Source organism: Lytechinus pictus, chromosome 12, assembly GCF_037042905.1.
Source record: "Lytechinus pictus isolate F3 Inbred chromosome 12, Lp3.0, whole genome shotgun sequence".
NCBI lineage: Eukaryota > Metazoa > Echinodermata > Echinoidea > Temnopleuroida > Toxopneustidae > Lytechinus > Lytechinus pictus.
In genome coordinates, this window is record NC_087256.1 from 26,240,523 (window position 1) to 26,358,352 (window position 117,830).

Sequence of the window (117,830 nt, forward strand, 5' to 3'; positions counted from 1 at the left end):
TGAATTATGCACAGTAAATGATTCCCTTGAGAATCCTATACGGGGGTGTTTCAAGAAACCTTATTTTCAATCGATTACAAATTTCTATCGTAAATGTGCAATTGATGGATGAATTTTCAACTGTAGAAATCAGTTTATACTCGGTTGCATGAGGCAGACTAGTAATCGATTGTAAATTTGCATTTTGCGATTGATTGCAAGACATGAATAATAGAGGACCTATGATTGACTCGCAATCAATCGCAAGTTTCGTGAAAACCACCCCTAAAATGATATGTACTAAATGTATTTGTGTGTGTGTGTATAAATATTTATACATATATCAATGAGAGTTTGCAATTTAATGTACAGAGAAATTATAGATAGAGGTCCGAAGCAAGTGTTCCTATAAACGTTATATTTTGGTTGTGCTTTCATTGTCGCTTTGTCATTTAGACATTTCATTTGAACAGAACATCTCAGAGAAGATACTATAGGTGTTGTTTTTATTTGTACTGCATTGATTCCCCATTTGTATTATCTCAGCTATGTTCAACAATCCAAGTGTGTATTAATGTGGAATAATTCCTGTTTTGATATCATATTTCATCCTTTGTGACTCGTGCCTATGGCTATTGACATATGCACATGTATACTGTACATGATAAACTAAAACCTGCTGCGGTTTTTTTTTAAATTATTTATTTATCTGCGGTTTTACCCCTCAAATCTTGAATTAAATTGATTCCTTTGAATTCTGGGACCAAACTTCTTAAAAAGCTAAGGAGCAGACCAACAAGATGTTCGAATGTGATCGGTTTTATGTGCCAAATGTTTAGATTATGATGATGATGCTTTCGTATCTATGCGCCATCTATCTGTGAAAAAAAAACTTTCAAAGGTGCCGGCTTCCCAATAATTATGTCACACTTTATTGACAAAGTTGGAGGTTAATGACAAAAGTCAAGGGACTCAGGTCCATTGAAACATACACATTTTGATATAGCTGAATCTAAGAAAATTTCATTTGCGCCTCTTTATTTTCAAAATCCAGGATCCAACACTGGTCCCATACATTCATAAACCTGTTGGAGACTGGAGTCTATGGAAGACATGTGTTAAAGCGAAATCATTCAGCCTTAGGGTTAGGTACCCTAAATTGGAAATTTAAGAAATATCTGTTCTGATATGTGTGGGGATATCCAAGATCTAAAATTTAGGATGGTTTTAGCCCCTGATAGATACATGTGTCCCAGAAAATAGCAACATCAGTTTGTATGTTAATTTTGTAATTGTACATTATTATTCATAATACTGATTTATGTGTTTTTTGTGATTTGTAAATGGAATAAGCGATATATTGCATGTTTGGTCACAAATTAATTCCTACGAAAGCCTGAACACTCATATTCTGACAATCAGATTTTGTGCCAGATCCATAATTACATTTTGTGAAAATTAGTGATAGAAAACCAAGGAACGCCACATATTTCATAAGGAAACATCCATTCTGAAGAATTCTTTTATTTATTTTTATTTATTTTTACTCAAAATCAGTTTTAACTTATCAAATAAATACCAATGACATACTTACAAATTATTTTTTATAGATTAGAATAGATACATGTAGACAATTGGTTTTAGTCAATAAATATATTCTAGTGTAGAATGATCTTGTTAACAGTTCATTTTTTGTCATTTGAATAAGTGCAAATGAATTTACCGTGGAAATCATTTCCATTTTAAGCTCATTTTTATCATAGAGATAGTAATTTGTAAATTATGTTCTAGGTATTAAATCGACATATCTATATTTTGTCAAATTGGTGAAAGTATTGTTTCTTCATAGAATGTACATTTTGAATTCTAGATTTCAAAAGATATGTGATGTGTCAAAATTTAATGATATATTTAATCTGTACAGACTGGTATAATGGTTATATTTTCCTGAAACTGTTTGATGGTGTAGAATTTGCAATGTTTTATATGCAAAAAAAAAGAATGTCTGTGTTTTAGGTGTAAATGCGTGTTGGTTTGAAAATGAACATTTCTGACAAAGTCAAACCGCTTTCCTACTCCTTGTGACGGGCAATAATCGTGTGATTTTAGCATGTGCTTGAGAGATTTATCAGCTTTATAATATGCAATCTTTCCCTATTCTTTGCAATCATGTATATCATCACATTAATATTTTTCTCAAGATAGGTACTATGGAGAATCTATTTTAATAAAAATCTTTGTCTGCATCAGACGCTATTTTGCATGAGGTTTTAAAGTTACTCCGGGAAACATGGCAGGTATAATCATGAACCCTTTATGATATCATTCCCATCTTTTTATTAGAAAACAAATTTTGTTTCTGCTTGTTTTTATTTTCTAGTATGGTGTAATTGGAATTTAAGAATTGACAAATAGATGCTGTATTCCCTTCTATGTGTCAACTTTTCTCTCTAATAATTTAATATGTATATAGAGCTATTGTTGGGCAATTAATTTCCATTATTTAACTATTGTGTAAGATGATTTATTGCCAATTTGAGGATTACAAATGCAATGGGTGGAATCGATCATACAAAAAAAAAAGAAATAGCATTCGTCAGGGTGTGTTGTCAATTTTACTCACTCATTTTTCATTAGCTTTATTAGGACTCTATATTTTGATTGAAGACTTTATAGGGCTTTAAATTGTAAGTTTTTAGCCAACCACTCCAAAAATACTTTTTTTTTAAATTGACCTTGTAAAAATGATTAGGTATTAAGTAAGTCAAAGCAATTTTTAAAAGATTTCTGTAGCTTGGCCTGCAATAATTGTCAACAAAGTGAAGATTGAATATTAAAAGACATCATCTGTAAGCTAGGTATTATGGAAGCAAATTCCATCATTACTTATGCAGGGATGCCCTTTTCAGACAGAAAGCATTGAGATGTTTTCGACATATTTTCAGACTTTTGGATCAATTGTAAGTGGGATCCCTGCTGATGTAGATTTCATTGATGAGGAACATGTTATTTCTCAAATATCGATATCATTAAATATGAGGTTTCTTTTGACAAACTGATATGCAATAATGTTTGCAAAACATATTGCAATATTTTTTAATCAACGTTGAAGTAAAGTGCAATGATAAAGATACAGGGTTATGAGATATCTATTGCATATTGATCTAAATTGGAAGAATCTATAGTACTTACATGTATCTATTGACTGGCACATGAACAATTCATTTTACTGTATCAGCCCGAACACTTCCGTGGCGAAGTTCCCCCGGGCTGCAATCAACTATACTTAATTGTTTCTTACATTCCATCTGTAGTAGCCTATATATATGACCATAAAAGTTCATCTCTGTTAGTTTAAGATTATATAAAGTTAAACTATTGATCTCAACACAAGAAAAAAGCTTCTCTCAACAAGGACGGGGAGATACAATTAGCTTCCAAATATCTATGACCCGATCATCGATCATGGATCATGGAGGCGCGATAGCTCAGTCGGTAGAGCGGGGGTTTCGGATTCCGGTGACCCGGGTTCGATTCCCACGTGGTGCGCTAGTGCCCTTTGGTAAGGCATTTATCCTCATTACCAGGTCCCTCGGAGAGGACCTTAAGCCGTCGGTCCTCTGGTTGCTTGCTCACAGGCATTCGTGCTTTCTTAGCAGTCAGGTAAAAAAAAACCTCGGTATTCCATCACCTAGGTCAAATTGGGTCACATCGCTGAGGAAGGCTGCATTCAGGAGTTGAACATTTCGAGGTAATTCTCTGAGATTTTTTCTTGTGTTGAGATCAAAAGTTTAGATATTAGCCTGTAAATGATGAATTTTATGCATCCATTTTCCAATGTTTCCTCTTCCTTTCTTCCTCCCCTTTCCCCTTCCTGTCATGCCCCCACCCTCTCTTCCTACCTATGGGCTAAATACCCCCTCCCCCACCCCACCCCCAAAAAATGTATACACACACTTTATAATACAGGCCTTTTTGTCAACTCTCATGTGATCACAATGAGTGAACAAAAATAGACAATTCTCCTTTATATGAGCAATCCTTTAATATGAATTGTGACTTTTATGTACTTTTATTTAATTTTAGTTATATTTGTAAATACTCGTTTCATTTCTTTCAACAAAAAATCTCGACAGAGGCCATGAGTGAGTACTCGTTTTAGACTGAATTATGTGCTTTGTTGGGTGTATATTAGGTTTTATTTGATATGTCATGAAGCTTCTCCCCAGTCGTGTGAATAAGTTGATTTTTATGTGATACTGTGCACAATAACAAGAACAGAAGTCTATATGTCACTGTTGACAGAAATGAATAAATGTTATCCATTCCCATAATGAACAATGAGTATGTTTCGTTCATTTTTATTTTATTGTTTAAGGGGTGCACTGACAGGTTTATTTCCAATTCGTCCAATTGCCAACTCGTCTTCTATTATTTGGTCTACCATCAGTTCGTCCACTATTCACATGGTCTAATTGCCATTTCGTCCAATCATCTTTTCGTCTAATAACCAGTTGGTCCAATAGCCATGTAGTCCATATACCATTTGGTCTAATTGAACTAAGTGTTAATCGTGCAAAATGAATGAAAATGAAATGGATACTATTAGACCAACTGGTTATGAGACGAAATGGTCATAGACGAAATGATGATTAGACGAAGTGATGATTGGACCAAATGGTTATTGGACCAAATGGTTGTTAGACGAAATTTTGATGGACGGAATGGCATTAGACTAATAAATGAAAGTAGACGAATTGGCAATTTACCCACTGACCAACACCAGGGATGGATCCAGGGACACCCCAGCAAAAAGTGTTATAAAGGTAAATGTAAAAGACAGTAGTTGAAGCATTCTCTAATGGCTCAATGGTTGAAGCAAACACTTATTTCATGAGAAAGTCTTTTAAATCAAGGTTAATTCATGAAATCCTAGCTCAGAATCGATAATTCTGATGATCCCCGGCCGCGGCATCTATGCCCGTGAGCGAGGCATTTAATGTACAATGCTCTTTTATCCTGCTTTCAAATAAATGGAAATGCTGTATGTGTTATTTGTAACTTCGTGTGCACTTGTTAAAAAAAAAACTTTCTTTCCATATTTCAGCTGGCTAAAAAATCAGCCATGTGATCTATATCAGGATGCAGTCACAATACGTCCCTGAGGGTGAATAGCCCCCCCCAAAAAAAAAATAATAATAATAAATAAATAAATAATAATAATTAATTAATAAATTAATCAATAAAATCAACCAAATTTGATTCAAAATTTACATACAAAAATACATATTTGTTTGTTTCAAGTAGTTTTATTTCTTTTTAAAATGAATTGACAAAATGTCTTACATGTTACAAATTTGATATTACATGTATGTTTTTAACTTGTTCAGACACTTTGGCAACTCACGAAAAATGAATAAAACTTAGTATTAATCATTTTGTTTTTACCTTTTTACAGTAAATAGATCGCAATTAGTCTTGCAATTGAATAAAAATTAGTATTTTTTGTACATTTTAACGGTAAATAAATCACATTATCCTGCCATTGTTCATAGATTCCAAAAACAATCTTTTCAAATTTAAATAGATACCTATAATATCATTTGATATTTATATTTAAAATAAAGATAGATTCTTGTCAAAATGAATAGATTTGTTTTCATTCAGATTACAAGAACTTGTTGATTTAACAAGAAATATTCCATTTCCAATAGAGATTCTATTGATAAGAGCTCTATTTAAATTTCAGTCATTTCAATTTTCAAATGTAAGTTTTTGATTGATTTCTGGTCAGGCTCTTTGCTTCAAGAAAGCATCACTTTCCTGAGGATTTACAGAGTATTTAGCGAGTTTTCACTCTGCGATGCAGATGAAAATGCCCGTCAAATCACAACGAACAAGAGGGAGGTCTTTGTCGAAAATTGGTGACTAGAACAGCGGTTTCTAGTTTCAGCGCCGACAAAAATTGCAAATATGCCGTTTGTCCAGAGTCCAGGACAAAACTTTTGTTTTGATTCAAAAATCTTTGTCAGAGACTTCCCGGTTGCTCTTTGTCATAAAGGACAATTGACAATATGTTTTCTATGTTCTATAAAGCGTCCAAGGCTCCGTAACACAAAGGTTTGCGATGAATTGCAAATATGAAAGAGCCGCACTGATTGGCTTCCGGTCAGTATTTTAAAGAGAGTGTGCATGCAATGATGATCTTGATTGGTCATTGGTATTTAGCGATTGATTGCAAACCTTTGTGTTACGGAGCCCAGGTTCGAAAATCTCCAGAGTAATAATTTCAGAATGGTTCTCACCCCTTCTCTTTCCCTCTCCCCCACCCTCTCTCTCTCCCTCTCTCAGTGACCCCCCCCCCTCCCCCATACAGGCTCTTCTCCCATGTTTCACCCCGGGGGGGGGGGGGGGCACTCGACCAAAAAAGTAGTAGGTGTGTGCCGCGGGCGAGACCGCAAAAAACGGGGGCCTTGGAGCGGGCTTACTGTAAAAAGGAGGGTCCTCGGAACGGGCTTCGGAACTACAAATGTTTGTGAAAACGGGGGTCCTTGGAACGGGTCGCCTGCGTGCGAGTGCGTATGCAAGTCCCTATGGAACGTGCATGCAGCTAGCCCGGCGGCACGACTGCCCGGCGCGCTAGCGCAGAGGCGATGGTCGGACAGGGAGCTGCGGCCGCTTTTCACCGAAATTGCGACCGGAACGGCGTAATGGAAAATATGCGAAACTTTGGAGCGGAATTCTTTCTTCTTTTTTTCTCGATAAGAAGAAAATGCTATGCTTTGGAGTGGCTTTTTTTGTTCTTTATCTCAAAAAGACAAAAATTATATGCCTTGGATCGGAAATTTGAGTGTAAAAATGGGGGTCCCCTCCGCGGCACATACCCACTATGCATTATATACTGAGTGCCCCCCCCCCCCCGGGGTTTCACCACTTTCCTCTTTCTCTGCATGTCCACACTAGTCTCATCCACTTCCTTTTATTTCCGTGGTCTCAACCCATTATCAACAGCATTTGATGTAGGGCGCCATCTCAGCTTAAATGACAACGACTACTAGTACCACTGACTTCGTTCAGTGAGTGATTTGACCAAATTGAGAAAAAAATTACATCAAAATCAGATATGTAATAAGAAGTTCGATTCATTTTTCACAAAGCAGTTATGCACATCGTGCATGGTCAGTATCTTTATTATAAAAAACAGTTTCACTCGAATCATCATTGCTCATATTTTATTATGAGGCCTAGCTAGGGGGCCTATCTTATAGTGGAGATATGTGAAGAAATAATCTCCCCAAAAGCGTACACGCAGCTGTCCTGGAGAACTATCACGTGAGCAGCTTTAAAAAAATAAACAATTTAGTAGCAACGATAAACATTTACAATGAACAACGTTAAGCTACATTCCATACTTTTCACTTTATATAAATGCACAAAAAGGTAACTTAATTCTCTCTATTTTTAAAGCAATTTCCGCGTTCTTTTTCAATATTTTTTTTCTTTGGATCTATTTTAAAATAATCTGTTTTCATTGGCACACGCCAAAATCCAACTTGAAGTTTCACTTTCTTTCAATAGGCCTACATTACAAAAGTAATGCTAGGATTCCACTCGGCCGGCGCCAGTTGGTGCCATTTCGCGCCAATGCAAAGCGGCTGTGGAGCCAAGTGATAGTGTCGCCAAAAATGGCTTCATCAAACTCCGATTTCCTTTAGGTTGTACTCCTTTTTTTTCTTTCTTATTCCATATACTCCAACCAGTGAGTAAAATTTTTAAAAAGATTGACACCTCACAAACCATGTCATGAACAATGGCCTGAAAGAGCGTGTCTTCTCCCAAATAATCTGATTCCATATCATGATATGAGTTAACGCTTGGATAATCAGGAGGTTTTTGGACTGTGATGTAAAGTTCGATTGCGCCAAAGTAGGGTCTATACTATAATAAAGGCATGGCTTAAATGAATCCCGAGATGCCAACGATCTAGCATGATTTTAGTGAACATATTCGCAAACCACTTTCAACGAAATTAAAGGGGAAACCAACCCAAATAAAGACTTGTTTTTATAAGGAAAAGAAAAATGAGACAAGTTGATAGGTGAATGTTTGAACAATATTGGACAAACAACAAGAAAGTTATGAATTTTTTAAAGTTGTAAATATTTGTAATCACTATACCCATGGAGACTTCAAATTGGCCGCATATGAGATGTCATAGTGATGTAAGGCAAGGACTACTCTTCCGTACTCCAATACATATTATGGCTAAAATGTCATTTTTCCCAAAAGTTTTATTTCAAATTATATTTTTCTTTCATGAGGACATAAAACAATATACTACCTGGGGTATATTTAGATTACTGCCCCAGGGGAATGGGTACTTAGGAGAAAACCACAAATCACTTGTAATAAAGTACATGGCCTATGGGAAAGTTGTCCTTGCCCCTTGTCATAATTTACTTACCCAGTTGCCAATTTGAAATCTACATAGTATTAGTGATCTCAATTTTAAAGCAGCTATAACTTTCTTATTGCTTGTTCGATTTCTTTCAAATTTTCACCATTCTGTTTAATTTATTCCCCTTCCCAACACGACATTTTATGGCAAAGGCTGGATTCCCCTTTAACTTGGCAATTTATACTTAAAAGTGTCTATTAAACAATTCTAATGTAAATTATTGAAATTGTTATGAATGTTAATGCAACCTATATTATGACATCATTATGTTATCTGGATTCATTAAGTGCATAGGCCTATCTTTAACTCGCAAAACAAGAAGGGTATATGCCGGGAGGAAGATATTTCTCCCCGTGCAGAGCAATGAAACTCTGAAATTTCAAAGGGCGGACGTTTCATCAATTGCAGATATCTCTACCCCATCGGCTCTAATTCAATTGATTTTCTAAGATTATTGAACTTCATTACAAGGAAAATAGTGCGCAAAAAGTTGAAACTTCTGTGATTTATTGAAATTATATAAAAAAGGATGATGTAGTCTTTGATTTATCCTGAAGCAATTAATTTTGAATGATAAAGAAACTTAAGTGTCATTCAAAATTTCAAACTGAGGGCGCAAAAATATTGTACTTTTTTAAATTTAATACAACACGAATTTGAAACCCAGTCCTCTTTTGAAATTAGGAACCTGTTTGCCCCCAAATTATGGTTGTTTAGTAATAAGCTGAAAAGCGGGAGAAGTTGCCTATGATGCAGGTGACGGCAGAAATTGATATAAGGATTTTACCCACCCGGAGTCGACCCGACCAGAAGCCTGCCGGCGATCAATTTGAAAAAAAAAGATAACTTTATATACTTCGGCCTAACCTTACTCTTATTCCATGCCCTAATGTATACATTTTAACTTTAACTGGCAAGAAACACATATAGCTGAGGTCGAAAAACAGGGTAAGAGAAAGGGTTAGGGAAACAATGGAGAACTGCTATATTGTCATTTAACCGCGCACAGCGCGGAAGCAAACTTCATATATATAAATTAAGAGCAAGAGTGAATGAGTTTCTCTTTTGAGAAAAAAGAAAAACCCACAAAGCTACATTTCCTCCCTTCGCTTTTCCTTTTCTCCGCTCTTTTTTCTCTTCTTTTTTGTTTTCCTTTTTGGGGACGTCACTTTTGCCCCCCCCCCCCTGGCTACGCGCCTGGCAAGCACAAACTATAGTATCCAAAGTTCAAACTTTTCAAATAGTTTATATAAAAGTCAAATCTATATTGTGAAATTTAGGGCCTACACATCACTTCTTGACTTCTTGGAAGAGGTTATAAAGTGTAAGCTCAAATTTTAATGGATCGCCTGAAATTTGGGTTTGCTTGTGAAAGGTTGGGGTGGTGTTATCAGAATATCTTGCCGTGATTACTTAACTAGTTCGAACTGAATTTCATTTTTTTAATGTCATGATCGATATAATTATTTACAGTATTTTATTATCATATTTCAGTAGCTAAGTTATCTCATTTCTTCAATCTCTTAACATAATTATTTACAGTATTTTTTTGATCATATTTTAGTAGCTAAGTTAAAGAGGGTGGATAGTTTTGGTAATTCCTCGAAATTGGCCTGTCACCATTCTAATTAATTTGTATATTATATGAATGTGTATGTCCTAAAACAGTCGTGATGTGGATGATATGAAATGAAAAGGTGTTTTTCATGATAAATTATGCTCTTATATGTGTGAATTTTACCTTCTCGGATATCCCGACAAAGTAATTTCAAAACTGTAACATACCCCCTCTATCACCCAAATCCAGTTATCCACCCCTCTGCAGACACACCACCACCGCTGCCGTGAGTGTGCTACGCAAGAACGATAATGTAGTCCGCTACATTGCCTTGTCACTCGGTGAACGGCAGAGCAGAAAAAGCCTTGATCGCGTATCGACATTAGGATCATCGATCAGTACGTTCCTCACATGCACAACACACAACACCATTCTGTTTTCCTACCTTCCTTGCTCTTGCCTTGGCTGGCGGGGGCTGGGGCTTGCGAGTACATCCCCTATTGTCTAAGTCTAACTTCCAATATAACACGGGAACAATTTAGAAAAGTGATTTCAGAATGAACACTTCGTACAGCACAGAGTTGGGAAAAAAACATTCTTTTTCGGTCATATTCTCCGACTTCCCGCGTTTTAGTCTCGGCTCATATGTTGTTTCAGATTGATGAAAAAAGTTTTATTATGATTCTGATGAATCAATAGAAAAAAAGGGCAGTGAAACCAACAGAAAGAAACCCTTACATACAAAGGAAATTCCAAGATTATACATCTTGTTTATGTTTTGGAAATGCACTGTACTCTCACTAAAATGTTATGTAAACCGTCTTTGGGTAAATTGTGTCTGAATTCATAGACTAGTACAGTACATTATCCACGTTGGTTGCACTGTCCTTTCTATGTATGCAGTAGGCCTGGCGGAATTGTATTTACTTGTGTGTGTGTGTGAGGCCGGAGTGTGTGTAGGCATAGAGCTATATGGTGTAAGGTCAACAGCATTGTATGACACCATGAACTGTATAGGCCTACTATATCGATATACTCGTGTGTGTAGCCAGTGTAGGCATACTAGTAAAAGGCCATGAAGAGTTCAGTCCACTGGTCATGTACAGGGAGATGTAATTACAACCCATTGCTCCTGACCAGTGGTTCATAATACATTGGTCACATTTGTCATACGGCGGCCGTACGGCGAGTCGATCGAAAACAGTCGTTTTATTCATTTTTATTCAAACCATCTATATACATGTATATGTAGCTGGTACAAAAAAATGTTAAAACTCGCCGTACGGCCGCCGTGGAACAAATGTGACCAAGGTATAAATGAGTACGTGTCCTGAGATAATTCAATCGAGCTCTAACTAAACCATGCATGGACCTATAACTAGCATGTCAGTGTCAAGTTGCGGAAAACTGGCAATCCTATGGAATTAGTAATGAACTTCATTTTTTTGTAATTAATTATTGGATAAAGTTCTGTACATAATTCAGTTCGATCGTATACTTTTCGATAATTGGATGAAGACCATTTCGGGGTAATAACCACTATATCACTAATAAATAGACCTACCAAAAAATAACAATGTGCAATATATAGAAGTCATGTCGGATGTAACGTCGATACTAAGGCCGCGATCATCATTTTCGCCCATATTTCAAATACCTTTCTCTTTCGAAAACTGGCAATGGGGAAACACTGACGCCATAATTTGTTTTGTGGGACGCCAAATGTTACTGTCATGCAGAGCTGTCTCACTTAGTCTCAGGTCTCTATTATTTAGTGATCGATGTGCAGGATTTTTCCTTCTCTATTTTAGACTGAAATAAATTTATGATTTTTATAAGGTTTTTTTTTTTTTTTTTTTTTCGGGGGGGGGGAGGGGGGCAGGGGAGCAGGGGGTCATTTTCACGTGAAAAATATGGCGAAAGCTGAGTCATTTGATCTGCTACTATATAACTTCTAGTTTTGTATCTAAATGAAACATGAATTAGGAAGCACAGCGATGGAACGATCAGTCCATATCCCAACAAAAAGTTTATTTGATTAAAAAGGAAAATCCAACAAGCACTGGAAATTTCATCAAAATCGGATGTAAAAAAAGAAAGTTGGACATTTTTTATGATCAAATTTCACAGACCAGTTATATGCACATCCTGGTCTGTATGACTGCATGATGACGTCACACACTTAATTGTATTCTTTGTCAAATATAAATAAATATTCTAATTTTCTCCTAATTGTATGTGACATTTTCATTAATATATTGTCGCTGTGGATTATATTTCTATGGTTCAGTCAAGTAATTGGTCCTTATTATTTTGAAATCTCTAAAAATTGAAATATAATTCAAACAATAAAAAAAATAAAAGAAAAAGTGATCGATCGGACATCATCAACTCTCATTTTCATATGATTGAGTTGTGCATAACTATTCTGTGAAAAATGTGCGCTATGCGAAATTTTGAAATGTCATAATTTTCTCATATTTTACATCCGATTTTGTTGAAATCTTCAAAATTATGCTTGTTGGATATTTCTATTGATTCAAATTAACATTCTTTTCTGGGGTGGACTTGACCTTTAAACATTGAACTATGGTCGAGGTGCAGCGGCGTACCCAGGATTTTCCAAAAGAGGAGCAAATTTTTTGGAGGATATTTCGTGCGCGAAAAGAATTGACAAGCAAAAAAAGGAAAGGTCTTCAACCACAAATAAAGGATTTCGTACCACAAAAAATTGACAAGCCAAAAAAAAAGAAAAATAAGGTCTTTAAGTTCAAAAGAGGGTCCACACGTCTGTTTTCATTGCATTTTTACATTCCAAATTATTAATTTTGCTTCTCAAAAGGGGGGCATGTCCCCTGGATCAGTTATGACTCGTCAGGGGGGGGGCACCTGTCCCCTGGATCAGTTGTGACTCGTCAGGGGGGGGGGGGCATATCCCCTGGATCAGTTGTGACTCGTCAGGGGGACAGGGGCATGTCCCCTGGATCAGTTGTGACTCATCAGGGGACAGTCTGCCCCCTTAGGTATACGCTAGTGGCGAGGTGCAAAAAAAAAACAGGGACAATGATTTACAAGTCATTATATAAGCACTGATTTTCAAGTCATAAGCACAAGGAGGTGAAATTGAGAACGGTGCGAAGAGAAAAAATGCAATGAAAGAAAGAAATTAGTATAAAGAAAGAAAAAAATGGAGAAGGGATGGGGGCTGCATGGGATTGCGTCGTTGGGAATTTCTTTAGTCTGACAAACTTTATTGCATTTTTTTTTTCGTTTCTAACTTGACAAACAAGCCATGTACACGCCCCTCATTATAAAAGGGAGAAATATCCGGATATTGTCAATCGGACTGTTATGAGAGAAAAGCAAAAAAAAAAAATGTTGTGATATCGGCATCATAATTGATAGTGCATTGAAATAATGTTATTTCTTCATTAAAAAAATAACACACTTTCTTGTGAATAGGAACATGGCTTACCGCTCCCCCAACCTCACCTTCGCAGAGGGTGGACAAAATTATACTGAGCAAGTAGTTGACCTTCCTGTAAAATATCCTATATCCTATATTAAACGTGTAATTTTTGTTTGTCAACGAAACATAGCACGAATCTCTTGTAATGAAAAAATCTCTGAGCTGACTTTATAATTTTATAAATTACAACATATTTTATTAATTGAGAAAGAGCAGAGGTCAAAAATACAGTATATAATTGAGGGATCCAGGCTGGGGGCACCCCAGGAATATTTTGAAATATTCGAAAACAGTCGTTTTATTCATTTTTATTCAAACCATCTATATACATGTATATGTAGCTGGTACAAAAAAATGTTAAAACTCGCCGTACGGCCGCCGTGGAACAAATGTGACCAAGGTATAAATGAGTACGTGTCCTGAGATAATTCAATCGAGCTCTAACTAAACCATGCATGGACCTATAACTAGCATGTCAGTGTCAAGTTGCGGAAAACTGGCAATCCTATGGAATTAGTAATGAACTTCATTTTTTTGTAATTAATTATTGGATAAAGTTCTGTACATAATTCAGTTCGATCGTATACTTTTCGATAATTGGATGAAGACCATTTCGGGGTAATAACCACTATATCACTAATAAATAGACCTACCAAAAAATAACAATGTGCAATATATAGAAGTCATGTCGGATGTAACGTCGATACTAAGGCCGCGATCATCATTTTCGCCCATATTTCAAATACCTTTCTCTTTCGAAAACTGGCAATGGGGAAACACTGACGCCATAATTTATTTTGTGGGACGCCAAGTGTTACTGTCATGCAGAGCTGTCTCACTAAGTCTCAGGTCTCTATTATTTAGTGATCGATGTGCAGGATTTTTCCTTCTCTATTTTAGACTGAAATAAATTTATGATTTTTATAAAGTTTTTTTTTTTTTTTTTTTCGGGGGGGGAGGGGGGCAGGGGAGCAGGGGGTCATTTTCACGTGAAAAATATGGCGAAAGCGGAGTCATTTGATCTGCTACTATATAACTTCTAGTTTTGTATCTAAATGAAACATGAATTAGGAAGCACAGCGATGGAACGATCAGTCCATATCCCAACAAAAAGTTTATTTGATTAAAAAGGAAAATCCAACAAGCACTGGAAATTTCATCAAAATCGGATGTAAAAAAAGAAAGTTGGACATTTTTTATGATCAAATTTCACAGACCAGTTATATGCACATCCTGGTCTGTATGACTGCATGATGACGTCACACACTTAATTGTATTCTTTGTCAAATATAAATAAATATTCTAATTTTCTCCTAATTGTATGTGACATTTTCATTAATATATTGTCGCTGTGGATTATATTTCTATGGTTCAGTCAAGTAATTGGTCCTTATTATTTTGAAATCTCTAAAAATTGAAATATAATTCAAACAATAAAAAAAATAAAAGAAAAAGTGATCGATCGGACATCATCAACTCTCATTTTCATATGATTGAGTTGTGCATAACTATTCTGTGAAAAATGTGCGCTATGCGAAATTTTGAAATGTCATAATTTTCTCATATTTTACATCCGATTTTGTTGAAATCTTCAAAATTATGCTTGTTGGATATTTCTATTGAGTCAAATTAACATTCTTTTCTGGGGTGGACTTGACCTTTAAACATTGAACTATGGTCGAGGTGCAGCGGCGTACCCAGGATTTTCCAAAAGAGGAGCAAATTTTTTGGAGGATATTTCGTGCGCGAAAAGAATTGACAAGCAAAAAAAGGAAAGGTCTTCAACCACAAATAAAGGATTTCGTACCACAAAAAATTAACAAGCCAAAAAAAAAGAAAAATAAGGTCTTTAAGTTCAAAAGAGGGTCCACACGTCTGTTTTCATTGCATTTTTTACATTCCAAATTATTAATTTTGCTTCTCAAAAGGGGGGCATGTCCCCTGGATCAGTTATGACTCGTAAGGGGGGGGCACCTGTCCCCTGGATCAGTTGTGACTCGTCAGGGGGGGGGGCATATCCCCTGGATCAGTTGTGACTCGTCAGGGGGACAGGGGCATGTCCCCTGGATCAGTTGTGACTCATCAGGGGGCAGTCTGCCCCCTTAGGTATACGCTAGTGGCGAGGTGCAAAAAAAAAACAGGGACAATGATTTACAAGTCATTATATAAGCACTGATTTTCAAGTCATAAGCACAAGGAGGTGAAATTGAGAACGGTGCGAAGAGAAAAAATGCAATGAAAGAAAGAAATTAGTATAAAGAAAGAAAAAAAATGGAGAAGGGATGGGGGCTGCATGGGATTGCGTCGTTGGGAATTTCTTTAGTCTGACAAACTTTATTGCATTTTTTTTTCGTTTCTAACTTGACAAACAAGCCATGTACACGCCCCTCATTATAAAAGGGAGAAATATCCGGATATTGTCAATCGGACTGTTATGAGAGAAAAGCAAAAAAAAAAAAATGTTGTGATATCGGCATCATAATTGATAGTGCATTGAAATAATGTTATTTCTTCATTAAAAAAATAACACACTTTCTTGTGAATAGGAACATGGCTTACCGCTCCCCCAACCTCACCTTCGCAGAGGGTGGACAAAATTATACTGAGCAAGTAGTTGACCTTCCTGTAAAATATCCTATATCCTATATTAAACGTGTAATTTTTGTTTGTCAACGAAACATAGCACGAATCTCTTGTAATGAAAAAATCTCTGAGCTGACTTTATAATTTTATAAATTACAACATATTTTATTAATTGAGAAAGAGCAGAGGTCAAAAATACAGTATATAATTGAGGGATCCAGGCTGGGGGCACCCCAGGAATATTTTGAAATTTGCTCATGGACTTACATTTTTTATTTATTTACTTTAATGCATTTTTTAATCTATTAATTAATTAATTCATTTATCATGTATTCTGTTTCATTTACCCAAGGTAAGAGAGTCTTGCACAAGAGAGCTAAATGTTCGAAAATGGCCATTATGGGCCCGTCTGTTTGCTATTTCCCCCACTTATTATTTCTTTCTTCACAACGTTAATTTTGTATAAGAATCTTCTACTATAATTGGCGTGCTTGCCTGACACACTTTCATTCCAATTTGATATTGACCGAACATTGCCATAAACATTACCGATAAATCGTTCTTGTACCATGATTGTTAAGAAAAAAAAGAAGATGTTCACCTATACCCTGGCAAAATGGCATTTAATGCATGCTTAGTTTCAAGTTTCCAATTTGCACCTTTCTAATGAGTCTAAGTAGAAACACAAGTAAAGAACTATATAGCTCTTGAGGCCTGTTCAGAAATAATATGTTGGATACAGGGGCAGCCTTCGCTGATGGGGGGGGGGGGCGAATTTTGTCAGCCCAAAATTTTCCTTGATCGGCCTCTCGAAGTTGATTTGTTTATGTTTATTTGAAGGGGTAGTCCTAACAGTGCATCTCTTAGCTTTATTTTAATAAATCATCATAAACATAATCTCATAAGCCTTAGTTCGTGCGCAAAGTGCGAACTAATTTTTTTTTTTAATGTATTTTGTCCCAAAACTTGAACATTCTGGGCAATGTTTGTGAGCCTGAACGTCATGTAACTGATTAATATTACTGCGTATAGCGTGAACAGAAATTATAATACGTTTTGATCTGATCGAAAAGGGACCACCTGTCAAAAACTATACTTGCAGTTGGCCATGAATGCGTTGCATATTTCAACAATCAAATAGTGCATGCAAGCGCGAGCTGATTTTTTTTACATTTCTACCTAAAGAAGGGAAAATCTAAGCTCTTTTTGTCAATTTGTGAACATGATAGGTATATCACTGAACAATTGATGCGTGAGAAAAGCGTGAGCGTAAAAAATCGAGATTTAGCCTAAAACGGGACACATTTTTCATGTTTTGTAAATCATGAAAAGGATGAATAATTGGGAATCTTTCTACATGAATAATGCGAGCGCGCCAAACGCGAGCAGAAAACTTTTGGAAATCTGAAATGAAAATAAGGGTCCATCTAAGCTCTGTGTTTCAAGTACTTTGGTGGAAAATTGCTAGGTGGATATTGATCGCACTTAATAAAAAGCTGATATTTTGTTTTATTTTCAAAGTCGTCCACTCATCTTATTTTATTCTTTCGCCTCCTTTTATTTCTTTTTCTTCTCTCTTTTCCCCCTTATTTTTCAACTTTCTTTCTTTCAACCTTTTTCTTCAGTTTTTTTTTGCTCCGCCAAGGGGGGCAAGCACCTCGCCCCCCTTCCTGGATCCGCCTATGTAAATATTCAAAGTAAAAATGTTCTGTAATGAAGACAGGATCATTCAGAATTGTGCTAAAAGATGTACATGCATAGGCAAGGCATGCAGATCCATGGGGTCGAAGCGGCCGCGGGCAACCCCCTACCTCTGTTGGCGGCGGAAAAGGAGGTAAAAGAGAAAAGAACGAGGAATGAAAAAAGGAGTAAGGGAAGAAAATGATAAAAGAGGGAAGAAAATGTAATAAAACTGGGGAGGGGATGATAAGAAAATAAAGAAGGAAATCAGGCCATAATGTAAAAAAAAAAAACGTTTAAAGACGTTGCTTACACTTCGCGCTCGCATTGACTTGAGCGGGATAATAATATGTTCAACATGTTTAAGAGGATATCAACTGCCCTAAAATATTAATTTTCAAGTCTAGTCAATATGCACAAATTATTCTCGCCACTCGAATATTAATTATCTTCTTTTTATTCAGCGATACACATTCTCTTCATGATTACAAGAAAAGTTCTAAATTCATATTGCAAAAATATTAGCTCGCGCTTTGCGTTCACAAATTTAGTAAGTAAGTGCGATCAATATCCGCTTCACATTATTTTTCTAAAGTGGTTGAAGGTAGCTGAAGGTTGAAAGGTAATCTGAAAAATAAAAATATTGCACTAACTTTTTTTGTGAGAATGAAATTAAGCAAGCGAAGCGAGAATGCCGATGGTACTGAATAAAAATATAGCACCGCAGAATAGAAAAAAGGAGCTCGAGTTAGAATCTGTTATAACAATGGCAATATATACAAAACATACACAACATAATATATTTAAATTTCATTTTTCATAATAACATATTTTATGAATTTCCATATACATCTGTTCACACTAAAATTACACTACTGTACGAAAAAAACAACACCTAGAACAAACTATGAATAACCCATTTTCCCCCCTTTCAAATAAATTGAGATCCATTTACGCACATGCACACGCCTTACTCCCCCTTTCCCCCATTTTCTTTCTCCTGCTCCTTCAATACCCTCCAGGAATTGCTCAGGGTTCGGGGAGGGGGGGGGGGGTGTCGATCTCCCTTTGATCATCATACTTTTTAATGAATCATAATGGCAATCTAATGGTAGCATCTAAACTCGCTCGTCGCGCTTGCATAAACTTATGCAGTCCTTGTGAGCATAGCTCACCCCCCCCCCCTCCTGGTGACTTGGAACCCCCTCCCCATTGAAGAGAAAAGAATGATAAAGAGATATGTATCACGTCAAAATCTATCACAAAGTTAGATTTTTGTATTGAAGGGTGATAAAAAAATTGCTCGCCTGCAGCTTTTCTAGTAATAATTTTATCCTTTATGCAATTCTGTCCCCCCTTGAAATTTTAGACTGGTAGTGCTACTGACCACCCCCTCAAAAAAAGTAATGATAATAATAATAATAAATTACAAGTAAAAATAGGCCTAAATGTAACAAAAAAAACTTTCAGGGACCAAACTTAATTGTGTCAGTTATCCAATCTCCTCCAACCCCGTAAAGACCGACCCTGGACACCCATGTTATTTTACATATATACACCGCGATGAAAGCGAAAATTGGGGGGGGGGGGGCGTGCCCCCAAATTCTTTGGCTAGGATTTAACATTATCTAGGATATGTTAATGCTTGTATGGTATCTCCGCGAAACCTCTTCGAAATTCAGCAGGGTTTTACGATCGTTATTACATTAAAAATTAGCAAGCTGATTTAGACTTCGTGGCACATACAAGTCATGTACGGCATCACATTTTTTCCTCCCGTTCGTTTTTTTTTGTAATCCTCGATCGTCAACCTGGGCGTGTTCTTATATGCCTAATTCCACTTTTCCTTAATCCCTTCTCTTCCTTTTTTAAAATTCAGCTTTATCGCTATCTCATAGGCGGATCCAGGGGGCGAAGTTCCCGGGTCCCCGTAGTGGCGGAGCAAAAAAAAAAAGGAAAGTAAAAAAAAAAAGGAAAAGGGAAAAGAGAGGAGAAAATGGGGAAGAAGACAAGTGAATAAAACAAGGCGAGCTGTCATTATTGTTTGATTTATAAATTGATTTTTATTATGTGCAGCCATAGTCCGTTTTATGGTCCAAGTATCAATGCAGCTCCCGCTACGCGCTCGCATTATTTGTCAAGTACCCTAGTCTTCGTATATTCAATGAATTCTCAAAAATATTCATATTCAGGTCTGATTGTCAAAACCTATCACATGATTGTCAAAAGACAATTAAAATAAAATCGGTTCGTGATTTGCTCTCGCATTAATTGTTAAAGATTATATCAACCAATGTCTTCTATTCATAAATACAATGCTTACAATATCCAGTTGTCAGAACTTGATATTAACAAATTTCTCGCTTTCATCGGGCTTATTAGTTATTAGAGTAACAAATAAGGTAAGAACATTTTCATGAATTGCTAATTACTATATTGTATTTTTTCAGAATAGAATGTCGACAAGTTTCATCTCGCGCTTTAATAGGTAGATAATTACCATTTTCATTATGATGACAAAATGTCCTTAGAATATCCCCGTGCTAGGTCAAAATAATTTTACAAAAATATCAGCTCGCGCTCACAGGCTCGAATCATTTTATTAAATGCAATCCACATCCAATTTTCATTTTTAGTGATTGAAATAGTGCTTATATTAATTGAGATTATAATATAAACAATATTCTGCTCGCACTTCACGCACGAATTACAAAACATGAATAGTGTCCAGTCCCGTTTTTAGCTCTAAATCTCAAAATTTTCCCCATCTCGCTTCGCGCTCGTATTTTTTTAGTGTTTAGTAGTTCAGGATTACAAAAATTGCTTAGAATATCAATTTTCTTGGTTGGAATTTCAAAAGCTCAGCTCGCACTTCGTGCTCACATTATTCGATTGTTGAAATAGGCCAACAAGAATGTATCGTCTTCATGAAAACTACAAGCAGGTCCCTTGTTTATCAGGCCAGGGGCCCGTTGCAGAAAGAGATGCAATCAATCGCAACTCTAAAAATCATGCGCAAGTCCCAAATGCGCGTTGTTGATTGGTCGAAAATCAAATTGCGCGTGATTTTTGTTGAGTTGCGATTGATTGCAACTCTTTCTGTAACGGGCCCCAGAACAGTGGCTTACCTAGGATTTTCCCAGGGGGGGGGGGGCAAATTCGTCCGCCCAAAAATTTGACGAGCAAAAAAAAGGACTTCAAACACAAATAAAGGAATTTGTACCAGAAAAAAAAATTGACAAGCATAAAAGAAAGAAGAAAAAAAAGGTCTTCAAGTTCACAGGAACAGGCCACTTGCGGGGGGGGGGGGGGGGGGATACGTTCCTTGCATGGGTTGTGACTCGTCAGGGGGGGGGGCAGTCTGCCCCCCTCTTGGCCTCTGCCCCGGCCCCCCGTAGGTATACGCTAATGGGCCAAACATATATTTAAAAAATTCTACTCGTGCTTCGCATTTGCAGTAGCAATTAGATATACGAATCTTGCCCATGATCAAAACATTACTCTTTTTCGTTATCTTTCCCTCTCTTTCTTTTCTCCCTTTTCCCCATTTCCAAATTTCCCTTCCCCAATGCATGCGCTGAAATATGACGTGAAAGACATGAACACAATCGTTGTACACGCAAAAAATGTGTATGATGGGAATGTCAGGAGGCCGAGCTGAGCGAGCGTGGCCACTGTCCATCGCATCGCGCAGTGCATGCACCATGAATACCGTAATTTCAATCAATCCTCTCCATAGTTCAGCCAATGAACTAATCTTGTCGCACGTGGAAATTTGTAGCCAAAATTTTGACAGAAACATCTCCAGTACGTTTTCGTGAACCTAAAAAAAAACTAGAGTAACATGTGAACTACAGGTTAGAGGGACAGCATAAGGGTAAGTCAGTCCCCATGTTTTTTTTTTAACTCTCTAACCAATCTAACGCAACGTTATGGTCGCCTGCGCTCCTCGCAGAACTCGCCGCCGGGGGAGAAACTCGACGGAAGTCATGCTATAACAATAACCGACGAGCATATACGGAATTAGCAGACTACGCTCGCAGGGATATTTCGGTTTGCTAAAAGTGGAACGGAATAGCGATCGACGAACAGGGGGAAAAAATCAGTCGTGGACGAAAGTGGGCGCTATATCGGTGCGCATAAATTCAGCTAATTGTCAGTGAATTCAGCCGAGGAAATTGATTTTATTTCTCAGAGTTTATTTAAAATTTTGATATTTCCAAGATGAAATTTTGTCACTTTCACATTGATTTATTATCAGCAATTGTTATTCAACAAAAAAGATTCATTCAACTGGAATTTTTGTATCCTTTACCAACACTATCCACGAGCTTTAATCTCCAAGTGGAAAGATCCCAGATCTGTCAAAGTGTCACAAGCCCACTTGCATGCTTTGGCCCAAGGCCAAGAAATAAAGTCAAATTTATTTTTTTGGTCCACTCATAATTCTTGAAATTAACTTACATTTTATGCTGCTTTTTGAAACAGAGAGTTCAAATTCATTTTCCATACTTCTAATTGATGTGTTAATTTGCAACAGAAATTTGCAATTATTTCGGGAATTATTTACTTCTTCTTCTTCTTCCATTCTTCTTCTTCTTCCATTCCTCCTCCTTCTTCTCCTCCTTCTTCTTCTTTTCCTCCTTCTTCTTCTTCTCCTCCTTCTTCTTCTCCTCCTTCTTCTTCTTCTCCTTCATCTTTTTCTCCTTCATCTTCTTCTTCTTCTTCCCCTTGTCTGTCTATCCTCTTCTTGATTAAAGAATCCCAGATCTGTCGAAATGTCACAAGCCCGCTTGCATGGCCCAATGCCAAGAAATAAAGTCATAGTTAGTTTTTGGTCAACAAATCATAATTCTTGAAATAAATTAAAAATGTGCACTAATAAATCGATGCTACGTTTTAAAACAAAACGTTCAAATTCATTTTCCAAACTTAAAATTAATCTACCATGTGTAAATTTGCAACCGAAATTTTCAATTGGTTGCAATAATATTCAAGTATTTACGGTGTCGACGTACGTCGAGTCCGGTACGGTCGATCGATTCAATCAATTCAGATACAAGAGCCATACGAGAGTGTCATGAGTGTCGTAGAAATCGGTGAGGATCTTTGAGTTTTATTTTGGTATTTTCATTGTTGCACAACTGTTTCATATTTGCTGATTTTAAATATTCGTCCCTCTTTTTATTTATTGAATGAACTTCTTGTTATTATGACTTCTTGCTCGTATTCTTTAGTAAAAGGACTCCTTTTAAAGGAGTTTATTGATGTGATTATGAGTGATCGAGAGTGACAAGGTACGCATAGGCGTCACACAGCCTAGGCAACCACATCGGTGCGGTAGCGGTACCGGAATTGGTTCCGCCTTGTGGGCAGCGAGGCCTGAGCGGTCGTTCCGTGGGAATCAGATATCAGAGTCGTGCACCACGTACCACACAATTTTCACTGGCACTTTCATTAACTTTGTCTTGTCTTACCTTGACCATACTTCTATTAATTTTTACTCAAACAAATATGAGTCTGACAGTGCAGTGAATGATCAAATAACTTTATAATATAAACTTAGTTACTTTTAGATATAGGCCTAACATTGATTTAGATCTAAATAATAAATTCAAAGACAGTCATAAACGTTCTCTAAGTCTAATTAAGTCAGAATTCCAACGTTAAAGACTTGACTTGAGTTCACCAAGTGACCAACCCATGGCCATGCCAAATCATGGTAAAATGCTGTTTTACATGATGTAACTTAGATCTAGCCATGGTTGGCACGTTTTAAACAGTGTGTTTTAAAACATGTTTTAAAACGTGTTTTAAAACACCCGTTTTTTTAACAAAAATAACGTGTTTTAAAACGCCTCATAGACTTGTGTGTTATAAATATGCATGGTCATGGATGTGAGTTTAGATGAATATTTTTTTTAATTCTTTTATTTCTTAAGTGGTATATTATTTTCTTCTAACTAAATCTCTTTTTCAACACCACTCTCTCCTTCTTAATCCCCCTTTCTCCATCACTTTGTCATGTTCCTTGAAATCCTCTTGTTCAATTGTGCACATCAATCTATAGAATATTCTCATTATAACAAACATCTGAGTGTTGTGCTCACTTTTTAGACAGGGAAAGAAACACTATTTAAAATAAGCTCAAATGTGTAATAGTAGTACTTGAATGAATGGAGGAGTTGCAAAAGCATAAAATACTTTACAAATAGACTGAAAAAATTGACATTGTATTCTTGAGGTACATACAAAAACAGGTGAAACTTTGCGCTTCGTAAAGATGAAGAAAAGTAGTTTAATTCAGTATAAGATTGTCAGCTAGCAAACCTTAAAGGACAAGTCCACCCCAAGAAAAATACATGTATATGCTGAAAATTTATTTAAAATCGGATGTAAAATGATAAACTTATGACATTTTAAAGTTTTGCTTAATTATGCAAAACAATTAGATATCTTGGTCGGTATGCAAATGAGGGGACTAATGACATCACTCACTCACTATTTATTTTGTATTTCGTTATTTTCTCATTGTCATGTGAAATAAAGTTTTATTCCTCCCTGAACATGTGGAACTACCATTGTTTTTAACATTTTTTGGGTCAGTCAAGTAGGTCATTATTATCAAATCTGTAAAAATTGAAATTGTATTGTTCAAACAATAAAAAACAAAATAGTGAGGAACATCATCGACTCTTTCATTTGCATATCACTGAGATGGTTGGTATTACTGTTTTGTGAAAAATAAGCGAAACTTTAAAGTGTCATACATGTAACTTATTTCACATTTGATTTTGATGAAATTTTCAGCATTATGCTTGTTTGAATTTTCTCTACTGATTGAAATCAACATTTTTCTGGGGTGGACTTGACCTTTAACCCTAACAATCCCAGGGGACCGTAATGGCCCCCTAAAAATTTTCTATGATGAATCCATGAGCATGACAGGGCCACGCCATATTGTTCAAGACTATTTTTGGGATGCATGCATGGGTATGTGATTATGATATTACACAAGTGCATGTCAGACCCTGAATTGCTCAATAACGTGATTTCATGTATAAAGCCAATGTGAATTTTTTGCCAACATTCGTACCTGTACCAATATTTGTACATGATTGGAAAATTAGCGTCAATAATTTCCATTAAAAAAAAAACCTAACCAAAAAAACTGTTCATAAGAAATATAAAAAAAAAAGTTAAAACAAACACTAAAAAACATTTTGACTAGAAATCTTCAATTAAAGAAATAAGGGCTTTATTTATAGATTTAAACCCAAACTTGTATTTCATTCACTAAAATTGGTTTAATTTATTAAAATGAAATGAAGAATATTGATTAAATGAAATCAAGCTTTGAAAGCCCATAGTCTTTAGATTATGTCATTTTCTTACATTGTGCAAATTCTTCTCACCCCCTAGATTGACAAGACTCAAATGTATGTACATGTATGAGGAATAAACTTATAAAATGTCAATGTACTTTTTTGCATTCAATTTCAATGATTTATTAATTTTTGGGAAAATATGAACTTTTCTTTTGGAAATTCAGTGAGAAAAATTGTAGTTATCTCTTACTTACTCCAAAAATGTATTTAAAACATCAAGAGCTTAAATAATACAGTATTAAATGTATAGTTCAATTGATTTACAGAAAATTCCATCGTTCGTTGGGGGAAAAAAACGTTTTAAAACGATTTAAAACGTTTTAAAACAATAAAAAACGTTTTATTTGTTTTTTTAAATAAACGTTTTTTATTACAACCCTGGATCTAGCCATTTATCAGTTTTCTCCATTGATCTGGATATCAGTTTTCTCCATTGATCTGGATATAGATCTAGACTATTATTAATCAATAGATCAACTGTGTCATGATCTACTAGTACTACATAGTCACTAGTGACTGTTATATTTTATTTTTCTATGGCTTTCAAGAGCCTTAATACTAGTGAACGTGAATAGAATGAAAGATTGAAACCTAGGCTAACCAGTAACTTCGGCCTGATGAGTCGCACAGATCTATTTTTTATCATATGGATCTGGAAGAATCTTTATTCCCAGTCAAAAACACACAAAAGAAATGATTCTTTATAATTTAAATAAAAATTATAAGTAAAGGTTTAATTTAATATGTCTTGAGTCATATATATCACATTATCCTTATTTTCATAAGCTACACATGTATGATGTAGATCTTTCTCGTCGAATTTACCAAGTTGAATAGTTATAGCCAATATTGACGATTTTGATAGAGTGGAAGGGGGGGGGGTGGTACGAAATTCAAACTAGTCTATTCATTCATTGTTTATAAAGTTGATTATTCATTAAATTTCATAAGTGTAACATTTTCTCCGCTTATAGTGAGTAGAGTCTATACTAACAGTAACAATAGCAGCAGTATGCATATACATTGTCATCATTTTGATTATTGATTTAGTGTGAAATATTAATTTACATGAAAACTTGATATTTGCTCTAATAATTGCTTAATTTCTAATGCCATTTTTTGTTTACAAGAACATACCATTAATTCCTATTAGTGTTCATGGCTAACTCAAATACATGATTTGCAATCATAGCATGTTGCAAATTACGCATGTTTACAATAGACAAATGACTCACTCAAATACATATTTGCATATTGTCCTTTGCTTTGTCATAATGATGACATCACTGATACAATTTTCACATTTCTAGTGTAAAATTGAACCAGGAAACAATTCAACTGAAAAGGAAAATGACAAAAGGAACTATGGAACTATCGACCAGGCATCCTTGGGGACTGTATTTGTTTTGCGGACTACTGAATTCCTGTCAAATACCTTATTCATTAAATCTCAATGCACCCTTTTTGTACTATTCAATTGCAGGTCAGATAAAATTTGTGGCACAAGAAGAGAGAGATCATAACAGACTGTGACAGGAAGAAGACAGAGACCCTGCCCGCTGCCTGGACAGGCTGAACATTTACATTGGTGTACCTGTAGCTTCCAGAAGCCAGATTGATAGTTTAAACAAACACACAAAAAAAAAATGGAGAAACCGAACAGAACTTATCTGCATGTAATGTGCTTGGGAACGTTAATTGCGTGCTTTGCCATTCACGGGACGACGGCGGCTGGTAACGTTTCGGTGAATATCAATGGGAATATCACATACGCGGATCTCCCAGAAGGACGGCCATACTCTTCGCCCGCAGAGTTTGACGAGGGTAGCTTCCCATTGCCAACAACATGGGATTTTATTGGGAACTTTCTATCATCAGTTTCCCCGGGAGAACCCCCATATGGTAAGTAAAAGAAATGAAATATTTTGTAAAAGTAAGGGGATGAGGAAATTTTTTTATGATCTTTGTTTTTTCATGAAATCTTACTTACAATTACAATTGCAATTTGAAATGATATTAACATACAGTATATTGCAAACGATAAAAGGATGGGGGCCAAGAAATCTGTTTCTGTTGAGGAACTCAGCAAAGCAATTTTCTGCTGTGCACATCAATGCAAAGCTGGTATAATGGTAAGATTTAAATAGGAAACATAGTGGCTGATCTTTTAAATAACAGAAATTACTCTCCAGCCTTTTTTTAGTATAATGACTGAGCAGGGATTTGAACTCACAACCTCACAATCATGAGTCTGATGCTCTAACCACAAGACAACATGACCCTCAAAGATGGACAACCATAAAAAAAAAACTATCTGTAATAAAAATTCATCTATATGTTTTTACTTAGTCACAATGAGGAGGATTAAACTTGTTTGAATGTAACAGGTACTTGATTTTAAAAGAGAAGAAAATAGGTCAAGAGAACTGAAAATATGTTTTCTCTTTTATGGGTCTGCACTTTGCAATTCTGAAGAAAAAAAATTAAGAAAGAAAACTCTTAATAATCAGAATATAAGTACGTAAAGTACAATATCATTAATAGGTGTCAATTAAAGATATAGGCCTACATGTAATTAGTTTTATTCTTAATTTGAAAAAAACAACAGCATGTACATGTAGTTTTGAAATGTTTGTGGAGATGAGCTTCAACCATCTGCCCATCTACAAACAGATAGATTGAAACTGAATAGGAACTATAATTTGCTGATGGAATGGTTGATTCTCTTGGGAAAGTTTGAATAAAAACAAAATTGCAAGACCATCTGATGCCGCTTACTATGATTATTTGTTTTATTTTGTTTTGCATCATGTTTATAGAGGTCTGCTGTTTGCGTAGAAAATATTTGCTTTGAAAAGGAGATAATGTACTGCAGATCTGTGCAGGAAGCAAATGATATCTCATTCTCTTTGTAAATTACCAAATGATGAGCAAAGGAGTGTTAATTGATCAAAATTCTCATTTTTAATACTGTACCATGAAAAAAGGAATTTCTATAAAATGACAACACTGTACATGTAGCTGTGGTAATTGAAATACAATATAACTTGTACACAAACTCAACAGAAAATGGGGAAAAAAGTAGCCACACCCATCAATCTTTGAATAACAACTTTATCCTAATATTGTGACTTGTCTGACTTGTCAAACAATGTGACACTTTATACACTACATTATTTTACATATACAGTGGTGCTAAAAAGTTAGCGAAACCCACCAGAAAATGAATATATTTAAAGTGTTGAAGTACTGCCATATTTTGAAGTCAGGTGATGAAATATTACATTCAATAAAGTTTGTTTCTCTGGGCTCGCTCAAACATTGTCGTGTTGTTGTCAATATAGTATGTACATTCAACACTCAGCACTGGCGTAACTAGGATTTTCCAGAAGGGGGGCAAATTTTTTGGAGGATATTTTGTCCGCAAAAAAAATTGACAAGCAAAAAAAAAAAAAAAAGGTCTTCAACCACAAATAAAGGATTTCTTACCAGAAAAAAATTTGACAACCCCAAAAAAAAAAAAGGTCTTCAGGTTCAAAAGAGGGGGTGCACGTCTGTTTTTGTTTTTATTGCATTTTTACATTACAAATTATTAATTTGGCTTCTCAGAAGGGGGGGGGGCACGTCCCCTGTATCAGTTGTGACTCGTTAGGGGGGGCAGTCGGCCTCCCCTGCCCCCCCTTAGGTACGCTAGTGACACTCAGTACATTTTGTAGTGAAGTTTACTAACTATTGAGCACAACTATATTGAACTTCATATTGTTCCTTTTTAATGACAAACAAGCAAGCAGGCCTCTTTCACCATTCATCATTATGTGCAGTCAACGTACTACTACTGTATCTTGCTTTTCTGTAAAATTGGTAGGGAATTGTGCAGGATTATTGATACATGCTGGTTTAATATGGGCATGGAAATACAGAGTAGGGCCTACTGCCAACCTGAACAGAAGATTACAGAATTCACATGCATAACATATGTCTTGGTGATGTCCCTGTGACCTGTTCCTAATCCGTATGAGGCAGCCTGTGAACCTTGGCTCAGATCTTTCTGAGTCACAGTGCGCTAGCTTCTGAGTCAGCTACCCGATCTTGGCTTTCCGACTCTCAATTCAGCTCAGCCTTTCTATAAAAAAAGGTTGTTTCTATAAACATTAGCATGGTGCATTGATTTAAATCCAGCATGGACTTTCCAGATGTGTACTCTGCTACAGTTGCGGCCAGAAGTTTACATACACCCAGGAAATTGAAAGCAAAGTTGACACTTGCCAAACATCATAAAATCACCACATTTGTATATCTTGTGAAATATTTGTGCTATCTTGACAAATTTGATATCAAACAAATGAGTATGTCATTCCCCTTCATCACATTGCTGTTTCATCAGGAGCTGAAAAATGTTTAGTTGTCATTTTCCCCAAAAAATCTTCATAGTTTAGACTAAATTAAAAACAAAAACTTGACAAAAACATTTCATATATATAATGGTTACTTCTCAACACAAACATTTCATATTACACTTTTTTGTTCAGTGGTGTCACATCATAAAGAAGCCGGGGTAATAATAATAACGCACCTCGGAATAGAATATTTCTAGATAGATGGCGCTATGTAAATGCCTATTATTATTGTTATAGAAAATGTAATATAAATCATAGATTTGACATTACATTTCTACAAAACGATGTTTGGAAATATAATAATAGAATACATTTGCATGAATATTACTTTTTTCTTCTTCAAAGAAATTTCCACCTGAAATATACTGTACTTAAATTGTAAATCCCAACGGCATCCTAATTTTGTGAAAGTGCTTAATACGCTCTTTCATTTGATACCAAATTCGTCATGGTAGTATTTGCATTTCTGAGTAAATTTTACAATGTTTGGCAGGTGAACAGATTCCATGGGTGTATGTAAACTTTGGGTTTGGGCCTCAACTGTATGTACAGGATGGTGAAGTCTGTCAATATTCTTTCCAAGCTCATTAAAAGGGAAGTTCACCCAGAAGAAAAGTGTTTTGAAAACATTGGAATACATAATTAAACATTTTGGTGAAGGTTTGAGGGAAATCCTAAAAATTAAGAAATATATTTGAATTTTAAAGTTTTTGATTTGTGATGTCATGCGAACGAGCACCTGCCTCATATTTCATTAGATGTAAATACATGTAATACATTTTTTTTTTTTTTTCATGATTACAAAGATTTCTTTCTTTCAGGTGTGGGTGTAAAAATGATTTATCTGTTGATATGTACTGAACTGAGAAGGAACATGTACTTCTAAAAACTATTTTCAATCTTTTGAGAAAATGACAGAATTTACCAGCTGCTGGCATATTATGTCATAAATCAAAGAATCAACATTCTAATAACTTTTTAATGTACAGGTATGATGGATTTTCCTCAGACCTTCCCCAATATTTGGTATTATTTTTTCGCTATTTTTACAATAAACTTTTTGTCGGGGTGAACTTCCCCATGAAAGCCCATGTTACTTTGGTACAGTATAGCTTTTAATACTCGTTTGGAATTTAAAAAATAATTGAAATGATGAAGGGCTGATGTGCCCCGAAAATAAACGAGCCCCGTAATCTGTCCCAAATATAAAAATACACTGTAGCCTTTGAAGAGCCTCTGCCTCTTTCTTTTGAATTCAATATAATACATGTATACTATTTGGGATGAACATTTTTTATTGTCTCACCTGCATAGCAGAGTGAGACTATAGGCGCCGCTTTTCCGACGGCGACGGCGGCGGCGGCGTCAACACCAAATCTTAACCTGAGGTTAAGTTTTTGAAATGACAGCATAACTTAGAAAGTATATGGACCTAGTTCATGAAACTTGGCCATAAGGTTAATCAAGTATTACTGAACATCCTGCCTGAGTTTCATGTCACATGACCAAGGTCAAAGGTCATTTAGGGTCAATGAACTTAGACCATGTTGGGGGAATCAACATCAAAATCTTAACCTAAGGTTAAGTTTTTGAAATGTCATCATAACTTAGAAAATATATGGACCTAGTTCATGAAACTTATACATAAGGTTAATCAAGTATCACTGAACATCCTGCATGAGTTTCACATCACATGACCAAGGTCAAAGGTCATTTAGGGTCAATGAACTTTGGCCGAATTGGGGGTATCTGTTGAATTACCATCATAACTTTGAAAGTTTATGGATCTGATTCATGAAACTTGGACATAATAGTAATAAAGTATTACTGAACATCCTGTGCAAGTTTCAGGTCACATGATCAAGGTCAAAGGTCATTTAGGGTCAATGAACTTTGGCCAAATTGGGGTATTTGTTGAATTACAGCCATAAATTTGAAAGTGTGTTGGTCTAGTTCATAAAACTTGGACATAATAGTAATCAAGTATCACTGAACATCCTGTGCGAGTTTCAGGTCACATGATCAAGGTCAAAGGTCATGTAAGGTCAAAGAACTTTGGCCACGTTGGGGGTATTTGTTGAATTGCCATCATATCTCTATAAGTGTATTGGTCTAGTTCATAAAACGTGGAAATAAGAGTAACCAAGTATCACTGAACATCTTGTGCGAGTTATAGTAGTTTTCAAAATCAGCACTGCTGCTATATTGAATCGCGTGATGCAGGTGAGACGGCCAGAGGCATTCCACTTGTTATGGAAAATATATCCCTCATTTCTTCAATATGAGTTAATTTCAAATCAGTGACCTTATTTTGTTTACCTCTTTTTTAAATAGAGACTTCATGTTGTTTCAATTTCATTTCAATATGATTATGAATCCATACTCGCAATTGTGATGAGATGTGACAAAAAGAATGGTGAGGGAAATGAACGTAGTACTAGAGTAATTTTGTCTTTTAGCACAGACCATAATTGGCATTTTGACCAATAAGTGGTTCTGGAGCCCTTTTCACAATTGGTGGTGCGATTGCTTACAACCGTCGCGATTGTGTGCAACATATATTGTGACCAAGTGATCGCAAACGATTGCAAGAGAAATTGTGAAAGCCCCTTATGGAGCTTTAGTTCCAAATCACATGCATAGCTGTTTGGAAGGGATGGGGGGGGGGGAGCTACTTTTTTTTTTAGCTCATATCTGTCAATGTTTGCCCATTTTTGCATTTTACACAGGACCTTTAATATGGGAATTTTAGGATCATTTTATTTTTTAAATGGTTCGCCAATGCTCTTTGGAGCATTTTAGGGGCGAACTTGCCCCCAGCTCCCATTTGATCATTTTCCTGCTGTTTGGAAAAAAAACTTCCGTACATAATCTAGATAGGGCCGTCTGCACCAGCCCGAGTTTTCAAATTAGCGCGCTATTTCTGATCCGGCAAATTATCCCGATCTGAACAATCTCAAGATTATTTGTAATGGAGACGCAATTATTGCGCTAGTTCGTAGGATTAATCTCGAGATTGTAATCCCAGGTCAACTTGGGATTATTTGCAAAATTGCGTGTTATTTTACGAATTACCCCGCTAATTCGCAGGTGCAGACGCACTCTGGATTATGTTTTCACGGTGTCAGACCATAATGCATCGATGCCTTGCTTGAACACGAATTGCTCTTCTTGCGATGGTGGAGATGGGGTTTCTTGAATCTCGAAATTAATCGCGAAGAGGGCCGATCGGGCTAAAAACTAAAAGCTGGTGCAGCACCACCTAATGTGAATTCAGCCCCAATAGTTAGAAGAAGATATTCAGTGTTGTTTTTTTCTTTCAGACCACTGTAGTACATAGTTTGGCACACCGTGGATTCGTGCCTGCTTTTACAAAGATGAAAACGGATTTCATTTATCATTCATGAAATGAAAGTGGTTTTCAAATGTCACCCGACGATGATCAGGAATGGTGTGGCAATCAAAGCACTGTGCAGCTCCATGCACATATTGTAGTGAGAGATTCATTTTGCTTCACTGATAACCATTGTTGCTGGGCGACAAGAAGATCTGAATGTAATCAGAGAGCGAAGTAAGCTGGGGCTCGGGGAGATTTCACCCCCAAATGCTCAAAAGAGACCTGGAAACCATAAAAAAAGGATCTTACGAAGAGTTACGATTGATTCAATCAATCAATCGTAACTCTATGGAAATCCATCAGTCTCACAATTTTTTCTCAGGAAATTTGCAAAATGTGATTTGTAAACAAAGGAGAACACACGAAATTGTCAAGAAATCAATGAATTTATGGATATACATTCATATCTATAATTTTTTTTTTAGCAAACATGCATTTTATATGTTGACTTTGCTTGCTTTCCATAGTTGCGATTGATCGGATCAATCGCAACTCTTTGTATAAAGACGGGGCCCAGTGGAAAGCCCCCATTCATTGCAAAGGTTATCCAATGTTGCAGATTTAGGCAGACAGTTGTGAAAAGGCCTCTAAAAATAAAAAATATATATATATTTTTGGCCTGGAGCGAAGAAATCACATTGTGGGAGAGTGTTACTGTTGAGATGTTGTCTCATTGTGTTTCTTTTTTAATTCAGAGATGGGATATGATCAAGACTCATTAAAAAAGAGAAAAGATTTCCCCCAAAATATCAGAAGAAGAACATGTCATGTGTCACATACTGGAAAAGACAGAGAGAGAGAGAGGTACAACAGAAGTTGGTTTGGAATATTAAAAAGTGAAGTGAAGCAAAATCCTGTAAAAGAAGAAAAAAAGTTATTGCTAGAATATGAAGGCTGGCATAGCAACCAAAACAAAATACATGTGACAATGTCCTGATTGTTAGGCACAGGAATAGAAGGAATGACTGGCAATTCACTGAAATTATTCTTTTTAATTGCATTGATTCAGGCTACATGTATGGACACCTTTAATTAGAAACACATATTTCAAAAATTCTTTTTATAGTTCAAATGATGGTTTTCATTCATTTATTTTCCATTTACTGTTTGAAATATAAATCAAGTTGTTTACATTTTAGGATGGAATAAATTACCATTCTGATACCTGAAAATGGTGAGAACATATGAAATTGATGCATGAAACTTGAAAGTTTCATACTGTAATATGATACAAATCTGAGCCATTATTTGAAAATGATATAGTTTCTTAACTTCTGACTTTTGTAATGTTTATTGCAATTTCCTTGTTAGTTTTTGGAGAGAAGGGGACCGATGATCATGAAACCCTGTAAATATTTGATTTCCATATCACAGCAGTTTTATTATTAAAGGTCAAGTCCACACCAGAAAAAACTTGATTTGTATAAACAGAGAAAAATCAAACTACATGTAGCATAACGCTGAAAATTTCATCAAAATCGGATGTAAAATAAGAAAGTTATGGCATTTTAAATTTCGCTTATTTTTCACAAAACAGTGATGGTATGCAGAACTCAGTGACATGCAAATGAGTCAGTCGATGATGTCCATGACAGTCCATCACTCACTATTTCTTTTGTTTTTTATTGTTTGAGTTATGCACTATTTCATTTTTTACAGATTTGACAATATGGACCAACTTGACTAAACCATATAGTATCAAACAATGCTAATTCCACATGTTCAGGGAGGAATTAATTATTTCACTTGACAATGAGGAGAAAATAAGAATATTTCATATTTCATAAAATAAAATACAAAAGAAATAGTGAGTGGATGATGTCATCAGTCTCCTCATTTGCATACCAACCAGGATGTGCAGGTACATGTAACTGTTTTTGTGAAATTAAGCAAAACTTTAAAATGTCATAACTTTCTTATTTTGCATCCAAATTTGATGAAATTTTCAGTGTTTTGCTTGTTGGATTTTTCTCTTTTTATTCAAATCAACCTTTTGTTGGGGTGGACTTGTCCTTAAAAAAGTCTTAAATTTTAATATCCATGGTTTTGTACTTTGAAGTAGCTGTAAAATATGAGACATCTACTGTGGATAATACTGCTGTGTTTAATTTTCTCTCATTGTGAGAACAGGGAATAGTTACAACATTCCTCTTTTATTTTAAACCTTTCGAATCTGTTTTTATTAATTTTTTATTTTTTATTTGTTCCATTGGTTTATTGAAAGATATCAGAGTTAAAACCCTTGTCAAAGTAATACACTGTATTGCTTCCCTCCCATAATAATTGCTTGAGAGTTGGATTTATGATACTTTTTACATCCATCTGATAGTGAATTCAAAGTAACTTTGGAAATTTAATCATCTTTATTTGTGTACGGTATGTATTTTATTTTGTAGCAGGCTTGTAATAACAAAAATATTTCAGCATTTTGATTTGAAAAAATGCAAGGTCGCTTGGCATTGATGCTGTCTACAGTATTAAAAGAGCTCAGACTTTATATTTTGAGAGCACTTTCCCAATTGATAAAAAACCCACATATTTTATCCAAGATGTAACTCTTGAAAAATTCATCCTTTGATATTACTCTTTCCATTCTTTTCACGTCAAATGAAACCACTGCTGCACAGATCCACTAAATGAATGACCAACATGCTGTCCATTATTTATCCAAAAATTAAGCAGCGATGTTGAAAAGGATAATTAAAAGGGTAGGGCTGAGCGAATACACATCACTCCAATGAAAGGCTACAGGTCTGGTATAAGTGCGTTGATGCATTCTTTATGATAGATACGGTCTGTGTCGTCACAACACAGCCAATTGTGGGATATCGGCTTCAGGGTGTTTGCATTGTAAAGGTGCTCGATATTGATCGATTTTCGGATGTCTACACTGTCTTGACCACCATGATGTTGACTGCATGTTTGTATGTAGTAAAATGTATATAGTGTATTTACATACATGTACCTATAGTTTCAGTTGAACAACATATTAATGGATGAGCAAACAAATTCAGTGGAGTCTCTCTATCTCTCTTTTCCATATTACAAAGCCCAACCTTTTATCTTTTCCATAAAAAAAACCTGACTTGTTTAATATTGTGAGCATTCTGTTAGATAAAATTATTCAAATACATGTACATGTAGTTCTGTAATTTAAGGCCTACATGTACATACATACATACATGTACAGATGGGGGAGGGGGTGGTGGATTTTTAGATGACACAAGTTCACAAACTTTTTAACAAGGGACATGCATGTACATTACAGCCTGGATGCATTTGTCTTCAAAATTAATTGGTTTATTCCATGCAAAGTGCATTGTTTTTTAAAGACAGTATCCTGACACATTGATTGGTAATGAGGAAAGGGATGTTATGCAATGGATAAAGGAAAAGGTAATGAACCAAAGGGCCAGTGGGTGCAAAGCATTCAGCTGTGTTGAAAGGGGAAGTTCACACAAACAAAACGTTTATTTGAATATTAAGGAGAAGAATTAAACAAGCCTAATGCTGAAAATTTCATCAAAATCGGATGTACAGGTACACATGTAAGATATGAAAGCAGTGACACATTCAAAGTTTTACTTTCTCAAAACAGTTTCATAGGCCCGTATTCTGAAGTCGGGTTTAACTTAAACGCAGGTTTAAAGTTGTGGTTTAAGTATGGACTGCCAATTGTTACATAAATCACTCACAGTAGAGATATCATATTTCAGCTCATTTTGCTCTCAAATCATTCATAATTGTGTAGGAAGTATAAATAGATGATTGTCTTCACCATCGATGAATCAGGAAAGAGCACAGTAAACATAAGAAACATACAACTTAATAAAATTTTGATACTTTTGGCTTCCCATACTTAAACCACAACTTTAAACCTGAGTTTAAGTTAAACCCGACTTCAGAATATGGGCCATAGTGTATAGTACACAGTAAAAACGCTGTTTAAGTTTTTATACAACGCTGTTTACTATATGAACCTCACAGTATTTGTTTAACCGTTTAAACAATCATGTTTAATTTATTGAAAATTAGATACTGAAAATTAAACTTTGTTGCTTAAGATTTAAACACCTGTTTAAACTGTTTAAACAATTACTGTAAGGTTCATATAGTAAACAGCGTTGTATAATTCTTTTTTTACTGTGTATGCACATCCTGATCAGTATGCAAATGAGGGAACCGATGATGTCCATCATTTACTATTTCTTCCTATTTGATTATCATGAAGTATATAGTTTTTGTAATATGAATCAAACTTCAAAGTTCTATCCTTCCCTAAATATATATTGCCACTGTTCATACTAATATGGTAATATTATGTTTCCTTGAAAAACTTCCTTAAAGTTAAATCTACAAAAAATGAAATATTTTTTATTCATACAATAAAAAACCCAACAAATAGTGGGTGTGTCTGGGTTTTTTTGTAAACAAAATTAAAGATGAAATAGAAAAAGAGACACTACTTTTCTTGTTTCACTCCTGATTTTGATTTAATTATTTTTTTTAGAATCAGCTCTTTGTTGGGATGAAATTACCCTGGGATTTTTGTCCATGCACTAGTCTCAAAGTATATGTACGCCTATTTTCCTCTTTGTTTGTTATCTAAAAATGTACACACTTTCTATTAGGATTTTGAAGAAAAAAAAATTTGTCTAATAAAAGTCAATGGGGGAGATTGACATTTCTGCCCAAATGACAGCGAAATGCAACTTCGGCAGTTCGGCTACATGGAATTATGCCAATCCTGCCTGTGTAATTTTAATGTTCAAATTTTATTGTTCATTTCCACATTTCCGGCCCCCAAATAATTAAATTGCAAGATTTAATATACATATGAAATTGAAGCAAATTCAATAGAAAATATAGCTGAAGTGAGTGTAAATACACAATGAAATATTTTAACTCATAAAGAAAAACAAACAAATAAAACAAGCACAGAACAGACAAAAACAGTATGGTGGGGAAAAAAAGGAGTTACATGTAATCAAAAATTTAAATAAAAGATTGGCCCCAATCTTGCAAAGTACTTGACATGTAGGCCTACAAATAGAGAGCAGTGAAAGATATAATGATATTACCATTAAAAAAAAAAAAATTCATCACTAGTACTCTTTCATTCATGAAAAAGATGTTGAATTGTTTGTTTTGCATAAAATATGTATAAAAAAGAATGCCTGTAAAAGAAAAAGAATTATGTACAATAATTTGATTTGTTATTATTTTGGTTCATATTGGTATTAAATAAAGGTTCCTTTTATTCTCTGGAATAAAAAGGATAGGAAAGGAGAAAAAAATAAAGGTAGAGTTCATAGTTTTAGGATCTAACACCAGATGTAATCATTGTCGTTCTAGCTGACACCTGAATTATCCAGACAACTCTCCTACTACATTGACCAACTTGTTATAAATATAAATTCATATTTGTATCTTATTTCATTTCAGAATTGATCAACACCATCATAGGAGACCCTTCAAGTATAGATCTTTCCTTGCTCACGGATAATATCACAAGGGTAAGGTTAATATGCTTTTTATAGACTTCATGTTGCCAAATAATTCACCAACAAGTACATTTTTTATTCTTTATCATTATTATTTGGTTGTTGTTGTTATTATTATTATAATCATCACCATCATCATCATCATTCTTATTATTATCATCCTTATCATCTTCATCATCATTGTCATCATTATCATCGTCATCATCATCATCATTATTATTTAATTATTATTATTATTATTATTATTATTGTTATTATTATAATTATCATTTTCATCATCATCATCATCATCATAATAATAATAATAATAATAATGATAATGATGATGATGATAATTTATCATCATCATAATGGTCATCATCATCGATATTATTATTATTTATCGAGTTCATGTTGACAAAAATAATTCAAAAATTAAATTTTTTATCCTTCAGTGAAACTATTTGTTCACAGTCACCCTTCAAAATGATGTTTTCAATCTTTTGTTAAAATTTAATTTCACATTTTTGTGTGAGGTGTATTATATTCTGCATGGTTCCCTCTCACTCTGTCTCTTTAGAGTATAACTTGTTTAGTGTTAATATATTCATGTATGTACTGCCAGTGGAGGGCAAAGTTTCATGCTTTTAATATAAAGATCAATAAAAATAAATCTGAATGAATCTGCCAGCTCTTGCATTCAACTCAATTTCAATTCAATTTCAAAGACTATGATACAGACATAGATATTTCCTCAGGACACTGGCTTTCACATATTAGAAATTATTTACACACATGGACATGACTATACATGTACAGTACAGTGTATATTAATGATGATATTGCATTATGAATTTAACACCAAATATTGGTACAACTGCATGTACTCTGAATGTATATCCCATTCTTCAACTTCCCTTTATGACTTCCAAATATAATCCCCTTTCAATTTTCAGGCACTCTGATCAGTTTAATATTGATTATATTCTTGTATTTTGTTCATACCAGTATGGAATGTATCATCCACCATTCTACATGTATTTATCTGTAAACACAATTTTTTAAAATTTAATTTTCACCTCCAGTACCAGCAAAATCTGATGGGCTTTGCGATCTGCTTTGTCCTGGGATTGCTCTTCGTTCTCATCTTTCCCATCGTGGCCCTTTGTTTCTGCTGTTGCCGGTGTTGCTGCAAGAATTGTGGTGGCAAGATGCACATGGATCAGAAGGACAACTCCTGTTGCCGAGTGATGATCTATTCCATCTGCCTCCTAGCTTCACTCGTCTTTGTCTTGTGAGTATTTACTATTAAAATATCTCATAACGAGAATAGAAATAATAGTAATCTTGTTGTTAATTATTTTTTAATGGCACTCACATTCAAGAGTAATGATAATATATGATGGTTTTATAGTAATTAAAAAAAGTAATAAAAAATATAAGGAATGATAATATGTGATGGTTTTATAGTAATTAATAAAAATGTAATAAAAAATAAAAGGAATGATAATATGTGATGGTTTTAAAGTAGTCTTCAGGCATAGACCCCCAATTGAAACTTTGATCAAGAAGTGGGTCTTCACACAAGACTAGCACGTACTAAACTTGCTGTTTCAATTTCTGAGCGAGAGGGCCTTCAGTACACAAGCCATAGTACATGTAGGATGCGCACTCAGACCCCTTAACTTGAGTGAAGGGTTCGCACAGCAGACTAGGTTTATAGCACCATTTCTTTTTCTTTGATAAAGTGAAGAGGAGGAAGAGAAGAGGAAGAGAAGAAGGGGGAAGGAGGAGTGGAAAGAAGGAGGAGAAGGAAAATTTATTGAAAGAGGATTTATAAGAAGGCATAACATTTTGTGTGCATTGAAGAGTACATGTCAGTAACTGTTGAGCAAGCACAAGCACAGACAAAGAAAATGAGAGAGAAAATGAGTTTCTAATGGTATAATGCAGACAGAATGCTGACAATTTTAAGCCATGAAAAACATATTTCATCAAGTTTTGGGCTAAAGTCAATGTTGCATTTGTATTTTCGTCTGCATATAAAACAAACCTTGTATTTTCACATTTTACATTCGGTTGGGTGAAGGCAAAATATTAATCCGGGGGAAGGGGATGGGGGGCAGGGGCTTTAATAGCAGAATTTGACATTAATGTATACAGTTGGTTTAACTATCAAACTCTGTACCATCAGGGCAAATTATTATTTTCTTTATTGATAAAATTGATTCTACTCCTTTGTAAAATCTTGTGTTCGCGAACACAGAAAGCTTTATGAATAATAATGATATTGTGAATTTATAAAGCGTAAACAACACCGTTCGATGACGCTCATGGTACAGCCCCTCTATCTCCCAGGAGGTCTGGCCAGGCAAGGAGGTAGAAAAGAGACGGTCTGACTGAATAAAAAAATGTACGGTTGATTCAGGAGAACTTTATCGATAGAGCCATTCACAAACGCCATTGGCCCTTGATTTTGTATTTGTTGTTAGCAACCACGATTGTGCTGTGGAAGCAATTCAGGCATGGGATTTCTGTTCAAGAATCCCTTATGGAGAATTTTTTATCAATAGCATTTTATTGATAGAAATTACAATTAAGTTGGGTAATTTTGATCATTTTCATTTTTAATTATAGAGCACATTTCTTTTGCCTTTTGAAATGTGGTACATCACACCCATGCCTATTATCTTTGTATCCTGTTTAACACTGAACCCCAGGGGGGCCACTTTAATTGATGGATACCAGGCGCGACCATGGGGATTCAAAAAGCACCCTAGGGCATTTTCACCACAGATGGACACAGAGGCAAACAAATCAAGTTGATATTCATGTCAAATGCTTTATGTTTTTTAATAATACAAGACCCGAAGTTTCTGGGACAAAATTTTTTTCTGACTCTGGCAGCCATTTTTTATTTTAAAATGGCTGCCGAAGTATGGATACAAATTAGTGTTGAAAATGGTATATTGATACATATTTTGTTTTGACAGATTTTTAAAGAACAGGTATGATCATGATGTTTTCGCCTGTGATTTAGCTTGCTATCATAACACTTTATAAAATCCCATAGAAAGAAACACCAGTAATTAATTTATCTGATAAAAAAATATTGGTTAAGTATGTACATGTAATGTCAGTTTAATACCAAAAACATGAACTTTTTTTCTCATTTCCTGGAAAAGAGGATATATTATATGAAACTTGGTAGATTTCCTCTCTAGGTAACACCCCTCCCTTCTCCACCAAAATTAAAGATTACCAATTAACAATCAAGCCATAGGGGGCCATTAAATATGTGTAATGTCAGTTACCAAGTGGAAAATGTAATGTCAGTTACCGAGATTTAATGTCAGTTACCATGATAAAACGTTGGTTAGCAATAGTGAAATGCAAATGTGTGGTCAATTTCATGGTGAAGAAATATTGTATACTTGTTATTTAAGTCTTTCACTTTAATAGTTTACTTGGAAAAGTCACATCAGAAGGAGCTTGCTATTGACTTTTAAAAGGTATAGTTCACAAGGAATACTATATAAAATTATGAAGGAAGTTGCATTCCCATCGTGCAAAAAAAATACTATGAAATTGTTTTGCACATGCACTTACCAAGTACCTAATTGTTTGTATCAGACAATTTTTTTTTGGGGGGAGGGGTACTTTTCCCAACCTATTGCCTAAATCTTCAACATTTGATAAGCTTAACATTGCGATGAAGGGGGGTTTCCAGGGCCCCTTTTTTTAGTTTCTAGGATTCTTTTGAGCATTGCCGGGCTAAAAGTAAATTCCTTGTTTTTATACCTGTTAGTAGTGTAGATGTGTGATACAATTTTTGTTTTTGGTTTACAAGTATAGATGAAAAGTGAAATTTGACAGTTCTGATCAATGTTGCATGGATCTACTAAAACTGTTTTTTTCTAATTTACAAATAGTTCAGTTTCAGTTTAGAAGCTGGGGTTTATTTTTTGTTGACAGCTTAAAAAAGAAATTAGCAAAGAGAATGATTAAACAAATTATGAAGAGAATTGAAATCCGACAGATATGAACAAGCATTGCTTGCACTGACCAGAATAGAAATCAATAAAACTGCATGGCTGCATGAGATTCGGGGAGGGGTACGTGTAGCCTAGGGGAGGAGACCCTTATTCATTTTGCCTTTCTTGAGGGGAGGGGGAGGTTGGAGAAGGAAAAGGTTTAAAAAGTCAATATAAAACTGATGAATATAAATGGGGGGAGGTTGGAGAAGGAAAAGGTTTAAAAAGTCAATATAAAACTGATGAATATAAATGGGTGTATAGTCAGAAAAATCCATGTGTACAGTCAATGCAATATCAAATTACTATAGGAATACATGTAGCTGCTATGACCCCCACCCCCCCCCCCCACCCGAGTAAGTAAAACATACATTTCTTATCTTTTAATAATTAAAAATGTGAAGTATTATGAAACTTTTATGATTTATAAAAAGCTTTACATATAAAGTACCAATAAAATTATGCCTTTGAAAATCATATAGCACATGTGTAGTGTCAGTTACCGACAAGTAATAAAAAAATGTTCAAATCAAAGAAAATGAATTAAGAAAAGAAAATTGTTTTTCATTGAAATGTTCCTAGAAACTCAGGTATAGTTCCACGTTCAGCTCACTTTCATGTGAAGCCCTGCACAGAAGATACAATGCAATGATTCCACACATTTGACTTCCATGTGTTATCTCTATGGCAAATTAAGTGTAATGTCAGTTACCAGCATGGTCGTGGAAAAATTATCATAGCCCCCAAAAGACAAAAACAAATTATTTAATATTTTGACACATCTTAACCTAGTAATGAAGGTATATTCACATAATAAAATTATTACTCTATCTACTCAGGGACATGAGATATTTCAATTTTACTGAACACCCTGAAATTGCATGTCCTTTTTGTGTAATGTCAATTACCGACACATTTTTGCTTGCTGATGCGTAACGATTGTGGTTACATTGAAAAACTTAGTATCAGAGTATACAGCAAGGTTTACTTTAAACTCTATCAAAAGCAAACTCCCATCATTTGTTGTTTTAGAGATACACACAATGAAAGGTGTGTAAAATTGAGCCGTGTAACGTCAGTTACCGTGAAAATGCCCCCTAAGGAAACAAGTATTTTCCATATTCTGATAATGCCTGATTTTGCATAAATTTGTTGTTAGCAACCACGGTCGTGATGTGGAAGCAATTCAGGCATGGGATTTCTGTTTACCCTACCCTTAACAAATATTGGAAACAAAACGGTACCCTAATTGACCGTATTCCCTAAATTGACCCCCTAAGCAAGTACAGCGATATTTTAATTGTTATGTCACGGACGTAGGCTTTACCTTTTACATTGGGTCTACCTCCTACACCTCGCTCAAATCGGATCCTGAACACCTTTGTTTGTGGAAAAAAGTACATGCTTTATCACTACCTCGCAATAGGACCATAACACAGTTTTCCTAGCGAAATATGTACCCGTTTTTTCAATATTTTAGTGCTTTTGACACCCTTATTACGTTACATACGTTGCATGCCCAATCTTGAAAAGAGATCCTTTTTACGTGTTTCTTTGGTCGCGGATGGTATCCACACGTCAATGAAAGTGCCCCCCCCCCCCCCTGCGCGCAGTGAACATCCAAGGAGGTTTCATTTGGAAAAACAGGCAACCTCCAAGGAGATGATTTATTCATTCTTATTTTATACTCTTCTCTTCCTCAATGCCTTTTTATAGCATTGAATGCTTTTCTATTCAGAAACCTGTAGTGCAGTCTAAAATCAATATTCCATTGAATCTTGTGAAAGCACCAGCTGCTTCTTTGTATTAAAGGGAAAAGTAGTGCTGAATGTGAAACAGAATTTTTTTCTTCAGAAATTATGTGAATCATGTACAATAATAGTGTGCATGTGATGTAGGCAATAATTGATACAAAAAAGACTAATCTTGATTTAAAGATAAATTCCAGTTGTGGTAACGATCTCAAAATGACTTTTTACAGAATCCAATATTATGACCACCGAGGTGTCTGTTTGTATGAATAAAAAATATGTGCCAAAGGATTCTGGAAGAAATTGTGTAATTGCTGAGGAATAAGCAAAATAAGCGCGGATTCGGGCACTTCCGTCGGGTCTTTATTCCAGCAATAATAATATACTGTCCCACGTGTGCCTATTTGTGTTGGCGATCTTCAGTGTGATCGTTTTTCAGCTTAGATTTTATGATTTCACAAAGTTCAGTTTATGTAACTGTACCAGATCTAGACCCACGATGATATAGTAATACTTAACCCTGGTTTTACAGACTTTCTCACGAAATCAGTGTTTACTGCAACTACTGTCATTTAGCTTTAATGTGCGGTATAAAGACGCCCCAGGGAGAGAGGGCTGAAGGAGAGGGTGGGCACTGCTAATACATGGTCATTGTGGACATCATTCTCATACCAAAAAAAAAAACCCACTAAAAATTGTTATTTCTTATGGATATGTCATTGATATACTGTAATTCCTACATGTATGTGCATACATGTACAGTGAAAAGGGTATCAAAATTGAGAAAATAAATGGATAATGGGGTATTATTAAAAACAAATGTTTTTCATGGAAGAATGATAGGACAGTATTTCTTTAGTTATATACAGTATGTAGGTGATACTGAAAAGGCTATTAAAATAGTATCTTACATCCAGATCTGGTACATTAACTCTTTGTGCGCTGGGCCATGAACCCCTCTGTGCTGAATTCTTTTCAGGGAGGGAAACAATGCATTGTTTGCTTGAGCCTGAAATGCGAAAGGGTTAATTGTAACTTATCTTTATAAAATCAAGAAATCTTTATTGCTTAAAATCAATAATTTTGATGATTTCTAACACAGAAAAGCATATGTGGGACAGTGTATTATATTGCTTCAAAAAATACCTGACATTTGATGGAGATCCCTGCTTATTTTGCTCATTTTCTTTCTCTGCAATTACACATTTTCTTCCAGAACTATTTGGACATATTGTTTATTCATACATACAGTATAAACACTTGGGTGATAATTTCATTTGATTCTGTTAGAACTCAATTTAAGATTGTTTGTACCACAACTGGTATTTATCTTTAACGGTCAAGTCCACCCCAGAAAAATGCTGATTTGAATAAACAGAGAAAATTCAAACTAGCATAACGCTGAAAATTTCATCAAAATTGGATGTAAAATAAGAAAGCTATGACATTTCATAGTTTCGCTTATTTCTCACAAAACAGTGATATGCACAATTCAGTAACATGCAAATTAGACAGTCGATGATGTCCTTCACTCACTAATTATTTTGTTTTGTATTGTTTGAATTAAGTATACAATATTTCATTTTTTTCATATTTGACAATAAGGACCAACTTGACTGAACCATATAGTATTAAACAATGCTAATTCCACATGTTCAGGGAGGAATTAATTGTTGTTTCACTTGACAATGAGGAGACAATTAGAATATTTCATATTTTATATAATAAAATACAAAAGAAATAGTGAGTGGATGACATCATCAGTCTCCTCATTTGTTTTGTGAAATCAAGCAAAACTTGAAAATGTCATAACTTTCTTATTTTACATCTGATTTTGATGAAATTTTCAGTGTTATGCTCGGTGGATTTTTCACTTTTTATTCAAATCAACTTTTTGTTGGGGTGGACTTGTCCTTTAACTTGTACCTTTCACACCTGTCCTTCGAATACAGTTCCGGTGCTGTGACAGCCCTGTGCATCAGTGGGTATACAGGTAGCCAGGCGACGACACTCCCAACCAGGGTCAGCGATAATATTCTAGATTTCGTGAGATACCTGAACAACACACTTGAGGTGGGTTATAACCTTCCATATAATATATGATATATGATTTTAAGAACACATAATGTCATTAATCTGATGTCTGCCAATTAATATTAGTATTTACATTTGAGCTGTATGGGGTGGTGGGTGGGTCACTTTTAAGGAGCGCTAAAGCATTCAAGGAATTTCTTACTACCGGGTCCCCATTTACAAATGTACTACACCCAGTGGGTGTTTCATAAAGCTGTTCGTATTAAGTTAAGAGCGACTTTAAGAACGACTGGTGATCCTTTATTGTGGTAAATGGTATATTCATTGGCGATGGTTTGGCGCGTAAGAAAGGTTCACCAGTCGTTCTTAAAGTCGCTCTTATCTTACGAACAGGTTTATGAAACGGCCCCCTGGGATGAGAGTGGCAAATGTAGATAAATGCCTTGCCATAGGACATGAGTGCTGCAGTTTGATTCAAACCCTTGATCTTGCAGTTCAAAGTCTGGAGACTCATCCACTGAACCACAACACCTCTTCATTTAGGTTTCTTCATATGTAGTGTTTAATAAAGTACATCAACAACAACATAATGGCAAGTTTTGTCAATTTTGCATGGCTTTGCTCACTGCACAACAAATAGCAGTCTAATGAGTCCACCAAATTATCAAATAAGATGAGTGTACATGTATATTTGGTCAACATAGCGAGTTTGAAATTTATATTTTATTTAATTTGCATCTCACAATGAAATCAGGGGTGTGAGAGTTCAGATTTTTAGCTGATATTTCAGATTTTTTTGTTTTGATTTTCAGCTTAATGTCAGCTTATTTCTGGTTTTCCTCTGTACAAAAAGTATGGGAGCTCTTTCTATTTCAGACTTTTTCAACACTCTTCAGCTTTTTTCAGATCTTTTTATAATTTGTGACCACTCACACCCCTGTGAAATGTTATCCTGCTTTTTTCTTAATGTAGGAAATTGATTTTGTAATGACTGATCAACTATCATTTACACTGGACCAAGTCAGGACCGATTTGAATGGTAAGTGTGGTATGATGACATTTATCAATAGTAAATAGTTATGATTGATGCGATCGATCTCAAGTATATGGAAATCCATCAATGTCATAATTTTTTCTTTTGGAAATTTGCTCATTGTCCTTTGAATACAAAGAGAAGCATACTGATCTTTGAATCTCTGTATTGAGAAGAGAAAAAAGAATCAGTCTATCTTGTCGAAGGTAAATTACAAGTACATAAATCCACTTTGTTGCTTTTTCTGTGACACCTGGTACATTTGATTGCAATTAAATATGATTGACTTAGTACACAAGTTTGTATTTCAAGTGTAAGCGTGGGTTGGCTCTTTTGTCAAAATTTCAAAAAGTTAAGTACAGCAAAAACAAAAGATATGTTTTAGAGTTACAATATGTGAATAGTGGCTACCCAATATATTGTCTGAAAACAGCATCTAGGCAAAATATTGTTCCACTTTATCATGAATTACAATATTGCTTTTTAACTTGTTTGAATACAAAGTACATGTATATGAAAACTATAAAACAATAATACTTTCAAATGATTATGTACTTAATCATATATATGTGTAATTGCCACAGTGTTAATTAAAAGTACCCTTTTTAAACATTATGGACCAAAAAAAAAGGAAGATACTTAATTCAATTGGGTACTTGAAATGATTAATATCTGATAGAAACCAGATCTTTAGAACTTGTTTACCGGTATTTTATTGCACTCTTCATGATTTATGATAAATGACATACTTGGTATTGTACTTTATGGAAATTATTCAATTGTTTATGGAAATTAGTCAATTAAAGTCTTGTTTCTATAGTCAGAAATTTAGAAAATGTTGGTTTTTATCTCTGACAAAGTGCACTCCAAAAAAAAGAGAAACAAATTAATAATCAGTTTCGAACCACTATGTCTATTACCCATTTGTTCTCATTGCAGATGGTTGCATCTCATTTTGTCTACAACCAGTTCGTCTAATAACCTTTTGGTCTAATTCCCAAATAGGCTTTACCCATTTCATCTAATATTGACTTGGTCTAAACGCACTAAGGGCCTTTTCACACGTGAATCTTGAATCATCATTGTGATAATGATTTCGATTGTAATCTTGGCTGTGATAGTTTGGTTTCACACATATTAAAGTCTTTGTCATTAGCCTTATTTTTCACTGGAATCATCATTCAAATTACAATTTTTTTTTACCGTGTGAAAGGGCGGTATTAAAGTTAGGTTGTTTTTATGAACCAAACTTAACAATCAATTCTGGGACCTAGCATTGACAAGAGCAATGGGCAATTATTCATCCCCGGTGTATATATTTGGGAGGGTTATAAAAGGAATGATCCGTCTTTAAGTTTAAATAAAGATGCCAAAGTTTCTCTATTGTAAGTAAACTCGGATATTGGTACTTTGGTTGTGCTCTATCTTCAAAGATATCAATTGGTACGTGTGTGTGCTCTATCTATAGAAATAATATACATTGTACTTTTTTTTCATTTTACTTAGATATTGGTACTATAGTTGGTGTTCCTGTTCGCGAGAGTCTCCGAACAAACGTAGGCCCAGCTATCGATGCAGTCATCGACATGGAGGAGAGTAAGTACATATGATAACCATCTTGATTTTAATAGTATAAAGGAGAGCAGTCGAATCACGGTCATTTTTTCTGAGCCAGTGTACAAATAGTGAATAGGCATGAGCGCGATGGTGCGAGATTTCACATTAATATAAGGTGAAAGAAAGATGCTCTATTCTAGTACGTGGCATTGCAGAGTTGAAAAGAGTGTCTCTTTCTTTCACTGAAAGCGAAAAGTCGTACCATTGCACGAATAAGAATAATCGCTATTTGTGTTGTACGTTGCCACAGAAGTTGGCAAAAATACGAGGAGTAATTGATTTTTCCTACGTTAATCTATGAAAGTAAAGAAAATCTTGAAAGCGAAAGGAAAATCCCTCAAACTTGCATCTGATCTGCAGCAGCAATGTCCATTCACCCAGTAAGCCCTACGCGTATTGCACCTGCATTTTATTCTAAGCACATGCAATGCTTTGAATCATATTTTTATAGTGACGTCACCTTTTCCTGACCCATGCAATGGTATATTTTGGACAGTACTGTGCAACGGTACGAATGTTTGACATTCAGCCTCCCATTTGCTCGCATACAACAAGCTAAGTAGACGTTGTGCAATACCCAACAAACTGATTCAGTGAAGCTGCTCTGAAGATAGCTTTAGTTAGCGTTCTTAGACACATCCTTGGTGAATGGTATTGATCAAGTGTGGAAACGCTCTCGGCTCAGGTAGTTGGGTCAAACTTTATTTGGTCCTAATTTGCCAAGGCAGCCCTATATAAATTTGCCAAGGCAAGCTGTACAATCCCCGCAAAATTCATTAAAGTGGTACATTTTAGTTTAGGGTGAATATTGCTTCCAGGAACGATACTGTTCAGAATCTCGTCTGAAGTGGTTCACAATGCAAAGGAACCCAGAAAACCCACATGATAAGGTGGTCTTGTAAACTGGTTCAGAAGATTGTTAAAGGACAATGAAACCCTTGAAACAAGATTCATATAAAAGAGACAAATCAAAGAAATGGATCAACAAATTTTTGAGAAAGATTGAATGAATGAATAATAAGAAAGTTATGAGCATTTGAATGTTGAGATCACTCATGCTATGTCCTTGTAGATGCTCGTAAAGAGATTCATCCGATTGGTAGAACTCAAATCAAACAAATTTTCATCTTTTCACAATCAATTCGGCTTCTGCCTTGTGAGCATAAATAGCCCCTTTGAAGTTGATGTATTATTGGCCTGGTTCCTTACCTTCAGAACCAGGCCAATAATACACTGACTTCAATGGGGCAAATTATGTATTCATGAGGCCGTATCTAAGGCCCCCATGGACCGATTCCCACCAAATTTTGGTAGTGGGGTTTTTTTCATCATGCTCTACAAGAATACGTTATCAAAAACGGTGAAATGCTACAAAAGTTCTTTGTGACGTCATCACTTCGGTAGTCGTATTACTTTATAATTTACTTAAATTTTCTCTTTTAATCTACATGTAAGTCTATCACAAGATCAGGAATTGTAATATGAGAGGACATGTAATGCAGGTTTCACATCATTATATCATGCATGCATTGTTTTTTCTATCATTAGAATGAGGGAGAAAAGAGATTTTTGGGGGTGTTATATGCAAATGTGACATCACAGATCTTGTTTGTACTGCCATTGTGAGGATCTCCAGCAGTCGTGTTCTTGACTTTCAAATGCTCATTAAACTGTCTAATATGGTTTGTCAAATTTTACCCCAAATTTCGTTGATTTTATTCTAATTTTTTTTGTTTTGCTTTCACTCAAACTCTTTATTGTTCCATGGGTTTTATTTTCCTTTATAAAAGATCCTTTACTAGATCACCCAGAGCATTCTATGTCACGTTGGTTGAACCGATTTCCACCTAATTGACGCACCGTTTCAGGAAATTGTCTGTGAATAGGATATCCTTGTGATGTAATCTGATTGACAACAAGGACATGAGTTATGATGTATTGTTTGTTTAAAGAGACGGGGATGAACATTGGAACAAACATTTGGTGCCAGCCTGCTTTCATGTCAAAGAAGTACATACAGTGTATTGGTGATTTTAATTGGATTTTTAACAGTCAAGTGATTGGTTTCAGTGTACGCAAAATCAGGGCCTGTAATATATTATAAAGGTTAGCAAGAACTCGTAGAGCTAATTTCTGTTATTGATCACAGTCGATAATCAATGCAGTCATTTGCATACATGAGCCTCATATTGGGACAGGAAGTCATTTTATTAAACCTCCTGATGTTATTTGACAATGACCAGTACAGATAAAGTATTGCAGATAACCACAGTTTTTAGATGATCAGGGGCCTGTTTCATAAAACTTGGTATAATAACAAATTTACAATAACAGTTAAAAGCTACTGAAATCTGTCAATCTGATTGGCTAATAGTAAATAATATAGAAACTGTTCATTTGTTATTTTAACAAGTCTTTATGTAATATGACCCTGAAGGCAGTTTGTCAAACAACAAGGATCACCATCATTATGTTATAAAACAAATGATGCACACTGGCATTTTGTTTGGGCACGTAGGTACCCATACTACGTACCGTTAAATAGTCTGTTAGAGCTGTTCCTATCATACCTTGTGACAGCTATTTGTACTGATGTCCTCACTCCTCATATATTGCATCTACATATAGATACACATGTACTCGTATAAAGCAACAAAGTGTATCTGTTTCTGTTTGGGTAACTCCCGTAGGAACTCTGCAAAGCAGCTTTCTGCTGCATCAACGCCAAGCTGGCATGTAACCAATTACATAATCATGAAACATTTCATGTCTAGGTTAATCAGTAATAGTGGCTGACTGTTATAGACGACAGAAATTACTCTTGGGCCTCTTTGGCTAAAGTGTAGATAATGGCAGAGGTGGGATTTGAACTCACAACCTTTCAGTCACGAGTACAATGCTCTAACCACTAGACCACACAACCCTGGTTTGATTTGAAGATGTCTTCAAAAAGACTTTTCAAAGGGAAAGTTCACCTTGACAAAAAAATTATTGTAAAAATAACAGAAAAATTGATTTAAAAAATATTGTTGAAGGTTTGAGGATAATCCGCTGAAGATTAAAAATATTATTTGAAGTTTTTTTTGTTTGTTATTTGTGACGTGATATGAAATGAGCAGATTTCCAGGTATCGTGAATTTAAAAAAATCAATAAAATGTAATTTTCTCAAAAAATTGAAAGTTTTAAAAATATCAACAGAAAAATCATTTCACACCTGCTCCTGAAAAAATAAATATTTTATTCGATTAGAAAAATAGAAAATGGAAATTCATGCATTTTTATTTCAATTCAATTCAAATTCAGTTCAATCATGGTTTATTTCGTATGAAAACAATACATGTTACACAGCCAAAAGGCTGAAATTAGCATGTTTTATGTTCACAAGTCATACATGGGTCAGCAACAATTACAATTCAAACAGGTACATGTAAGGATTTGTGATGTGCATAGATAAGATGTAATTTTGAAAGAGCAAGTGTACGTAAAAATTCCTTAAATATAGTAAAACAGCATGGAAAAAAAATGTTAAAAAGTAATGAATATTAGACAATAAAACATTCAAATAGTAATTGGATTGAAATGGAGACTAAAACAATGGCAAAAATTTGAGTTGATTTCCAGGCTGTGAAAGTAAAATTATTCAGAATTTAGTATAAAATCAATGAGTTTATATTAACTCTTTGTGCGTTGACTCGCAAACCCTCCTTATGTTGCATTATAGTGCTCAGTGAACACTCCTACGCGGTATAATACTCTCTGTTATTTGGACAGCTACAACTTTTATCTGAATATTTGGAAAGGAAATTTTGTGAAGTAAATTTGTACTGTTTGATGGGCTTTCCTGTCATGTATGAATTTCTTGCATTGTACTAATGTGATAAAGCATTGCAAATCATTTTAAAACTTTTTCTTCTTGCATTTCCAACAAAACTGTAACCCTTTATTTTTGGTCAGTGGCATTATTCCTTTTTGGATTCACCTGGGCAGTTCATCACACAAATAGTTATAATACAGACACGCCAACCTTCTACAACAAAACAAAAGTATTCTTAGAAGGAAAAAAAGTATTTTTCGACAAAAACGCGAATTTAAAAAAAATTGTCTCAACGTTACAATCGCCAGCCTGTTGTAGTGAGATTGGGGAAAAAACATGTGAAATGACTCTCCTTGAAAACTTGATAATTCACCATTTTAAACATGTGCTCGTAGGTAAGAATTTTATTTGTTCTTTTCATGCAACAAGTTACTGGCCTGAAATTGATTTTACCGGTCTACCGGCGCTAGTGTTGCAATGTGTATAATACATACTCCAGATCAGAAATTTAAAGAAAAAATAACAAATTATCCAAAAAGTATTGGTGTATTCATAGCAAAAAAGAGGAACAAATACTCTAAAAAGCGAAAGGTTGGCATGTCTGAAATAACAAAGGAAAAAAGCACCTCTTTGATATACAAAAGTCATGTAGGTATCATCTCATGAGTCCTAAACAATGAACCTGACTGTGGTATTGTTTGTGAGGAGGATTTTATTGATTCTTTTCTCTCCTTTTTTCAATGAACTTCCTGGGTCTGTTGTGGAGGATGTATTGATTTTTTTTACAGGTAAAGAAGGTAGATAATCTATCTCCCAGTAAAGTGTTTTGAAAGCAAATGTATATTAAGGAAGAAAAAAAACTCACAAAACTACAAACTGCCGGCATCAATAGGGAAATGCGTGGTTGTGCAGAATTGATGAATTTTTCTTAAACTGTTCCAATAATTTTCATTATTTTTCTGTTTTTTTTTTTACAATTAAGTTTTCGTCAGGGTAAACTTCCCCTTAACCCCCCACCCCACCCCTAGGAGATTGAACCAATTTGTAATTGATGTAGTTCTTCTTGTGTAGAGAGCTCTATGGCATACCCGGTATGGATTTAGTCGAACTCGACTTCAAGACTTCAAAAACACTGCCCACCCCCCACCCCCATAAAACAAGTGAATTTCCCTTCTATTTTCCCCAAAGAACATTCTCTTGATCATATAGAGCACAATATTAAGCATAATGGCCCAAATTCACAAAGGTGATTTTGAATTTAATTTGGTTGAACCCATGGTTTATGCAGATTCCATGTATGATTGATGCCTGTTGCCATGGTTAAAGGACAAGTCCACCCCAACAAAAAGTTGATTTGAATAAAAAGAGAAAAATCCAACAATCATAACACTGAAAATTTCATCAAAATCGGATGTAAAATAAGAAAGTTATGACATTTTAAAGTTTCGCTTAATTTCACAAAACAGTTATATGCACATCCTGGCTGGTATGCAAATGAGGAGACTATGACGTCATCCACTCGCTATTTATTTTGTATTTTATTATATGAAATATGAAATAATCTATTTTTCTCCTCATTGTCAAATGAAATAACGATTAATTCCACCGTGAACATGTGGAACAAGTATTGTTTAATACTATATGATTCAGTCAAGTTGGTCCTTATTGTCAAATCTGTAAGAAAATTAAATATTGTATAATTCAAACAATAAAAAACAAAAGAAATAGTGAGTGATGAACATCATCGACTGACTCACCTGGTTGTGCATATCACTGTTTTGTGAAAAATAAGCGAAACTTTAAAATTTTGATGATACTTTCAGCACTGTGCTAGTTTGATTTTTCTCTATTTATTCAAGTCAGCATTTTCCTGGGGTGGACTTGACCTTTAAGTATGCTATTTTATTTATCAGTCCACTGTTTTGATTTAATGAGTCCACTCTTCAAAACGGTGGACTCATGAATAAAATAGTATACTCAACCATGGCAATAGGCGTCATTTTGGCGCACTGTGACAAAAGTGTGCATCAGCATTGGACATTTTTCTAATATATGTGGTAAACAAGCATAATTTATACAGGAAATCTGCATAAACCATGGGTTCAACCATGGATCCTACTAAAACGGATCCATGGTTCAACCAATGGTTTTCAAAACCATCTTTGAGAATTAGGGCCAATATTCTTGAACATACATTGCAGAGTATACAGCACTGCATTTGTTACACAATTGGTCATTCAACTGAACAATTAAAAGGGTTAATTGTTATACTTTATGATATAAAAAGAATGTTTAAAAAGATAACATTTTACTAGCTGAAACATTCCTTGATCTGATCTTAGTAATGAAAAAAAAAAATCTTCTTTGGAAAAAGTCACGGAGAAGCAAATAATAATTGGAATTGGAATTTCCACAAAAAATCAAATTCCATAAGATGTATTGAATTCTTTAGATTTAAAAGAAATCTAATTTCACTAATTCTGATCTTAGTCAATGAAAAAATAATCTTCTTTGGAAAAAGTCATGGAGATACAGATAATTGGAATTGAAATTGCCACAGAAAATTAAATTTCATAAGATGTAATGAATTCTTTAGATTTAAAAGAAATTTAATTCCACGCTTGATATATTTCAATGAGTTTTCCTTATGCATGTCCCTGTACTTGACTCCTGTGTTCCACAGTATCAAAGGTCAAGTCCAACCCAGAAAAACGATGAAAATTTCATCAAAATCGGATGTAAAATAAAAAAGTTACAAAACAGTGCTATGCACAACTCAGTGACATGCAAATGAGACAGTCAATGATGTCCCTCACTCACTATTTCTTTTGTTTTTTAATGTTTAAATTATACAATATTCCAATTTTTTTTACAGATTTTACAATAAGGACCAACTTAACTGAAACATATAGTATAAAATAAAACAATGCTAATTCCACACGTTCAGGGAGGAATTAATTGTTGTGTCACCTGACAATGAGGAGAAAATTAGAATATTTCACATTTTATATTATAATATACAAAAGAAATAGTGAGTGGATGACGTCATCAGTCTCCTCATTTGCATACCGACCATAACTGTTTTGTGGAATTAAGTGAAATTTTAAAATGTCGTAACTTTTTTTATTTTACATCCAATTTTGATGAGATTTTCAGTGTTATGCTTGTTGGACTTTTCTCTTTTTATTCAAATCAACTTTTTATTGGGGTGAACTTGTCCTTTAAATATTCATTTTCGATTACTGGTATTCCATTCCATGAATGGATGGGCATACAATTATCCATGTTTGCATTGAGCACCTGCAAGCCACAGTAGGTTTAGAACAAGGTACCACTTGGTAATAAATCATACATAATTTATTCTGAATAGCCGGGCCTATAGTTATCTATCGTACTGGCTTGCGCTGGGATGGTTGCTGGGATACAGCCAGCAAAATATTGACAATTAGAGAGAGCCCTGAGCACTCTGCCGAGTGGATTCTATAATTAGCTTTATTATGAATTTGTTATATTATGATTATAGTTTATAATTGCATTAATTCAGATTATCACTAGTAATAGTGTATAGCCATACAATATACAATGTAGATGTGCCTTTGAATATCATAGTTTTATAGCACCCATACATGTATTATTATTTAATTATTACTTTTCAATTGAAGATTTAGATCTCTCTAACATCAAGTTTGCTTTTTTTTTCAAGTTTGAAAATGAGACAAAAATTCAGTTTTTGGCAAATCTTTTTGTCCAAGAATAACAGGGGTATTGTATTTTAAAGGTTTGATTTTGTGACGTTACAGTGAGCAGCCCTATATGTCATGTGATACTTATCCCATAAAATGCCATTTTATCATATAAACTGAAAAGTATTTACCTAATGTGCATCCAGTCATCAGACCCAACCTAAAGGACAAAGTCCACCACCCCAACCAAAAGTTGATTTGAATAAAAAGAGAAAAATCCAATTATGATATTCTGAAGTTTTGCTTTAAATCTATCAAAAACAGTTATATGCACATCCTGTTCTTTATGCCAATGAGGTGACTGATGACATCACCCACTCACTATTTATTTTGTATTTTATCATATGAAATATGAAATATTCAAATTTTCTCCTCATTGTCAAGTGAAACAATGTTTTGTTCTTCCCTGAACACGTACCATTGTTTTAAAATTGTATGGTTCAGTCAAGTTGGTACTTATTACAATTCAAACAATAAAAACAAAAGAAAAAGAGAGTGTGGAACATCACAACTCTTTCAGCATATCGCTGAGTTGTGCATATAACTGTCTTGTGAAAAATAAGCAAAACACTATAATGTCATAACTTTCTGATTTTACATCCAATCTTTTAATTAAAATTTTCAGTGTTGCATTTGTTTAATTTTTCTCTCTTTATTCAAATTTTCTGGGGTGGACTTGACCTATAATGCATGCATCTGTGACCAAAATATTTCCAATCATTGGAATACATTCAGAAGATGGTATTAATGGAGTTTATATTTCAATGGCATCACATAAACCTGTATGAGGAAAACGCTCTCATGTGATGCAATGAATCAAAAATTGAGTGTTATTCTTTTATGGATTTTTTTCAAACATTTGTTTCTCACATATTTCTACCTTTGAAAAATTAATTTGGATCCTATTCTCGTCTTGTTTCTTGAACTGGTTTCTCTGAACCCAGTTTTGGAAACCAGTTTCAAAGACTGCATCGCTAGCGTTCCCGTCACCATCTCCTGAACTGGTTACCAGAACCACTTCACGTAAAGTGGTCTTGTTGCTGTGGGAACGCTCTCACTAGGATTACAATTTTGAAATTTGAAAACGCAGCATAGGCATTCTACAATCCGTGTGTACCAAAATAGCCCCCCCCCCCACACCCGCAACTCTCGTACTTCCGTGCGAAGATCACTTCACGAAGTACGGTTGTGTCCTCGCCTACGCTTGATTAACGAGTGAAACAAGGCAAAGCTGTCTTGGAATCCACATAGTGGGGTGGTTTTCCAAACTGGTTTCGAATACCAAAATCGCCTTCAAGACTGCTTTTAGCATTTCCATTACACATTAAACTTATTTCTACTTTTTTCTTTACACTGATCCAGTTTTAAGAAAACAGATAACAACGGGGTTTAAATGCGGAGGGTAGACATTACCTTTGATAACCCTTTCCCCATTAAAATTGATACCGATCAAAATGTAATATCCTGTGTCATAAATTGGGTGTGTCCCCTTTACAGCGCCATACAATACTCTACCATAAATCATCATTATTACCCAGTCGTTTTATTGCTATCCATAAACACTTGCCCACTTTAAAATGATTCATGTTCAATATTTGTTGTTTGAGAAAACAACTGCAACAGAGAGTTGATGAATTCCCCCTTTTCGAAGAAATGTGTTCTTTGTAAACAGACATCCTGAGTTCCAGTCTAATAGCAAACAATTGATGCATATCACTGTCCACAAAATGCATTTTTGGTATTATAACAATAGATAAAATACAAGAAAATGGATCACTGCTTTGTTCAGTACTCTGTGATCATTGCTACAAGTTGTGAAATGCAAATATGTAGGTATTTATTGTATTCATTCTTAACTCTTGTGATGCTGCTGCCATATATACATGTACACATACATCAGGGTTGGATCAAGGATTCTAGCATTGGATTGGATAGAGGGTACATATATAATTTTTGGTTAATATTATTACAAGCAAAATAAAAAAAAAGGTAATCTCTTCAAGGCTACATTTTATGATTTTCTGGAGCAGAAGATTCACAAGCATGTATCATGAATAAAAAAAAACTACAACATAAAATTAAAACATGGTAACTGAGGAAGAGCATTTATTCATTCTTTCCCCTCTTTTTAAGACCACCCACCACGCATCACAATTTGACCCAGGAAGTAAAGGTCATTTCACACATGGACTGTATGCGATACATATGTCCGAACCGAAAGAAGGCTCATCAAGAACCATGATGGATATTGTTGCACAAAAATCATAAAATCATGTTCCAGAATTTTAAGAAAAATGTTGAATTAATAATGCAAGTCTGTTTATAAGCATTTTGAATCAATCATTGACCCCGTTCTCATTACCTTCCTAAAACGTGTCTATAGTGGAAACTAGATTAATGTGTAATGAGAACGGTCGAAGCGGTCTTGGAAGCAATCTTCCAAACCGGTTCAGAAAACCACCTCGTGATGTAGTTTTCAAGATTGCTTTGCCTTGTTAAACTGGTTTTAGCGTAAGTGAGGACACGACCGTTCTTCGGGAAGCAATCTTCACATATATATGTTGTGTGGAGAATGCCTATGCTGCGGTTTCAAATTTCGTGCAAAACTGAGAGCGTACCCATAGCAACATGATCGCTTTCCGTGAAGTGGTTTTGAAAACCACTTTCAGGTGATCAAATGGGAACGCTAGTGAAGTGATCTTCCAAACCGGTTTCCAGCAAACTAGTTTTTAGGTTTGTAATGAGAACGGTGTCATTGTTTCACTAACAATGGTGCTCCATGTCTGTGTAAAGAGCAGGTGGGTGTTTCATAAAGCTGTTCGTAAGAAACGAATGACTTCACGCGCGACTGGTAACCCTTTCTCATGCCAAGTAATATATCCCTACGCAATTGAGTTAGGACCCAAGATCATGTTCCAGTCATGCGTAAAGTTGTGCGTAACAAACACCCACCTGGGCTGGATGGATTCAGTCTTCCTTTCCCTCCCAGGGTGTGTTTCAGGAGCACCTTGTGAGTGATTTTCTAAAATACTGACAAATTCGCTCTCATCCAATCAGGTGGGAGGATTTCAGTAGCTTGTAACAGTTGTCTGTGAAATTTACAGGCAATTTTGTCCTTGTAATGCTCCCCACCCCCTCCCTGTCTTCCAAGGGAGTGCTTCGTGAAAGGACTTGTGGGGGGACAGACACCTATGCTTCTCAGACGATCAAACTCCAACGTTTGACAACTTTTGATAAATGTTGATGGAATGCTCCCCCCCCCTCCCCGAAGTCTCTGGAAATGTTCCTTTTTAATAGCTGAATGTTTAATTTATGGACATTTCTTTAAAATGTATTGATGCTTCATAAAGTGCTGTGCTATTTGTACACTTGAGTGAGTGCGATCTACAATAGATATATTTTGTGTAAAACATTCAATATAATAAATATGTATTCCGTTTCCACATTTGTTTGCCCAAAGTAACAACTTATATTTTCTCCCAATGGGAGCCTAATTTTCTACAAGCTCTGTTTTTTATTTAGGCTCCTCACTTTTTTTTACATTTTTTAGTGTACCTTATGTTTAAATACTTATGTTAGATATTTAATTTGATCTTTGATACACTATGTTTGCGAATACATTTGTTATGTATATTATGTTATTTGTTTTAAAAGTGGAATCAATAAATGAATGAATAAAAAAAATGAATAGTGGTTCATGAAACATAGACATAAGGGTAATCAAGTATGAATGATTGTTTTGCGCACGTCTTGGGTCACATGATCAGGTGAAAGTTCATGATGGGTCAATGGACATAGTACTTTAATATCATGAGTGTTTTCTTTTGTGAATAATGAGTCAATGGCTGTTTTCAAAGTCAACACTGCTGCTATACTGAATCGGTAATGCGGGCGAGACAGCCAGAGGCGTTCCACTTGTTAAAGGCCAAGTCCACCACAGAAAAATGTTGATTTGAATAAATAGAGAAATATCAAACAAGCATAATGCTGAAAATTTCATCAAAATCAGATGTAAAATAAGAAAGTTATGATGACAATTTAAAGTTTCTCTTATTTTTAACAAAATTGTTATATATGCACAACTCAGTGACATGCAAATGAGAGAGTCGATGATGTCCATCACTCACTATTTCTTTTGCTTTTTATTGTTTGACATCAAGGTCCAACTTAACTGTAACATAAAATATTATAACAATGGTAATGCCACATGTTCAGGGAGGAATAAAACTTTGCTTCACATGACAATGAGAAAATTAGAATATTTCATATATCATGTAATAAAATACAAAAGAAATAGTGAGTGATGTCATCAGTCCCCTCATTTGCATACCGATCAGGATGTGCATATAACTGTTTTCTAAAATTAAGCGAAACTTAAGAAAATGATAACTTTCTTATTTTACATCTGATTCTGACAAAATTTTCAGTGTAATGCTTTTGGATTTTTCTCTTTTTATTCAAATCAACTTTGCGTTGGGGTGGACTTGTCCTTTAATATAAGGAACAGATATAAAAGTTTAGAGAATAAATGTGGTCTTCAAACTCGTAATTTATTCATTTTATGCTAAATTGGATTTTGTAGGATTTTGTAAGAAAAGTGAGGATTTAAAAAAAAAAAGGATCCATTCATTCTTCCAGAAAATTGTGGTAATCACATGAGAAGCATAAATTTTACTTTAAAATAAGGTTAGCTCAGTTCTGTTTCACTATAGTTTTTCATATGTGAAATTTCATAAAGTTAATGGCAGATGAGCATGAATATGAATGAAAATGGTAATCTGTATACTTTTTGTCACTAACTGGTAAGAATGGCATGTGATTGAAAAGTACATGTTTCAAAATTGGGGAGAGTGATAAAATCTTTAAAACCATTTGGCACTGGACAGCCAATCGTTATAATGCAAAGGAAATGCTTTCACTTTGTTTTGAAAATATAAACTCCAAACAAAATGATGACTTCATAAAATAAGGAAGGTCATTTAAAAAAACATTAGAAAATAATATTATGGCATCATTGCCAAAACATATACATGAACATGTATTGGTAAAGAGCATTGAAAAAATAAACACATTTCAATGTCTGGTAGAACGATGAAATCTTTTTTTAAAGGTAAAACCTCTTGGCACTGTAAAACCAATTACCATTAATGTACAAGGAAACACTTTCATGAATAGCTAGCCTGGATTGAACTCCTTACAAAACGACTTTTTATTATTCAAGATAGCTCATTGGAAATAATGAAAAAGGTGTGTCAAAATAAGATAAAGAAGATGTGTCAAAGTTAAATATTCTCATCATTGCCAATGCCAATTCATGTTATCTTGATGTATTTCTTTCGCTTCCTCATACATTTTTGCAGTATCATGTTACATGTATTCGTGAAACCACTGTCATTATTCTACCTGGATTTATAATGATTTAATATTATATTCCAGGCAATTATATCCAAGTTAAATGCTGGTAGTGGTAGGGTTTATTGTTTCACAGAACCTTATCTATCAATCATTATATTTGGCAAAAAAAAGCTGCCGAAAACTGCTTATCTAATAAAAGAGAGCCAATGGAGTAAATTAGAGAGTCAAAAGGGGCCTAAGCTTTCGATCCTAGCAGAATCCTCGTCGGAGGCAAAATAACCAAAATGGGTCATTTTGCCTTGACGAAGATTCTGCTAGGATCGAAAGCTTAGGCCCCTTTTGACTCTCTAATCATATTTATCCGCTATCCTCTTTCTCCATTCATGAATTCACAAATTTGTTCAGTAATTATTTGAAATCCATATTTTGATGATTATAGAACTTTATGTCATTTAAAAAAATCTTTTTTCTTTAACATGTATCCCCAGCCTTCATGTTTTTGATCATTTATGGATTTTGTGCTTTAGCTTTTCAGCATCCTCCCATCATTTATTATGAATCAGTAATTGTATTTATTCATTGTGTTTTTAACTGATATTGTTTGTTTCACACACACACACACACACCTTAAATAGTGATTTTCGCAAAAATGTCTCCAAAGGCAATGATAAAATAGGTGGAAAGTAAAAAGGAATTTCAGTTGAAGCCATGGATAGCCTCCTAGCAAAACAGAGAAATCACAGCTCTTCTATGTAATAATGTAAAACAGGAGGAAGAAAAGAAAAATGAAAATTATTTCACTTTAGTACTTGAATTGCAGTTATTACAGATCTATTGACCGTGTTTACTACTGACTTTAAAATAAGGAATGAATTTGGTTTGTAACTTTTTTCTGTAAAATCGAACCCATGAACCGAAATTGCATCCTGTTTTTTATTGTTTACTTCATGGAATCCTGAGTCAATGTCATCATCTGAAATGGGATTGTTTTTATAGTTTGCTACTCAGATCAAATGACTTTGTAATTATGTAGTGATTCAGCATATATAAAATAGCCAACAATTAACCCATTGATTACATGTATTTTCTTTGATGATACAGCTAAAATATCATCATAAAATTTGGATGTGCATTTAATACTACAAGGATGTAGATTAATTCATGATCATGAAATATTGCATTTAGGTCATTAAACTCATTACAAACTTTATGAGTAACCTTTGAGTTAAAATTGAAGTAGTAAATACGGACCTACATGTACACATACATGTTGGGTTTTAGCCTTTTAATCAAGCATGTACAGTATAGTATTTACTCAATGTGCTCTGTTCGTGAGTGCTGTTATAATGATGTTATAATGATGGAAATTGATTACAAGGCATACAAGAGTTCACTTATTTTTAAAGAAAAATGTTTTGTATTATCCCAGAATCTTTGGATACCAATCAATAGTTACCTATATAATGGCTCTTTTGTGTTTAAAAAACTATAAATGTCACTCTTTGAGTGTAAATATTTATTCTTATCAACAAACTTGGTTTGTTAGGGTAGACCATATATGATGATTATCTTTTCTTTTTGAAATGGGAAAACAAAACTATTGGATGCAGCTCATTTGGCATGAAACATTGCTCATTGCTTGAGTGATCAGACGTGAAATTTCATGATTTTAAGAGACACGTACCGAGCGATTTATCAATGTGAAATATCTAGAAATTGTAGCACTGAATTTTAATTGTTTTTGACATCAATTTGTGCCAAGCCTATGCAGACAGAATAAATAAATAGTGAGAAAGAAATTATTATTTCTGTCTGGGATTTGAAGTGTTTTCTCCCTTAATAATAAGAAGCATTAGTATAGTAATTATAAAGCAATCAGAGGACTGATGGCTTTAATAGAGTGCCGAATGCCAATAGGTGGGGCTTTATAAATGTCTATTATTATTATTTTTTTTAATTATCTTTATTACTAATGTTTTTATAATAATTGTCATGCCCCCACCAAATGAAGTTTGAAGGGGCTGTATAGGAATTAGTGTACAGTCGGGCGGTCGGTCGGTCCGTTGCAAATCTTGCGCATCGAACTACTTTCTCAATTTTTAACCAATTCTCTTGAAATTTGGTCCACACATTGCTTTTGAGGTAAAGATGTGCAAGACACATATTTTGTATGTGTCGGAAATCGTGTTGCCATGGTAACAACATAATATATACCCCAAATTGGGTAAAAATCTGTTGGTTAAAACTACTTGATCACTTTTCAACCCATTCTCATGAACTTTGACTCGTACATTGGTCTTGAGGTAAAGATGTTCAGGACATATTTTTGCATGTGTCGAAATCATGTTGCCATGGTAACAATATATTATACGTCAAAAACTAGGCAAAGTCTTGTAGTTCAAACTACTTCATCAGTTTTTAACCAATTCTCATGATATTTTGCTTACACATAGGTCTTTGGGTAAAGATGGGCAAGACATATTTTTTTCCATGTGTTGCAAACTGTTGCCATGTTAACGGCGTAGGATGGGGGTATTAATCACCTTCAGTGATAGTTCTAGTTATTATTATTATCATAATTGTTATTATTATCATTATTGTTTTTGTTGTTGATGTATTATTCTTATTATTATTATGAATAAGGACTCTGCAGCCAATCACAATAAAGCTTTCCATGGCAGTCGTCATTGTGGCAAAGTTAACATATAAGTAGTACCTGGTGTAAATGCAATGGGACTGGGATTACTCAATTTGAGCCACAAAAATTATTTTCAGCAGATTGAGAATTTTAAAGGTAACTGAGATTTTGTAGAATATAAGTAAGAGGCTGTTCTCATTATGCCTTCTAAAACTACTTTACTGGAAACAGATTCAGGAAACCAGTTTGGAAGATCGCTTTGCTAGCGTTCCCACTTGATCACACGAAAGTGGTTTTCAAAATCACTTCACATAAAGCGATCTTGTTGCTATGAAAATGCTCTCAGTGAGGTGACACGTTTTGCGCGAAATTTCGAAACTGCAGTGTAGGCATTCTACACCTGTTGTATGAAGTAGTGCGCTCAAAATGTGCGAAGATCGCTTCCCAAAGAACGGTTGTGTCCTTATTTACGGTAAAACCAGTTTAACGAGGCAAAGCGATCTTGAAAACTACATCTCAAGGTGGTTTTCTGACCGGTTTGGAAGATCGCTTCGACCGTTATCACTTCACATTAAACTAGTTTCCAGTAAACTAGTTTTAGGAAGGTAGTGAGAACAGTGTCTATGTAAATGACTATCCTCTTTTGTCTCCTCACTACAGACATCAATGGAACGCTGTTCTACATGGAAGCGATCGATACCCGCCAGGCTCGGATGGAGATCGATTATGAGATCCTTAGCACCAACCTGACCAATATCTTGAGCGCCCTGACTACCCTATGTGGTTCTTGTAGCTGCTGCACTGCCGCAACAACCGAGCTGAGGAATGTTCAGATAGATGCAGACTATAGGGATATCAACGTAACTGAGGTAAGGAGACTTGATGGGACAAATTTAATCAATTCACAGAGACTTAAGGGGCCATTTCTTAAAGCTGGTATACTGTTAAACGCAGAACTACACGTACAGTTGAGGCTAGAAGTTTACATACACCCAGGAAATTAAAAGAAAAGTTGACACTTGCCAAACATTGTAAAATTTACTGTATCTTATAAAATATTTGTGCTATCATGACAAATTTGATATCAAACAAATGCCCCTTCATCAGATTGCTTTGTCACCAGGAGCTGAAAAATGTTCAGGTGTCATTTTTTCCCCAAAAAATCTTCATATTTTAGACAAATTAAAAATACAAACTTGACAAGAACATTTCATATTTGTGCTACATGTAGTTACTTCTCAATACAAGCATTTCATATTACACTTTTTTGTTCAGTGGTGACATATCATGGTAGAAAATTGGCACAAATATTACCTTTTTTCTTCAAAGAAAATTCCACCTAAAGTATACTTAAATCCCAGGGGCATCCCACTCATTTGAATGAGCTTAATACGCTCTTCCATTTGATACCAAATTTGTCATGGTAGTAGTTATATTTCTGAAGATATAGTAAATTTTATGATGTTTGGCAAGCAAACAACTTTCATGGGTGTATGTAAACTTTTGGCCTCGGCTGTATGTGCATAGCTTTGCGCATGACTTGTGACCAGCTCTTTTTTTTCTTCTAGACACCACAAATTTTGCCTAATTTAACCCATCGGAGACTGAACTGAACTATATGCGAGCTGGAGTCTACGGAAAACGTGTGTCAAAGCAAAGTCATTCAGTCTCCAGTTGACAGGTTAACATAATGGGAGTAAATTTCCTACTTGAAAATAAGAATTTTGATATTCCCTTGTAATCGTATTTCAAGTTAGGCTGATGAAAATCAAGACAATGAATGTGATTTTACACCCAAGGTCTGATCAGACATCTTGCATAAATTGTTTGAAACACCTCCTAGGATATAAATTGTATTGATGTTGATGTTAATGAAAATAATTTTGATAATAATGATTATTACGCTGATGATTTTGATGGCAATGATGATTATGATGATGATGAGGATGATTATTTTAATAATCATAAAATGATGGTGATGATGACGATAATAATGGTAACAATGACTATGATAATTCAACTCTATATATGAACTTAACAGTAATTGTTTAACATTTTCAACAACTATGCTTAATTTCTTGTGAACTTTTTTATTAAAAATTAAACTTTGTTTGAGATTTTAAACACTTTAACTGTTTAAACAACTACTGTAATTTACATATAGTAAATAACATTGTATAAAAAAAATAATAAGCAGCGTTTTTGCTGTGTATTATGAAAGAAAATTACATCATGACTTTTTAGAAGACATGATGTATTTAAGATGTTGGACTCTGTCTGAATTCATCAGAGAAATACCTGTTATAGCTGTATTCCATTTCTGATATTCAAATTCAAATTTATTTATTTCACTTCCATCAAACAAAAACAAATTGTATACCATATATAAACATAAATATTTGTATCCGTTGCAAAAAAAATAAAAATCTGTGATATCATTATAGCACAGGGTAGAAACAATAAAATGCCCCTCCCACATTAAAAAGTTAGAATTTGATTTGATGAATAATATGTATAATGTAAATATTAGGAATCCTCAAACCATAATTATGTTCCTTGATAAAATAAATCCTGTAAACTTCATGAGGACTGACAAACTCTTGGCAACAGGGTGTTATACTGTATTCACCTTTTGCATCATTGATGCTATTACACTGTATGTCGTTACCATGATAATTCCATTCATAGTGTTACTGTTCATCTAATTAGTCGATATTGTAATAAGTAGCAAGAGAGCAAGCAGCAGGCATGGAAATAATTAGAAAATTATCCCTTCATTGTTTGGTATGTATGGTAGTCAAGTGTAAGGGTGTCATCAAAAATTCAGACTCATGATTAGCAGTGGGTAATTAGTTGGTGCCCTACGATAGCAGAGAGTTCATTTTGAAAAGCTTGTTTTAATAACTAAAGCTTGTCTTCATCAGCCATGTTTTCAAATTACCAAGCTTATTTTGTTCTCAAGGAGATTATTCAGATTGCAAAACTTCCTCAAGATTTTTGTCAAAGGAGATAAAGCTCTTAATAATTAAGCTTGTCTTCATCAGCCCAAGTTTTTAATTTAAATTACCAAGCTCATTATGTTCTACAGGAGATTATTCCGATTGGAACACTTTCTCAAGATTTTTGTCGAAGGAGATAAAGATAGTAGAGAAGATTCACAAAGAAAAGGCCTTTAAAGTGACAATTTAGGGTTGTCTAAAGTAAAAACAACTTTATCTTAAGTACATTTTGTAGGTCTATTTTTTCCTGGTTTGTCATCAACAGTATTTTTTTGTACACAATGGATTGAAAATGGTGACAAATAATCAAAGTTCATCTACACAGGGACACACAATGCTTCCTGTAAAAAATTGATAATTGTTTGGTGGTTCCCAAATCATATTCGACTGCCTTTATTAAAGATGATTGGATAATTTTAGAATGAAACAGAGGCTTATCCTGAAAATGATGAAAAATTAGTTCTACAGTGTAGGCCTACTTTAGAAAGTGAACAGTCTCAAATTGTCATATATTATAATGTCCATGAGAAGTATATCATATGTTTGAATGTTTATGTAGTTCCCACTTGCAGCGTAAGAAATGCACAAAGGCGACGGGCGATTTTGCCCTCATGACAGCCCAAATCGCCCCCAAAATCCCCCCCCCCCCATGTATGCTTTGGGGTGACCATTCTTTCAAGAGTCATTCCAGGATTTGTTCCTAACAATATTCAAGATTATTTAGGATTCAATAATTCAAAATGTGGCTGAAGAATAATATTTGCTTTTACTGCACAATTACTTTTCACCCCTAAAAAGTAGCCCTTCAAAATGAAAGAAATAGCCCCCCAAATTCTGCAATCGCTCCAATGTGGAGAGGAAAAATAGCCCCTAAAAAATGAAGATTATTTCCTTCCTTGCCCACTTGCTAATTTCACTTTTATTTGCGATCTTGATGGTCTTTATTAAGCAACACTGTGTCAAAACTCTTTGTAAACACCCTCACGTAGAACCAGTGTAGAAAAACAAAATGGCTGCCTTTACATTGATTTGAAGTTAAGAAGATTGTCCAGACATGATTTGCATGAAATTATGAAGAAGGAGGAGACTAATGATTTTTGTGTGTATAACATGCATCTCTTCATGTATATTTTGTTTACCTAATGGATAAAAATATGCAATACTTATATAGTGCTTTTAATAATAATACAATGTTTCTATTAAAGTACTGTATACTATTACCCAGGCTTTAGCATGGGTACCCAGACCGGGGACTTGAGGATTGAACGAATGTCTTCCTACTGGGTCCCCATCTGGGTGGAGAGTAGCAAATGGAATACCTTGCCAAAGGACGCCGGTGCCCCAAGTGGGATAGGAACCCTGCACTTTGGGGCTCGAGGTCCGGAGACTTAACCACTTAACCACAATACCTTTCATGATGATTTTCCCTCTCATTCTACTCAGAGTATCGGAAGCTTCCCACAAGTCTTGGTGAGCCAATCTATCGTGGAGCTTACTGATGTAGCCAATCGGAATATCAGTGACCAAGCTCAAGAGGTAATTGAACTACATGTATAGGATACATATTACACATCTTTTAAAAGCATATTATTTGTGGAAGGTTAGCTGATTTTATAGGTTTGTGATATTTTGGCAGTTGAACCTGAAAAAAAGAGATAAATTTTAATAAAGAAAGCAAGCACCAATGAAATTTGAGCTTTCATGGCAATGGATAAAATACATAAGAAGGTTTTGCATGGATTGTTTAGATTATGCAAATTTATAAAGGATTAATAGGGGATTTTTAAAATTAATTCCTAAAAATTAGGGTCTGTAAATAAATACATTATAAGTTTTTGTTCATTGAATGATTGTGATGCAGTGCATATTGATTTAACTTTGAATATTGCATTTTGCTGCTTTTCTCCCTCTTGCATCAACCTTCTTTCCCATTCCCCTTCCCCCTCCTCCTCCTCTCCTCTCTTCCACACTCCCCTACCCTCTCCCCCTTCCCCTCCCCACTCCCATTGCCCTCTTCCCCTCCCCCTTCCCATTCCCCTGACCCTCTTCGCCTCCCCTTTCCCTCTCCCTCCCTCTCTTTCCCTCTCCCTCTTTCCTTCTTCCCTCTTCCCCTTTCCTTCTTCCCTCTTCCCCTTTCCCTCTCCAACCTCCAACCCCCCTCTTTCCCTCTCCTGCTCCCTGCTTCCACTGCTCTCTCCCTCTTTGCTCTCCCTCTCGCTTTCCCCCTCCCAATCCCATTATCCTCCCCTTCCCCTTTCCACCTTCCCCTCTCCCACTGACTCCCCTCTCTCTTCCCCCTCTCCCTTCCCATTCCCCCCTCCTCTTCATGAAATGAACCAACAAATGAGCTCAATAACTTGGTCACCTTTTTATGTTTTTTCTTTTATTTACAGGGATATCAAACATTTGAGGACATTCCTGACACATTGACTAATACAACTTCCTCTGAAGTAGGAGGTAAGAAACAATAAACTGTCCTTTTTATTCGTCAAAATGAATTATATGATACCAATGTATATCAGCCAGGGAAATGTTACAAGGGGGGCTTTGGGCAATTTGCCCCCTATATTCTCAAGAAAATGAAAGAGCCCCCTCCCCCACCAAAAAAACCCCTCCCCATTCACTGCAATGTTAAAGCCTACTAATGTTTTGCAGATATTCAGTTGTGAAAAGTATCTTCCGAAAATTTATTTTTGCCTGATATCAAGACTTATGGTTGGATGGTTAAATTGGATGGATGGTTGGATGGATGAATGGATGTTTGATAGATGGATGGATGGTTGGATGGATGGATGGATGGTTGGATGGATGGATGGATATTTGATGATGGTTGGATGGATAGATGGATGGATGGTTGGATGGATGAATGTATGTTTGTTAGATGGATGGACGGACGGACGGATGGTTGGATGGATGGATGGACGGACGGTTGGATGGATGGACGGATGGTTGGTTGGGTGGACAGGTGGATTGGTGGATGGATGGATAAAAGGACAATGATTAGATAAATGAAAAGTAAAGTTTAAATGCATGAATTTATAGAAACCATGTAAATCTAATGTATTTATAATTAATATATTTAAATATCCACGCTTTGTCATATTTTTTGGTCATCCTTATTTGTAGATATCATTACTACCATTGATGGACTGGAAGATACCTTGAACCAATTCATCAACGAAACCACTTTCACGCTCCAAAGCGTAAGTAAATGCCTCTGTGTGAATACTTGACCCTGTCTTCTACTGAGAGATAGTTCATGATTATCTTGCCTGTCATATTCTTCTTTTCAGAACATCTTAAATGCAATGGTTGGTATCACGGGTGTAGACAAATGACCCCTTCTATTCAGAGCAAGGGGTGACATATTGGACCCCCCCCCCACCTTCCGTACAATAGGTTTGCAGCTCGAAACTATACCAATGGTGATTGGAATAGTTTAACTAAGGTTTAGGTCACCCGTGCTGTAATAGAGAGCCTCCACTATTCCTAACTCATTCTCCAAAATGGAAAATATTATGAATTTATTTATCTAAATAATGATTATGTAAGTTCATTGTTGGTTTACTTTTTTATATTTTTGTAAATTGTTTTTTATGTGATCATTAATATCCTGACTTGCTTTCTTATTTATTTATTTCTTAATATTAATATATTCATGTATTCATTTCTTTATTCATCTTATTACTTGAGTCATTCACTCAAAACATCATACTAGTTTAGATATACCTTGGAAGCTCCATTTTATGAGTAAAAATAAGTAGCATCCTTTTCAGCTTTGCTTTGGTAATTTAACGAAAAGAAGTAATTCCCTAATTATCATTTCCATAATCATAATTCTGAACGAATTTCTCTGCTTTTTCAACAGACATCTGGAAGCATCGAACCTTTTGAGGAACAAGCAAATAACATTCTGAGTACTTACGCAAATGACTATGATCAATACAGGTAAGAAGATGATCCATTGATTGATTGAATAGATATAATTTGATTTGATTTTGAGATGATTTGTTTGTCTTATTTCATGCAGGTACAGATTTCTGATAATGTATAATTGAGGTAAAGATGGGCGATACCACATGTAACCATCATTTTTTTAGGATTTGTGGACAGATCTACATGTACCTTTTTAGAAACTTTAAAAACTTGTAAATCTTATATCAAGTTTTGATGACCCCCCCCCCCTCAAAATGTATGTAACCATGCAAATTCACTACTCATGTATATGCTATAATGATTAAAAATGCAGTTATGATGCGGAGGATAGGAAATAAAATTTCCGTATATTATGTATTATATATAGTTATCTCAAATGGTACATGTATATTTAAAGACTTAACAATTCATAACACATTAATAATCAAACTACCAATATGCTTTTATAGCGCATATCACTGCCAATGCGTCCCTATGTGCTCAATTTGATATTATTACCCTGGCTTTAGCCCCGCAGCCTTCAAGGAATAAATTCCTACCAGGTTCCCATTTACATGTACCTCACCTAGGTTGAGTGCAGCACAATGTGGATAAATTTTTTGCTGAAGGAACTTACGCCTTGGCTGGGATTGGCAGTTTGTTCCCCCTTTATTGTGTGTCTCTCTGACACTGCTCTCATTACCGTCCTATAACTAGATTACTGGAAACTAGTTTAGTGGAAACTATTTTAATGTGTAATGAGTCGAAGCGGTCTTGGAAGTTGGAAGCGATCTTCCAAACCATTTCAGAAAACATCCTCACGATGTAGTTTTGAAGATCGCTTTGCCTCATTAAACTGGTTTTAGCGTAAGTGAGGCCACAACTGTTGGAAGCGATCTTCGCACATTTCAAGTGCACTACTCAACACACTGTGTGGAATGCCGACACTGCAGTTTCCCATTTTGCGCAAAACATGTCACCCCACTGAGAGTTTTCCCGTAGCAACAAGACTGCTCTACGTGAAGTGATTTTGAAAACCACTTTCGGGTGATCAAATGTGAATGCTAGCAAGACGATCTTCAAAACTGGTTTCCTGAACCGGTTTGAGTAAACCAGTTTTAGAAAGTATAATGAGAATGGTGTCTTACTCTATCTCTCTCTCTCTATCTCTGTCTCTCTCTCTGCTCAGAGCCATTGTGATGTACGTCTTCTATGGATTCATCCTCTTCATCGTCGTCCTGTTCCTTCTCGGTTTGCTCATCGGCATTTTCTCGTATGACCGTAATGCCTCACCCACCGACCGTGGTTCTTGCTCAAACTGCGGTGGACTCTTCCTGATGGCGTGAGTACTGCTACCCATTGATGTACAGTCCAACTTCTCTTATCCGGACACAATGGGACTAGCACCAATCCGGATTTATCCGGATCTGGGAGACCCAATATTAAATACACACAGCTGCCTTCCCAACGGCAGTAGCTATACACGTAATCTATTGTAGTGGGCCTACACAGACAGTATTCACTGCAGTGTCAGTTCAAATTATAGGCGTTTTTTTATGGAATAAAACTGATTGGTTACCAAAACTCTTGGATAATTTACCTGCTTAAAAAATGATTGAGGTATACATCGAGCATACCTCGAAAGAAAGAGAATGACTTGATGAAACTAAGTTTTAAATTGGACCATCGTGGCGAACATCGCAGCTTCGCAAAGTCAGCCATTGTTATGACTGTAGGCTCAAACATGATAGATGGCGCTGTCCGTATCGAGGTCCATAGCGCTAGCTAGTGAGACGTGTGTTGTTTTTTCCGGAAAAAAAGAGGATGTGGTAAAATGGTTGCGCCGCGCCCTGATTTACTGGATAATTATCCTTTCTAAGTTCTTTCGGTGATTTGGGTAAGATATTTTCGGAAAAATTAATGTGGTTATAGGTAGATTATATTGGAAAATGTATGTAATCAAAGTGAGTTTGCGTAGGAACTGGGTTTAGATTGAAATCTCATTTTCCACTTTCGACTGGATTATAAAAAAAAATCTTGGCAAGTGTGCGTCCGGATAAGAGAGGTCGGACTGTAGTTGTCAAATGTTACGATTATTGCTGTTTTATCGCTTGTTAGAAGCACTGTATGCACATACATTATGAAATCTGAGCTATTAAGCCTTTCATCCATGAAAATAAAGCAAATTCTATGGTTTTTAAACGAAAAATTCTGTCTAGCCACATATCATTCATCTTGATCTTTCTTCATTATATAAACCCCTCTTTTATTGTTTTTGATGAATTTTAATTAAATTGTATATAATGATCTATGTAGCTGTGCTGAATGCACGCATAGTAGCATGTTCACTCATGCATACTTACAGTAGTACCCCTGCAAAATATGTTACTGGCACAATAAGGGTTTTAAAGGAAAGGTGACCACAACAAAAATTGTTTTGAATTAAAAGATAAAAATCAAACAAACTTAACATTAAACATTTCATCAAAATTGTGAAATAAGAAAGTTATGAATCTTAAAGTTTCATTAAATTTTGGGCTTGATTTTGTCTAAGATGTAGGGTTAGGGTTGCAATAGGGATGCTGGGTTTTAGGTTAGGATATTAAATCTAGGGTTGAAGTTGGTCAATCTAAAAGTGTTATTAAAATTCATAGTGGAGCAACTGTTTCCAGAGCCAATGTCGTGGGATTGTTGTTATCACCTGGGTTTCTGACATTCTTGACTTTGTCTTATTTTCTATGTCACCCCCCTTCTATGATATTAGTGGAGCTGGCTTTGTGTTTATCTTTGGAACCTTGATGATGCTTATCACTGCACTGACGTTCATCATCGGGGGACCGATTGACCGTCTCATGTGCGACCCGCTGGTTTCAGGACAGCTCTTTGCCCAGGTTAGTCTGTCCCCCCCCCTTTCTGTCTCTTCCTCCCAATGATTCCACCTTTTAGACTACAGTCTGAATTCAGACTATTTCATCATTTATTACCAGAGAATTACACTTTTCCTATATGAAATAGGTGCTTTCTATGGAAAAAAATATGATAGAGAGCACCTATCATAGAAAGCACCTATTTCGTGTAGGAAAAGTGTTATTCTAGACAAATTTCAGGCTCTTCATTCAAACCTAAATTGATAATCTGGACCCGTCTTACAAAGAGTTACAATTGATCCAATCAACCACAACTATGGAAAGCCATCAACATCTAAAATGCATGTTGTTTCAAAATATTTTCTAGATACGATGTAAGTCATACATTCATTGTTTTCTTGAAAAATTCAGTGTGCTTTTCTCTGATTACCAAGGTCATTGTGCAAATTCGCTGGATAAAAAATAATGACATTGTTGGATTTCCATATAGTTTAGGTTGATCGGATCAATCGTAACTCTTTGTAAGACGGGGTCCTGATCTCCACAGCTCGGCATTCTTTTAGTCTGTGATGAATCGCCGATTGGTCTACTATCTGTCTGGTCTCATCTCATACTGTCTCACACCATTTTGTCTCCAACCAGTCCTGGCTGCACATAAATGTTGTTAGTACTAATAATGCACGAACAGTACTGCCAAACTTTGGCAAAAGGAAACAAGTGACACAGTCAAATTTGAGTTATTGTTGTTTCTGAAAGACACCCCATGTATGTTGCACGTTCAGGCAAAATTTGGGAAAGAAATGATCGTTCTATGGAAAGATATCGAAGAAAATATTACATTGATGCCTATGTAAATGACAAACACACATTGCTCATTTACAATAAATGATACTTTTGTAACTTGCTTCCTTTTGCCAAAGTACGGTAGTTGTAGTCCTAGTCACATCTGCAGGATTGTGATGTTGATTCAAAATGTAAATAACACGTTATTGTCACATTACGCATCGCAGCGACATTACCAGTTGTAACAGGGCCTCTGTTCGCGTTTTGTTAGTGCTAACAACGTTTCTGTGCAACCAGTCCAGTTTGTCTAATAGCCATTTGGTCTAATTGCCACGTAAAGGGGTACTCCAGGCTGAAAATTATATGATTTGAACAGATTAAGAAAGATGAAACAGACACATTAAGCACTTAAGAACTTCATCAAAATCGGACAAGAAATAACAAAGTTATGACATTTTAAAGATATGCATTATTTCGGTGAAACAGTCCTACATGTATGTATGCCTTCATGAATAAAGATAAGATAAATGGAGAGTATTAAAGCAGAACTTAGATAAATTTTGATGTCATATGAAGACATGTACATTTAATCTATTATTTTTTTGTATTGATTGCTCTTATATTGAACAGACTGTTGATTTAGAAGATGGAATCTTGGACGATGGATACTACCTTGGAAATTTGATCTTTAGTGACCCCTCAGTTCCTTTCCAGATCAGTGGATTCCTTGAGTAAGTAATTGATTGATTGCTTGATTGATTGAGTGAGTGAGTGAGTGATTGATTGATTGGTTGACGCATGCATTCATTCATAATAATAGAGCATGATATTTAACTTTGCATTATAATGAGATGAAAGATGACATAGTTACATATTCATGTATAGCATATTGAGTTGTTTCATTGCATCGTGACACAGTGTTCTGCATATATCACTTGTGCAAAATAAGTGTGCTGATGATGTCATAAACTCACTGTTTTATATCCATGTTATTATATCCAATGTACAACATTATCATATCATGGGCATTGTGCAAGTAAGGTAGCTGATGATGTAAAAAAATCTTTCATTTGTAGTTATTTTTTTCAAAGGTTATACATTGTTGACTCCCCACATAATAAACTATGAGTTATTAAGAATTATTGTGATACTCTTAGTATTCATATCTGATAAAGATCATAATCATCAATAATCATTTATTATTTTGTCAGTGCTTGTGAGCAGAATGAGGCTGTGTATACTGCATTCCTACTGGAGAATCTTTTCAACGTCACAGAGTTTACTGACATCTCTTCGGTGAGTAACCCGGGCTAAAGATCTGGGGGGGGGGGTGGAAGGGGTCTCATTTATCATTTTGTCAGCAGTTTGTAGGGGGGGTTGCCTCTATTTTGACATTGACGACGTGTACGCTTTAGCCCTTTGTAATGCAATGTCCCATTATCAGTCACAATTCTAATATTCATGAATTAGACCTCTCCAATCTACATTCTCACCGCCCATTATGGCTCCTGGCGTGTAGGGTAGCAACAAAGGATTCTGGCCCTCCTTCTGGACACTCCCCAAGGTCATGTTCATTGACTTCACCTCCTCAAAAGATCCCTCAAAAGGAGAGTCCAATATTTGCTGAGGAGGCCCTACCCAACCCATACGTGGAAAACTAATGATAATAGTATGACGGGTAAATTTCCCAAAGCTGATTCTTTCGTGGCCATGTAAATATGTTTGACTTGACTTGGGCGAATATTTGACTTATGGATGGTTGACTTTGAGAAACAAGTTCAAATGTATTTCTATCATGCCATGCCTGTGAAAATGACCCCTGACTACCTTTAGAATGAGAGAGTGAGAGTAAATGAATTGTAAAGAATGCTGCAATAATGTTAATTTGACTAGCAGTGATGTATACCTTAGATAAATATTATTGGCCCGAATTGACAAAGGTGATTTTATGCAGATATCCTGTATAAATTACGCCTTTTTACCGCGTACATTAAAAAAATGTCCTATTTTGATGTGCGCTTTTGTCACAGTGTGCCAATTGACGCCTGTTGCTGTGGTTATCCATGCTATTTTATTTGTTTGTCCACTGTTTTGAATTAATGAGTCCACTCTTCAACCAGTGGACTCATGAATAAAAAAGCATACTTGACCTTGGCAATTTCTTGCACTGTGAAAAAAAGTCCGCCTGAGCATTATGCATCATTTTCCAGAACAACTTACAACCTTTTAATCTTGTATCTGTGCCCTGTCTATACAACAGCAAATTCCGGATGTTGATGATCAGTTTTCCAATATTACTGGAGACTTCAGCTCTGTTGAGATCTTGACCTCTGACACCAAAGATACCTTGATTGACTTCAGGGATTCTCCGGCTGATACCATTGACTGGACCATTTTCACTAACGAGGTAAGGTAGCCTTAAAACACGAATGCCAGTTGTGGTAATGATCTAAAAATAAGTTTGTAAAGAATCCAATGAAACGATCTCAAGTGTGTTGGTCTGTATGAATAAAAAATGTGTTAATTGATTTTGGTATAAAATATGTAATTGCGAGGAAATAGACAAAAGACAAAACACACATGGCATTCTAGCCCGAGGTCAGACATTTTCCAAGCAACAGTAGTAAACTGTCCCACATGTGCTTGTCAGTGTCGGTGATCTTGAATGTGGTCATTTTAGCTTAGCTTTCATGATTTCACACAGTTTGATAATTATATAAACCACATCTAGCTTAACCATAAGGTGACATTTGACCTTGATTTTAAAGGCTTTCTTATTGGTGCAAACACTATTCAACATCACCATTATCATATTCACCACCACTACCACCACCACTGCCACCATCACTACCGCATCATCGCCATCACCATGATCACCACGATTACCATAGTTGTCATCGTCATCATCATCAATGTGGACATCAACATCACCATTATCACCTTGATTACCATCATCATGAACACCATTCTCATCGTAGTCATCATGATCAACATCACCATTATCATATTCACCACCACTACCACCATTGCCACCATCACTACCGTCATCATCGCCATCACCATTATCACCACGATTACCATAGTTGTCATCGTCATCAATGTGGACATCAACATCACCATTATCACCTTGATTACCATCATCATGAACACCATTTTCATCATAGTCATCATCATCAACATCACTATTATCATATTCACCACCATCATCATCGCTATCATCATTATCACAACCATTACCATAGTCATCATCTTCATATCATCGTCGTCGTCGTCATAAACTTGACATCAACATCACCTTTATTACCATAGTCATCATCGTCATTATCATCATAGTTAACATCACCATCATCCTTATCACCACCTGCCACCACCACCACCATCATCATCACCACCACCATCACCACCACCATTATCACCACCACCATCATCACCACCACCATCATCACCACCACCATCATCATCACCACCATCATCATCATCACCACCATCATCACCAAAATCATCACCACCACCATCATCACCACCACCATCATCACCACCACCATCATCATCACCACCATCATCACCACCACCATCATCACCACCACCATCATCACCATCATCATCATCACCACCATCACACCATTTTCATCCGAACCCCAGTAATCACCGCCATGTCCTTTTATATCCTTCTGCAGCTGGACACAAGCCTGCTCTACGATGGTGACGGCAATAACGATACTCTGGTGGAACTCATCAGCGCTCTTGGTACTGATGCTGGTGCAGCTTCGGTAATCATTTTCTCTTTTGATAGATTCGATAGATACTGTCCCACGTATATCGAGATAATAATCTGGGTGTTTATGATGTGATTAAGACATACATTGTACATTTCAAGGTGCACTCAAGAAAAGGAGATGCATACTTTGTTTGTAATGTCCCTCATTAGTATTAATCATGGACTAGTGTAGTTCTTTTTTAGACTGAAGGTGTGACTTTCTGCCATAGTAATTGACTTCTCTTATAGTGGAATAGTTATGTATTCTGCTTTCATAAAAGCAGTTCAATCAGAGTTGATATTAAACTTGAGATTGGAAGATGTGAACTCGTTATCTGAGGGAACTTCTCCATTCCTCAAAAACGGCTATTTTCATTACCTTTTTCACAACAATTGCGTGATTTCAATGCACCCCCCCCCCCCCCATTCACACAGCACTAATTTTTTGTTTCACCTGTATCTTTGTATGGTATAGGGTTCAAATGCCAATAATCTGAATGCAATCAAAGATGATCTCCAGACTCTTCAAGATGAAATCGTCGATGTCCTCCTCAGTGATGCGGTAAGATACATATAACATAACCTGAGAATATTATTAACCATAGTTAGGCGATTCCATATGTGTCGTATGGGATATTTCAACAACAATTGCTAGTCTATTAGCTGAATGCTCGAGCAATAAAATTGTCTTTTTTGTCAATGATAAAGTTCTAGTGGGTAGTCATGTTAAAAACTTATAACCAACAAAAAATATTGATTACGGGTGGATTAAAGGTGAGAATGTTGCGTGTCCTACAGGATGCAGAGATGTCCTATACGACATGAAACATTTTCACATCTAATTCGCCCATGGATAACATAAATTTGTTGGTTATCATTTTTTTATATGACTACCCAGTAGCACTTTATTATTACCACAAAAACAAATTGAAGTTCCTCATTTGTTTGGACAGCAGGTTGAAAAATGGGGTGAAAATGGCTGATTTTTCTAGAATGGTATCGCCCAGTTAGTATTCGTCCCATCATCAAGAAAAACCAATAGATCGGCTTGAGATTTGTATGCATATCTATTTTCTGAGCACCTAGTGAAGAGATGTTTCATGAATCCACTCTTTCATATATGTGAATCTTAATGCTTAGAAACTAGTTTGTGTGCAATTTTTGTTGCTATGTGTCGCAAGCAACAGACAAGGTTTTAAGCTGTCGATAACAACCTTTGATTGAAATTTTTGCAAAATTTGAATACATAACGAAAATGGTCTATCAAATCTGGATGATCCGTCTCATAAACTCATACGTAGTTGACAGGAAGATATAATTAATTTGAATCAGTTGCAAGTTGTTTAAGGTGAACCCAGTTTTATATCAGTCTGCAATGACAAATATTTTTCCTCAAATTTTGTCTGTAATAACGGATATTTTGGAATTTCCCATGCATCTATGAAAAACAATGTTACTTTTTCTTGTAATCAGGTTTTGATAGCTGGAGAGATTGACTCATTAACCGCATACACAGATGATATTGATGTAAGTATATATAGTACTCTTTGATTCCGTCTTGGGTTGTGTGAGTAAACAATGTATGATTGTTTTAGATTCCATACTCATATATTATGTAAAGACGATACAAACATGCAAATAGCAGGAAATCTGAGGCTATGTATGAAAGTGTATGTTCATGTTATAAAATATTTGTATAATTTTAAGCATCATGATTGGTCAAAATGTATCACATGGCATGTAACCTTTTTCGTGCTTAAGACTTCAGTGCTAAGAGGTGTGCAACAAAATTTGACATTACTTGCTACGGCAATCCAGCACTAACATGACAGTGAGAGAGAGAGACCCAAAAATGTAAAAGACGATGATGATGGTGGTGGTGGTGATATTGATGATGATGAGGAGGAGGATGGTGGTGGTGGTGGTGAGGAGGAAGGTGGTGGTGATGTTGATAATGATGATGAAGAGGAGGAGGGTGATGGTGGTGTGGTGGTGAGAAGGAGGGTGGTGATGGTGTGATGTTGATTATGATGATGTGGAGGAGGGTTGGTGGTGGTGGTGGTGGTGGTGGTGATGAGGAGGGTGGTGGTGGTGGTGGTGATGTTGATTATGAGGAGGAGGGTGGTGGTGGTGGTGGTGATAAGGAGGGTGGTGGTGGTGGTGATGAGGAGGAGGGTGGTGGTGGTGGTGGTGGTAGTGAGGAGGAGGGTGGTGGTGATGGTGTGATGTTGATTATGAGGAGGAGGAGGAGGGTGGTGGTGGTGATAATGAAGGTAGTGGTGAGGAGGAGGAGGGTGGTGGTGGTGAGGAGGAGGATGGTGGTGATGAAGGTAGTGGTGAGGAGGAGGAGGGTGGTGGTGGTGAGGAGGATGGTGGTGATGAAGGTAGTGGTGAGGAGGAGGAGGGTGGTGGTGGTGATGGTGGTGAGGAGGATGATGGTGGTGGTGGTGGTAAAGAGGGTGGTGGTGGTAAGGAGGGTGGTGGTGGTGAGGATGATGGTGATGAGGATGATGGTGATGAAGGTAGTGGTGAGGAGGAGGATGGTGGTGAGGAGGAGGATGGTGGTGGTGATGAGGAGGAGGAGGAGGAGGATGGTGGTGGTGGTGATGAGGAGGAGGAGGAGGAGGAGGATGGTGGTGGTGGTGATGAGGAGGAGGAGGATGGTGGTGGTGGTGGTGATGAGGAGGAGGAGGATGGTGGTGGTGGTGATGAGGAGGAGGATGGTGGTGGTGGTAGTGATGAGGAGGAGGATGGTGGTGGTGGTAGTGATGAGGAGGAGGATGGTGGTGGTGGTGGTAGTGATGAGGAGGAGGAGGATGGTGGTGGTGGTGGTGGTGGTGATGAGGAGGAGGAGGAGGATGGTGGTGGTGGTGGTGAGGAGGAGGAGGATGGTGGTGGTGGTAGTGATGAGGAGGAGGATGGTGGTGGTGGTAGTGATGAGGAGGAGGATGGTGGTGGTGGTAGTGGTGATGAGGAGGATGGTGGTGGTGGTGGTGGTGGTGATGAGGAGGAGGAGGAGGATGGTGGTGGTGGTGGTGAGGAGGAGGAGGAGGAGGAGGAGGATGGTGGTGGTGGTGGTGAGGAGGAGGAGGATGGTGGTGGTGGTGGTGGTGAGGAGGAGGAGGAGGATGGTGGTGGTGGTGGTGGTGAGGAGGAGGAGGATGGTGGTGGTGGTGGTGGTGAGGAGGAGGAGGAGGAGAATGGTGGTTGTGGTGAGGAGGAAGAGATATAAGATGTATAACAAAATGTGTAAACTTGTAAATCATAATGAATGTATAATTTTGCTAAATTCTTTTATGTCAGAGTAACTATTATTTTGAAACTAGTAATTGCAATTATTTTCCATCTGTGGGATAATAAATCAAAATCCAATTTCCCTTCTTGATATGAAAAAAAAAATGTTTTTATCTTTCTTTCTGACAGACTGTAGTGAATGCCACCATTGCAAATGCAGAATCTGCCCAAGATTTCATTGATAACAACGTGGAGAGTGAAGTCCAATCGGTAAGAAAGGGATGGTTCTTACAAGAAATGCTATCACTAGAGGATGTGTAATTGATTTACTAGCTAATAGTGGCCACCTTGGTGGCACGACATTTGCTCCTGCGACATTTTCTCCGGTCTTCTTATCTCAGAGGGCATGAGTTTAGAGTTAGGATTGTAATAGAGTTTTTGGTTCAGAATAACGTGAAGATAGAGATTAGGGTTTTATATAGTTTTGGAGGTTAGATTTTATGTTTAGCTTAACGTGCAGATTTTCCATCGGAGCAATTGTTGTCGGAGCAAATGTCGTGGAACCAGCCACTTGTTCCTTTTCATGTCATGGGTGATGCTTTACTACACAATTAGCCAGTTAAAAAAAAGGAGGAAAACCAATGCAAATTAGGGTCGGTCTGCACATTTTTTTTTTTTTTGGGGGGGGGGGTCAAATTTAAATAAAGAAAAATGAAGACTGCAGGTTTGACAAATGTCTGTGAGGTTAGAGCAAACAAACTTTTTTTTTGGAGGGGGGGGGGGCATAGTCACTTGCTCCCTTCAACCCTTGGAAGTCCAGGGTAGCTTTCCAGTGAAGGTGTTTGTAAGTTATGCTAAGCTTTAGGCATGCCTGGAGTATGTTCTTGGGGGCCAAGTCAGCTACAAAGAGACACATCATCTAGCATGAGAAAAGGTCACCAGTCATACGTACAGTCGTGCAAGAAGTTTGTAAACAAATTTTCGGCATTACTCCTATGTGTTTAATGTGTTTTTTACTCCTACGTGCAAGAAGTTGTAACAATATTATGAAACGGCCCCTTGCACAGATACGCAGACTTCCCACCCATTCTGAATTAGGAGGAAAGAATATGAATTCTTGACCATTCTGAGTTCTGGTCCGAAGTAATTTTCCTCTATTCCTGATGGCTTACTGCACAATCCTTGGGGAAAATACTGCTTTTTCCCCCTTTTTTAAAAGACAAATCATCCTTATTTCCCAGTTACATGAGTTGGGAGGTCTGTGTTTAAACACTTGAATCTGATTATTAAGTCTATAGTAGAGTGAAGTTATAATTTCTTTATTTTCATATTTTTTTTTTCAGTCTATAGTCTCATACAGTAACAGAGTACTTGGTTATCCAGAGCAATTTGTGACATATGTTACTTACCAGGTTTGTACATGTATGTTTATAGTAATTGTAAGATGTAAGTGTGTCTCATTATTAAAAAAACCCAAGAATTATTGATTATTTATCATAACTTTGTTTGTCATGAATACAACAGACAAATCATTGTGAAGCTCAGTATTTCCTCATTCACTGGGTATTACTCATATTCCTCATTCATGCATCAGAGAGAGAGAGAGAGAGAAAAAAAACTATTTGAGGAAAGGATACCATAAAGTCACTCGGTGGTTGTATCTGTGTTTCCAAATGTAAAGCACATTTTAAAAAAGTATAATTTCTGCTCTTTAATATGATACCCCAATCACAGAAAATGATCAACGAAAAAAGTTCTGTTAATTTGAAATAATGCTTGAATTCAATTTTTTTTATTTAAATGGAGAAGTTATACATGTACAGTCTAGCTGTTAGACTGTGAAACACATTTTGTTTTAACTCTTTGTGTGTTTTCTTTGCATCAGTGCACACCCGTAGAAATGTTTTGTTCATATTTTTGCACAACTTCATACTTACCTATTGATGCCCCTTTGTCCCATAGCTTTGTAGATTTTATAGTTATGTTTAGAATACATTCACTTTCAGAACCACAGAACAATAAAAAAAAATCAATACATCCTCCAGCAGACGGAGGAAGTTCATTGCATAAAGAAATGAGAAAATCAAATAAAACCCTCTTCAAAAACAATACAACAGTCCTGTTCATTGTCAGAAGTTACGACGCATGCTACCTATTAGAAAGGGGTGCTTTTGTCAGAGACACTTTGACCAGGCAGAGATTTACTCTCTTTTCCTTTTCACACTATATAGTATGGGCAATTTATGTCAAGATTATGATGATTTTGGTATGAATACAAACAAATCATGCCACTGACACAAACCAAAAGAAAGAGGGCCACATTTTGTCATTTTGGGGTGGCTGGTAGTGATTAAAGGTATTGTTTAACTTTGTGAGCAGCCGATTAAAAAAATTCTCAAACCAAGATGAAACATGTGTACAAGTGCATGTATTAGAACTAATAAACCCTGAAAACAACCATTATTAAGAATGAAAAGCTAAAACTACAAGGCAAACCCCGATTTTGTAAATAGGCGTCTTATAGACGCCTAAATAGTACACGTAAGTGTATGGGATGAAATTAAGATGGTGTTTTCGGTCACTTTATATTTCAATTTTTGAAGCACTAAATAATTGTTTTCGAACGCAATTTTTTCTGGGCTTCATTTTTGTAACATATCACAGACACAGGTGACAAGTGTGACCTTCTAGCTCAGATTTTTAAAAAGTCAAACCAATGTTAACCAATCACTTTAAGATCGAATTAGCTGCAGAATCTCTGATTTTGATTTTCAATCCTGGACAATGATGCCAACTGACTTCAACTCACAACTTATTCGTATGCATTTTTCTTTTATAGCTGGAGAACACAATTGGAGGCTGTCGTCCAGTTTATAACCTGTGGAATCAAGCAGTGAATACACTCTGCATCGGAATACTTCGATCATTTGTAAGTATACATTTGTTGGCCAATTCAAAATTAAAGTGATTGATAAGTTTCAATATTGGCAGCAGTAAGTTGATTACCCATTCTGTCCCATGCACTTGTTTCAGACTTCTAGCTGATTTTCAATAATTGTTATCTTTTCAAATTTTTTCTAGATTACTTATTTGAAAGTACTCTTGTGCTCAAGAATTTGTGTTTTTTTTTGGTATTTTTATTGATCCAGAGAAGTTTCAAATCAATGAATAAAAATATAAATGCTGCAAGTAAAGGTGAAATAAAATATGTTCCATCAACCTCCACTGTCCAGTATCAAATTGCGAATCAAACCGCTAGTTACTAAAATGTTGCCTGAATTTCCCCTCCCTTTTTGCCACTGTGTATTCCATCTCTTTCATGATGTTCAGATATGTCCTGACACCTAAAAAATCTGGAAAAAAGTCTTCCTGAAATTAAAAAAATTAAAAAACAGGTAACCCTCTATCAATGATATGATTTGGATTATAATTTTAAGCTATGGAAGTCAATCTAGATTGGGCTTCAAACACCAAACTTCGAATCACCAAATGATAGTTTTGAGCTAGGTGTTGAGCTCTCAATAATATGATTTGAATTATTTTTGGAAACTCATAGTAAGACTGGAGAATAGAGAACACCATGTAAGTTTTGCTTCTGACACCAAAACAGACCTGCCAACCAGTACGTTTTAGCCGTATTTACTACGTTTTTTGCAACCAAAATACGGCAGTACGTTTTTTCTTTGAAAAATACGTTTTTTGTAAAAAAAGAAAAAAAAAAAAAAATATATATATATATATTTTTTTTTTTTTAACTAAATCGTAATTTATTGAGAAAAATAATCTCTTTATGTCTCTACTTCATAAAATGTGCACAAATATGGTTATTAGATCAATGTAATTTCAGGTTACTTGTTTTTTTTCCCAATCATTTTGTTCAAACCAGGGTGAAGATATACACATGTTTTAATGTTTTTTTTTTCATCTGCAAGAGCAGTGCGCATTTTAGCTTGCATACAGCTTGAGCGCCGCGATGAGCGAGTGCGCCAAGCATTTTATTATGAAATACACTTTTTTGGGGAAAAATACATTTTTTTTTATCACAGAATACAGTTTTCAATTCCCAGAGGTTGGCAGGTCTGCCAAAATCACCATTAAACTGAAATCATAAATGGATGGCTTCGAGCTGGGTGTTGAGCTGTCAATATGTTTAGAATCACTTGTAACCTCACAGTAGGTGCTTGAGCTCGGGGAAGGCACTCTTGACTGTGCTTCCCAACACCAACACCAAACTTCAAATCACCAACTGATGGTTTCAGGCTGGGTGTTGAGCTATTAACACCAAACATATAATCACCAATTGATGGTGTCAAACTGGGTGTTGAGAACTCACAGTATGTGGGTGCTCGAGCTAGAGAAGGCACTCTTGATTGTGCTTCCCGACACCAACACCAAACTTCAAATCACCAACTGATGGTTTCAGGCTGGGTGTTGAGCTATTAACACCAAACATATAATCACCAATTGATGGTGTCAAACTGGGTGTTGAGAACTCACAGTATGTAGGTGCTCGAGCTAGAGAAGGCACTCTTGATTGTGCTTCCCAACACCAACACCAAACTTCAAATCACCAACTGATGGTTTCAGGCTGGGTGTTGAGCTATTAACACCAAACATATAATCACCAATTGATGGTGTCAAACTGGGTGTTGAGAACTCACAGTATGTGGGTGCTCGAGCTAGAGAAGGCACTCTTGATTGTGCTTCCCGACACCAACACCAAACTTCAAATCACCAACTGATGGTTTCAGGCTGGGTGTTGAGCTATTAACATCAAACATATAATCACCAATTGATGGTGTCAAACTGGGTGTTGAGAACTCACAGTATGCAGGTGCTCGAGCTAGAGAAGGCACTCTATATTGTGCTTCCCAACACCAACACCAAACTTCAAATCACCAACTGATGGTTTCAGGCTGGGTGTTGAGCTATTAACACCAAACATATAATAACAAATTGATGGTGTCAAACTGGGTGTTGAGAACTCACAGTATGTAGGTGCTCGAGCTAGAGAAGGCACTCTTAATTTTATTTATTTATCTACTACAGGGTAGCATTGTCAGTTTCAGAGCAGCTTTCCACAACGGCCTTGTCAACATAACATTTAATTTAGTATGATTAAAATAATATTATCGGTAATATTTACATAATCAGTAGCACAATTACATTTTCACGTATACTATATAAACATCTATATGAATATGGAACAAAAAAAATTAAATAAAAACAAACAAACAAAACATTTATCTTGAAATCTTAACAATGAATCAGTTGGTTTCAAAGTAAACAAACCCCCAAAACAACCCACCCCCCCCCCAAAAAAAAAATAATAATAATGATTTTGAAAAAAAAAAATTCATATGAAGTTCTCCTAATCCAAAAATGAAAACAGAATCAATATCAAACTATCTCACATTTTTGTTATACCAGGCATTAAAATGACTATTTCCCTTCATATATCTTCATTGTTTCATATATTATATTATGAAATTCATAATATCCTTTAATTTTCATTATTAATTGTGCTTCCCAACACCCAACTTGAAATCACCCTGTATTGTAATTATTTTATTCACTTCTCAGAATGGCCTGTGGTTCACTCTTGGTTGGTGCATTGTCTTCTTCATGCCTGCGCTCATCTTTGGCGTCAAGCTGGCCAAGTACTTCAGGACCATGGACACCACCGATGGCTATGCAGAGTAAGTAATGCGAGTCAGAAGTGATGATATCGTATCAATTAGTTTTATTATTATTTACCCAGGGTAGCCACTTCAAACCCTTATGAACCGTTCTCCCAGCAGGCCCTGCCAGTGCTCGTCAAGAATGGTAATGGTGGTGATTTCTTACCTGATTGCTAAGAAAGCATGAATGCCTGTAAGCAAGCAACCAGAGGACCAATGGCTTAAGGTCCTCTCCAAGGGACCTGGTATTGGGGATTAATGCCTTACCAAAGGGCACAGCACACCAAGTGGGAATTAAACCCGGGTCACCGGAATCTAAAATTCAAGCTCTACCGACTAAGCTATCGTGCCTCCTATGAAGGCAGGAGGTCCCGTTTTGCATGTCTTTGGTATGACTTGTCCGGGGATCAAACCCATGACCTTCAGTTCATGAGACTGCGCTCTACCACTGAGCCACCATATCCGGTTCACAAAGGGAAATTCCATGAAATATAATCAATCTTCTTGTTTGCTGACTGACTATTTGTAGCTAGGATATTGCTAAAACATTAGGCAAATTAGTGAACATAGTATACAAAAAAATATTTGCTGTTTCAATTGAGTTCAGTATAGGTTTATTTCATATTACTCATAAATTCATAGCATGCATACAAATATAACATACTCGTAATAAAATGTGACTGAAAGAATTTAAAGAAATGTATCATTAAACATATAGGAAGACAATAATCAAAACTTTAACAATATAAGAGAAAAGGTGTAAACATTAACAATTTTGTGAATATTTTAAAATTTGTTTCTGATTAATAATTATTTTTTTCCCATTTGTTTTTTTTTTCAGTAATGACTTTGAAATGCAAGGGTAAGTGTTCCTTTATTTTTTTTTTAATTTCATGTTTTCCTTGAATTAGTTATCATTCCTCCATTCAAAATGATTATAATAATGAGTTCATGTCAGGACTAATAAGTTTATATGAGAGATGAGTATAAGCTACAAATATAAAATCATTAGTTTTACTAAGTGTATATTTTTCATAAACACCAAGTATATTTGTACAATGATAGAATTCTTAATTTTTCTATTCTGTACACATGTATGTACAATATGTATATGTTCAATATTATGTATTTATTTCAATGTGCATGCAAATGAAGTTATCATTCACGCTTCCAAAATTATTCAAAAGAGACCCTACCATGTATTGCATGCATTATTATGTTATTTTGAGTGGATTCAACAATGCATTCTAAAAAGTATTTCTCTTGTATATCGTTTCTTTTATTGAATTTACAGACAGCAGCATTATGGGTAAGTTTGTAACTGATTGTCGAATTTCATTTAGATTTATGCAGAAATTAAGTGTTTCTTCCATTTGTAATAATCACACACAACCATGTATTATACATTTTATGGGGCTTGATAGAAAAATTACTTAAAGCCTTTCTAAAGCTTTGGTAGAAACAATCTACAGCTTTGGTAGAAACAATCTACAATATTGTTGACCATTGAATTTTTTTTATCCGTTGATTCTTTCTAAAAATTTTGAGGATATTTGGTGTCCTTTCTTTGTTACATTTTATTTTTATTTTTTTTTGTAAATAAGGGCCATTTGAACACCTAGCTTCATTACATGTATGAATTTAGTGATCACATATCAGATGAATTACAAATTAGGGTGCTTAAATGTCAATGCACACATGTTAACTCTTTGCGTTGATTTTTTTCCCTTAAGAATATTGAAGAAATCATATTGCAGAAATGATAAAGATTATTGTGTTATTTTGCTGCTTTTTTTTTTACCTTGTATTTGGAATAGAAATAGTAGGAATTGGGTCATATTGCCAATTTCTTGTATTTGAATCGTACATTTTTTTAACTTCTCTCTAACACTACAGCAACAAAGTGGCCCCTTCCTCGGGGTATCCAGCGTAAGTAAATACAGGTTGTTTGTCGTTGCGCACTTTTGTCCAACCTATGAATAGCTATAAAACCCATGGCTTTTCCAGTTTACAGCCCATTGACTACCATATTCGATAATTCCCGTAGGCTTTGTGTAGGGGCCATTCGATCCCAGTAGGCAATGGGTTAACTGGAAAGTGCACCACCGGCCTTGTGTATCTGCTGCATCTTCGTATTTTGTGTTATTCTAACAAACTTCATTTTCATTTACTGTTTTATGTTGTTGTGCACGTGTTTGTTGACCAGCTTGGCTTTGCAAGGCAAATGCACGCATTTGTTATGCACGTTTTGGTCATTTCCCCTTATACAGTGTATATGATGATCTGGGCCGCGTCTTACAAAGGGTTACGATTGATCCAATCAATCGCAGCTCTATGGAAATCCATCAGTGTCATAATCTTATTCTACGAAAAACTTGCACAACGTCCTCTGTATGCAAAGAGAAGCGCAGTGAATTTTCAAGAAAACAATGAATGCATGAATATACATCATGTAGCTAGAAATTATTTTGAACAAACATGCAGAATAGATGTTGACGTTGCTGGCCGTCCATAGTTGTGATTGATCAAATCAATTGTAACTCTTTGTAAGACAGGGCCCTGATATATTTGCACAATTTGTAAGGTATATTGAGAGGAAATCAGGGGATGTAATGGATTAAGGCAATTTAAACTGTGGATCTGGTTTTTGTGACATTAACATTAGTACAGACCATATGCCCCATTGGAGAAAAAAGTTGCTATTATAGTAACTTGCCATCCAATGGTACATGTACATGTAATTTCCATTCTTGATTTCCAATTTGCAATTGAGCATTGTTACCATGGTAGCTACCATTGGATTGCAAAATTACCAAATGCTCTTCATTTTTAAGTGATGAACTTTTTGAGAGGGGGGGGGGGTGGAGGAGGGGAGGGGGGCTTGTCAAATATTTGGGACAAATAGCACCCTCTTCCAAAATATCCTGGATCTGCGCCTGGACCTATGAAATGGCATTTGCTGTGTTCTAAAAAATGTCGACCATTATTAAGCATTTGAATAATATCTCTAGTAATGAGAATGGGTATTCAGTATACAGGTTTTTCCGTGTATGTCAATTTTCTGGTGACGACAGAAGTCCGTTCAACTTCGGCACTATCCGAATAGAAGACGGTTTTAACATGTTTTTGCTTATTTAGACAATTGTTTGACTTACATTAGATTGACTTATGCAGAGTCTTCCGTACATGCTTCAAAGTGGTCTTTTTTTGTAAAATGTTTAATGTATATTACTTAGTACTTGCAAAAGATGATACAAAATTATAACAAGGATTTGAAAAATCAAGGCAATTTATTTTAAATAGTAATTCATAAAGTTTGTTTGTATAAATTTCATTCAGGCATTATAGGCACCCCCCCCCCTTCGTTGTAGTTTAGTGATTTTTTTCTATCTTTGTTATTGAAGTCTTTGTATAATTATTATGTTATAGGGTCAGCTAATCACAAGGCTTGTTCCTTTCTTGCTGTCCCTCTCATAGTCAATCCAATGTTTATTTCTATTTGTTGTTGTTGTTTTTTCTATTTTGTGAATATGATACTTTGTATATGTATGTTTTTGTATGGATTTTTATGAGCAAATAAATTGAAATTGAATTGAAAAAATTGGAAAACAAGCATGGCTCTGAAAAGTAAATGAATCATTAATGTTTCATTCATGGAGCAAATATTAATACAAAAAAGCTCAAAATTAGTAGAAAAAAGGTGAAATGCTAAAGGTTTAAAATAAATCAGTATTTGGTATGGCTCACTGTCAGGTTTTCAAAATAAGATAAAACAAACAAGCATGGCTTTGAAAAGTAACTATTGATGTTTCATTAATGTAGCACATGGCTAAATAAAAATAAGTTCAAAATGTGAAAAAAATGCTAAAGGCTTAAAATAACTCAGTATTTGGTATGGTTTACTGTCAAGATCTTTCCAAAAAAATAATGAACTGTTGCAGCTGCTTTTTATATGTTCTTGATATAAAGCTCAAGGCTAAAGCTGCCATGTCTTTCTCTCTTCTCCCTTAGCAAATTGTATCCTTCATATGTCTTTTAGATTGGTGTATGGGCAGTTGTTTTAAGAATTGCAAATAAAGCTAGGCAAAATATTAAAACGTACAGTGTATTGTGTCTTGGTGTAGCGGTTCTGACTCTCGCCTTCCAATCAGAGGGTCGTGTGTTCCTTTGGCAAGACGTTGATCTGCATTTGCCACTCTCCACCCAGGGGCTAATAGGGTCCCCAGTAGGATGCGAAAGTTACTGTATGTTTGAAATTGCCAGCGCCTTTTGAGGCTGCAAGGAATGCTCCCCAGGGAGTGGAAATTGTGCACTTTCGTGCGGGATTGAAATGAATCCAATGACCGGCGTGATAATATGCTGGAAAGCGCTTTGAGCCATATATGGGAAAAGCACTATATAAAAATTGGCTATTGTTATTGTTGGTGATTAATTAAGCTGTATCATTTGTGATTGTAGTTTTGGGGTTTAAATGTTTCTTTATTCTGAAAGAGAGAGAAAATATACATGTTTTCATTCATCCTTCATGCATGTATATGTACCTTTGTTTTGAAATCAATTTATCAATTAATGTATGCACTTGTGGAGCATTGTGGCCCAGTGGATTTTTGGTCACAAATTCAGTAATTGTTTCCATTTTGAAGGTTAAGTAGAAGAAGCTTGCTAACGTTTCAACAAATGGTGTACATTTTGCTCTTTTTGCGGCTCAAAAAAATCATCATAAACCCCCAAACTGCTGAATCTTAATGGAGGATGTCTTGATCTGTTTGGTTATTGGTGTATTTTTTGTGGTCTCTATTGATTTTAGGTTTATGCTTTGGGGGGGGGGGGAGAGGGGGTGCAAATATTGATTACATATGTTCATATGTCTGACTATATTTCCCAAATCACATATTCTATTGGTTGGAATCATGTACTTACACAAAGTCAGTCATTGTTTCCATTTTGGTGATTGAGTTTGTTAACATTTCTAAAATTGGTAAACATTTTTATGTCCTTGCATCTAAAAAATATTACATACAGAAAAAGAATGAATAGGGCCACTGCACACCTTGCGATTAGCTTACAACCCGAATGATAAAAATCATGGCAATTGATGAGAAGATTAAATCATGGAACAAAGTAGAATCCAAATTTTTGATTCGTCAAGTGAATACTCAAATGAAAGTTATTTAGGCTCTTTCATTCCTCTTTATAGTTATAGTAATCTATAAAAGGGAATTGTATTGACAGCCCAACAATCATATGATGAGCTATGATTGTTAGCCTATTTGGTGATGCTGCTAATTATAGCTTGCAATTTTGAACATTTTGATAGAAGCATTCTGAACCTGAAATAAGGTTATTTGTTATATTCATGTTATTGCAAAATATTTAAAAAGCTGTTTCTTCCAATATCGGGTCGTAGACCGATTGTAATAAGGTGTGCGGTAGCCTAAAATAATGCTGGAGGGGTGTACTCCATCGGTATATTGTTGGTGTATTTACTTGATACATACAGTATTATGCAGTGGTGTAGGAAACTTTTACCTGTGAACTTAAAGGGATGGTCCGGGCTGAAAGTATGTATAGCTTAATAAATAGAGTAGAATTCACTGAGCAAAATGCCGAAAATTTCATCAAAATCGGATAACAAATAACAAAGTTATAGAATTATAAAGTTTAGCAATATTTTGTGAAAACAGTCGTCATGAATATTCATTAGGTGAGCTGATGATGTCACATCTCCACTTGTTCTTTTGTATTTTATTATAGTAGACCGGCCAAAACGATTTTTTATACTTTGAACGGCAAAATTTGTTAATGCTTGCTGATGCTTGGCATCCCAGCTAATAGTCTTGCAAAAATACCTAGGAATAGCGTACGGCCGGATGCCATGCGCAATTTTGCGTGAAAGTGTCATTTTTAGCGTAAAATCTGAAAGAATGTCGAAAATCACGCATTTTGATATTTTGACGGATTATCATCATATTTTTGATTATCTTTGATATGAAATTATTTTCATTCAGAGTTTCAAATTATAAGTCTCATAAATATGCATTTTAAATTTGAATATTACACACAAACATATAGCGCAGTGAAACATAAAACCGCGATTTTCTCAAAATAAAAGTTTGTGAAAACTATCAATAGTTTGAAGTTTTTTACGCAACTTAAATTCTTTGATTTCAATTCGTTTATCCATCGAATGTATAGCAAATGCCCTAATGCCACAAATATTAAAAGAATTTTCAAGTAAGATGGAAAATATCAAATTTTATGTAATCCGAAAGGAGACAATGTGCATTTTACCAGGTGCGCATTTTGAAAATAAAAATTGAAAATACCGTACATTATGTACATAATTACATGTATAAAGTGCATACTAAAGCGAGTTTTTAATTAACATGTATAAATACATACTAAAGCAAGTTTTTAATTCAATAGCACAAAATGTCAATTCTTTGCATCCCAGCTAAAAGTCTTGCGGAAATACTGAGGAATAACGTACGGGCGGATGCCAAGTGCACTTTTGCGTGAAAGTATCATTTTTAGCGTAAAATCTGAAAGGCTGTCGAAAATCACGCATTTTGACCTTTTGACGGGATTTGTAAGAAATGTTGATTCCCTTTGATATGCGATCATTTATATTTGGAGTTTCAAATTATAAGTCTACTAAATATGCATTTCAATTTGGAATATTACACACACATATATGGCAATATGACATAAAAATCTTGATTTACTAAAAATAAAAGTTTGAACACTATCAATAGTTCTAAGTTTTTTACAACTTAAATTCTTCGATTTAAATTGGTTCATCTATTGAATATCGATCGTTTCTAATGTCACAAGTATTAAAATAATTTTCACGTAAGATGGAAGATATATTTTCCGAAAGGGGACATGCAAAATTTATCAGGGAGGGGGGGGGGGGCATTTTGAATGTAAAATTAAAGATACCTTACATTATAAACATAATTACATGAATAAGTACATACTTAAAATGAGTTACAACATTTCTTGCCGCAACTGCCTCTGCCCCCCCCCCCCCCTCCTCACACGGCCTAAGGTCATGTGTAGTGTCCGAAAGGATTACATGGAGCTGAAAGTATCCCGTTTTCAAGATAATATACCCACATGATTCTGCTCGCGATTCGAGTGTATACTTTATTTTGGTTTAGCGAGATAGGCACCCTACACGGGATTACAAAAAGATGCCAAATAAATTTTCAACTCGAGCTTCGCGCTGGCATTAATAAATTCTAAGCAAGCAACCAGAGGACCGATGGCTTAAGGTACTCTCCGAGGGACCTATAATGAGGATTCAAATGCCTTACTACCATTTATAGTAAGGCATTTAAATGCCTTACTTGGCACTAGCGCACCAAGTGGGAATCGAACCCAGGCCACCGGAATCCGAAACCCCCTCACTACCGATTGAGCTATCGCGCATTAGAATGTTTCGTTTCTAATAAAAAAAAAAGCCAGCTCGGCTTGTACTGGCTTTTTTTTAAACAGATACATAACATTCTTTACTTCAAAACGTCATCAAAATGTCCAGTTTACGGATTAGAATATAAAAATCAGATTGCGTTTCGCGCTCGCATCAATAGCCTATATATTATTTTTTTAAATATGTATTAAATGCCCCGTTTTCATGTCAGAATATTAAAAATTTCTTAAATTTTTACATTACAATTAGATACGAATCATGTTCATGATTACACTTACGATTTGTGTAACTTTCTAACTTTCAGCTCTAAATTTCATGGCACATACAAAAACTGCTTGCGCTTCGCGCTCGCATTATTCAAATAGGTCTTGTCAGATACTTAATCGTGCTTGTGAGAATAAAGCTAATATGTACTTAATAATAAATACTTGATAAATGAATCTATTTTGGTAGCCCCTGCAAAATACCAAGCACCGCCCCCCGTGCTCCTCTGCAGACAAAAGCCTAGCTACGCTGCTGGTGAGCGAGCTGACTGACCAAGTCTTTTGAACAAAAGCCTTAATTTAGCTTAGGGAAGAATTTGTGTTTATTAAGAAAAAATGTTTTGAATTACAATATTTACATTCAATTGAGGTCATAATGACTAAATAAATATATATATATAAATATATAAATAAATAAAAGAATAAATAAATAAATAAATGACCCCCTCCCCAACAAGCTTTCCATTATTTTGCTTCTGTTGTTTTATGCTTTTTCTTGATTTTTTGGGGGGCAAGTTTCCCCCTCCCCCTCACTTCCATGCATCTTCCAACAAAAGGCTTACGTCCGTAGCTCATTTTCTCAATTCTAGAATGTAGCAGGCATTGTTTCATGCAACTACGGTCTCTTTATCAGTTAATTGAACAGTTCATTAGACCAGAAATTCAAATAGATCGGTCAATAACCATTTGCATGAGCTAAGAGTTTTCATCTGTGGAGAATGATGTTTGAAATACCAAAAGAGTATAGGTTCTTAAAGTTCACATTTTAATTCTTAAAGCTCATTTCATCACATGTATTGCCATGTTGGGAAATGCAGTCGTACGACCATTATTACAAACAAATCTAAAGGCTAATGACCAGCGTCCAGCGCAGATAATGTAATATATAGATGGTCGTACAACTGCATTTCCAAAAATGGCATTGGCAATACATACATGTATGTCTAGGGCTACCCAGGGTCGGGTTGTCCGGCCCCCGTCTTAGACTACGATATATAACAGCATGGACATATGATAATAGGTATGGCCAAAGTTCAGTGACTCTAAATGACCTTTGACCTTAATCATGTGATCTAAAACTTGTGCAAGACGATCAGTAATACCTGAATACTCTTATAAGTGTCATTAATTTTTGTTTATACATTCAAACTTATAATGAAATTTCAAAAAACGTAACCTTGGTTAAGATTTCAAGGTTGATATGAGGCTGTTACATCGAAACTGCCGTCGCCTCCACCAGAAAAGTGGTCCCTTTTGACCTGCTCTGCTATGCAGGCGAGACAAAAATTAGGTATTGCCTTGGCAACGGCCATATTTTTTTAAGACTGATAATCCAATAACTTCTGTAAAATCTAGATTGAAAGAGTATAAAATGGTAATTCAATTGTTTTACTCATATATGTATATTTTCTATGTTTTGGGATATAGATAATCCTATAAAATTACTGTTACCATGGTAACGGCAAATTGAATATCAGACCTATTTATGAATACCGCCACAGGTAGATTTACGTTCAGCACCAATTCATTCGCGTAAATAGCGAAAAGATCGAATTCTACAAAAGTAAACATAATCCTATATATAATCATGACGAGTATCGCACTGATTAATAGTATATAATTTATGTGCAATATAAATATAATATTTTGCGTTGTTTTTTTAATCAGAAATGCGCATCCGATAAATGTACATTGTTATCTTTCGCATATATAACATAAAATGATATATCTTGCATCTTATTTCATTTTTTCACTATATATGACATGACAAACAATTATTATGTATTAATATTCGGTTAGCGCTAAAATGGACGAAATTGAGATGCGGAACACAAACATTATACTATTGATAGTTTTCACAAACTATAATTTTTAGTAAATCACGATTTTATATTTCATAGTGCCATATATGTGTGTGTAATATTCCAATTTGAAATGCATATTTAGTAGACTTATAATTTGAAACTCCAAATATAAATGATCGCATATCAAAGGGAATCAAAATTTCTTACAAATCCCGTCAAAAGGTCAAAATGCGTGATTTTCGACAGTCTTTCAGATTTTACGCTAAAAATGATACTTTCACGCAAAAGTGCACTTGGCATCCGCCCGTACGTTATTCCGCAGTATTTCCGCAAGACTTTTAGCTGGGATGCAAAGAATTTACAAATTGTGCTATCCAATTAAAAACTTGCTTTAGTATGTATTTATACATGTGATTAAATACTCGCTTCAGTATGTACTTATACATGTAATTATGTACATAATGTACGGTATTTTTAATTTTTCTCTCAAAATGTGCACCTGGTAAAATGCACATTGTCTTCTTTCGGATAACATAAAATGAGATATCTTCTATCTTAATTGAAATTCCTTTTGATATTTGTGGCATTAGGACAATACATTCGATGGATAAACGCATTTAAATAGAAGAATTTAAGTTGCGTAAAAAAACTTCAAACTATTGATAGTTTTCACGAACTTTTATTTTGAGGAAATCGCGGTTTTATGTTTCACTGCGCTATATGTTTGTGTGTAATATTCAAATTTAAAATGCATATTTATGAGACTTATAATCTTTAACTCTGAATTAAAATAATTTCATATAAAAGATAATCAAAGATATGATGATAATCCGTCAAAATATAAAAATGCGTGATTTTCGACATTTTTTCAAATTTTACGCTAAAAATGACACTTTCACGCAAAATTGCGCTTGGCATCCTGCCGTACGCTATTCCTGGGTATTTTTGCAAGAATTTTAGGTGGGATGCCAGGCATTAACAAATTTTGCCGTCGAATCCTTATCTAGAGCACTTTTTGACGTTTGGCCGGTCTACTATTATATGAAAATAGGTTTATTCAAATTTTTTCCTCCAAGAACTAGAAAAATTGGATTGACAACTGAATTAGTGCATTAGATATTTATTGCTGCAACTTATTTCATTATAAGGGAGACATATTATTCACACAAGTATGAAATAATGAAAAAAATATGATTTTATGTAATAACATAAGAAAATGGAAAGTGGAGATGTGACATCATCAGCCCACCTAATGAATATTCATGACGACTGTTTTCACAAAATATTGCTAAACTTTAAACTCCAATAACTTTATTATTTGTTATCCGATTTTGATGAAATTTTTGGCATTTTGGTCAGTGAATTCTACTCTACGTATTAAGATATAAATATTTGCAGCTCGGACCATCCCTTTAATTCTGTCATTCCCATAAACTTTGTACGGGGACTATCTGGTTCCAATAGGCACCAGCGGGGGTAAATTTGGGCTCAAATATGGTTCAAATAATTCATTATGCTGAATGGGTTGACAGGAGTGAAGTACTAGTAGTTAGATGTGTCTAGAGTGAAATATAACATTGTTTTGAATGCTGTGTTTCTTCCTCTTTTGAATTACCGAACCTTCCCAATCTTAATTCTGAACTATCTATCACCCTTTGTTGCACACTGAAATCCCTTTTCCTTTCTGGATGCACGCCTGGCGCACCACATGCACCCACCTCACCCCCTTTCCTGATGTCTGGCTCCTGATTGGTTAACTGGTTTGAATACTGTCGACCGATTGGTTAACGGGTTTGAATGCCGTTCTATGATTGGTTAACATCTTTGTGCAGTGGAGAGAAGAGTAACTACCACCGATGAGAAATGCAGTGTACCTGTAAGCCTATGTGTAATTCTAGCTATATATTTCTTGTAAAGTTCTTCTTTTTTCCCCCCTTTAAACTCTAAAATTTGTTTTTGACATTGAATATAGGACAGAGCTAAGAATTGTAAAATAGATTTTAAAATCATCCAGAGTTGAAGTGAAAATTTGTGTTGAAATACCATCTGACTTCGTCGACCATTTAATTTTTTTTTTACTGATCACTTATGCATAATTATTTTCTTTCGTGAGTAGAAAGAAATCATTAGTATTCTGTCTCCCATCCAGCATCTGTTGATTGATGATAATCCTTGTATATAAAATTCTGTATTTAAAAAAAAACGGGCCCCCTTCCACAAAGAGTATCGATCGATTCAACTTTTTGGTGGCTTTGGGATGGTTGGTCACAGATGTCAAAATGGGTCTATGAAGAGGGGTAACCGTCACAAAAGATTCATTTATTTTAAAGGGGAAGAGCCGTGGTGTAGTGGTTCTGACTCTCGCCTTGTAAACAGAGGGTCGTGTGTTCGAATCCCACCGTGGTCTAGCGCCCTTTGGCAAGGCGTTAATCCACACTTTGCCACTCTCGACCCAGGTGCTAAATGGGTACCCGGTAGGATGCGAAAGATATTGTATGTTTGATTTTGCCAGCGCCATAATGAGGCTGCGATGAATGCAAGGAATGCTCCCCAGGGAGTGGAAATTGTGCACTTTTCGTGCGGGATTGAAATGAATCCAATGACCGGGGTAATAATATGCTGTAACGCGCTTTGGGCCATTCTGGGAAAAGCGCTTTATGAAAATTGGCTATTATTATTATTAAGGGGATAGTCAAATTTTAATGAAATCTAGTAAAGTGGATCAGAACATTTTCACCTCTGTGTCTGCACATATATTTCAGATTTAAGTATTAGTATTAGTATGCAGTAAAATACTGGAATGAGACCCTGTGAGTTCAGAAGAAATTTTGCCTCAATTTTTTATTCTTTTGGGAACCATTGATTTGAGGTGTCAGAAAGGTTGCTAATTCCCCCTGTAATAGGCTATATCACCCCATGGACCATTTAATTTCACACAAATATATTTTATTTTGCACTCATGGAGTTGTATCTTACTCTATTTATATATTAATGGTGGTATTATTCAAAACAATGGTAACAATCTAATCTTCATACTTTTGCATGGCAGTGGGTGTTGACTTGATTGCTTTGATCTTGAAATTGTTTTGTTTTCAATGTATTAGCTACATGAATGTTTTTGATGTTTTTTTTTTGCCTTTGTTTTTTTTGCTTGCATTATTTTGTGAATGCAGCATTTAATAAAGAGCATGGGATATAACTTTAAAACAAAATGAGACATTTCAGACTATCTTTATGTAAATTAGAGACTTCTCAAACTTGAAACCCGTAATCCAAATATTTAATCACATCATAAATCCGTTATAATTCACATTTGCGTGTTGCTCCAATGCAATTCATTTGCATCACATTCTCTAGTGTATATTTTGTTTTAATTTTGTCAATATCTCTGATTAATTTTTCAGGTAAATGATGATAAGGACTGTACCAGCTTGGACCAATTCCATCGATCATTCTCACACAAAAACCTCGCAAAAGTTGACGACCATTTGTTTTTATCCTAACACATTCCTCAGATGATGAAATACCAGAACCCTGTATCACAAAACTTGGTCATTGATCCATACATTTGATATATGATTGATTGCACATACAAATTAATACAATCAATTGCTATGAAGTATTGTGGTACAGGATCCCCATGTATTCATTTGAGAAATTTATCAAAAGCTTTGATATACTTAGGAAATGGATAATTGTTTTAAATTTTATTTTAAATGGTATTTATTTTTAACTTTTTGTTGTTGTAATCTCTGTATCAGGTACTCAGTAAGTTAATGCATGACAATAAATCAAGTTTATGGGCATGACTCACTCAGTGGTATGATAATTTGAGTTATTTCAAGGCTTTGAAATTTTTAACTGGACTATTTTCCATATTTTAAAAATAAACCGTCTGAAAAAGTGGAAATATAATTTGGGTTTCCATATATACTTGTACAAAAATTCCACCATATTTGGCATTTTTCTCTTCAATTCTCGTGCTACTCAAATAGAGGTATTAGGTGTGTTATCTAATCACTGAGAATTCAGTTTCTAAAAGTACATTCCCGTCCAGAAATACGTTATATTTTTGCTATCCGCTGCAAATGTTTCTTTAAACTGGAATATTTATAAATGTCATTGTGAAATCCATGTTGTAAATGTGCATGTATATGTTATGATGTAATTTTTCATCTTCTTATATCACATTCAGGAAATGAAAATGAGATGGGCCTTATAATAACATGGAATCTTTCATAGTCCAACATGATCGTCACTTTAATAAATGTAGTGTAGCAGTCGGTCTAGCTGTATCAAAGTCTTTCTAAAATAATAGGGCTTTCATATTGTCTCTCTATCTGTTCTTCCAAGTTATAGTGGGTGACCCCATGGAAATCAATATTACCATGCTTTATTTTCCACTTTCGGTCATTTTACATATGCATTAATGATTGCATGCTTCAAAAATATAAAAATAATCCAAATTTTATACTAGCCTTAATGTGGATTATGAAATTGGACTGGAATAAAGAATACCTCTTTATGTATAAAACTGAGCGCTTAGAAACATCTGTATTAAGTGCCCTACAAATGTTATGATGATTATTATTATGATGATGTACATACTATCTATTGAGGTTGTTTGTTTTTCTGTTTAAATTTGTATCTGGATATTTTATTTTATGATGAGCAGGATTTTTGTTTTTATATATTCAATTTTAGAATGGCATGCAATAATCAAATTTTCATTAAAAGTGACTCTACTTCAAAGTGTGAAACTCATTTACAACATTCATCCACCATTCGAATTGAACATATATTTGCTTTTATACTGTTCTTTGATGCAATATCCTGCAATTAAATATCTGGCTGACAGACCCTTTATTTCAAACTTTTATTTTCATATTCAGAGCTGAGCTTTATTTGAGATTTTCATTTTTCAAAGTACGTATTTTTCATTAAGAGGTTTGCAATGATATTTTTTGAGAGGCTGAGGAAATAAAAATATTTTGGCTGCAAATCCTGAACAACTGTGTTCCTTAAAAAAAATCAAAGAATGAAAATGAAATATTGTAAACATTGAGAAAGATTTCTTTTAACTTTAAAGACAAATAAAAAACAAACAATGAAATGCGAAATTAATTCCAACTTCTGAATTTGATAATATTCAAGTATGTTTGTTCAAGTAATTTATTTGTAATTCATTTCATGATTAGATTTTATTTTTTGCATATTAATTACAATGAAGTGAATAAACTTGTACTCCTAGTAAATTTGGCGATACCTGAAATGCTTGTCATGAATTAGCTGGGAAATATGACAACATGATATGTTCTTAATTATATTTTCCCTCTTGTACATTTTTTATTTCTCCATGGTAATTGCATTCTAATTTTGTTGAATGTTCAGAAATGTGAAATTTGTGCAGGATTTGTTTTGAAGAATTTCATGATTTTCAATGTAAATTATTCAAGAAGCATTGATTTCAAAATTATTAAGGTTAAGATTTTGCAGTCATATGAGACAATGTAATTTTTACATGTATTTTTCTTACCTGCTTGCCTCTAACTTTTATATGTGATTTCATTTGAAATTATATATGTTCTCATGTTTTCAGAAATGCCTTTTCTTTAATTTGAAATTGTTTTGAAACCCACCATTCTTACTTTATGAAATGTATGTGTATTTTTACTCTATTGCTGTAATTTACTGTTGATGGAATTTGTGCTTTAATAAGATTTGTATGTAGTTATAGTTTCAGTTGTAAACATGTGCAGGCATACATAATATATTGAAAATTTGACATTATACCATTAGTTTTAGACATTTAAGATTACAAGAAAGATGTATATATTTTTTGCTCTTGTACCATCTTGGCTTAATATTGACATAAAGGAAATAATACTTTGACGCGTGTTTTGATTTTTTTTAATTCACAAACAATATTTGATAGATTATATGAAAAATGGTATGCATTATGATATTGCTTGAAATGTCTGGCCAGCTGAGATCGCGCAAAGAAGCATTTTCTGGCACTGAAAAATGATGTCCTAGAAATAAATAGCCTTTTGACACTATGATTGATTATAAGCAGTTAATACAGCTCGTCAGATTTGCTTTGTAGCCCTTGTGTCATGAAAGACACCATAACTGAGAAATATTTTTTATGGATGGAGATTCACCAGTATATTCTTGGATTCCCCATCCGACGGACAAAGTGACCTGACATTCCATCAACCATTAAATAAGTCTGCAAATATCTAGATGCCTTTGTTATGTGCAACAGACTCTTAGGTCCGCAAAACTCATTTCTTTGGGGAAAGCGAGTGAACATAAAAGTTGAATAAATTGCATATGATGTGGACCAACAAAAGACTGGCCTTTCTTGCTAACTAGTGCCTCTATAGATTTTATATGGTAGCTGGAAAAATTTGGATACAAAATATCAACTTCTGATAAGATTTTGAGCGATAATTGTATTGTAAATATTGGTCTGCTGTGTGATGTGCATGTATTTTATGTGCATACATTCACCAATACAATTGTGTTTCATTTATCAAGACTAAGCTCAAATGTAAACTAAATGTATTGTTTATAATGAATACAACTTCAGATTCATTATAGTTTGAAGTGATTTAAAAAGATAAATTATTGTAGTGAGTTTCAAGAAATATGATATTATACCCAGAAAACCAGGGATGTGTAAATTAATGAAGGATAATGATATTTAACTTACATTCGGCTGATATTTTAAGAGTCTGCTTTTGTTTTTTGCAATAGATAGAGTAGGATGCAGTGAATTGATAGTTTAACGTCTCAGATTGACCTTGACATTTGCAAGTAAATTATTTGTATATATGGGATCTTCAAAGAAAAATATTCCTAGTGTACAGAAAATATATTTGTGTACTGGTTGTCAAATTTTCAGATATTCTGTTTTATGTTGGAAAAAATTATTTAAGTAAGTTGATAGTAAAATAAATAATTCGCATGGAATGAGGAATGTGCCTATATTGGGTATCAAGTAACATTGATATGCTAATACTGGATTCACATGATATTCTTTTTAATGAGAACTTGACTTCTTTAATAATACTCCAGTAGAATTCATGAAGGAGATGAGGAGAGGGTGTAAAACTTAAAATGATTAGTGGTTCAGAGTAAATATATTTTAGCAATGTCACTGATTCAGATTGTGTGATGTCGAATATATTTCACTGTAAATAAAATGATCACGTACATGTATTATAAGCACTTGCACTCCTTAACATCCCATGTTGTAGTCGCTATGGTTACATGTATGAGAGGCAATTAGTTTTGCTAAGCATCTTACCAAAAGGTCAGAGCCGCCTCAACTTTTCATCCAGATCTCTACAATTTCACCCAAATCTCCGTATTTTATCATAGATCATGACAATGGGGCAGCGTAAAAGCTTCATAGTGCCTTTGCAGAAAGGTCTTTGCCGCATCTTTCCCGCAGCCCCATTGTTCTGTGATTAAATTTGAGGATAAGATTGAGATGAGGAGATGCTTGCGGGATTCCTTGGGGAAAGATGCAGCTTTGGTTTTTGGTAAGGTTCTTGTTTGGGGTAGGTATACATACATGGACATGTACGTACTCTGTAATGGTCTCTCCACATGTCAAGGCGCTGAAATGTAATTGCGATGAATTCAGTAGATCCAAGATTAAATACTTGTATTTCTTTTATTCTTGAAATGCATCAGGTGTGGATTGTGTTTTTATTGCATTGAAGGCAAGGAGGGTGTGTTATTCAGAGTGATCCTGATTGATGCATAAGGTGTGATTTGTGTACAGTGTGTGAAATGCCACTTGTTCTACGCCCCCTTTGCCGATTTTCCATTCTGTCTCATACCACATGGTCTATTCCTACTTCTTATACGACATGGCCGTACTTGCGCGGGCAATTTTAAATGATTTATGGTGAAATTGAACTATTTGGTACACAATTTTGGTGAATTTTGTGATTTAAAAAAAAAATCAAAATTGCCCCCCCCCCCCCCCCCCTGCGTACGGCCATGCTTATGCATTCAGTTTGTCTACTAACCATTTGGTATAATTGCCATTTGGCCCACTTACTACTTTGTGTAATTTTGAGTCAGGCTCTCCCTATTACTGCTTATGCACTGAGTTTTCTTGAGAGAAAGTGGGAAATGATAAATAGATGAGGTGGCATTAATTTGGACAGGAGGCCTAATGACAGATAGGCTGAGTATTTGACCAAGTTTTGTGATAAGAGCAAACTTATATCAGACAAAAAAATGTTTTTTGAGTCCATGCGGTATTAGACTATACGATGAGTAAACCAACAGATAGTAGACCAAGTGGATATTAACCATTTTATATGTTAATCTTTGCTAAACTCAATGGCCTGTATTCTGAAGTCAGGTTTAATTCAAACTCTGGTTGAAAGTTGTGGTTTAACTATGGGAAGCCAGTTGTGGCATAATTCTGTAACAGTAGAGGTCGAATGTATCAGCTAATTTTAGTCTCAATTAATTCTTTATCATCTGGAAGGATGAATAAGATAGCTATCTTCACCATATAAAAATTAGGAAAGAGCACAATGAACATTAGAAGCATTCAATGAAAACATAACTTTGACATATTTGGCTTTCCATAATTTTAGCACAGAGTTGGACCATGGTCTAATTAAGTTCAACCTAACTTCAGAATACGGGCCAAAGGATTTATTTATCAGAAACAAGACAAATTTTACTCTTAATTATCGTACGTAGTAGCTTCTTTTTCCGTAATTGCAAGAAAAATCCACAAGAGTAATATAGAGAAATGAAGGGGGAAAAGGGAATTGAGAGCAACCGTAAAATTTACATTCGAACGGCTGTACAAAGGATGATCACTCTTTTCTCCAAACTATTAACCTTTGCCATCGGTCAATTCGGATCTGCCAACTTTCCTTGATTATGATTGGCTAGCTGAGAAGAAGAGGTGATTACTTATGGCGCCACAATGGGGGGGGGGGGGCAACTAGCTGCCCCATGTGATATTTTAAGTAGATAAACAAGAATAATGGGTAATGATTGTGCCGATTTTTATGCCAAAGCAGCTCTCCATAAATCCATAGAAATAACAAATTACTTATGTACGTCCGAAGTAAATAACATTTTAAAGATAATTTCTTTTAATCAATGGCAGTCCAGATGGCAAAACTCCCCTAACACCCACTATAAAGTAATCCAAAAGTCGGTCTTACACCGACTTGCTCATTAGAACGAGCAAGAGAAAAGATATTCCGTCGACTCCGATTAAGTCATATAGGACTAAATGAAGATCTCTGGCGAATGAAAATACACCCAACGGGACAGTGCAATTCATGTCGGAGAAAGAAACAATTGAACACTACATTGTTGCCCTAAGTATATGTAATTGAAAGGTCAATGCTTCTTGTCGAGGCAGACATCGCCGATCCCGAGGAAATCCTTAGGCTCCTGAATTCTTGGGACCACTGTTTCGTTTCGTTCAAAGAACGAAACGCTTCCAAAAGAATAATTCGATAGCAGGAAAGATTTTTTTTATCCGTGAAGGAAAGAGAGAAATATACCTATTTGATTAGTATCTAATTACTTATTTGTTCATATAGATACATATGTGTGTATTTGTGTATATGTATATGTCATTTATATGAGTATGATGACCACATAAGACGATGGTCATTGTTGTGTTTGTCTTAGAATAAGATATATCTCTCTTCTCTCTAGGTTATATTCCTTGTATTCAGTAGAGCTTATTATCCATTTTGAAAAAAAAAAGAAACTGGAGAAAAAGAAAGTGAGAAGAGAAGAGAAAAAAAAGAAAGACAAAAAAAGAGAAAATAAAAGGGAAAAGAAAGGAAAAGGAAAGGAAGGAGGAAAAAAGAAAAGAAAAAAAGAAGAATGGAAGGAAGAGGAGAAGAAATGAAAGGAAAAAGAAAAAAAAGAATAAAGATGAAGAAATGGAAGAAAGGGAGAAAAAATGTATATACATGTATATATATATATCTTGTTTACTATCTCCATTTCCATGTCAATCTAACTTACAACCTTGATTTAACAATGCACCATTTCATTTATTAAAGCCCTCATTTTGGATGCCCCCATAAACTCGAATCATCCGAACCTCCCCATTTCAAATTTTATCTTTTTTCTTTACAAAACAAAACAGACATACATGTATTTGATTGGTATATATGCGAGATCATTTCACGGGAAAAGACTCTTTAATAACAGTTTATTTTTCTATTTCTTTTCCGAGTTTCAAGACTATAGAGTATCCCAAAAGCCCCCTGTCTATATACACCGGGGAGACAGGACGATGTCTGGACGGTGTCGTTAGAAGGGACGGGATCATGCGGTAACCTGTAAGATACGATAGTCTATATAATAATAATAATAATAATAACAAAATAAAAAAAAGAAGGAGAGGAACGATTTTAAAGGACACGTCGAAGAAAAGAAAGAAAATAATAGTTGGCCTAACGAGATGGCGGTAATAGTCAAATATGACTGGTCGCCATTAATTTCCAACAAACAACAACAACGAAAAGGAAGACGAAAGGAGAATATAGACAAATGGAAGTCTTGGTCTTTTAACTCAATGCCCTTGAAATCGCCCGCGCCATATCATGGGGCCCGGCTCCTGTATCTGACTTAACAATATTATAATTATTAGGAAAAACAGACTCTTTCCTTTTTCAATTTAAACAAATTGACAAAACTTTTCATGAATCGCATCCCAGATAATAGTGCCCCATATAAGTCATCAGAACGATTGGGTCAGTTCTTATGAGAGAACAAGTGCCTTGCAATTTCCTTGCATTATGTAAAAAATGAATAAAGATAAATATACTCTCTAGCTATACTGAAGAATGCATCAACGTCATTCACGAAGGGCGTTCATATTATAAACATGGTGTATGTCTGCATATTGTAAACATCACATTTACCGATATTCCTTTCCACATATCGTATTGAAATCGAATCAATAAATGTGCCCCAAAATCGCCAAGAAACAAGCCTGCATGGCTTGAGGTATTTACCGCCTGACCTCGCTTAAAATGATTCACGCAAGAAACAATGCACGGTATATTTGACTTGAACTTTAAAAAATATAACATAGAGCATTGTATCAACAACAAATGATAACAATACGAAGAAAAGCTTGTGACGTCGACTGCTGTTGATTTTCAATTTTGTACCACCAAACGATCGCACCGGCTACTGTATTTCATACAAGCATACAGTATTTTGTATGGGTGAAACTCGCGCATTGATAATGTGAATTATCTATACCAAACACTCCGCGTACGTCAGGGTAATTCATTTTAGAGGCTGAAACCACTGAATTTATTGATAAACATTCGGATGAATGAACATAATGCTAGTGTGTACACCTGATCGGTTCGGCTGATCGAAAGCGCAAGATATATCGGGTTTATAATCGAATTCCAATGCATTCTACCTCATCAGAGATCTGCCACTGAGAAGCTGGGACCAGCACATCCAATATTGTCATTGTGTGAAAAGGTTGAGGCATAAAAATAGATACTATCATTGGACATTCCATTGGCATATATTGTCTAGAAGCTGCATAACATCCCTTTTCAATTAAGGTAAGTGCATAATTATATCTATAAACTACACGTTACTCGAGCTGCTTTCATTCAAAGGCGCACCATATCATTTCTTCAGGCCTTCAGAACTCAAAATGGGAACCAGAAAATTCAGATTGTGATAACATGAGATCGAGTCTGTATGGGTACCGTTTCATTAAGACACGTTAAAATACAGTTTCTATATCTGACAGTTTACTCTTAGCCAATCAAATAGAGTGATTTCAGTAGCTTTAAACTGCATGTCATTGGAAAATTGTTATTACAACTTGCTTTGAAACGTACAGGGGAGTGTTTCATCAACATTTTCATCCGACAAGTTGTCAGACCTGACATCTTTCTCTGATGTTGATTGGCTGAGAGGTACTGTTACTATGGTAACTGTCGGATAAAATGGGACTTGTCGGATAAAACGTCCGACAGGTCCTTTAATGAAACGCCCCCGGGCCCCTGGATCAGTATGAAGGGATCGAAGAGGGGAAAGGAAAGTCAGGCGCCGAGCACGTGGTTCGCGGCTTTGCAGTGGGATCGGATAAAACTTTCACTGCCGACTGTTAATATTGCAGACGTCCCGACAGACGTACAGCTGTATTGTCTACATTAAAAAAGAAGGGGGGGGGGAAGAAGATAATTCTATGATTGCGTAATTCACAGAGATGGAGGCATATAAGTTAAGTCAAAATCAGACATTTCCGTTCACAGCTCACAACGAATTTTATTGTTATTTTCAATATATTTGGTATAGGGTATTAAACAAAGAATAGGCCTGATTTCAGCGTATACAATATACAAAGGCTGGTGTATCGAGGGAACGAGAAAATATCTGAAAAACCCCTCCACACTGTAAAGACGCTATTAAAAATGTTAAACAACGATGTTTAAGGCCGCCACGCTTACAGTAATTAAAAAAAAATAAGCTAAAATTGTTAGAGTGACGGGCTTAATTAAACAGCGTTGCTTAACATTTTTTTTAACAGCGTTTTTACAGTAAATGTCAACTTATAGCGGCTCAGTGTATATAGTAGGCACCTACAATGTAAATTTACCAGAACATGAATTATTCAGGCTTTCCTGGATAAGCATGCACGTTACCATGGTTACTATGACATGCATCACTCATCAATGAAACAACTAATTCACAGACAATATTTAGAGGTTTTCTCTTTCATATAGAGACTATGTTTTTGGAAATATAAACTGCGATATGATGTATGTCATTGATATAGTATTTGCTCTCTATCATTTTGGATCACCTTTTTTTATATACACATTGGACTATATTGCTCCGTTTTTTCTTTGTAACTATGTGATGTATAATATATGTTTTAAAATATCAAACATACAGTTTTTATTGATTATGTTTTGTTGTGAGAACATATTTCTGTTTTTTTTTACAGTTGTTGCCGTCGTTGTTTTACACAATTATAGGACCTACCTAAATGAAAATGAATTCCATATTTTATTGTTCGAAATAGACATGAAATGAAATACTTTGAAAAAATGCTATGCCCAGTTGATCGTGGGCCCGGCAGCCGCTGTGCAGCGCCAGATCGACGGGGCTCTATCCCTTGAATCGTTGAACCCCAAACAGGGTAGCAGCAACTCCCATCTTTTAAAGTCTTTTGGTCTGACGCGGCCGGGGTTTGAACCCCCCGACCTCCCGGTTGTGAGATGGAGATACTCTACCAACCGAGCCAATTGCGGAGATAAACCACACTTTACTGAACAAAATAGGCCTATTCGTAACTTTGTTATGTTTTCAAAATACAAAGAAGGGTCTCTTTAAATTTAACTCGTAATTATAATTCACACGCTTCTCACAGGAAATAATCAACCGACGCTGAACCAATAATTTTCCGTAGCCATGGCAACGAAACTCATCTCATCTACTCTCGTCCTTCTCTGCTTCGCTGCCACGTTACATCACGCTACAGGATGCTCGTGTGTCAAAAATCCAGAATTCTGCGAGTCAGACTTTGGTAATTATAATTGATTCTGGGGCATATCACGATAATTTTGATACCCATCCCCCCAAAAAAATTTTTATAATAAATAATAATAAATAGATAATAATAATAATAATGAGATCAGTTTTGCTTATAAATCATCTAAACTATCTACAGTCAATTTTAAAAGTAACACCAACATCACTGCATTTCACTAATTTTCATTTCTGAAAACATATTCAAAATCAATATCACCCTCTAACTAGCACGATACTTGCATAAAAAAACTATAATTTATACAGGACCTAAATACTGGAATGGTATCCACCATATAAAATCAACGTGCACGAGTTTTAAAAAACATCTAAATGCATAGGTTTGTTATGTTTATTATCTGAAAATGAAAATAAAAATTTGAATTGAATCGAATTGAATTGAATTTTTCAGGGGGGGGGGGGTACTGGATTAGTGAGCGATATTGGTGATTTGCCCCCGTTTTTTCATCGAATTTTTTTCTTCAAAAATCCATCCGCGGTGTGCATCAGATAGTTCAAGTTTTATTTTTTTAAATTAAAAAAGGGCTATCGGTAGATTCGATTTGCCCCTTGATTTATAATTTTAAGATATACAAACGGCTATGATATATAGTGTTTTTTATTGTGGTGTTGTTCTTTAATATTAATCTTTTTCGTTCATATCTTTGATTTGACACGACTGAGCTGCAAAAATGAGGGAGCTCCGATTTGCTGCGAGGTATATACGTAGTACTCGTTAACCACAATTCAGTCGACGTCTCACGGCCATGATGATGACGTATGTTATATAGGGCATGCCTAATTTACCTCGCATATCCCTCCTGTTCTGTTTGATATCAAATACATACAAAAATATGAAATTAATGTAGTTAATAGCCTGAAATCTAATTTTTCATCCTTGCCACAGCTATCAGAGGAACCATTTTGGATGTCCAGGGCAACTACACCGCCCAAGAGGATCTGATTTACAGCGTCATGGTCGACGAAGTCTACAGGAACTCTTCAGAGGGCATCTTGGTCACCGAGTCTCTGGAGATCGAGACTGGCGGTCACACATGTGGGGTTGGTCTCCTGGATATAGGCACCATCTACCTGATTTCAGGATGTAAGTATCCGACATAGCACCAAGTAATATCCATTGCTTACTGAGTGAGTGTGTAAAATAATAATAATGTGACTTATAAAGCACCAAATCCATTTTTCAATATACATAGCAAGGTTAAGGTGATAATTTTGAAAGTTTCGACAGAGGTACATTTATTATGTCTTCAGGGAGGCTATTCAACAAAGTGGGGCATGCAAAAGCAAATGATCTTTCCCCCAAAGTTTTTGAAAGTTTTGGAATAACAAGGAAGCCAGAAGTGGATGAGCGCAAAAAATCCCATATACTATACACCTCCAAAAAATCACCAAGTTATGGTCATGAATACAACAATCTTAAATTATTGCTTCAAGAGTATTTTATTTTCTTCCACATAATTTAATATAATTCTTATGTGGCTTTATATTGATTATGCTTTGATAATAATTCTTTGCATTTTTTAGATTAAAATGAAAATGAGATGATTATAATTCCTTTATCAAATTTGAAACAGATTTCTGTTATGAATTAATTTATACACTCAATCCCTATAGAGATATTTCGTGACAGAACTTGTCAGATGCTTTATCCGAAAAGTCCCGTTTATCCGACCGTTACCATAGTAACAGTGCTTCTCAGCCGATCAATTTTTTTTTTAATTGTCAGATCTGACAACTTGTCGGACGAAAATATCAGCGATGAAACGCTTCCCTGGTGCCCGTTTCATAAAGAGCTGCAACAGTTGTAACTTTGCCATTATGGCAACTACCATGGTAACCTTGCTTTTGATTGGCTGCTGAGCCCTGTTGCCATGGTAGTTGCCATAATGGCAAAGTTACACGGGGCCCCCAGATCTATCCTCCAGCCCTCCCACGCATCGATCACCTATGTGACGTCACTATTATTTTTGTTGCTGTGATTTCTTGCTTTCTCATCCTTGCACTTGGCCGTTCGTAAGTCGTTGACCATTTTTACCACTCGCTCAGTTCCATTAAATACTGCCGTTGTTACCTCCATATCCTTTTTTTATTTAAATAGTATATAACGACAATTCCGATAAGTACTCGATGGACAGCTGTAATTCTGTCATCATTGTTTACAACGATGCGGACGACGTCAGTGACTTGGATCTCCCGTGTTCGGCATCATTGACCACCAGCATGACATCGTACATCCTCGTCATCGGTGCCTTTCTCCACTTCATCCTTCAGTGATTGGTGATCGGAAGGGATGGGGAAAACAGCGGTGTGTGACTTTTATCTTAAAAATTATAATGCAACTTGGTTGTTGGATATAGCCTACACAGAGGAGGTGTTGGACAGGGATTATGATAATGTCAGAAAAATGAAAAGAGTAAACAGGGGAAGTGGAAAGCAGAAAAGGACAAGGACAAAGGACAAAGAGTATCAAAGAGAGAGAGAGGGAAATGGAAGAGAGATAGAGAGGGAGTGATAAAGAGAGAGAAAGAGAGGGAGGGGGTGTTATGGGACTACATATCCCTATCATTTATTGAGAGAGATAATGTAAACTTGGTCATCATGCCCATCCCAAGAAAAAAGCGACGGCCCTTCCTCTGACTAAAAATCCGATTTTAGGGGGTAATGATAGGCTATTATCAATATTAGCTTGGCTTTCCAAACTCGTATGTTCTCCCTCCTCTCCCAACCCCCCCCCCCCCCCTCTCCCCCACCCTTTCCTCGATAATGTTAATTATTGTTGAGAGCTATTACTGTTAGTCCTTGGCGCTCAAAATATGTACGTATAAACTATTGTGGCCGTCGGTCTTTTGGGCCTTTCTTTGTCTAGCACAATATTGTATGTTTCTGTTTGTGTGTGTGTATGGGTGTGTGCATGTACTGTTCTTATTTTTTTTTACAGTACACATGTACATGGATATCCGAAATGCCTGAGCAAGTAGCCACTTTTCTTGGACATGATGTTCAGACTGCGCAGATTGCATCTGCTCGCACAAACTCTGTACAGCTCAATTGTTATCATATATGGCAGCCCGCTTTTATTTTATATAGTTATTTTCATCAAACAGTACTATGATTTTATACGTCATCTATGATTGTCAAAATATGATAATTATCGTATTGATTTACTAGCTGAAATAATATTTAAAGAAGCTATTTGTGTTTTTAATGATATGACACGCTGCGCACCTTTTGTACCACTGCCTTTTTTTAAATACTAAGAAATCGTTTAATGTGTTTAGGATATTATCGGTACGATATTGTTGTCATGTTTAAAGTCGTCAGTGATATAGTTAGTATTTTATAATGATAAGTGATGAAGTAGGTCTATACGTAGGGTGTAAAATGAGATGTTGATTAGTGCCATCGTCGCACATCCCTTTCATTCATTTCCAGTCTCCTTGTGTATAAAAGAAGCTTAAGTCTTATTCTTCTTAAAAGTTCTTATTGAATCTTATTGATGTTTGCGAATTAAGCTGTTAATATTTTCTTTAAAACATTTGTATATATTTTTTTAGAAATATAACTGCAGTTGGTCTATCCTGTTCATATGCTGTATGAAGCCATTTCGGGGATGTTTGCAAATGGGATTGGATTCACCCTTGTAGAATATTACATGAAATGTATTTGATCGGCATATCGTCTTTTAGGTCAAGGATCCAGTAGTGATATCTGTCTTTCTGCTGTGTTGATTGTTAAACGCTACAATGATTTCTATTTTGTTTTGTAGTATCGTTCAGATTTGTTGTATTTTTATGCAAGCCTATAAGCCTATAATGTTTGTCTATTCAGTGTTTTTATTATTGGGACATGGAATAATGTTGCCATTTAAATTAGTTGTTTTCATTAAAAATGAACACTTTTCAAAAAAGAGAGAAATTAGTCATTGTAGCAATTACTTTAGGGTGGAATTCGGTGACTGAAGACAAATAGTGTTATCGTGAGGGCAATGTTGTACTTTTGTGTGTGTGTGTGTGGGGGGGGGGGGCGTCACATTAAAATGTGCCATCTTTACTTTGCCTTAATATATTTATGACTGTGTAATTATCCATTGGCAAAAGTGACATTACGTTTTGACTGTTAACGTGGCAGACGTTTGGGTGTCAATTGGCTACTAGCGGCATGTTGAGGGTTAATGGGGAGAGTGGGTGCTGAGGCTCAGATGGGGAGAAGGGGGTTGGAAGAGAGGGGAGGGGGAGAAACGAGGGAGAGAGAGGGTCAGTGAGGGGAATACTTAAAAGGAGAGTCGAATATACACTTATTATTGTGAAAATCCAATTTTCAAACCTAAAAATGTATAGCTCATCAACCCCTTTCATCCCTGTTATCACCCCTGCTCACCCCCCAATCTCCTTAAGAATGTATAATAGGCCTCTGTCCTATTCAATGTCATGTTATTGTTGTATAGGGTGGAGTGTTCCAAATTATGTACGTTCCACCCATTTTATATGCATGTACAGTGCGTCCCAGAAAAAACGAAACCGAGATTAAGCGATGATTTATCATAACTTAATCACAAATACAATAGACAAATGACCTACCAATGTAAAGCTTAGAATCTCCTCTTTCATCTTATATTACTTAGATTATTCCCCATTCACGCATGAGTGAGCAAAAACAATTTGAAGAAAGGATACCAAAAACTCATTTGGCGGGGGGTATCTGAATTTCAAAAAGAAAATCACATGCCTAAAAGTTCAATATCTGCTCTTTTATTTGATACCTTAATCACACAAAAATGGTCAAGAAGTAAAAAAGTTATGTTCCCTTGAAACAATGCTTGTATTTCCATAATTTCATTGAATAAACGTGTTTTCACCGGTTTCCCACAGAAGCTATCGCACGGTTAACAAAAGACTTAATGCATGGCTGATCGTCAACAAAACGGTGTGTCGAGTGAGTCTGGACGCTAGCCTGTAAAACCTCTTCATTTTATGAAATTTTTGAAATTCAAGCCTTATTTCAAATAACCAGAACTTTGTTATTTCTTGACCATTTTCTGTAATTGAGGTATCAAATTAAAGAGCAGATATTGAACTTTTTAAAAATGTGGTTTTCGTTTCGAAACCCAGATACAGCCCGCCAAGTGACTTTTTGGTATCCCCTTTTGAAATTGTTTTTGCTCATTCATGCGTGAATGAAAAATAATGTAAGTAATTTCAGATGAAAGAGTAGATTCTAAGCTTTACAATGGTAGGTCACTTATTTATTGTATTTGTGATTAAGTTATGATAAATCATCGATAAATCTCGGTTTCGTTTTTTCTGGGACGCACTGTATAGCTGCTCCGACAGGTGAGGCATTGGTGATTTGATACGATCCATTTCCTGACATAGCAGTTTAAATACACACGCGTCATACAGGCAGAACCCTTGGTTTAATTGCGCGGGAGGAACAAATTGCTATAGTAAACAAGTCATATTCCAGGTATAATTTAATCCCAAACCATTGCATTTTAAGTCCATGGAAACGATGGAGTATATCATATCACCAGGATCGATCAACAATGGGAATTAATATGGTGGCCTTGCTGAATGAGGATTTCCTGAATTTAAGCAGTCTGAGTCAAACTGTAAGTTGAGATTTATTTTGATATGATTGTAAGGCGATCTCCTTGGTATGATTTTGTAGAATGGATTGCGTGTACTCGCTATCAATCGAGTCATGCAAAGGCAAATGGCATGTAATCAATAGAATAGGGAGTTTTAGCACAGCGACGTAAGGAGTCGAGAACACAGAAAATAATCTGTCAAGTACCCTTTAATGACAAAGACCAAGAAATCTGTCGAAAAGTGGTGAATCAAAAAGCAGTTTAGTCCATGACTGTGGACAAAATGACGTCATCTCCGAACTATTGTCAGATGAAACCGCATGCTGTTCCGGTTCACCATGCAATTTTCGACAAAGCCCTCCCAGCTTTTCTTTGTCATTTGATTGGAATTATGTTCTTAAATCCTCTGAAAGTAGTAGACCAAAAATTCCTATCCGAGATGAAGGATTGAATCAGTTGATATGCAGGCCAAGTTGACGTACGCGAAAAAAAAGATCAAATGGTTCGTTTCTTATTTGATCAAAGGATGCGAAAAATATATAATGCTTAATATTTCCTCAATGGTTCAAATGTGTGGGATTTTTTTAATTTAGCAACATTGATTAAATTACTTCAGAATCAAGTACTACGCAAATAATCCATGTTTCTTAAGTCCTTACATAAACCGAAGGCACCAGGGTTTTTAAAGGGCAGGGGTTTGCATGTTATTAATATATTAACCTGGAAAGGGACATGTTGAGGACTGTCTGCAGTGACTCATGAAGAGGATACATATCTCACCAAATAAATATACGAGCGCGAAGCGCGAGCTTATTTATTTATTTATTGTCTTTCGAGTTGATAACTGGAAGTTCTGAACACTTTTTGTAACCATGAACAGGATGGATGTCTAACTATACAATTCATGGGAGCGCAAAGCTTAATTTACTTTTACGTATTTTTCCTCCTTTGACTCTCGTAATTCCCTACATTTTATGCAGTGGCGTATATAATGACTAATATGAAGGAAGAATTTTGAGGAAACGAGTTAATAGATATGGTAAAGAATGTTTGAAAATGGGTTGAAAATACAAGTAAAGAGCGAGGAGAATAACCCTCCAAATTAATAATCTTTATGCTGATTATTAAAGGGGTATTTTCCGCTGAATTTAATATGATTTAAACAGATAAAGTAAAATAAGACAAACAAAACACTGATATTTTTTTCAAAATCGGACAAGGAATAACAAAGTTATGGAATGGTAAAACTTTGCATGATTTTGATAAATCAGTTCTATGCACATCCTCATGAATAGAAAATGAACAAGCTGCTGATGTTTTAACCCCACTTATCATTCTTTACTTTATTATATTTATTCAAATTTTCAAGAAAAATGGTGATTTGAATACATAGAGATAAATCAAACTAGAATAACGCTGACAATTTCATCAAAATCGGATGTAAAATAAGAAAGTTATGACATTTTAAAGTTTCGCTTATT

The 117,830-nt window shown here is 35.5% G+C and overlaps 2 protein-coding genes across 2 annotated transcripts; both read left to right on the top strand.

Annotated features, from left to right (window-relative positions):
- Positions 1-36,289: 36,289 nt before the first annotated feature.
- On the top strand, positions 36,290-104,851 carry LOC129272633 (prominin-1-like). The gene is made up of 28 exons (XM_064107204.1): positions 36,290-36,305; positions 38,355-38,425; positions 39,478-39,686; positions 46,130-46,250; positions 47,184-47,250; positions 48,751-48,840; positions 65,073-65,281; positions 68,855-68,947; positions 69,805-69,868; positions 70,538-70,614; positions 71,280-71,359; positions 72,516-72,668; positions 74,091-74,217; positions 75,607-75,707; positions 76,188-76,272; positions 77,237-77,383; positions 78,654-78,746; positions 79,209-79,295; positions 80,207-80,260; positions 82,157-82,237; positions 83,311-83,379; positions 84,807-84,896; positions 87,551-87,666; positions 88,490-88,510; positions 88,943-88,957; positions 89,545-89,577; positions 98,984-99,027; positions 100,556-104,851. The coding sequence occupies exons 1-27, from the start codon at positions 36,290-36,292 to the stop codon at positions 99,009-99,011; spliced, it is 2,397 nt and encodes a 798-aa protein (XP_063963274.1). The 3' UTR covers positions 99,012-99,027; positions 100,556-104,851.
- A 3,287-nt stretch (positions 104,852-108,138) lies between these two features.
- LOC129273076 (uncharacterized) lies at positions 108,139-113,180 on the top strand. Its single transcript, XM_064107917.1, has 4 exons — positions 108,139-108,760; positions 110,584-110,739; positions 111,649-111,846; positions 112,861-113,180. Exons 2-4 carry the CDS (start codon positions 110,625-110,627, stop codon positions 113,034-113,036), a joined length of 489 nt encoding a protein of 162 aa, XP_063963987.1. The 5' UTR covers positions 108,139-108,760; positions 110,584-110,624; the 3' UTR covers positions 113,037-113,180.
- The last annotated feature ends 4,650 nt before the right edge of the window (positions 113,181-117,830 follow it).

Bases quoted from the DNA above. Each gene is read 5' to 3' on its own strand.
- LOC129272633 (XM_064107204.1), top strand. The intron at 72,669-74,090 runs GTGAGTACTGCT...CTATGATATTAG, and splicing joins GGTGGACTCTTCCTGATGGC to TGGAGCTGGCTTTGTGTTTA. The intron at 87,667-88,489 runs GTAAGTAATGCG...TTTTTTTTTCAG, and splicing joins ACCACCGATGGCTATGCAGA to TAATGACTTTGAAATGCAAG.
- LOC129273076 (XM_064107917.1), top strand. From the start codon at position 110,625: ATGGCAACGAAACTCATCTCATCTACTCTCGTCCTTCTCTGCTTCGCT. The intron at 110,740-111,648 runs GTAATTATAATT...TCCTTGCCACAG, and splicing joins ATTCTGCGAGTCAGACTTTG to CTATCAGAGGAACCATTTTG. The intron at 111,847-112,860 runs GTAAGTATCCGA...TTATTTAAATAG, and splicing joins CATCTACCTGATTTCAGGAT to TATATAACGACAATTCCGAT.